The sequence below is a fragment of the Apostichopus japonicus genome, chromosome 2 (genome assembly GCF_037975245.1).
Source record: "Apostichopus japonicus isolate 1M-3 chromosome 2, ASM3797524v1, whole genome shotgun sequence".
NCBI classification, from domain to species: Eukaryota; Metazoa; Echinodermata; class Holothuroidea; order Aspidochirotida; family Stichopodidae; genus Apostichopus; species Apostichopus japonicus.
The window spans coordinates 2,061,476-2,205,654 of NC_092562.1; the positions used below are offsets into that span (position 1 = coordinate 2,061,476).

Consider the following 144,179-nt stretch of genomic DNA (forward strand, 5'->3'; position numbering starts at 1 on the left):
TTGGTGTTCCAGGAAATTCACTCAAGACCTTCGTGGTTTTTCATATTATATATGGTGCATCAGATTCAAAATTTATGTAATGTGCGCTTAGAGTGGAGCAGGGAGTTGCTATGGAACAAACTCCCTGTTTGGAGACAGGGACGAACTGCTTCCAAGTATAATTGCGAATGAAATTGAGACAGCATTATAGCATCATGTATGAGAATGAACTGGAGGGAACACTTTTCTTTTTTCTTCCCTCTTTTCATTACTTTTTTTGCCACACATGTAACATCATGGAGCTATTGCGCAATAGCTCTAGTTTAGATCATATTTTATGCATCCGAACACGCCGACTGCACTGACCAATTAAAGTAGATTAGGTTTCCATGGCTAAGTCGAAGAAATAAAATCATATGGCATATCAGGCTATCACCTACGAATTTCAAACTATAATGGTCTTCATGCTTGGTTAAGTGTCAGACCTCCCCAAAACTCAGTAGTTACACTCCTCGGAAGCTTCAAGCCTCGGAACTCTCAAGTCTGGACTGACATGATAGTACAGGGGTGGTGGGGTAGCGGTTGGGGTGCGGTGGGGGTTGTGGGGGAGACTCTGATGGAGCTGTGCTTCAGCAGTTTAGCAAATACAAAGCAGACTAGTATCGGATATGAAGATGGTTAAGTAGACCAGCAAATAATTTTTCTGACTAGAACCAGCCAGAGATAGGGGGTAAAAGCTGACTTCACTGTCATGCTAGTGACCCAAAACTGAATTATCTTTCATGACCTCTGAGCTTCACACCTGTTAGCTGTACTATATAAAAGGGAATATTTCTCGGCGTCAAAATATGACTACACAACTAGTTTTAATTACACCTAACTATAGCAGGATACAACTTCAAAACAATATGTACTTAGCAGGGTACACTGTTAACTTGCATTATTTATTCCTCGTGGGAAGTTACCGTACTATGTATTGAACCTCAGATGTGGGCTAAAACGCATGGTGACTAATTTGACTGTTAATTATTATCCTTGTATAGTGACTTTCATGTTAGCACACAAAGACCTAACAGAAAGAGATATCTGATTTCTGTCTGCAATAGAATGTATGTTCTTGCAGTTTTTGGTTTTGTTTTTGTAGTTTTTCTTTTCAGTATCAAATTGGTGAGATAAATACTCCTACGCAAAACTGAGTTCCTGAATTCGAGGCATAACGGTACATCATCACATGTGAATAACTATAGTGGCATCTATACTGATTTCGAAACGGGCCAATCCAGGGGTATGGGAGCAGGAACCTACCCCCCCCCCCCTTCCCTCCAACTTTTCATGTCTTGGTAACTCATTGATGATATAGAAACTCATAAGCATTCAGATATGTCATGAAATGGTATTATATAATGTTACGGATATCGGATATAACATATAGAACAGAGTTAATGTAACGGATATAGTGACACAGGCTCATATACGCACTGTAACTTATGCAAGAGTAGAACTAAATATTCGATGTATGGACATTATGATATATACGTCTCTGGAATAGCAATGAGCTGTACGTGGAGCACGTACGGCGGGCATGGGGTGGGGGCGAATCCCTTAGTTAGTGAAAACTCAAAAGGGCCGCTATTGACATAGCTTAGGAGGGCCACTTGTACTAATAGACCTTCCCCAATACCCTCCCCATTTTTGTAATTAAAAAGTGCACTTATAGATTATAGAATACATAGTACCGGTAAACCCTGTTCCGTAATCCGTTGCCTTTCTGTATACATAAAGGTCAACGTGCATGCAGTGACTGCGAGGATTCACCTATATCGACACAATAAATAGCATCCATTAAAATGCTTCCCTTGGTCCTAATATACGACTGGTTCTATTTAGCTTAGAAAAGTTGCAGCAACACTACATAATATCTATGACTGTTGGCTATACTTCACCGTAATGGTATATCCCAAGAAGAAACTTGTCAACTGGACTCGGGTCCTGCTGAACATTCACACCGCTATATGTATGTAAGTTACGCACGAGATAAACAATGTTCGAACTTGCCGCTACATGATTGGGGAGAAACCCTCACATATATGTCAGCACTCAAACCAGTGACACAAACGTAATCATATACCGTCTGAGGCGCCCCCCCCCCCTTCTCCTCACTTACCCGCCTCAAAAAGGATGCAAACGGTGCATGCATACTAAATACTACTGACCCTTTTTATTGAATTATTTTTCGGACAAAAAAAAAAGGTTCCTGTTCAGCCCACCCCCCCCCCCCGCCCCTTCCAAACTGGATCTGATCTGTTTATTATACATTATTATTTAATCGTTGTGATTTAAATATCATATCGGTGACTATTTTTCAGTGGCACATCAACTCAATGACGATCCGTATAAACTATATAATTAGAAAGGCGTGTCGTAGTAATTGAGGAACTCATTCAAATTCACATAAAGGTCAACTTATAGATGAACTTACCAAGATCCGGCAACAACTTGTATGTGAACACTTATTATTATTTTGTGACACCGTATAAACAACCGGTCTTTTTAAAGTGAAATTGCAAATCATGCACTAAATCGATCGTAACAACTTCTGCCGGATTCCTTACAGCTACTGTACCTATCTCTATATAGACTGCACAGCGCGTGGGAAGACGTGGGCGGTTACTATACGTTCGAAGTAGTGGGCTGGGACCCATTCGTATAACTTTTTCTTTTGCGGTGATATCACGGAATTCGGCCTATTAATAGTTCAACTTGTTGTCATATATCTCATTTCACACACACACACACATAAATATATATATATATATATATATATATATATATATATATATATATACAGATACCCTTTATGGGTACCATAGCCTAATATAAGCCTTTGCGCGATGATTATGACCGCGGGACCCATGCGGACCCCGGGCATTGGTTTCTTCTAACCGGGCTTGTGACAAGGTTTTCAATACACTACGTTATATTAATCCCAATTAATGTCTCGTGGCCTACAGATAAGGCATACACAAAACTTCACTGTTAAAGCCTCCCAACAAGATCCCCATCGATCTTGTTATCGTGCCCTGCATCACTGAACTATATATATATATATATATATATATATATATATATATATATATATATATATATATATATATATATATATATATATATATATATATATATATATATATATATCAGGGTTCGCAGGTTTCTTCCGGGGGTGGAAAAAACCGCGGAATAAACCGTGGTTTATTCCACTCGGAAGAAATAGGTTTCTTCCGGACAAAATGGAAGAAACTCATTTTTTGGGGAAAAACTGTTGACAAAGTTTCATAACAACTTGCAATGATTTCTAACTATGTAATAAATGGACAAGAAGCAATATAGTGTCATCTAGGTAGTCTATATCTAGGTTTGGAGCACATGACCTGCTTCCAGCATATACTGTACACAATATAGTACTAGGCTACTAGCAGCGGACAAATCAGGGAACAACTATGGGCAAGCTATATTTTGCAGACCAGGATGGTCCTGATTATATAGCCCAGCTCTTAGTTAAAAACTAGTTTCTGAGTGGAGGGGCAAGTGTTCCCTGGATATTAGTGTAGGCCTACTACAATGCACACTCATTACTACGATTACATTGACCACTATGACCATATTTTGTGGAGATTGAACTCAAGACATGAGGGTTACAGATTCAACTGGAAGTTGTAGTGTGAAATGAGGGCTGGCTCGTGGCCAGCTGTGTTTAATTGTGGATGTTTGTTCTTTTTGCTGTTGGGATGACAAGTCCTCCTGTTAACTACATGTTGTAATTTAGGGAGTTGCAGAAATTAAACTGTTGCCTAAATCTAACAGATATAGTTCGGCTATTTTCTTGGTGTTCATTGTATTAAATCCTCAGTTGATGGGCCAATCCAGGTTAATCATTCATACAGTATGGCCAGTTATGCAATTCTGGCTGATGGGGGAATTGCGAGATGATAAGAAGTCCTTCAATATTGTGATTTATAAGCAAACTTCTTTTGGTGTAGAAAAACAACCCAAAATTATAATAAAACTAAAATCATATTTTGATGGTTTCAATGGAATGCATTTCAGTCAGATGGTGGTAAACTATTTGTCTCTTTATCATGTATGTGGGCTCTGCTGTGTATATGCCAATTTTCACAGTTTCTTCCGGTTTCTTCCAGTTTCTTCCGGAAGAAACTGGAAGAAACCTGGAAGAAACAGGTTTCTTCCAGTTTCTTCCACGTCCCCTGAAGAAATATGTTTCTTCCGGAAGAAACCGAACCCTGATATATATATATATATATATGTGATTTCATTGATATAGCCTATTACGGTATTAGTTAACAGTCTCGGATATATATGCCGGAAATGTATCCCAAAACCATGGTGATTATCTAATTCATTTCTTCAATTTGTGAACTGGTCTTAGATAGATCAGAAAGTTATAGGCTTCTACTCGGTATATATTATATAATGATATATTTCAACTCAAATTTGGAATCTAAAACTATGTGTTACATTGGTGACACCATCGCTGTTTAGTTTTTCATATTCATTACTTAACTCACATCTAAGCAGACTAGGCGAATAGTCTAGCTCTTATATGAGAATAGTTGGGGGAAAAAATGCTGTCAAAATTTTACTTTTTTTAACGCCGTTTCCGTTAGTTTTAATAACATATCACTATCATTTCCAGTCATTAAATTACAAGTTTCATCCATGAACACCGAAACATAAAGCATAACATCAAACATTATCTTATAGTTTTTTTCCTTTTTCGGTACGCACGTAATAACTCTTAAATAATGAGTATATTTTATCCGGCTGGACATCTTTCCTTGAGATAATACCCTGTTGGGAAATTTAAATGTGACACTTTCTTCAGTTTTAAGTGATCATTTCATGAAAATCACAAAAATTGATATAAGGAGCAAAAAGAACAAGGTTGGAGGGGGGGGGGGGGTGTAATCTTGAACACTTTCTGTCCACCACTATAAACCCGACGATCGTAAAGCTATCTGGTCTAAAGAAATTGGACTTTTATCAGGGGTAGTTGAAGGCGGGGGGGGGGGGGGGGTTGGTGGGACTTGTGGATTGAATGGAGGGGCCAAAGTAACCATAAAGACATACCGGAAAATTTGCCTACAAAATAATTAGTCCATGCATTCGGCTGGTACCGAGATTAAATTGTAGTATTTTGGATATTTTGGCAAGTTCAACAAATAGGGCATTTTATGACACTATGGCCCTACAAGAAATGTTATGTTTCGACAACTTCAAGGGAATTTTTTTAGATAAAAACGGACTCTTTGTTATGACAAAAGAAAACGAAGTAGTAGGTTTTAGTTGCAGAAATGAATAAAGGATTTCCCCAATTAACTAAAGGGACTCGTTACAAGCTAGATGGATGGAGGAGTGGGCGATTCTTTGAAGAACCGCCCTGTTAGATATATTTTTTCATGAGACTTTTTAAATATCGCAGATTAATCAGTGTGTCTAATATTTGTTTAGCAGCCTTTATTTAGTATATATCTTGCCTTCTGTCTGAGACCTAATAAGTTTCTTATCAACATATTGTTGAAAATAATTGTACTTTCGTTTCAATATATTTTTTTCAAAGTTTAGGTAAATAAGACTCCATCCTGAAAAGGCCAACATGTTTCCGTTGAAACCAAAGGATTTAATTTTAAATAAACTATATCGAAAGTTAGGTATCCCTCCCTCCCTCCACCCCCTTTTGAACTTTCGGAAGTACGACTAGCTCCTTATTTCCCTTTGTCTTTAAGTAGAATAAATCCCACGCAACCTTTGTTAAATGCCATTCACGACCAACCTACTACAAACCTCAGTAAAGCTGCAAAGTATGTTTAGATCACATTGAGTGGTCGATCGTTTACAATGCGTCATAAACCTAAACTTGGCATTGATACGGAAGCGTAGAAGGGACATTGCATTGACGAGTTACCAACTTGACAAAACGACAATTATCTGCAAATTGACGAGTTGACGAGATGGTAACGTGACAAAATTCAGAATATTGACGTTTTGACGAGATAACGGATCTTGTCAATGCAACAATTTTCTGCAAATTGACGAGTTGCACACTTACTACCATGTCGACAAGATGACAAAATTCAGAAAAATGAAGCGTTGACGAGATAACGGATCTCGTCAATGCAACAATTTTCTGCAAATTGACGAGTTTCTGAATTTTGTCACGTTACCATCTCGTCAACTCGTCAATTTGCAGATAATTGTCGTTTTGTCAAGTTGGTAACTCGTCAATGCAATGTCCTTTCTACGCTTCCGTACATTGATGTGAACGACGTTTCATGAGACAAAATAGCGCAAGCATACCACTAATTTTGTATCTGGAGGGTTGGCGGAGATGCTATAGTCGTCCAGGAGAATGGTCTAAGGGGGAGAGTGTATGAGACATTTTGGTGCAATTGGCAATTGCGGGGTGGGGTGGGGATGCTTAGATGCAAAAATGCTGCTTTATCCGTAATTTGCATCTTTTGAAACGTCGAAGAATTTTCTCTCTATATGATTTATAGGTTGTACCGCACACACATATATATGTATATATATATATATATATATATATATATATATATATATATAAATATATATATATATATATATATATATATATATATATATATATATATATATATGTGACGGCTTTTAGAGATGCTTGTTTACATAGGATGTGTGGATTTAAAAACGTGAAATGAATCCGCCTCACTAATCAATTGTTTTCCTCCTCATTCCAGTGGAAGGCGATAACGAAACCTAAATTAAAAATTCTGAAGGTATATATATTGATTCTATGTGAATAATGTAACACCTATACATAAAGAAAAGAAAATTGAAAGATTTCTGCATTCGATGAAAAATCATTTACCAAAAAGAAACTTTTCGTATACCCACCTCCCCCTCCCCGGGCTCCTCCAACATGGCGGCGTATTCAACGACCCAACAGCCACGTACACCGCTCAATTTTTTTTTTTTAATTCCGACAAACCGTCCATGACCGTGTCAATATCACTCTGGGAAAATTTGGTCCCCGCACCTCTCCTCTCTCACCCCCCCCCCAATGTTTGGAAATCCTGTGCACGTAATTGGTTGAATAGGATGAAAAAGGCAACCGACACCCGTTACCAAGGGCGTAGGTACCGGGGGGCTGGGGGGCGCCAGCCCCCCAGTGAAAAATGTGGAGGGGCGGAAGTATCATTCCGCCCCCCCGGTTCGCAAGTCAGAAAACCCCTTTTTCATTTCTAAATGAGAAAAAAATCTCATTTGGAGCACCAAATTGCATCTAAGGCCAGGTGAAAATACAAAATTAAGTTTACAAAATGGAGTGGGTGTTGAAGTGTGCTATATTGCACCAAATTGCATCTGAGGCCACCTGGAAATGCAAAAAAAATCCAAAGGGGAGGGGGACACCCCATCAACATTTAATGTAGTGTCTAAAATGTCCACCTTTAAAGCTAAAGTTACATTCATTGCTAGAGGTGAGCCATTAGCTCATTATATGTTTTATTATCATGCAAAAACAAATAAAACAAAGGAAATAAATACATTCAAAGAAAAATCATCTGATATTCCATGACAAAATATTCTTTGCTGACTGGTTAAGTTGCATCAAAATCAGGGATTCTCACTCAAACAAATAGATCGGTTTCCTAAACAGGTTGTTTCATGTTTTCAGGAGTAAAACTCTGGAATTCACTAGACCGCAGTATAAAAAATATTTAAAAATCTGTTAATCCATTTTCAAAACTGTATAAACAAAAGTTATTGACAACCCAGGTCTCCAGATTAACTGTTACATTAGTATGGCCATGCATTATTAAGTGAAGGCCTATAATTTGCCCAATTTTATGACTTGTTAATGTTCTGTTTTATTTCCTAGTAAATTAATTTCCTAGTTGTAGGTATTGATATGTTACTGTACTTTCTCAATACCAGCTTTTCCAATGTATGCATTACAAAATACTATAGAGAATACACTTTATAAATATTGCACTTCTGTTGTCTCTTGTTAATTTGCTCTTCACATATGTACACGTAAATGAGTCCAATTCACAAGCTAGAAATATTTTTAAAAGTAGAATGTTAATTTGGCCTATTTCCACTGTATATACAGTATGTTTATATATTCATTCTGAAGTTGCTGGAAATAAATTGTTTCATTGTCAATAAGAATATGATTGGAAACTACAAAAAGGCTATGCAAATTGTAAATTACATAATTCTGTGTGCATATATATATTCTTAATATTAAATATTAAGTCCAGGTTCTTCATCAGGCGCATAGCCAGGAATTTGGCAAGGGAGGGGCGTAACTGTAGATTCGGCATTGCAAACTATCTAAGCGTAGCGCCACCATGGTTGGCGCGAAGCATACAAGAAATTTTTGGCTGAAAATGCCTTCCCAGATCGTTGGACATGGCACTTCCCTGGCCTTGTAAGTTGCATCTTAGCATTTTCTCTTTTGAAAATACTAGCGATATCATAAAAACATTAAAAAAAATATAAAAAATATGCTCAAGGGGGGGCGGCTGCCCCCTTCGCCCCCCCCCCCTTAGCTACGCGCCTGTTCTTCATTCCCCTTTAAACTTGTGCAACTAGCTTAAGAACAGACAGATATTACCTGATGACACACATTTGAACAATTCCACTCAAGAGTTACATTAACTTTGGCATCCAACATATTCGCGACGGTTTTGGTGTCCAAGCTAAAAATATGCATTGGTGAGACACTTTCTGACTATGTTAATTTATTGGCACAGGTCTTTCATTAAATTGCGTCCAGGCTATCCAGGCAAAGTTAATGCAGCATATCAGCACGATATCATATCATTACGGATGTGGTAACCCTCATAGATGCGACATACATTGATCAGACGTAGTTTGTAGTTATTCTGTGCTTGAGAAGAACACTAAGTATGTTAACCGATTTGGACATTGTTACTTTATAAAATGAAGTGAGAGACCCATAATGATGATGATTAGTGTGTACAAGTAATGAGTTCACATCAAAGTAGTGCAAACAACCGCAAACTTCCAATTCAGCTCAGATTGCCACTGAAACGGCTCGTCCGTTGACTACGATATCTAGATCAAATCACAGCCACACTGACAGAACACAGAGAATTCAAGCATTGAACAGTTTTCAAGCACTCTTCAACTGAGTCAGCATGGAGTGCTTAAACCGGTGGGTTAACCATCCATCTGCATTAGTAACTTTCCAATATCAGGACATTTTTATCTCTTCTTCAAAACGGTCGTCTGGTCGTGCAGAACGATCATATTTCTTTTCGAACAATCAAGTTTCTATGCAGGTCATCCTGCGGAGGACTACTGTAGTAGTTTACATCAAATTTCAGATTGCAAAGTTCTACATACCCTCAAATAGGTAAAAAACAGTGTACATATGTACAGTAATTCTTTGTTATGTTGCTAACATTATTTCAGACAAGATTTTCTGTTAAATAGACAATCGAAGAGTAAGATCTGGTTGTATGAGGGAGAAAAATCCTCATATTCGATCCCCTCAAAAAATATAGGATTGCAATATGAAAATGAGGAAATGTGAACACCCTAACAACTAATCTCTCCAAACCCGACCTCAAAATTTTGACTTAAAAAGGTCAAACATGGTCATGGAATAGAAGATACTTCTCCAGTTCGGTCCTTCTGTAAAGTACCCTTTGCATGACTCACACGGAGAGAGATTTCCAAAGAAAACAGCATTATACAGCTGAGGTAAATGCTTCACATGGTCACTGTCTATAAGTTACGTCATCAATTACGTCTCGGTGAGAAATTAGACAACGACATTTACATGTCAGAGAACGGCTCAACCGACATCCTGTGGTTGTTGTTGGAACTCAGGATATTGTCTTACTGCTGCCTCTCTGCCAGCATAGATCACAAATCCCCACGACAGAGCAACGACGACAATCAGCACCTGTGGGGAAATGAGAAGGAAAAATTTAGACAATCTCACTAGGTCACGAGGAAATGAAATATAAGCATTGCAGAATTAGCAAGTATTTAAAATATGTGACAGGAAAACATATTACGCAAAGTGAAAGATGTCAAGTTCTATATACATCAAAGACACTGAATGAGTGAATACTGCCAGTAACTTCACGACTAGAAAAATAAACTTGTGAACTTGCAAATCAGTATAGTACTGGCACCACCCCTGCCATTATTGCTCCAGACTGGTTCACATGACGATCAGTGGTAAATCATGTGACATGATGAGTTTGAGGAGGATCAGAACTCCTAGAATACATGCACATGATAAATCAGAGAGAGTCTGCGGATGCAGATTATTGTTCTCTCCTTCATCTCCCCAGGGGCTGACAATGTCATAACATAATAATTCAGAGGGGATGTTGCATTCATTGCATAGTAGTAGTAGACCTATATATGCCTTGGGTAGTTCTGAAATGTACCCTGTAAAACCTCACACTTTCACAGCATATAAGGATAACAAGCCAAAAGGCCAATACTTCGGTTTTCACTGAATCTTCTTGAAATTATACAATGTGATTAGAACGAATATGAAGTACTTAAAGTTGTCTTTACAGAATTTTTCCAAGGCAAAACTCATCACAACTCACAAATAAGAACAGCAGAACTAACCCTCTTACTACTAATTAAGTTTAGTGTAAGTTGCACTGGTAGTTAAATGCAGAACGTGAGGCGACGAATTACGACAAAGGTCTTACAATAACATTCTTAGCCTAACGTTAAGTCAGTAGCCCAGGCCCCCGGGTGCTAAAACTATAATAAGTATATATATTAAAGGCCTTTTCCATCTTTGCTTACCGTTGTTTGTATTATGTCGACATACTTCTTAGAGAGACTCATGCTTCAGCTCAAACGACCAAACTTTTGGGAGTGATATGTATCGGTAGTAAAATTGTTTAACTGCTAAGTGCCAATAAGTAATAGACATTCATGACTAAAACAGTGAATATTTGAAATTATTACATAAGAACTTTTATAGATTACCTGACCAGATTCCTATTAACAAAAAAATCCATGGCATGATTTTCAGTAACGTTCTGTTAGCCTACCGATTGGACTGTACGCTTCACACTGTAGGCCTAGGTTCTATTAAGCATATATCTAGCTTTGCAGTGGTAACGAGCGTTATGACTGGGTAAAGAGGCGAAGAACATTGTCATGATTCTGATATCAGACAGAAAGGCACACAAATTCAAGAGAGTGTTTAAACGTTTTCATTGATGTAAGTAATTCACCATATTTAGCCAAACGTTAATCATAACTATTGATTTTACGTTAATATCGAACGAGTTATTTAGCTTGCTTAGCCTAACATAACACTAACTAACATTTGTATATATATGGATTAAGCCTAGGTTAGAGTAAGACTAGCTGAGCAGGCTTTATGCAACGTGATTTAGAATAAGTGCCAAGACAGGTTCCAGGAGTCAGGATAGCCAGTAACCCAAGGGACCATCAATTCATTAAATTGAATTTTATTCATTTCCTTAAGACAGCTAACATTGTTGGTAACATACCTTTATTGTGGCTATGATTTATTACCTCTGTAAAGCCATGGAACTTGGAGGTGTAGGCCTATTGAAAATTTGTATGACCTGTTCATATGGATTCCTACATCTGTAAGGATTTTCTGCAACATACTCTGCACTTGAGTGATGTTTAGTAGTGTTGTTGATGTGTGTGTATGCATGTTGAAAACAGTTTGGGACAGTGGTGTATAGTACCAAGTTGGGTGGGGGGGTAGTCCACCCCAGGCACCAGTCAAGGATGGGGGTGCCATGCCACAGCCTCCCAAAATATTTTGGGGCGGCTCACCCAGGTACCTAATGAATGGAAGCCACTTGGTAAAGGGGCCCCGATGCTCATTTTTACCATTGCTTTGCCAAAATAATTACTATTGCTTTGCCAAAAAAATTACTAATTTTGCCAAAAACTACAGTCTCTGAAAATATCCATTATTTTGGACAACATGCATCATGCATGCATGCATTAAAGTGTGCAGTATGGGCATAATTCCCATAAATGGGTGGAAAAACAAATGCACTCACAATACACAGCAAATGTTTCCTTATTCTGCTGTGCTTCAGCCATTTGAAAGAATATCCAGTTACAAAATGACATTCAATTTCAAACCCAGTAACTACAGGCTCTACCAGTGTGCAGCTATTTACAGTACTTATGCAAAACACAGTGCAGTACATGGAATTAGGGCACTATCATACATTTTACTGCCTCCCACCCTATCCCCTATTGATATGCTATTTTTGCAACTTAAAGTAATGTGTTACATTTGGTATTTCACTCTCTCCTTATCATAGTGTCCAACAAAGCTGAGCTGGCAAGATGGCCTCCTCGAGCAAAGTATTCCCTACAACGCCGCCGGAAGTCGTCGCTCAACCCATCGAAAAAGCATCTCTCAGTCCTGGAAAGCATAGAAGTCCCTCACCAGAATGCTGTTCCATTTGCTTGGGTCAGTTCAGGGATAAATCCTTCACAGATTCCTGTTTCCACACCTTTTGCTTTTCCTGCCTTCAGGAGTGGGCTAAAGTGAAACCAGTGTGTCCTCTCTGCAAGACCTCTTTCAATTCCATCATACACAACATCAAGTCTAATGAAGATTACGAACGCATCTACCTGCCTACCCCCACCCCCAGCACCAGATCAGCAGAGGATGACGAGGCTAGGCGGTTCAGGTATGCCACCACCCTTACGCAGGAGAGGCGCTTCCTGCTAGAGGAGAGAAGGATGCGACAATTTGCCCGTGAGGCTCGAAGAGAGGAGAGGCGCAGAAGGGAAGAGACATCCCTCGGCAGACGTAGGCTGATCTACTCAGCAGGGCTCAGGGTGCTCCATATGGGTTCCAACGAGTTCTCACAGTTTCGCGACATTTCCCCACAGTTTTTCAGTGCTAATCCAGCCGTTACTCATAGGCTCGTCCCGTGGCTGAGAAGAGAGCTGTCGGTGTTATTCGACAACCAAGACGAACATGTCACCTTCATGACACACTACATTCTCTCCCTCGTGACAAATGTGGATATTCAGAGTGAAGAATTCCACATGAATCTGCGCCCGTTCCTGCACGACACCGTCGAACATTTCGTTCACGAATTTGCGAGCTTTGCACGGTCGCCTTACGATATGGACACGTATGATCAGATGTCGCAGTACGATTTCTCGGGTGGCGGTTTGGGGAGGGTAGTGAGGGCCTTACCTAGAAGAGCCAACCAACCTCTGGTCGCGTCCCTCCAGCGGGAGAGCGACTCCGACGAACCGTCGGTGATTTTGCTTTCCGATCACGACAGCGAACCGATGGTGATATCCGATGGCAATGTTAGCGATGATGAGATTGAACAAGTGCCAGTCATCGGGGTGGCAGAGACAGTGGCGTCTAACATATCCGTAGACGAGGATCTAACGGTAGTGTCCAGTGAATACCAAGAATACCAACCTCCGGTCTTCACCATCGACGATGACTTGCCCGCCACTAACCCTGAACCGCCCGCAGATTTAGACCTCCCCGGACCTTCGGGGCTTCAGGCAACAGCTACTGCTTCCGTTACTGAGAGTGAGGTACACATCAAGGAAGAGCCGCCGGATTTTCACGACTCTGATCATAGTGATATTGAATTTGTCGCCTTCTTGGAAGCTGCTCACTTGCGTACCCCCGAACAGTTATCGTCTGAGAGTGAAACGGAGAGAATCGCCCACGAGGAAGCAGAGAGGAGATGGCAGGAGGAGAAAGCCCGCCGGAAAAAGTTACGTGACAGGATGAAGGAAATGCAGGCTAAAGCACAGAGTAAGAACGGCGGTAGCTCGTCCAATACAGCAAGGGCCGCTTCTGGTGGATCCGGTAGACTGCGACATAGATCTCGTTCAAATAGTTACGATAGAACAAATCGCAGCAGTCGTAGATCGCGTTCACACGAGTCTAGACAGCGTAGGTCACCTTCCTCAGATATTTTCATTCACCATGTTACAAGATCGAGGTCTAGGGATCGACACAACAGGGGCAGGTCTCGGTCGAGAAGCTTAACACCGCCACCCAAAACATGGAGGGAGAGGTTCGGTTACGCCGATCCGTCTCCCAGCCCACCTAGGGTCACTTCAAAGACCAGCAAAAAGAAGGACCGTCCTCGCGCAGGGAGAGAGAACTCGAACAGCACTGCCAGCAGATCGCAACACGCCAGGAGCCGCTCGAGGGAGAGAAGTCAGTCCAGGAGCAGCGGAGTGAAGGACTCGAGGAGCAAACGAGGAAGCTCACGGAGCAGGAGAGATGAGGAATCGAGAAGCAGGAGAGATGAAGAATCTAGAAGCAGGAGAGATGAAGAATCGAGAAGCAGGAGAGAAGAGCAGGGTAGACGAGAGCATTCGAGGAGCAGAGGTGAAAGTTCACAGAGCAGGAGTAAGAACTCAAAGGACAAAAGTCATTCGAAACATAAGAAGTCTAAGACACACAAGAAACATTCCAAAAAGCGATCGAGGTCCAGATCAAGAAGTAAGCGGCGCTGATCCTGTATTGCATTAACCAACTGTTCTGTTTCGCGCGCTTAACTGTTAGCTTTCATTCACAATGTTTCTTGTTCCTTAGAAACTAGCTTGTGTGTTTATTCTATTATAAGTATTATTATGATGATTATTATTGCTTATTTAATTTTAACCAGTTTGTTGCCTTCAGCTCTTCCGTTTCTTTTCGTTCTCCAAGTTCATCCTGACTGTGGACCCAAATTTCTACCAAGAAATGGTTTGAAAAGATCTTCCTCCAAATGCCAGACAGGGTTGTAACAGATCACTTGGTTTGAGCATAAATAATCAAGCCATCTGTGAAATTTTCCTGGCTCTTTTCCTCTATCATCTCTATGGGTAATAACTTGACAAACTTATTCAAATCACTCAGTTACAAAAGTCTTGCATTTTGAAGACACTGTCAAAGCCTCTTAGGAAGGAAGGTAGGAACTAGGTGCATTTTCAATATGATTCCAAATTTGCAAAATCTTCACAGCTGTATACTCTCTCCTTGATGACATAAATCAGAATTTACTGATTTGCAGACTTCAAATTCCAAGCTATTTACTGGATAATTGCCAGTGAATTTTGGCTCTTTGTCATTAAAAAAGTGGACATTAACACATGATTATGGTAGTCAGTTAACAGTCCTCAGTCAGAGAATAGGCAGGATTTCCATACAAAACATAAACCCTGTGTAACTCTTTCATCAATATCAAAATATATGTGGGCTGCTGCTCTCATAAGCCTGTAGAATCGCTGATGTGTGTTAAAATGCACAGAAATGCCAGTGGAAACTTGATTCCAGCCAGTAGAATTATGCACTTGCAGTTTTCTTTAGCAATTGGCTAAATTTAGCAAAAATGCTAGGCCTTTGCCAGAAGCAAGTTTAGAGACTCATTTGTTTTCATTTTTTTATATCTTGATAAAACTATTGATACTAATTTGACAGTAAAGTCCCAAACATATTTAAGCTAGATACGTCAGGTAATTGGGGAATTGATAAAGATTTACCATTTGTATGTGATTAACATCTAATTACCTATTATCAGCATAACTGCCTATTTGAAACTTTGTGATTTTGAAACCTGTAAGGTGTTATTGACTACAATTGTTATCAAAATCTCGAAAAGCAAAGAAAAAGAAAGCTAAGTTTATCATTGCAGTGGTCGGAACTTATCGCAACATATTTATTTTAGAAATTCTGCAAGTGGTCCTTTGGATATTTTTGCATTTTAATTTATTGGACGTGTCATGGACTTAATTGTAACAGTGAGTGTATTGAATGTAAGTCCTTAAAATGTTTGTCCGTTTGGCTTCCTGCTTTGTTACTTTTGTCTAGTCAGTAAAGAGATACTATGAACGATCACAAGTACTATTTATCAAGAAGCCTGATATGTGAGAATATTTCAAAATCCAATAATATACCTGGCAAAAGTTTGTAATTCATACTTGTCTGATGTAGTGAGGTATGTACGGAAGCTTTAAAGTGCCATCAACATAAGAAAACTTTGCCCCAATAAGTCAACATTTTTCAGTAATTTGTTTAGATAACAAAATAATATCTTATAAAAAATTAGAAAATTGTTCAACTACTCAGTTGGAATGAAATGAACAATTGAACATTTTTCAGAAAAATTTTCAATTGTTCACTTCGTTCCAACTGAGTAATTTAACAATTTTCTGCAAAATATTGAATTGATCACTTATAATATGTCGTCAATTCAACAATTTTCTGCTAAATGATTGACAACTTATCATATCTCGTCAATTCAACTTTTTTCTGAAAAATATTAAATTGTTCACTTCATTCCAACTGAGCAAGTTTCTGCAAATTGTTTAATTGACAACTAATCGTATTTGTAAATTCAATATTTAAGCTCCCAGAGACCAGTTTAATACTAAAATGTTGATTTGAAATGTTTTGGCTGGAGCTAATTAAAAGAATAAAAAAAGCCTTTTTCCTTTCTTTCCCTGTTCAGCTTGAAAAGTTATCACTTGTGATAGGAATTTTGTCTTATTTTGTACAGACTGCATGGAATTAATTTGTAGTTTTATGAGTTTACCATTCATTGTTTACTTTTTGAAAAACAATATTCCTCATCAACTGTATGAAAGAAAGAAGACGAAAAAAATAAAATATATACATATATATATAGAGGCCAATGGCTGAAATCTATTCAAAGTTACTTCCGTTATGTATTATATTTAAGGACCTTTATGTGAACCAATTCCTACCATCATCTTATTAATTATCTTGCAGTGTTTGATACAGAGAACAACATTAGTAGGATAAGTCTAGTTAAGGTTTATGGTACATGACGGTTTCAAATTTTAACATCATGTCATCCGACCAGCATATTGTCAACAATTGATGTCATAAAGTTCCATGAGGTGGTGAAACCGGTTTTGCATGTTGTGTCTCTTTGTTTATTTTCATTGTGGAATGAAGCAGAATTGTTTCTGTCTTTGATGATGTTCATAACTTTTATCTGTTGTACTTGAGGGAGTAACTGAACACATCTCTACACCACATGTTCATAATTATAGTTGGTTGGGTTTTCTACTCTTTCGAACTTTTATAAAAGTTCTTGGAAGGATTGTTTGTAGAAAGAGAGAGATATATTTTCAGTGATCCTGTTTCTTACTCTCTCATTGTGTGAGATGAAGGTTACAGAATGTTAAGATGACAGTGTGAAACTGGTTTCTGGTTTCAATCTTCATGTTTATTTCACTCAGATAACATAATTGAAAGACATTGTATTCCTTTAACATTAGTTTACTGAATATCTAAAAATTCATAATGACTTTAGGCAAACAATTTGAAACGTTACCGACCATTGCAAATAACGTTTGGTGCATGTTATGTTGCAATAACATTTTATGTTTGTTTCACTAAATAAATACCCTTACAACAGTTTGGGCTCACCCCTCAAAATGATTGGACTACCTTGTCTAACAGATAGACCAATAAGGCAGATTTTTTGTTCATTTGTTAATTAAGTTTCTGGCAAACCTACCTAATCATTACTATTTAATATTAATTTAAAATGCTTGAAAATCGAAATAATGCACCATTTCAATACCACTCTTCCTGCTTTAATCGAATGGTCATTAGGTAGTATGTACAGTAACTAAATCTGTGGCCAGTTTAAACAAATCCACTCACCAGGCACATTTCATATTACTATTAACTCCATTCCCAAAAGAAAACAAAAGCTTACAAAAATTTGTCCACTGTTTCTTGAAGATTTGATGATAAACCTGACTAGACGAAGTAATGAACTGCATGGTTAAGGTGATTCACCATGGTCGCATAGAAGACAATTTTCCTAAAACATTGCAGACAGCATCTTTCAGATTGCTCCCCACCGGCCATAACAGAAGAGATGGAAAACCAAAAGACTGAACTGAACCTTTTACTTTAGAAGCAGGGGGAGGGGGGAACTTACGTACTCGGGGTACCCTTCCTGCCCAACAGATACAAACTCTTTTTAACCCACATGTTAATCTATAGCAGACCCAATCATTTCAGTAACTCCTGATTTCCATAAGATGCCTCCTGATGGGGGCCAGTTTTGCCTCAGCAGTGCCAGAATATCATTCATCATCTCACCCATTAAGTCAAGATATATGACTTACATAATTGGTCAAAGGTCAACTAAAGTTAGTAAACCATAGCTTCTCTTTCTACTAGATACCATTCATTGAACCAGCACTATAATATACCTCCTAAGGGGCCAACTCTGCCTGCCTCAGCAGTGCCAGAATACCATCAACTCACCTACAGTATTAAGTCAAGATATATTACTGTACATTTCTGGTCAAAGGTAAACTAAAGTTAGTAAACCATAGCTTCTCTTTCTACTAGATACCATTCATTGAACCAGCACCATAATATACCTCCTGACAGGGGCCAACTCTGCCTCAGGATGTGCCAGAATATCATTCATCATCTCACCCATTAGGTCAAGATAAATGACTCTACATTACTGGTCAAAGGTCAACTAAAGTTAGTAAACCATAGCCTCTCTTTCTACTAGACACCATTCAGTGAACCAGCACTATAATATACCTCCTAAGGGGCCAACTCTGCCTCAAGAAGTGCCAGAATATCATCTTCATCTCACCAAGCCATACGTGACCGGTCGTCACTGATCAAAGATCAGGTATATTTACTTTTAATGTACCGTAGGCGCTTCCGACCAGATGAAATAATCTCACCAATTCCATAAGATGCCTCCTGAGGGGCCAACTCTGCATCTCGAAGCCCAGCAATATCATCACACCTAAACCGTTCTAGGAATGATATGCTTCATAGCAGGTCAAAGGTCATATGCAGTTGAAGGACCACTGATTGAGACTTAAGCAACAAGAAGCATTATTCCCATCATAAGTCAGATGAATGGAAGTAAGTTTCGTTGTTGACCCACATTCTTGAAAAGCGGGGTGTCCGGTAGCCCATGACATAATCAGAACCGTCGGCTGGTCCCACCACCTGAAACATGAACATTATGAAACTTGAATTAATGGCAGTCTTTTCATCTTTTGTGTGTATTTCCTCAATATATTTCACTGTATCATGAAACCTTAGAATGCCACCCGAAAGAAGACAATGTAACAGTGTTGGGTGTCTTAAGCTTCTCTTTCTCCGTGGCCTCATTTGGGACACATTAAAAAGTGATTTATCTTGCGATTGATTGCATTTATTGAAGCTGCTCCGGTGTAGTAGTTCCAGTCGGGAAATCGTGACGTGGAGTCGCCACGACTGAAACCGAGGTGACTTAAGAAAATTAGCTAAATCTTAATCAGAGGTAGTGGCAAATCAATAATGGCAGACTAGCCATGATTCACAACGTCAACACAATTTAGCTGAGATGGCTTGGATTCAGTCAGGCAAATACCAATATTTATAAATACAGGTATATACTAGTTTAGTATCATAGTATAGTATCATAGGAGTGTTAGCTCAGTGGTTAACGCCGGTGCCTTTCAATCATAAGGTCCCTGGTTCGAGTCACTCAAAGATTAATGTATGTCGTCCAGTTACAGAGTTGTTGACAATTGACAATTCCTAATCATGGACGTTAAAATATGAATCTAAGAGACTGACTTCGGTCAGCTTGCGACTTTGATAAGCCAATGAAGGCTTCTTCGCGAGTTCCTGCTTGCAGGAGGATCTAAAATACATACATACATAAATACATACATACATGCATACAATATTTATGAATATCGGTTTATACCTGTATTTATAAATATAGGTATAAACAGGTATTTTTAAATACATGTGTATACTCATATTTCTGTCACCTTTCCCTGACTGAACAACTTACCTGAGTTGCTATGAGAATGAAATCGACAAACTGGCCGACAAATAGTAAACCCATAGTGCAGAATTTGAGCAGCCCGATGGCGTAATATCCGAGATAAAAGCGATCAGCTCCGAGCATTCCTAGGAAGATGGATAGTAAGACAGCTGTACGATGAGACTTGCCATTCCTGTAAATCAGAAAAACGAAGAAAAAGAACAAATTGTACTGTGGTAGTTTCAACTCGAGTCAAAGCTAAGAGACTTCACCCGGGCAAATTTTAGTCACTGTCGTTATAAATTAATCTTATAATGCTTACGCATCTAGCTTTCACTAGTGATGACAATATGCAGTATCCATATTGTACGTACTCCGACATAAAAAACAAAGTTAGTAAACTCTAGATAATTTCATTAGCCGTTCAATCCATGCAACACCAACATTTTTCGGAAATTCCAGGCGACCGGACACACATACAGTTGCATTCCTATCTAAATAATATCTTCTTAAACTAAAAGTAACCTGGATTTGCATCTATAGACATTTCCAGTTCTTTAACAATATCTATAACTAAGACAAGATTTACATTCCGATACACACCAGCCAGATATCTGAGACAGCCGCCTGGAGTTTGCCAAACATCTCATTCATTTGGTATGGATTGACCCATTATTAATGCAGTCTCAAAGAGTGAAATGAGTCCGAAATTCACTTGAGTGACATCAACTGAGTTTTAAGCTATCTTTTGCAGTAATACAAGTTTAAATAAGTACAATTAGAAAATTCATACAGAACAATTTGGTAATTTATGTTTTTTCATTCTTTACATTGGACCCCCTCCCCCCCCCCCCCTCTCACCCCAAAAATACAAGGGTTGAGCTGATATAAATATAATAACATAAATATAAAGTAAGCAAGTAACAATGATTTTGTTTAAAAAAATTTGAGTTCACAGTTGTGATAAGGCAACAATTGCTCAAACATTCCACGTTGGGTTTACTGACCATTCCTATGAAAAAATTACATCACAAAATTTCCAAAAGAGCATCATAAATGGCACTGTGCCATAAAAGGTCAACCTTCTGTAGACTACAGTATATTAGATCTGAAAGACAGATACTGTTTTGGGCAAACCATGCTCATTGATAACCTAAAATATTAAAAACTGGACATTTATTAATAAGCTGTAGTGGTTCCCAAACTTGTTCATATTATTATTACATGGAAGGCCCTGTGATGCTGCAGGCAAACCTATAGCCTCATTAATTAACTTCTCTTCAAAGCAAATCCAGTGACTCTTCTCTCTAATCTTAGTAAACCGATCGACCAGTGGCATACTCACGTATAAACACAAGGCACTTCCTTTTGGAATTCTGTTCCATTAGGTCCCAGTTGTGAGCCATCGCATTGTAACCCGGCTACGGTCTCACAACGTACTGGAAAAGAGGAAGAATCTCAAGATTTAGAATATTGGATCAACTTCAGGCGAGACTTTACACGACAAAATTTACCTTTACAGGAAACAAGACCTAGCCGTTTTTTGTAGTTAAGGGTGTTACTTTCTCTCAGCATTAATTACATTTAAATAGAAATATCTAGCTTGCCTTGGTGCATATCAGAATAAATATTATTAATAGTTACAAGCGATACAACTTAAAATCTTCATAGAGTACATGCCTTTTCATCAACACATTTTTATGGTAGATCTACCAAGCTGTTAAATATGTCTTTGCAAATATAGATATATATATATATATATATTTATAAATATAAATTTTCATGCTTTAATTGCAAAATGCTTTTCAAATAGTAATGCAACAACTAACTGACAGGCTTGTTTGAAGACCTCTCTGTCTGAAAAAAAAAAAAACTTCTGTGAAAAATGTATGCAGTTTTAGTTGGCTGCATTCCTAGGGAGGCAGAGGTGTGTCCTACATATCAAGCACTGAGTCAACTCATAGACAATTTCCCCCTTCTCCTCTCCCCACCACACCAGTTTTTAAAACAAAGGTAACATTGTTCACAGACTGCATTTCCAAGAAATAAAGACCTGTGCTTACCGCTCGCTGTTCTATTTTTGTGACAATTTTTAATCTCTTGTGTCTCTGGATCCCTCGCATCATCGCAAACGTATCTGCAAAAATCTGATAAGGGAAATCTCTGAAATCACGCTGGTACCAGTTGTATGGTATCAAAGGGAGGAGGACACCACCAGCAGACTGGTAGTAATTAACTAAGTACAACAGTGTGAGTACAGTATATGAGTACACATGGGAGTACTAATATTTCAGTTTAAGAATGAGTACTTAATTGTTTAACTAGCACTGTATCTATACTAGTTAGATTCTTATATGCTGTGAGTATGTGTGCTACTATGAATACAAGCAAATATCGTACGCTAGAAGAGTTACAGTTTTCTTCTGGTTCTTTATTTTTGAGAGAAGGGTGGGTGGGCAGAAACGAGGGGGAGATGGGAGGGACTTATAGTCGTAAGTATTAAGTTATTTTGTAAGCAGGGAGTGTTGTACCTAGTTAAGCTCATTAGAGTTTTTTTACAACACTTCCTTTCACAATATGTCGTATATTATCTTACCTGTTTATGTCATGAATCTTAATATTAGTATTCTTGCAAAAACTTAACTGTAAAAATTGTATTGTTACATGTAAATATGTTGTGAATAAACAAATACATGAAATGAAATGAAAGATGAGCATCAGTACAGACTCACTACAAGTTTGAATTCCTGTGTAGGAGTACAAGTATTTGAATATCTATGCTAGGTTCCAAAATGCCCTGAGTACATCAGTTTCAAGCACAAATGCATGAGGACTAGTATTCATGAATGCAGCATGCAGGCACCTATTGTACATGCTAGAATATGTTTATTCATGAGAATGGATATGGACTCACTACTGAATTTAAAAGGTATCAGTATTTGAATTCTCGACTGAATTCTAGTGTATCTGTATAATTGTATGTTACTGGCAAACATGTAAACCCAACAGCAAGTACACATTTAACGTATTATCAGTCTATCAACCCCTGTAAGCAACATCATTTTTGCTCCTGTGAATCGTGATGTTTGAGACACACACAGGATAGTATATAGGCCACTTATATCACAAAAAAATGTGGTGAAATGAACATTGTTATCTCAATAGACAGAAATGTCACCATACACAACTTCAAGTTCATGTATGATGGTGATATCAATGTTCAGACTAGGGTACTTAGTATTTTCATTTTGCATGTGTACTTTTCATGAAAAGAAGAATCCAGATGTTTCTCCAGCCAATGGTTGGTTTCTATCAAACCACTTCAAAGATACAGACAGTATAGAATTTACAAAATACAAGTAAACAGATGAAGTGAACCATAGTATCTTGCAAACTATGCTAGCAACACTAATTTACCACCCTTGAAAAAGGATACTGGCCAACTTCCAAATTTTTGCAAGTCAATTCTTTATCCTCAATGGACCAGGAAGTAGCTGGCAACTGGGCAAGTGAGATGAGAATTGGTAATAGCAGATGTTGTTTCATTTCCACGGTTTATCCAGATAATGGTGGATTGCAATCACTATGCAATAACACAGTACTCCTTTAGTGCTTGATGTAAGATGCAACTACATTCCAGAAGAAGAAAGAAAAATATGAAACATGGGTGACAAGTGAAGTAGATGTAAGACAAAAGTTACATCCAGGAATTTCCATGTGATCTTCATATTTCAAATCCTTATGGATATTTTCAATAGCATAGCCTAACTTGGGCTATGTAGGTTAACACTGTGGAAGTATATGAACTTGAAAGGGATAAGATGTTCAACCTAAACCAGCATAAGAGTCATTGCAGAATATATCACAACTCGAATGACACCCTCGAAAAAAAAATACTAGCATCCTGGGAAACCTTGCATAGGCCTACACTGATACAGACTGACATATCTATATCTATTATGAGAATGATGCATCATTTTAAAGTGGCAATGATATAAATTAACATATCAATGCAGCCTACTGCACTGCTGTTGTCCTTAGATTCCCTCATTCCAAAAATAAAGTCCAAAGTAATGTCAATGGTGTGGCTTTGATTTGAAGTCACAGTCGATTCAATACATCATTAGTGTGTGAAGTTACCATAATATCGTCATTTGGTCTTTAGCCTAGTTTATAGCCCATCTAGTGACTGCAATGCTGGCACCAAACTGGGAACTACATGGTTGCTGGGTTATCTGCAGCAAAGCCCCAGCATATACTATAGTAACTCATATATCTACATATTATCTGTCACGTTAGACTTACTGCCTATAGCTTATGTTATAGACCTAGCCTAAGCCTATCCACTTCAGTGTACGCCTAGCTCTTTTCAATGTGAAACGACACCCTTATTCATAGGCCTAGTTCCGCGACAGAATTATGTTCCTGTTATTCTAAGCTCAAACAATGTATAAGTGATTACCCTTTCCCTCGAAGATTCAAACATTACTTGACTTTGGCTCTTCTATGGATGTTCTGGATGATATGAAATTATTTATCTAAAATCATCGACCGCCCGTATCAAGCTATCACGATCCGGAGTTTATTTACTGCAACTTGCAAGGCCGAGTGTTTGTTCTGTTTTGCGATTTGGAAGTAGAGAAACAAAATAAGTACCACTAGCCAATACGACACGAATCTGTATATTGCAGCAAAACATTCTCAGAATGGAAAGTTGATAATACGAAGGAGAAGAAAGTCCCTGATTGACAGAGGTGTAGTAAGAGAAAGTTCAGACGGTTCATTGAACCAGGGAACCCAACATCCAGGAGACCCCCATTACTGGGTTAGACATTTTGAGCACGAATAATTTGATTTTTGATTTAATGTAATAAGTGTAATGGTATGATCAGTAGCAGGTATTAATTCAGATCAATGAGACGGACAGGCTATGGTATATCGTTTCTATTTTCTACAATTAATCAAGATTGCGCCAAATATAGCGTTGTATGACACAAATGTCAATGACAAAATGATGAAAAGGTTATTTCTAATCTAACGTACTCCAGTATAACTCAAACAAAAGTATCTTCATGGTAGGCAAGGGACGTACACCTCTTCCCTTATATATCCCCTCCGAGGACGGGTATCAGCCAATAACCCCCCCCCCCCCCCGCCCTACCTCCCGAACAAATTGAAAAACTGTCAACGGGCCTGGTATTACGTGCAGTTTAGATGAAGAGAAGGTTAACGGTTCCATCGCTCACTCTTGAACCGGTGTCCCTGAAACCTAGTTTCGCCCCTGCTGATTGGTACGTGTCAGTATTAAGAGATCTAAGGGTCGATGATATATTTAACATGATGTTACTTTAGATTGACACACAACATCTTTCAAAGGCACTGTTAGAAACTAAAAACTGCATGTGTTTCTGGCTGTGTATCACAATGGACCCAGAGGTCAATTACAAAACGTTTTTAAAACGTTATTAAAACGTTTCGTCTTTTGTTTTGATAACGTTATTTGTGGTGTAATAAATATGTCACGAAAACGTTTTCAGGCTATTATTTCAAAACAATTTTGGTTAAAACATAATATAACATTAGTATCTCATAAAAACGTTATGACGAAGTTTTTTTTACACCACATTTAACGTTATAAAAACATATTTTAGAGGCTCTTTTAAAAATGTTATGATAACGTTTTGTGTTTGCTGGTAACGAGTCAGTAAATCATTTCGCTTAATGATTTCTGGTTTTACGTGTTGAAGACTAATATAGAACCCTAATAGCAGACATTGTACTTTCCTGAACGTTTTTAAGTGTCACTAGTGGTTCATATAGTCTGGCTGCGGCCAGCCTGTTCTCAGAATTCATGGCTGCAGGCTTGTTCTGAATGCGGTGACAATGTCGTGCGAGTGGGTGGGGCTGGGGAGGGGCCAGGCTGGGGCTAGTGGGTTAGACCATGACATAGTAACGTGATTGAGGGACTTCTATATATGTGACTTCACAACATTCCCACTAGTCTCCGAGTCCTTCCTTGGCCTTGTGATTCCAGTCTCTTGCCCGTTCCTCTGGCAACCATTTGACATTTGTATACCGTCCGTGAAACCCCTTTACAAATCATCTACAACTTATAATATCAAACCATGCCATGCATTTCAATTCGGTCTTCAGCAGTTATGTCAACTAAACATATAGCTATCTAATATACACACATTCTTTCCTGTTCAGTATAGATTTCCACCCATGACCATTAAATGTTTCTGGAATCTTCCCAAATTCGCTATCATATTTTTCTTAATACCCGAATCACCATTTGAAATTTTAATAAGTTGATCTATAAAACGTAGAAGAAAAAGTTACGAACGTGTCACTCCTGATAACCCTTTCACCGATGAAAACTTGGCATGATTTATCGTTACATTCCTCAAGGCCCGGTGTCGGTTTCAACCACCGTTAAAGGATCGGATATTATAAAAAATGATTTATTATGTTATGATCCTCGTTTGTATATGAAACTTGTACTGCATGTGGTACTACAAAAAATGGACCGTTTCGTTTACCTCCTTAAATCAACACCCAAGCGCAAAGAATGAAAGTCAGTTTATTCTGATATCGCTTCCGTCTATATGGCTGATCGTTATTCGTCAACACTTCAGTGTATACCTTCGTGTAAGTGGTGTGAATTAGATCATATACTATATTGTATCTGAATTAGTAAGAAAACAACAACAAGAAAAGAACGAAATTGTTGTACTCTTTGCGTGACATCTTTCTTCATGGTTAATTACCTCTCGGTGAAGAAAAGGGAAGAACAAAAGACATATTTTGATGATTCATTATTTATGTCGTCGGATGATAATTCTGGACAGACGTGAACTATGAGCACATCTGACGATATTTGGAAGTTTGATTCACGTAGGCTCGTTGAAAGTTTTAAATCGTGCTGAATGGTATAGCCTAGCTACGATATAGGGCCTAGAGCACATATCGACGTTCAAGGTAAAATCTTTTCTTTTTAATTCATTTTAAGGTAGCATATATACGCGGCTATACATGCTAAGTCAAAAACAAAAGTCGGTCAAAATGGTTCTAAAAGGACATCAATATTATTTTCAATATAAGATAGGTCACATGAGCCGGCACATGTTCCACTCATGCTCAAACTTTAATAATCAGCCTTTTTACTACTGAGATATCGCTACGAGAATTTGACAAAATTCTGCATCTAGCAATTGAGTTTTAGACTTATTAAGAAGGTTGAAGATGTCATTCTGAAGTATTCCAAGTTTGGACATCAATACATAAATGGTTACATTGCCAATTCCGTTAAACAATTATAGTAATAAACCCACAATAATAATTAATCATAAATAAATGATGCGCGAAACAACAGGTTTGTAGCAATCTTACTGAACCTTTACGGAGAATATTAGATGACAGTTTGGTCATGCTTTGGTCTGCTTCATGGGTATCTCTAAGAAGTGAAGATTGAATATGCGAGTGGTCAATGAATTGATGTGAATAGTACTTCGTCGCCTAGACAATTGTTTGTTTTTCATATTTAGTATTTAATCACAAGTCAAAAGAAAACAAAACTGGAAGTCTTAAACTGTTTGACTTTTGAAAGTAAATGAAAGTTGACTTTAGTCATGCCGCAAAAATTTTTACCTGGAATTTGATATAAAATATAGTATCTAAAGGAGAACGATAAGTCAACTGAATTTGCTGTAAACCTTTACAGTATACTGTCATGAAAAGAGCTCAATAATATGAAGGCCGTGCTCCCGATTCTCATGGCTTCATCAGTTAAAACTAGTTAAGGTGAGTACCCGTGAATCAAGTAAAACTGATGTGTGTATATAATTTCTTGATATAATTTATGTTACATCCATGACCAGTTGCTACTGAGAAGGACTTGCAAACAGAAAATACTAAACGCACAATCCTGTGCATAATGATTGACTGGACTAACCATACACCTAGTACTATATAAAGGTTTCACCAATAATTTCGTCCACATTTTAACAGAAAGTGGATCATTTTTTATTGCAAAATGCTTAAAATCTGCAATTTGATCCATCTTTACAAGGTATACTACTTAGGCCTATACTATAGTCAAACATAGGTTGTTTAGATTTCTAACCAGTCATAGTTGAAACAGCCATTACGTAATAAATTCGACTGTTAGTAATTTTTCCATTGTAGCATCTGCTCAGTGACAGGTCTAACATGGGTTACGGTGTTATAACACACTTCAGTTAATATACTGAATATATTCAGTAATTAATATACTGAATTACTCTTATTCATATATTACAAACTGAGCAAGCCACGTACATTGGGGATGGAAGGCCGATATATTGCCTTTCAGATCCACAAATGTAAAAGCGCAGCATAATCTTGTTTCTTCCCAATCCTCGCATTTGGTCAAAGAGATTTTTCTACTTCTAATTCATTTATACGCGTGCAGATCAAGATGCAAATGATATGAACATTTTGGCCACAACGCCTTAAAATCGCCGACCAATTATATTCCGATGTGGCATTTGATGTATGGTACCCTTTGCATGACCCTCGTAATCAGGGGGCAGGGTATAAGATGATGATAAATTTCAAAGTTAATGGAATGCTTATATATGTTTCAAAACACTTTCGTATTTGGCTCAAGCGTATAAGAGCCAGCCAGATAATGGAGAACTTTTGTCCCGACGCCACAAGGATGCATATGACATTGGCGTGGTGCCACCAAGGAGTGCAACTACGTATAGTGTTGTTGTAACATCGTTTCAAAGGTTGCAAAATAGAGCATCATTTTGGATGTAATAATTTACACAATTTTACCACAATTTCTAAAATGGGAGGGGGAACCACTTAATTAGACTCCTCCCCTGAATGATGCAACATCTTATCCGCCGCACTACTCAGTACTAAATGGTGAATACACCCCTGGTATACCCACCATCGGCAGCACTTTCAACACCACAAATCATCAAGTAAATGTGTCCTCCCAAGACAATAGCCTGTGATTGACTTGCTACCAAGTTAATACCTTTATTTGTAAACAGTATGAGGTATCGTTAACCCCCCCCCCCCCCACACACACACTCCTGGTTGTCATAATAACATAACATTTCGATCCTGTTACTAGGGCGCAGTGTATACATTCTGTGTCACTTATAATTATGAGTAATTCAGCGGCACAGACAGATATTGCTTCGGATTACATGTTTATATATTAACTAACAGTATATATTTGTTCAGCTGTTTACGTGACGTTTAGGTGACATTTTTTTTGCCGGGGGTGGGGGAAGAGGGCGGGGTAGGGGAAGAGGGGGTACTAGGTACTCAAACCTAGTGTTCCGCCCCTCCTCACAAAACAAGTTATCAGAGAACTGTTCTTTGTTTCTGCCCCCCCCCCCAATTAGCCAATAATATACAATACATCATACATCTATATGCACATGACAACCTTCATTATAGGTGCATAGACATCAAAGCAAGTCAAGACAGGACAAAGAGAGAATGCATGGACAAGACCGCAAAAGAAGATAAGAAAAGCTAAGAAAGATAAGAAAAGACAGGACAAGACAACATAAGACAAGATAAAACAGAACAAAACAAAACAAAACAAAACAAAACAAGACAAGACAAAGCAAGACAAGACAGGACAAAGAGAGAATGCCTGGACAAGACCGCAAAAGAAGATGAGAAAAGCTAAGAAAGATAAGAAAAGACAGGACAAGACAACATAAGACAAGATAAAACAGAACAGAACAAAACAAAACAAGAAAAGACAAGACAAAGCAAGACAAGACAAGACAAAGAGAGAATGCATGGACAAGACCGCAAAAGAAGATAAGAAAAGCTAAGAAAGATAAGAAAAGACAGGAAAAGACAACATAAGACAAGATAAAACAGAACAGAACAAAACAAAACAAGAAAAGACAAGACAAAGCAAGACAAGACAAGACAAAGAGAGAATGCCTGGACAAGACCGCAAAAGAAAATAAGAAAAGCTAAGAAAGATAAGAAAAGACAGGACAAGACAACATAAGACAAGATAAAACACAACAGAACAAAACAAAAGAAAACACAAGACAAAGCAAGACAAGACAAAGAAAGAATGCATGGACAAGACCGCAAAAGAAGATAAGAAAAGCTAAGAAAGATAAGAAAAGACAGGAAAAGACAACATAAGACAAGATAAAACAGAACAAAACAAGAAAAGGCAAGACAAGACAAAGCAAGAAAAGACAAGACAAAGTAAGATTGAATGGAAAAGACCGCAAAAGGAGATAAGAATATACACTAGTACATGCAAGACAACTCAAGACAAGCTAAAACAATTTGAAAAAGACAATACAAGACATAACAACACAAAACAAGAAGAAAAAAAGACAAGAAAAACAAACAAAGATAATGTGTCTGTCCCTGTGTTTGCATGACTGAAAATGTTATCATGTAAACTGAACCAAGGTGCTTATTATTGATCTTTTTTTTTTTAAAGTTTCTAAAAGTCATGTGTATATTTACTTCATTATTTGGACCGAAGTTTCAGTCTGAATTTTTTTTAATTGTATGATTAATCTGTTGATATTTTCTCTCCCCTTTTCCACAAAAGCTTAAAAAAGTGACAATGTTGATATTACAGTGTTGCAACCGCTAAATACGAAATCAGGTGTGAAAATAATAATGTCTATAGTGATCGTATATAGAAAGATATACGACTCGGCAAATTGTTATTGTAAGAACCTAATAATTAGTTTACAGTTTTTTTACGACTAAGGCCAGTTTTCGACGGAAATTATATCCGATCCGGTCTTGAATCTATCATAAATCTAACTATATCAATTATACCGGTTGTGATACAATGAAGACCGTCAATTTATATTCCTGTATATTATTAGAGAGTATATTTAACAGCCCGGAAACTGGAAAGAAAAAGGATTCCATAATAACAATGTAATAATCTGATACGATGTTTAGAAACTGTCCTGTTCGACGGTCGGTATAAATCACAGTGGTATACAACCGGTGTAATTCAGGGCTGTGGTGGGGTGGGGTGGGGATTTAAGCCCCACCCCGCAACAAAATCAGGGGGTAAAAGTCCCCCCAGTCGCAGACAGAATATAATAAGTAATTGTACAACATATACAGTCGAAAATTCTTCAACCTTATTTCAAAAGTTGCAAAACATAGCTCCATTTTGCATCTTGATGCATCCTCCACTTTAACAAAAAATATCTCAAAAGAGAAGGCAAACCCCTCTCCCTGTACGACATTAAACCGCCCTCAGTACAAATTAGTGGTTGCGCACTGATAATTTCACATTCCTGATGTACCAAACTTGAACAGGTCGGACGATCGGAGGGGGTGGGGGTGGGGGGGTGGGGGAGTCGAGTCAGCAGCCCAAGGAATACATATCAATTGTTTCCCCTGGAATATGTGGGATAATGTGTTCTCATACTGTACTATACTTCCAGAACAACAACAAATGTGGGAAATAGCGCCCAGTGACATTATTGTCCTCCGGAGCCGCCCCTTGGTCTGACTCAGTATATTCGTCCCTCACTATATTTGTCTACTTGACATCATGTATACTGTTTTTGAACATCAAATAAAAACTGAAATTAATTTTGTTCTGTCATACATATTCATACATATCTTGGGTTTCTTTCCGAGGTATTTATCGTCTAGCACCCCCCCTACCCCTATCACATGTCATTAGGTCCCAAAATGATGGTTGGATTTATGTTTTCTTCAACGAATCATGTCATTGACAGAGTTCACATGTTGTAGTTTTTTTGTTTTTTTGCAATTATATCTTAGCCATCGTACTTACAGTCAAATAGATATATACCGTTTATCTTTATTTGGTTCGAGACTGCACAGACCTATAAATATGTCAGAGTAGCTCACATTTACGACAGTTCTAATCATGGTCTATGCCTTACATCTGTCACTCGGCCGCAGTGTATATTACATTAACTCTTCCCGTATGTTATATCTATGGTCTGTTAACTTAAACGTTTTAATCAACGAAATATTTAGTAACATTGTTTTCGGTGAACTGAGGCATTCACCTAGTTCAGTCTGTGTCACATAGACATCGCTGAAAGTCAATGTATACCCCCCCCCCCCCCCTCGTTTTAAAGCTGAATGCGTCGTGGCTTGTACCTACATATACCATTTCCAATGACTTAGCACTTTTTTTGCATTATTTGAAATTGTAGAAAGACAACTATCACTGGATATATGAAATTTATTATCTTAACAGTTTTCATGTAAAATACTAGTCAAGTTGAAAATTTATTTTTGACTCATGAAAAAGGAACATATTTTAAGTATCCTGGTGAGATATGTATTCAATTACTACATGGATCTTTGTGGAAGTGAACTTGAAGCAAACAAGTGTGATATCACTGCGTCGGGTGGGAACATAATATATTTTTTATATATTTTTAACTCTAAATTGTGTATAGAGTAAAGGTTGAAATGAATCATATTTCTACGGCAGATTAACCAAGTTATATCAATTATGGCGAGTGGTAGAGTTGTTCACTCTCAATTGTTGTTTAATCACCATGCTCCAAAGCATCACGTTACAATCGGTCTTATAACTTCGTCAGTGGCGTAAACCTCCTTATTGAATTGGAAATCCCTTTGCGTTACATTTCTAAGCGTTCGATTGTAGAAATAGAACATGCATGGATACTCTAGAGCCAAAAAAATTAATGTTAATTTACAACTTTCAGTAAAAATGATTAAGGATTATGTGTAGCGAGTTTTGTATACCGAGCTTTTTTTTAGTGAGTAAAATAACGTTGGTACAATGTTTGTATTGCATGCACCCGAAATAGAACATACATTAATCCACTAGAGCAAAAAATATATGTAAATTTCTAAACTTTTAGTAAAAATTATTGAGGATTGTGTGTAGCGAATTTTCTATACCGAGCTTTTTTTAGTGCGGAGTATATAGAATAACGTTGACATGCAATGTTTAGCTTTGTCATATATATTCCATTACGTATATATCTTTTACGCAGCCTCACCACTCCAATTTCTTTTGCATGGTTTAACAATCAAACACCATTGTTTATTTTTGGCAACTGAAAGTTATACCCATACGAAGAAAGGGGTTTCCTTCATTCCTTCTCTTACGGTTGACCTGAATGACACAAGGGGCCGGTTTATAGCGTGTACTTATCGTGTAGAAGTGTAGAGCAATCGCTAGGTTTTCTTTGTTTTTTGTATGACAATGCTCGCTTGGCGTTCTCAGTTACTTTATATATTGCTAAGCAATTAGTAACGCCCTGTTTGCCGCGGGGGATGTGTATCGGATGAAAAAGCGTGACAGAAAAAGAGATCACTTTCCCGGAACCGATATCGAGAACATCTCGCAGGTATGAGAAAAGTCACACTACGAGAGAGTATTTACACCATCATTTGACCAGGCATTGTGAATTTCGGTATCTATATAATTTGAGAGAAGTGGTGTGTTGTCTTTTAATATTTTATTTAAACAGAACTTTGATTAGCGATTTTGGGCTGCTGGTGACATTTCTAGTCCTTGTTTATATAGAAGAGGGATTATCTATAAATACTCTTTAATAGAAATGAGAACACTGGAACTTTTGCTTATACTTCTGAACAAAATGGATTAGCCGGTTTTCTACCGCAAAAATATAAGCAATTGTAAACGACTAAGGTAAGTCTGCTTTATTTCACTATATTGGGAAATTAACATGATAATAGTTGGAACTCGGAAGATGGGCCTAACTAATTCCTCGAAGGGAATCGTTATTTATTGAATAAATAATTAAGGATTCAATCCTGCATGTGAAATTATTGCTAACTTTCGTTCTACTATTGTGTAAACCTTTGTTCGGATTAAAAACGTTTTTATAAGATATAACGATATCTATACAAGCACACACGCCCCGTCCCTCCCTATATATATATATATATATATATAGGCCTATATATATATATATATATGTATATATATATATATATAGGCTATATATATAGGCTATATATATAGGCTATATCTATATATATGTATGTATATATATATATTTATATATATATATATATATATATATATATAGATATACATATATATATATATTATATATGTGTGTGTATATATGTATATATATATATATATATACATATATACACACACACACACACACACATATATATATATATATATATATATATATTCAATATATATACTCAATAGGTTTACATCACTCAAGATAGAGCATGGACACGAAAACCAAACAACTTTATCCACAGGACCCAACCCCAGTCCCCTGATACATCGAGATTGTAACCGTATGATCATGATGATGTTACGTCAAGTGAGTATCACGGGTCAAAGGTTAATTGACTTGCGCAGTACATCAGTTTTGGAAATCGAAATCGAAATATAAACAAGGATATGTATAGATTTCGGTAATTCTCTGAGGCTGCATGGACTTATCGAAGAAAACTAATAGTATAAACAAATGCAGCGTCACAGCCTTGCAGGTTGGCTTATTTACCTCAAATCAATGTTATTTGGCTGTGTTGTGATAACAAACTGTTCAACAATTAATCAATAGCCATATATAACAATAGTACGTGGTCATTGTCTCTTTGATAATCCATCCCCCCGTCATGAACCTAAACTCCTCCTTTTGTGTTCGGTATGCTTAACTGAGAGGCCGTGGGATTAACTTCAGTTTGAAGAGAGAACCTGTGCTCCACAGAGATGCATTGAATGGTACAGCGGAGGCCAAGTAGAAGGAATAATACCCGATGTCGTTGCTATAAGTTATAACAATCCTATTTCGCTCGTCCTAACGAAAGAATTGAGTGTGCATGATATTACGCTACACAGAAGGAACAAAAAATAGTATTGAAGCAACATGTGGGATGTTACACGGCAAACTTGAAACTCAATTCACGTGGTTTATTAATGTTGGTATATTAAGCGAAGTTTGTATTAACTTTGGATGATAATGTTTCAGCAAAGCGACTTAAATCTACAAGGATATATATATATATATAAACGTACAGTTCTCTTCTGGAAGATAGGAACCGTTTAACTTATGCCATCCTGCTGTGTGGAAAATTATACAAAAGGAAAGTTACATTTGTACACATGGAAACAAGGGCACGCCGCAAGGGAAACAAATTCTGTAATTTTGTGATCCTGACATTTTAAAACGACCGAGGATTATCGCATTTGCAGTAGCAGTCCGTTTGGCATATTCGTCTGTTAATGCCCATGTCATGAATATGCATATATTTTGTCACTTTTGGATTTACAATAATTGACATATACTGTGACCAGAAAATTTAATAGGAATCTACATTAGCGTATATACAGTTTGTAGTAAATATAGGCTATAGTAATGAGAATCCCATTCAATTGAATGAAACAACTATTTGACAAGAAAACAATTCTTCATATGATTTCAGGTTTTATCATTTAGCAATTAGTTCATTTTCTTTTATGTGTCTATATATATATATAGATCATATAAATACGGATCGCTATATAACTGGTTATTACTTCGTCTTTGATAAGACCTGCTGTGGTTACGTATAATTTAGAGAACTGAATTCTTAAACGAAAATAAGGTGACCGTGGAAATATAATAATTGACCTAAAAATGGAAGTTCAGGATCTAGAAGATACTAGCCCTGATGTCAAACGGACATGGAGCAATTCATATGACAGGTAATAATCCTTCAGTGAGAATAAACTTCTTTTTTTTGTATTGCTTTATGAAAGGACGCAGGACTAAAGGGCATTGAAGACTCGCCCTAAACCGCGTACCGCGCTCTGAAAAAAGTTATCTTTCCGTTGCTTGCAAATGACGTTTTCTTCTTGTCGCTACAAAATGCAGACAGTAATGAAACGTGCTACCTTGTTATCTTTTATCTAGACCTGAGATGTCCACGCTGCTATATATACACTGTGTTGTGGGTATTGACCGTAGCTGTATGTATCGACTGAAACTAGGTCAGGTTACCGGCATGACACGTTTCTTTGTGCGCGAGTCTTCACACCCCTTTAATTCTCAATCAAAGTAGAGACTATAGTGATAGTGAAAAGGTTGCGTGAGGACTTGATTCCGGTTTCCACGATTCAATGCCGTTACTTGAATAAGTTTTCGTCTTTTGCAGACTTGGGGTTTCTTTCCTAAACTGTTTTTCTTTTCTCTGAAAGATCTTGAAGACCTATATAGGCCTACATGTCATCTTGTCTGCGTCTTTTCGACTGAGATATATACTGTAAACTAAGCATGAGAATTATGTTTATACTTGAACCAGGTAGCTGCTAGAGTAGCAGTTCCCTGCTTGGACAGCGCACTATTTTATCACTGCATGCGTGTGCCTGTACTTGCGTAAAAAAAAATGATTATCTTGGTTGGAGTATAGTAGTGACATCCAAAGGGGGGGGGGTGGTGGAGGGCGGGGGTGGGTGGGTGGGACATGGGGCTTCCAAATTTGTGGCGACGCCACTTGTTTTCGGAAAGATTTTATCCCAACGAATCTGGCACTTTTCGAGATAAATATTTTCACTTTTAAGAGGTATGATTGAACCTTATTAATTAAACAATAGGAATTCATCTAATACAATATCTAGAATAAGAAGGAAAGAAAGAAAGAATAAAAAATAACATTTAAAGTTAATTCTCAAAGGCGATTTAAAACTATCAAACTATAAGGAGACCAAATGGTGTCATCGAAATAAGCACAGATTGCAAAGATGAAAACTGTCTGTCGAGAGGACTTGAAGTTTGGTCAGGTCTCGTTGGAAATTTATAAATCCATTCTGAACTCGTATAGAAACTTTCCACCATGCCGGTGAAATGGGGACATGCGAGGTAAAATATTTAAGAATAGTTGCGTGCGCCGGTTTGTGGGTGCACTCTTAAGAAGTTCCCCAACAAGGGGGACATAACGGCATGCATTGATGTGGCGCAATTTATAGTGCCACAGGAGCAAACGTTTGAATTTTTCACAGTATGAAGTTTGTGTTTGGAGGAGCGAGGGGGTGGGGTGTGGGCGGGGAGGTACAACTGGTAAGGAACTAACTGTTATAAATTCGTGTGAGAAGGTCTTTTGTCTTCTTGAAACACTGTAAACCCTCAAATTTCATTTTTTTTTTTTTAACAAGGATAATTCATTAGCTTTACTACATGCCTTATGAAGGCAATGTAAGTTTAATTTCAAATATTGCGCAAAAAGGTAATTTGATATTTGAATTTTTCACATTTAACCTTGATACCAAACTAGAATGAGGAGCATGGACAAAAAAAAATATTGCAAATCGTCAAAACACGAAACCAGTTCTTCGAGAACATGTGCAGGTTAATACGTCTGTACAAATACAATTAATGTAAAAGGTCGCGGACAACCCAAGTTAACCCCGTCATCATTTGTTTATATAAAAAGTCATTACAGAGTTCTTAACGCAACAAATGACTTGTATGGCCTTGCTCGTCGCCTCCGTTACAGACCATAACGTGTGAATATTTTGGAGATCAGAGCAGGGGAGCTGCTCCTTGATCAGATTTACCAAATGTGCTTTTATATACTTTCCTCTTTCTCTTCTCGATCATCATCAGTATGGATGAGGATGCCAAATGGCTCCAGCGTTTCGAGAAGAAATTTCATCATTATTCCGGAGAAGATAACCTTATCCAACTCGATGAGTTTATTCAAGTATTAAACATTAAAGAGGTAAGTCTATATACGAGTATAAAATAAACTCATGTTTCCTCGACCTGCAGGTGTGCAAGGGCCCAGCCCTAAGTGATCCATGACTGTTTTTTATTAGGGGTGGGGGGGGGGGGGGTCCGTGAGGGTAAGAGCCTAAAGGGGGTCTGCAGGAAGTCTGCTACAAAATTGCGATACCTAAGAAAGCCGGGCGTATCCGTCAACATTTTGCTGACTTATGTATATAAGCTAGATATCGTAGGCAATCAATGTAAGCCTTCCAGTGCCATCTTGGGCAGTAGAGACATCAAAAATATCTTTAACCCCAGCGCAATTATAGTCGGGGTAGGACATTGGTGATAATTGCAAACCTGTGCGTGGACATATGTTTTTTTTTTCTTCATGGTTCCTAATCCTATATAGTGGAGGCAAAACAAAAAGGTTATGAGCCTATAGGCACTATATGCCCATGCATGCATGTGCAACCGTTCGTTTTGTGTTGAATTTGTTAGGATTAACTGGTATCATATAACAATGTTCACATTTGAGGAAAGAAATGAATGAATGAACGAACGAACGAACGAACGAACGAACGAACGAACGAACGAACGAACGAACGAACGAACGAACGAACGAATGAATGAATGAATGAATGAATGAATGGATGGATGGATGAATGAATGAATGAACGGACGAACAAATGAACCAATTGAATGAATGGATGAATGAATGAACGAACGAACGAACGAAATGAATGTATAGATGAATGGATGAATGAACGAACGAACGAATGAACGAAATGGATGAATTGATGAATGAACGAACGAAGGAACGAACGAACGAATGAACGAAATGGATGAATTGATGAATGAACGAACGAACGAATGAACGAACGAATGAACAAAATGGATGAATGAATGAACGAACGAATGAACGAAATGGATGAATTGATGAATGAACAAACGAAGGAACGAAGGAACGAAATGGATGAATGGATGAATGAATGAACGAACGAATGAATGAACGAAATGTACGGATGAATGAATGAACGAAATGGATGAATGAATGAATGAACGAACGAACGAATGAATGAATGAAAGCATGAATGAGTGAATCAATCAGTGAATGAATTCAAAATAGGAGTTTTCAACTTTTCAAAAGTACTTTTTCTTAGATCCTCGAAGTAATTGTTAGACATTGACAGTTGTTAAAATATTAGAGTTGCAGAAAAACGCTTTGGAATTTGAGGATGTGTGAACCTCATATGACTTTCTAAGTTTCTAGGATGTTTCTTTAGAACACTGATGAACACTGATCCGATGCGTGTCAATGCGTTCTTGGATAGTGTGTGAATTTTACATGTCAAGTCCCTATGACCATATACAGAACATTCACAATGTTATACGACGCAACACTCAAAAAATGCGAATTTAAAGAAGCTATATATACAATTCCCATCAAATTTATTTCAGGAATGTTCAAATATGAGACCTCAACATCCTGTAAACAACACCAGAATTTTGGCAAAGTTATACAACTTGCTACACTTTTTCAGAAAGTTACAGAAATTCCATATTTAATGGAGGTTAAATAATAAAAAAAACTGCTGACATATTGTAATATATGTATTTTTTTAAGAGCATATTTTTCAAATGTGACTATATATCTGCTAACTGAATGTAACATGTTAATTCATTGTCTCTTTCCAGTCGTTCTTTGCCGAACGTTTCTTTGAATTCGTCGACCAAGATAAATCAGGAAGCATATCTCTTAAAGAGTTGCTGACGGCCTTGAGACTTCTTATCAACGGGAAACCAACAGACAAACTACACTTTCTCTTTAAAGTCTATGATGTAGATGGTAAGAAATATGCCTCATCTTATATATATATATATATATATATATATATATATATATATATATACGAGTATAAAATAAACTCATGTTTCCTCGACCTGCAGGTGTGCAAGGGCCCAGCCCTAAGTGATCCATGACTGTTTTTTATTAGGGGTGGGGGGGGGGGGGTCCGTGAGGGTAAGAGCCTAAAGGGGGTCTGCAGGAAGTCTGCTACAAAATTGCGATACCTAAGAAAGCCGGGCGTATCCGTCGAACGTTTCTTTGAATTCGTCGACCAAGATAAATCAGGAAGCATAGTCTATGATGTAGATGGTAAGAAATATGCCTCATCTTATATATATATATATATATATATATATATATATATATATATATATATATATATATATATATATATATATATATATATATATATATATATATATATATATATATATATATATATATATATATATATATATATTTATATAGCTTTGATATTTACAAGTTGTTTGACTTCACTTGCGAAAATACATATACTATAGGTAGGCTACTTCAAGTTCTGCATAGTTTGGTTGCTATGGTAAAATCATGAAATTTCAAAAGGTACGCCACAATCATATAAGGTACCTTTAAACACTACCTTTATGTACAGGAGGTGTGAACAGGGGTTACATATTCTGCAACCCCCCCTCGGTACAACCGTGTAAAATAGATGAGTCTTCCCGAAGTAGTCAAGTATTTTAAATCATCAAGTTTGAAGCATCATACGATTGTTTATGTATTGTGATGGAAAAGGCCAACATTCCCCTTAAAATAATCAATGCTATACTGTGCATGTGTTTTGACAGCTCTATATAGTTCACGACCTTGCACGGTGAATTTCTATCTTTGTATACAAAGTTATAAAACCTAAGAAAGCTGCTCACATTGTAAAAGAGAGAAAGAGATAGACATACTTTGATGAAAACGTCTTTCGAGGAAGTGTTTATTCTTACTACCTATAGATAAAGACGTATGCAGCTATGGTAACATTCACTACGACATGGGATGTATTAAAATGAATGTAAAATATAATTTATTACAACCGAATCGATAACCGCCACCGCTTATATCCAGTCCCCCCCCCCCCCAATAATAGGCTAAACGAACTTTCTCTCAGTATGTATAGTTCACGGACACCTTAGGCCTATTTTTGGAAAAAGAAATGGAGAAATGGAAAGTTACAACAGGAATCTAACACCGCCATACCCATTCAGTAATGTAAGAAAGTGAACGCACGCACGGACACACTTACAAACATACGTATATAGGCTACTGTCGCATCATGCTTCAGTGACTTCGCTCGCGGTATATTTTGGAATTGATTTGCAAGAATATATTACACATGAAATCGTTTGTTTCTATATAAGACAAATATGACATATACTAAGCTATCATTTCTACATTACAGGAAATGGCTCCATTGATTTTGAAGAGCTTCGTACAGTGTTACGGTTTTGTATGGCGGAGAGCGCTCTTAGTCTAAGTGAAGATATACTTTGTGAACTAACCGAGGTTTTATTCGAGGATGCAGATACAGATGGAAATGGGAAGATAACCTTCGAGGAATTGAGGAACCAACTCGACCGATATCCTGACATAGCATCCAATCTAACCATCAGGTAAGTTATACATATGGCACCAGCCAGCTGGGGTCAAAGGTCATATACACTTTATTACATGTATATCAAACTATGCTGCCAACCTGTAACCTTTAAAACCTTCAAAAATGAGGGCACTGACTCAGCTGCGGAGAGTGAGGACGCCCTCTTAATTACGATTCCTAAGTCACGTTCAACAGTAATACACGATGACAGGTTCAAGTCTTATCCAAAGTTTCGTTAAATCTTTTATAGCCCCATCAAATGCTCTACAAATAAATAAAAACTACAAACCAAAGAGAGAAGATAAATGTATGTTGCTCCCAGAATTACGTGGTTGCTATGGCGATAAAGTACAGTTGAAACTAAAGACAACAACAATATATACATATACTGATACGAACTTGAATTGAACATTGAAAACAATGAAATAAAAAGTCGTTGGGTCGTGAGAAGGCACATTGCCCTTCCTCAACCATTTCAAAGAGGTCATTTGCCATAAAGGTATTTGAATTACGAAATGAATAATACGTCTACAGTAAATTGATGACAGGAATTAAGTGAATAATATTTTCTCATAAAACTATGTGTACGTTCTCGAGATATATATCTTTTTACTACTAAAGAGATCGAATTGGACTCTCACAGGGGCTAGGGAGAGAAGTAAGGGTGTCGGGAGAGGGTGTGCGACTAGGTACTATTATCGATGAAAAATGTTTGATGGGCAAATGTTAATTTTTTACTGCGATCATAATAATTGCTGTTCTTTCTTCTTTTGTCCTTGTTTGTTAATCTTGATGCTCTCTTTAATGAGGCAAAAAGAAAATATTGTTTTAAAAAGAAATATATCCGAGACGTCACATACACTGTGAATTTTCATTAAAAACCGAACTACTGTTGTCGAGGTATTTGCTTGTTGGAAATTGTCAGTTTGTCATAATTACTGAACCAATTGTTTTGTTTTGCTCTCTTTTTCCACTCTTTTGCTTTGTTCTCGGATTGGGTATTGTTTTTCATCTTGTTTACCTTACAGGGGGGGGGGGGGGGGTGTAATAATCATAACAGAAATACCCATTTTTGTCGTCGTGTATTCATATTATGCTGCTTCCAAAAATTGAGAATGAAATGAACGTTTTTAATAATAATAATAACAATAATAATGACAATAATAACAACAATAATATTAACAACAATAATAGCAACAACAATAATAATAATAACAATAACAATAACAACAACAATAACAATAACAACAACACAATAATAATAACAATAATAATAATAATAATAACGACAACAATAATAATGACAACAATAATAATGAAAACAACTATAATGACAACAACAATTATAATAACATCACTAACAACAATAATAACAACAATAATTTTAACAACAGCAATAACAACAACAACAACAATAATAATTACAACAATAATTATAATAATAATAATATTGAGGATTTATAAAGCGCAGACATATCCACCGATAACGGTGCTCAATGCGCATAACTATATTACCCTGGTCACGATAACCTGTCAAACATAGAGACAATCCCTCCACATGGCAGCAGCTAAACAGCGCCCAACTGACAGTATGTATCCCATAGGTCCTCATTTATCCACCTGGGTGGAGAGAGGCAGTGGAGATAAAGTGCCTTGCCAAAGGACACAACGTAATGATCCGTCCAGGACTCGAACCTGCAAGCCTTAGATCACAAGTCCACTGCCTTAACCACTTGACCGCAACGCTCTTAAAACGCTTCTTTTTTTAAAAAAAGGGGAAAAACACAAGAGACAGTTTTCGTCAATGTGCAACTGTGACGTGACACCTGTTTGGCTTCAAGTTCATTTTGGTACAAAAAGTATCATAACAATCATGTTATCTCAAAAGTGGCCCCTATAGGAATTGAATTCAAATTTCACTATGGTGCTTATATTACATTAATTTTACCTTCAAAACTTAAAGAGAACTTTTTTATTCACTATCCATTTTGAAACTTTATCTTGTTATTTTATTTTCAGTGCAGCGGAATGGCTAAAGCCACCAAGGCGATCAGCCCGTGGTAACGACAATGTCAATCTGTATTTTGGCAAACTCTTCAAAACTATCCGGTTGCTTAGCAATAATTTGTCGACTGTCTTTCTTCTTGTCATATTTTTCTCGATCAATATCGCATGTGGTGTCTGGGGAGTAATGGATGTTTACACGACAACTCCAGACAAACCATGGCTAATGCTGGCTAGGTTTAATGGTAAGTGTTGTCTAAACAGTTTATTAATCTGTTCAAATCTGAGAAATCAACACAGTTAATTCTATAGGTGTTGATTTACACATGTTCAATACCAAAGGTCTTATTAAATATGCAATGCATACTGCCACTGCCAATGTTATGTTAATCGCTTCCTTTTTTTGTCAATATACACTGATTTTTTTGTTTTCTTGCTTTTTTTCTCTTTCCATAGGGAGGCCGCTTAACTTTAACTGTTCCTTCATCCTTGTATTAATGTTACGTAAGTCTCTGACATGGCTACGCAGTACTAGATTAGCCGCCATTTTACCAGTGGATCAACATGTTACTTTACATAAATTGGTCGGCATTGTGGTGGTTTTCGAGGCGTTCCTTCACGCTGTTGGACATTTCGGGAACTGCGGTACGTTTGCGTCTTTAGTAATAAGTTCCCTTAAAGATGCATGATTAATGCTTCGAAACTGTCTTACATGATAAAACCGCCACGTGCAAGCTTTCAATAATTCCCAACATACGATTCAATATTCTTTTAAAACGTACTCGTTCTGGAATGTTAGTTTGCCCGCTATTATTGAATCACTATTTATTAAATTCTTTGTTATTTATTACAAGTTTTCATTTCTAAGAATTAATGTTTCCCAGGCTCCATCAACTTCACTTATCTGAGAAAATTATAACATCAGCGAAAAATTGTGCGATAGAAGCAGACATTGTGTAAGTTACGTAATCATCTAGTTCGTTCACTGTTCTTTTGTTTTATCTTGCAGCGGATCTCATCATACAGAATACCACAGAGTATACTGCTTGGGAGATTCTCTTCACTCAAGCATCCGGTATAGGCTGGGTAGCTGCATTGGCGTTCCCTACCGGTTGGCCAATCATCATTATTCTTATATTTATCTGCACTTTCTCTTTCCCTTTCGTCAGAAGAAAGGGTTATTTTCAGGTTTGTGATCGACTCATATTAAGAACTTTTTAATGTGTTAATGTTTTTTTTTATTAAGATAGATACATACAGGTTGATCGCAATTATACAATTTAAACAAAGGGAAAGGGAACGAAATATCCGAAAATGTTTATATATTGTTTTATATATATATATATATATATATATATATATATATATATATATATATATATATATATATATATATATAAAACACAAATAAGAAAGATGAATAAAAGAAGGAAAATGTTACTGTTAGCTACAATACATATCAATACAATGCAGTGGCACTCATATATTAGTATTCCAGCCAACACGATTTTAAGAGTAATTTTAGACAAAAACACGGCAAGTTACTGAACTGAAAAAAGTCAAGGAAGGTAAAATGCAAGCATTGATTTTCTAAATCTTTCTCAGTTTAAGTTGCTAGTGTGTGATTGATTGATAACAAATGGAAGAGAGGGACGAGAGGATCAATTCTGTTCTTGTCACGAACTGTAAATAAACATCACCCTTGGTGGTGACGTCACAGTATAAACAAATCGGTATCCAAGAAACATGAAGTTACACTCGCATACACAACATTTGTTTCGCCGGGTAACCCTAACAACTCACAGGTTTCACATACAGATATTGCTTTTTGAAATTGGCAACTGAGTAGTGGCCATGGTTTGATTTCATAGCACATTCGTATGGCAAGCCATGTGGGACAAACACCGCATAATATATCAGCGTATTAATTGGAATATATACGCGTATATATTATTAGCCAATCATATGGCTTAAATATATCCGCATATTAATTCGAATATATACACGTATTAAAATAGAATACATATGGGGATTAAATGCAATGTATGCACGGATTAATTAGAATATACACGAAAACACATTTCCGCTCTTGCTGTGTACATATATCAACGATAAATATTTTGGCGGGCTCGCGAGATCGCTTCAAAAAGCGAAACCATACGCATGTAAAACACATGTATATTCCAATTAATACACGTATATATTCCAATTAATACGCGGATATATTATGCGGTGTTTGTCCCACATGGCTTGCCATACATTTGGGAGCAAATATTGCATAGAACTGGCTCTGTTGTTATTTAAATATCCCGGTAAAAATTTTACTTGAGTACAAACACTAATATGTTCTTCATATTTTTTTCTGTCTACGCAGGATATTGTTTGAAATAATATTGGTCTTATATGCTCATTAATTTTCATTTACATCAAACAAGCGTTATTATCCATGATAACATTGTAATAGTAATTGCGTATTGGCAACCTTGATATAAATAAATCAAACCCAATAGTGACTTATAGTTACTAATTAAAAGTTATAATTAATTAATTATAATGATTTAATTATAAATGCGTATAAGGACTTAAACTTATCACATAGGCGCCGTGGACAGTCAGGTCTGGCGCGGGCGTTCTATTACTTCAAAAGTAACTTTCTGTTCTTGAAAGTCTTCATTTTTTTCATATTATGAAAATGAGAAGATTATAGATTATACCATATTTCCAAGGGGTCTCTTATTGACCACCGATCATCGGAGCCGTAGATCCCTGACACACTCTCGCCAGGCATTTTTCTGGACAAGCAACTCTTTTCGTCCGCATTTGTCAACTTATCTTCCGAAACAACTTAATGTGTTGTTTTTCTTTCTTTAAAACTAACTGCATGTTTGGTGGGTTTTGAAAGGAAGCGCTAAAGAAGCGTCAGTAAAGCGTTAACGAAGCGTATATAAGCACGCAATCGGCGTTAATTTATGCGTCAGTTGCAGAGTATTATTTAGAAAAAATATATAGTTTGCAATATTGCTAAAAATGTTTGGATCATCCAAACAACAATCAGTATTAAAAAACCGAAGTGGGTTTTTAAAAATCATGAAATATTTTTTTTCTTCGATCTTAATAAAGTATGTTTATCTCCGATCGTTCAGGTATTTTACTGGACCCACCAACTTTCCATTCTCTTCTGGTTTATTCTCCTCCTCCATGCTCGATATTTCTGGGCCGTTTTCATCATCCCTGGTGTGATTTACCTCATCGAGCGGACCCTACGACTGAGTTTCATCCGAAGAGTTCGAAATGGGAAAACATACATTAAAGAAGCGGTCAACCTTCCTGCTAGTGTGAGTCTAAACAGCAACGATTTTCTTTGATCTGTGCGATTAAAATTATGTACGTTTATTACGAAGACTAGAATGATGATATAAATTGCTTATCATCCAAAGTAATATAATAAGAAATAAAAAATAAATCTATGATAACAGGAGGGAATACTTGTTAGAAGGCAATTTTGAAAGTAACTAAAATGTGACGCAACCGTCAATATAGAAACGACAACCCCGCCACAAAGTGGATAGACTCACTTCCACCTTTTCAGCATTTCATGACAAGTTTGGAATCTTTACGATATCTGTATCAAAATCATAATTTTTGTGACAAATCTCTCGTGGTCACAAGTTGTCCTTGTTAGTTAAAGGGTGTGAAGACTTGCGCACAGAGAAACGTCTCATGCCGGTAATCTGACCTAGTTTCGACTGAGGTGTAACAGAAGTTTTAGTCACCACCATCGATCCCAGAAAATACACACACAGCTTGCTACCATCGGTAATTAGACACTAGTGTACAGTCACTACATGCAGCTAAGGTCAATACCCACAACCCAGTGTACATAGCAGCGATGGACATCTCAGGTCTAGATAAAAGATAACAAGGTATCACGTTTCATTACTGTCTGCATTTTGTAGCGATAAGAAAAAAACTTCACTTGCAAGCAACGGAAAGTTAACTTTTTCACAGGGCGTCACGTGGTTTGGGGCGAGTCGTCAATGCCTTTAAACCAATTAAATCAGTCTCCTCGAATATAGTGCAGAGCCACCAAGCAATTCTACCTTTTGTTTGCACTGTAAATACCTTTGAAATGATATATACTTTCTGATTTCATTTCATTTCAAAGCTTTGCTTGTATTCTTATATACAGGTTACATATCTCATTATAACAAGGCCGCCAAACTTCGACTTTCGAGCTGGTGAATACGTCTTCATCTGTATCCCATCGATAGCCAGTCATGAATGGCATCCATTTACGGTCAGCAGTGCCCCCGAGTTAAAAGGTAAAATGATCGAAAGTTTTCTGTTTTTCTTTCTTGCTCTTTAGGCTGTGTTTATAGCAATTTATACTCGTATACAAACAAGATTGAAATATGCATGAAAAACATCCAAAGTCCTCTTCCGATTAAATTTGTATAAAGTTTCTTCATTTTACTATTGTTTTATTATATATATATATCAGAATACATCACCGTGCATATCCGTGCCCAAGGAAACTGGACCAAACGAATATTCAACTTCGTCAAAAAGTATAATAATGAGAAAGTCGGCAGTCGTAAGGAAAGCCAAAGATTGGAGGCGTTGATAGAAGAAGGATCCCCTTCCGGTAGTAATACAAACAACCTAAAGTGTACAAGTGTTGTATCAGTGTTAAGAAATGAAAATGAAACTTCAATTCACGGAACACCTGCCACTGTCCGAAATATCGCCGTTCTGTCGAAAGATGACGATCGTTTTGCTGTTACAAATTTCTCGGCGAAATACGATACCAAAGAGGATCTAACTTCAAATCGGTCATCGGAATTGTACGGTAGTAGCCCGAATGGCTGGATGAAAAGTGAAATTGTAGTCGATGACCGGAAAGCTTTGTTGTCCAGAGCCAGCAGTAAGTCCGGTTCGTCATCTAATAGTAACAATGACTTAACCGCCTCCTCCTCTGCTGCGAGGAGTCACGGAACTCTCCCGGAGCTAAGGGGGACACCACCCATGGCCATGAAAAGACAGAAACAGGGACTCAAGTCAGGCAAAAGAAGTAACCTGAAAAATGCCAATAGAGTTAAACCGATGATCACAGGGGATTCTTCACCTCGATTAAGTGATTCAGATAGACTTAGGACGGTTTCTGAAAGTATGGCTAATAATAACAACTCTGCGTCGACTCAGCCTGAAGAGCCACAGCAAGGAGCAGACAGGAATACAGATAATCAACAGAGCCAATCAAACAAACGGCTGACTAACGCAGTCTCAGTGACAATGAAGACAGATCGGTTGCTAAGACACAAGCGTAGTGCATTTGTTCAAAGAAGGACTCAGCATTCGTTGGATCTTACAAACCATGTAGGATGGGAAGTCGACGACCATACGGGAATCGAGGTAAGTTGATAAATTTCGGATAATCATCAGTTGAGCTCATTTCACTTCGGGGTCATTTCACCTCAGATTTGCGCGAATATCGAATTATAAAAGTACTCCAAAATGTCTGCCCCGTTGTTTGGTTCAGTCTTGATCATTTTAGTACACTTCTCTTAAGTACAGTTCAGATCACCTCTTTAGTTGAGGGGATTAAAATTTCGAATCAGTACATCGCAGGTTTTGCCCGAAATTCGAATAAGATGAAGCTTGTTCCAATAAAAATGGATCGTTGTAAACATTTTACCCTTTTGTGCTGTAACGTTACACGAATTTGAATAACTCAACAGATCAGATACAATCAAATTACATAGATTAATTATTGGGATATATTATAACAAACTCGAGCATCACATAATTATATAAGGCATCAAATTTGTGTCGGTTATTTCAATGTTTGAAAAACAAAGAACATATTTAAAAATAACCAAGGGTATTCTTTTATGTCGTTATTACCAATGTATATAACTCATACCCTCCTTTGACTGCCTTTGTTATTCCTAGATTATCATAGATGGCCCCTATGGAGCACCGTCGCAGCATATTTATGAGGCGGAACACGCGGTGTTAATAGCTGGCGGTATTGGTGTTACACCGTTTGCTTCCATTCTTCAAAGCATCCACCAGAGATACAAAGAGTACAAACTATTTGATCCGATGTGTTGGTCTTCGAGTCATATCCCGAACTCGGACGATAAGACTTTCAATTTAAGGAAGGTACGTATGGGCGTGGTCTAGCTGCAAGGAGGACGTGATCCCCTTACGCCCCCAAATCAAACTTTTCGGTTCTCGAGCTCAGGCTCTATTTTGGATGTTTTTTTTCCTTACAATTGTAACAACTTTAACCTTACAGATTCAGATTGGAAATATTTCTTTATTTCTATGACAGGTGGATTTCGTCTGGATCAACCGTCATCAGAAATCTTTCGAATGGTTTATTAGTCTTCTAAACTTGATCGAAATTGAACAAGAAGAAATCGATCCATCCGAGCGACTCATTAATATGCATTTATACATGACGTCAGCCTTATCTAGGAATGACGTCAAGGCTATCGGTCTGTACGTAGCGCTAGATCTCATTCACCAAAAACAGAGGCGAGATATGATAACTGGATTGATGACAAGAACTCAAGCTGGTCGACCAGACTGGGATAAGGTAATAATGATGTCAGTAGCGTGAGCAGAGGGGGGGGGCAGGGCCGTCTTAAGAGATCACCGGGCCCTGGGCCCGGCAATGAAGCGGGGCCCCTCAATCAAGTGAGTTCGAAAAAAGTTGCGTGAAAAACTGACATCCTTGACAATCGCTCAAGCATAGACATGCCTGCATTTACCACCCCTCCCTATGTCGCGCATAAAGCATAAAACTTTAGCTGAATAACATACGTGATACTCAGATTCGTATATTTAATGTCAAACTCTCAAGTGTTTCACCAACTCTCGTCACAAGTTGTCAAGTATCGAATTCAATCAGGCATAATGGCATATTCAATAAGTTTTCCTCCCAGATTAAGATATGGGGTTACTACGATTGCGGGGCCCCTGACATCGCGGGGCCCTGGGCCAGGGCCCAGTGGGCCCATGCGTTAAGACGGCCCTGGGGGGGGGGGGTCAGGAGAAGGAAATGCAGAAGGAAACAAGGGCCGTGGGTATGGTCTACCTTTCTGAAGCCTGATTTTAATTTGTGAATCGTCAAATATTGTAAGACCTTCCTTGAGCGGATTCCCGCCTACGGCTTAACAATAAATAGGAAAACGACATGTTGTAAGAAACAACTCTTACCTAAGTTGCATCTTATTCATAATAACACAAAGGCTATTTCAGCTCCATGCATATTATGCTTTACCACTATTTTAACTGTCAGAAACAAAATTTATGGAAAATCATATTTTCCCTTCAAGTTTCGAGGGATTTGTTGAATCCTTTTGAGTTATATAGACATCTATACCCGGCAACCTACTATCCCCCTCAACCATTTAACTATCCCCTGCGTCCCTAATTAATTTCGCACACTATGTAATAATACTAGAATAGTATGTATGTGGTAATGCTAGCATGTATAAAGTCACTACTGGTTATATACTTCTTCCTTACTTCAGCTGTTCACTACGATTGGCCAGGAAAACTGCGGTAAGGTGACCGTCTTTTTCTGTGGATCTCCTCAGCTTGGCCACGTGGTCCAACAGAAGTGTCATGAACATGGGTTTGGCTTTCGTAAAGAAAACTTTTAATCTGCACAAATTGGTAAAAGCAACTCCGTCAACTGCAACAAATGCAACAGCTATAGGAAAAGCTAACACCGAAGTTGCGAGCCCACGGACACCGAAGCCGAAACTTTTGACATCACCCGGAGTTGCGGCGTCATATTTCAATTGACATGCCCAGACAAGACGTTGGAAGAAGTGGGGTGGCAAACGGTCGCTCTCTGCCGAATTTCAAAGAGTTGCACAAAAATTTGATAAAAAAAAGACAGTGAATACATTTTCTATACGATTTCTTGGTAAAAAATATTTTTTTATCCATAATCGGAAATCTAGTCTGAATGAATTTTGATATAAGGATATTCTGTGAAGACTCAGTTGCAATCAACACAGATTTGTATCCTAGCATGTTTAATTGATGAATCGATTGATGAATTGATGGATGAATCGTAATGTATTTATGTATAAATGTCTTTATTAGAATATTTTGCAGCTGATATAGTTATATTTCTATCCAGTAATGGCAACCATTGTACTGCTGGACTTTTAGTTTTTTATGCAATCTAGACATTAGCCTACAGCTTCTATCATTCAAAACCTATAGTTTAGTTAAATCAACTTTAACACGGCCTTTACCTGTGAGTTTAAAATGGGAACAAGGTGAAATAAAAGTGCATTTGTGTGTGTGTGGGGGGGGGGAGGGCGGCGGACGGTTGAGGGTGCTATTGAAGTACAACTTTCCATAGCAAATAAACGTTGGGGTGGTTCTCCTTGAAGGAAATCTCGGCTTCCGGGAAAGGGAGAACTGATTGTAATAATTCACTTTCGGAGATTTCATCCAGTACGACTGCGCTACAACTGCCAGAGGTAGGCCTATATATTATATAACCTTTGTTTGATGTGGACACAGGCCAGACAAACCATTGTACTCCACCCCTCCCCCAATCTCGGTAGCATTAACCAGTATCCATAGTTTTGAAATTAGTTGAGAAATATAAAAGCAATTATTACTTCAAATCATCCAAAGAAATAGTTTGAAATTTTGGCTTACAACTTAGAAATAATAGATTTACTTTTATATTAATATTCAGCAATTTTTAAAATGAATAGACTAATTTAATTAAAGTTTAAGATTTCCCCAATTTTTTTTTTTTTTTCGTCTTTCCCTTCTTCGTGACTAGATTGGACATATTCTGTGAAAAGAGACTCAATGGATACGGTTTACACGAATGTAACAAGCGATGGGCAAGCAAGGTTAAATAATGGATTTCAAATACAATTTCGGAATGAATTTGTTTGCACCAAACATTGCAGTACCATGTGTGTCATGCGACTTGCTCTTTATCCAAATTTTAACTGAATTCATATTCGAACAGATTAACAAATGAACCATGTCTACCTTTAGGAGGGAGTGGTGTAGGGTGGGGGGGGGGTGGTGAGGGCAAGAGTCGTAATGGACAATATCGCATCGTGGTAGACCAGATGCTATTTACCGATTGCAAATGATGGCTGTGCACTCTTTCAGTTAAAAATAAGCGACATCATTATTTGAGATATTCTGAAGAGATTGACAAGTAGAACCATGGAGGTAAAACGAGTAACCTCATCAGATTTTAGTTTCTATGATAATGATATATATAATGATACGTTAAAATGTTCAGTGGGGAAGCCTACAGGGAACATCGAAAATATAACATCTCTGAAATGTGTTTTGGTAGCAAAGAACACAAGTTAATCACGATATCTACTGGACTAATAAAGCTTTTCCACTTGACATTATGAGAAATGTGGAAAAAACATTCAACACGGAATTTGGTGCCGAGAAGTAACTTAAGGTAGTCATAATCGGCGTGGAAAGTTTAATATTTTATAAGGTTATGTAACCACACATGCATGTGAAAACGCCAAAGGGTTTGGTGGCTGACACTTCCTGTCCAGGGGTATTTCTATAACCAGTTATAACTTATTGTAGTGCGAGTGCACGCTACAGTATTGGCATAACTTGCCAAGTTAATGTTACCTACATGACTGGAAGTTGAAACTTAGTTTCATATATTCTCTGTACATTTGCAGTTTCTGAGGCTAGCTGCATAGGCAACTTATTCTGAACCTGTCACGCCGCTCACAAGCGCCCTCACTTTGTAGGTACCTACATGACTTTACTCCCTAAAGTGTTGTCCGCCCCAAAAAATTACATTATGAACAACCGAAGTTCTACCTTAAACTGCTAGCACCCCACGCACACTACAATACTGAGTATTTGCAGGCAAATCCAGTTCTGTTCTCACTTTGGGGTTACTATTAACGACGAAACAACACATTTACACACCGGTCCTTTGACTGAACGGATGAAACTAAAAACAAAAAAAGTTGTAACTTCTATAACTGACACCTTCAGAAGAAAGTGACAGAATCTGTATTTAACCTCAAAATATTCTATCAATAAAAACTTGTGAGATATAAATAAAAACTTTTTCAATGTAAAAGTCTGTAATAAATGCATAAGGAATATTGTATAAATGTTATAATGTTAATATTTACACTCAACAATGTAACAAGCACACTATCTGTCATACCAAAGGTATATTTAATAAAAGCAACATAAATGAGTAGCTATTATCAGGACTCAGCAAATCATTAGACTCAGCATGTTGTTTTATATTATATTATTTGTTTTCAATTCAAACTCGATAAAAAAAAAAAATGGATTCGCCTGAATCACACAGGCAGGGGGTAGGAGCCGGGGGGGGGGGCACTGGGGGATTTTTTTTCAAAATAGCAAGTGTGCCCTACTGGCAAATAAAATGTGCCCCTTTGATGAAAACCTGTCTTTTGGATATCTCAAGCCTTTGTTAATTTTAATATTTTATTTTAATTATTTATTTTTAGTCTGTACATGCTATTTTTAAACTGGCATCCCATATCTCATATCTTTTTGTAGCACGGTTAACAATAAACAATCTCAATAAATAGTATTGATAGTATACTAACACATTATATATATTTAAGTGATATGGCCGGTGTGTATCGGTTTATTGCATAACGAGTGGTGGTTGTGGAATGAGAAAGTGCTCCTCTGATGTTGTGCCCCCACCCCCACTTTTTGGAAGCTTCCTACCCCCATGCACACAGACATATTTACTAGCCAGTAAACAAAACTCCAGGCTATTAAAGAACAGGATCAAGAACAAAAGGTGTAACTTTTTTAATCCGGAAACAGTTTCACAGTTTCAAACTTGGAGAGATTAATTCAAAGAATGAGAGAAGCGAAAGAGAAAATTGTCAACAAACTATTTAAAAATTCAGAAGGGAAAAAAAAGAAGAAAGTTCATTGCACTTTAGAGTTCCCTCCTTGAGGTCACTAGAGGTGGTAATTCATCACCATCTCTTATCACAATGTACCATCCTGCCTCTGTACCTCTCGATACCTCCGACGGAGTCTATGCGAGGTGGGGCTCCCCTTTGGTCTCTGAGCTGATGATGGCGGGAGTGAGGGTTGAATGGGGGACGATAGGTTACTGGTAGTACTGTCCTCAGTCACATTATCCGATCCCGTGTTATTATTTAAAGTCCTCTGGTTTTTCATAATACTGCTCTGCGTGTCCTCATGTAATCTGCTACCAATGACGGTAGGATGTCTTGCTTTCAGAGGAAGATTTCTCGACTTGGCCCGGGCCTTCCCGGCAGAGGATGGCGGAGATGGACGGATTCTCTGGGGACTGCTCGGGGATATTGGCGACAGTGGCTTTAAGATATGTCTGTGAAATTAAAGAAGTAGGATATTTTTGGACTCATCCAGAATGTTTTTCAGGTGGAGAGAGGTATTTAGTAGATCGAACAATATCCAGCATCTGGAAGGTTTTCAAGTTGAAAGCAGAGGTAGAAAATGAGACAGGTAAGGGAGGGGAGACCTGTGATGTGGAAACTCCGGCGGCATCAGTTATATCTCAGGAACCAACTCAAAAGATATAAAATGATATTGATAATGGAGATGTTTGGGCCACTATAGTTAAATAATAATAATGATAGATTCTTATATAGCCCAATAAAACCGAGGCGGTCTCAATGCCCTCTACATGTAACAAAAACAAGAAACGGTATTAAGCAAAATAAGAAGAAATTAAATGTGTTTTAACAGCAGTCTTAAATATCACTTAGACTCACTGATAGATCAGTTGAAAAAGGAATTGATAACCAAGGTCCTCCTGCATAAGACTAAACATAGCTAGAGTGGATATTTTCACCATAAGTATGGCATATGCTGAAGGTAAATAATTATGAATATGCATAAATGGCTCCATGTCTCATGTATATATCTGACAACTTACTGAGGAGATCCTGGCATAGAACGCCTTCTGGCGGTCGGGACGGTCTTCATGACGTCAAGAACATCTGGTACTGAAACAGACATCTTCTCCAACTTAGACCGCTCTTCTCTCAATTCTATTCGACCAAGTCATAAAGTGAAGGTGTATACAGGGTGTGTATCAGATTAACATTGGAACTAAGAAAATTAACCCCTATCTCTCATCAAATGGTATTTATAAGTTGTCTTATCAGATATTACCCTCATGCAGGCCTGCTGAGAGGGGGAGGGTTGGGGGGGGAGGGGTAGGTCAGGGGATATGGCTCATGGGCCAGGGGTGAATTAGACGGAACGTGGAAAAACTACCCATCCACCACACCGATCTCCAAAGAACGGAAAACGGCTAGCACAGTGATAAGCTTGAGAATTACTTGAAAAATTACTTGAAAACAACAGCAAGTTCAGACTAGAGTTCTACATTCAAATGGACTGTTCCAGTATTAAGACACTTTTGCGATTGGAGAGCCAATAATAACATTGATAAAAGTTGAACTGCATGAAAAAACCCAATATGCCTGGCAGCTTGCCTCTGGAATCTAAAGAGGCATTTATGTATTGACCAAGCTTAAGTGGCATTTATGTATTGACCAAGCTAAAAGTAGCATTTATGTATTGACCAAGCTGCTGATGCTGTGAATCTATGAAACTTAGTAAAGTATCCGAAAAGGACAATGTGAACGCCTACCTTGTATTGAGGGTTCACTGTAAACGGACATCTGGGATTCGCATCTAAAGTCTTTCTCGTCCTCCAAACAATTCTGAAGAAATTTGATGTCACTTATTAATTGGGTTACTTCCACTCGTAAGGTGCTCCTAAATGTAACATGGCAAAAAATACAAAAAACATGCAAATGGGTTATTACGTAACTAAGGGGTCCCAAACTGTGACAGTATGTGACCCTCATACATTGTAATAACATCGATAAATTACGTTATGTGTAATCATGACACCTGTCACTGTAGAGTAACAGCTTCTTTGATATAGAGTAGCTAAAACTAAATCCTTGTTCAACAAATGATCTATATGCAACGGCTGATCATGCCGCATCTTTTTACCGTGCCAGGTAACAGTAACCTACAGTCCCCTATCATTAACCAGTTGTCCTATATAATCAATTCATCTGGTACATATTCCATTCTACCGTCTACTAATAATATACAATACTCATAAAGCGCAAAAAAACATTAAAACCCTCTCGATGCGCTGACTACTGTAACTAACTCGACAGATCAGATCACCACGCAGGGAATAATTTGTCCAGTATTGCATCGCAGAGTGCTTTGCAGAATGGGCAGATTGCCATACAACAGCAGAGATGCCCAGCAGTGTTGTATACAGAAACCATAATACTTCATTTGAGAGACATTCAGATGCTTCAAAACTGAGCTAGACACAACATGAAATTAATTCCCTGTAGGTTAATCAACACGACGAATACCTTTACCCTACTATACCACTAAACTAGGCATGTCACTGAAACTTGAAAGAGTCCATCACTAGCATCCCAACTAAGAAAGAAAGAATGGCACAAAGATTGGACCCTTTACAATATATCCTATCAAATATTTTCAAGTTTTTTCTTTTAAAACCATTTTTTTCTTTCAGCCCCTACCCTCCATTTTAAGTATGGTTAGTATGCTAGGTCAAAAAGAGTACCTCAACTCATGAACCACTTCATCTATTTTCAGGACGTTTAGTCTGTCACGAACAGAATCCACTTTTTCACTGGCGGTAGTTGATTCTGAGAGCCTGCATGAAAATAAAAAGGTTGTGTTGTTTTTTGGAAATGTTAATGTAGACAGGTATATAAATAGCAGGAAGTTAATTGATATGTTTGTTAAGAGGAGGATGGTAGGTTAGATGTGAGCTAGGACTGACAAGAGATCAAAAGCAAGTAATGAAAGAATATATATCTACTATTTTTAACTATCATACTCATGAATATAACAATTTAATTTGTTCGGGTCAATATTTCTTTCTTTACAATATTGCAACGTTACGTGCAGTTGTTAATGCTGCTAGTAAGTAATTATTTACAGTTACAAATATATAAAACCATATATTAACAGCATTTAAATAACAAAGACATGCTCCACATGGGATTGGCTATTAAAGACATATAACTTACAAACACAAGCTTTGCAATTCCTCTAATGCTGTGAGAAGACCCTCAAAACCACCCTGCTTCCCCTACCTCCGCATTAGGCTACACTCCTTTTCTTTCTTTTTTCCGACTCAAAGCAAATATATCTCTCCAGCGAGAGCAAACACTAGCCATAAACAATCTCTTTCTTTTCCTATCTATTGACTAATGATTTTCCTGATCTATGGCATTTCTAACACCTTCCAATCATGATGACTATGTACCTTCTTAATGCACTACAAACAATACTACAGTCACATCCCATTAAATGCTTTACCAATCTATTGACCAATGAGTTTCCAGATCTATGGCATTGTCAAAGACCCTCGAATCATGACGACTATGTACCCACTTTATGCACCACAAACAATCCTATATTCACATCCCATTAAATGCTTTACCAATCTATTGACCAATGAGTTACCAGATCCATGGCATGTTAAAATACTCTCCAATCATGATGACTATATACCCATTTTACACACAGCAAACAATCCCAAATTCACATCTCATTAAATTCTTTACCTATCTTCTTCACTCGATGATGGAGTCATCCTCATCGGAGTCTCTCGGCCGCTTCTGCTGCTGACCGATGAAGACGGCCTAGACCGGACTAGGCTGGGGCTGCTTCCTGTGGTGCGGTCAAGGAGCCAAAGAAACAGAAAATATGGCAATAAAACTACCATTAGAGACCATTCACAGTACCTGTATACTGAATAAAGATTATTCATGAATTAAACGACAGCATATCAAACTAAATTATCACAGTAAAATAAAATACACACTTACCTCTTGAGCTCCCTTCCATTGCATAATCTATGATGTCACTTTTACGGTTTGACAATACTATTTCTGAGTCCCTATGGAGGAGAAACACAGAAAAAAAAAGGTGGAGGAAAAGTAATAACCTTTCAAGTTTGGAAAAGTTGCAATGCATAGCAATTTACTAGTCTATACTCTTTAAATCATACTACAGTATGCTCTGAACTAATAAATGGTTTTCACAAAGGTTTTTAAAGTTAAGTCAGAGAATGAGCATGGGTAGGAGGGAGTTGTGTGGAGGAGGGGTGGGGGAGGGAATAGCCATTTCTGCAATGCATGACGGAATATATATTGCAATGCAATAATAGCTTTATCTTTTTAAACCTTATATGCTGTTTTCCAAACAAACCAACCTGCCAGATATTTTTGACTTCTCGCGAATATTTTCCACCAGCATCTTAATGTGGTTGCTCAAACTGTCTCGCATTCCCGGTGGTTCTGGCAGGGTCTTTGGCTGTGATGACTTCAAGTTGTCTGTTTCATTTTTGAAAGTTTGCCATATTTCAAGCAAGGCACCAACCTAGGTTTGGAAGAAATAATAACCAGGTTGAATACTTCCCTAGACAATTCTTGAGCATCAAAATTAAAACATAAAATTCAAGCATTTAGTAGTTTGTTTGTTCCTTTAGAGTTCTCAAGCTTTTAATGATTGATGAAAAAAGAATAAACAAATTTATGCAAGATGATTGAAATTTCTTGCTAGATAATTTTGATGCTGAAACACAAACCAGAAGGATATATGAATTGCTAATTATCATGCTCAGTGTATACAACCTGAAGGAGGTACATTAATATAGATCAATTCATATTCATCATAATTGAGTAAACCTGGGTATGCCAGATCTGTCTTCAAAGGAAATACCTCTTACCTCAGCATGTAATTCCAAACTTTGGTCCACAAGGGAATCACCCAGAATTTCTCTAACTTCTTCTTTCTCCTCTAAAGAGACATTTTCTTCCACTAACCTCCAGAGAGACTCTGGAGGCTCATAGGCTGAGGAGGACAATCCTAGAGAATCCATGGGCATCCTAAACTGGAACCTCAGGAGTTAGAATCTCACAAGAGTTAAGGATGATTTTGAAAATAAAGACATCCTCAAGCTGATACTGATAGACGAGAGTCACATGGCTTGAAGATCTGCACAGGAAGAATGTTCTAAATTAGCCAATAGATTAAACATGATACCTAACTGCTAAGTTACAATGCCAGTGCAAGATGTAGGCCTAGGCTAGGCCTATTCATTGTATTATTGTGTAACAACAAACCAATAAGTAAATGGTGGTGTAGTTTGACGAATTGCTGCATTTCATCTTAAGGCGCCGACCCGTCCCCCCCCCCCTCCCCCATCTTAACCCTAGGCCTTTTGACGAAAATGCAGAAATGATGTGATTCAACATTCTGTTTCAAATGGTATGGTTAGCCTAGGTCTGTAAATGTAATAATAGTATTATTAGGGCCTAGTAATAAATAGATGTATTAAGAAGTATAGAACTTTGCCTAACGATAGGGAACACGGTCAACTCCAAGTTAACGTCAAACTAGGGCCATGAAATTGATTTATACCTTAAAACCTTAATATTAGAATCAAGTTTCGTGCTAGTATTTTCGTTTTCAACAATGATGGAACTGCTGTCTCACCTGCCATTTCCGACGTCATTCTACAGAATATGCAGCTCAGAACAAAATCAGTTGGACTGGATGGGAGAAAAGCTGAACGTTTACAGTAGCAACCAGAAGAGGGCGTGATATCGCTATCTAAATTCGCAAGAGTATCTCGCGCTCTATTTGGACATCGTCTGCTACATGAGCCTAGATTCGCAAGAGGCAAGGATGTGTTCGTACAATCCTTGCAACAAACAAACCGACAACGACTCGAAACTTTCAATTTAAGGATGGAACTCAAATTGGACAAGGACAATTTTATGAAGTATATAAGCGGAGAAATTCCGTTTGAGCAATGGAAACAAGGTTCTGCTGTGAGAAAAACACAATTCAATAGCTTAAGTTAGCCATAAATAAAATTACTATTAGGTGAATAGGCTACAGTAGGATATAGGCATAGGCACAGATCCTTTATAATAATTATATAGAAGTAGGCCTAGGCCTAAGCCTAAATTTAGGCTAGTAAAAGCCTTTAACTTTACGTTCGGGTAGCAGTAGTGGAATAATAAGGAATGTACACTTAAGCACCAAACAAATGAAATGATACCAATATTATTTCATGAAATTAGTTTGAACTGAGCATCAGCAAAGATATTTGATGTCAATTACTTTTGGTTTGTTATATACAGTGTATCTATCCAGCTACTGGTACTTGGTAGCTTAATAGGGCTGCACAATGGTAAATAAGTTCCAAGTGGCTAGCCTATTACACTACTTCTATTACTGCCTAGGCCTAATGTGAGGCTATTATATTTAATTTAGAAGTATGCTTATTCTACAATAGTCAAGGGCAAGCACTAAACTGGCAGAAAATTCAACATGTTGGCTTATTTCCATCACAAAGTTTTATCTTGCTTTTAGTAAGTGTTGTGTATCTTAACGTTTTGTAATTGCGCCACCTATGGTAGATCAAACATTGGCATACCAAGAATCTGTTGTTAGACTACTTATTGTGTACGTCAGAACCAGCGGACACAACAGTAAGAGAATTATTTTGACAAAACTTTTAATGTCAGGAAACCGGTGTTACCATGGTATGGTATGCAAAGTTTTGGGGATGTTTAAGTCTAGCCTAACAGCAAATTATGTAGTTGCCTCAATAAGTCTACCTGTAGCTGGAAATTCTTCCTTAAATTTAATGTCTAAACTAATATTGATGTTGTTGCAACATTCTTTTTGAGGTTATGTATTCACTGAGTGCAGTTTGCTGAAATTTGGTCTCTGCACATGGAATTCTGTCATCTCTTAATGATGGTTTGATGTGTTCATGCCTACAATTCACTGCTGTGTTTTTTTTTCTTCTTTAACAGTTACACGGTTTGATTTCAACTCTTAAATCTGCCAAGGATATTCCCTCAACGTCTGGAACATCTCAAGTGAAGCGGTCAAAAACGTCTTCTTTAGGTACTGCAGTACTAACTGTTTCTTCGTTCATAAGCTATGTGAACTTGTTTGTAAATCATCTTGTAAAGGCCTCAAAATGATGGCTTATCCCCAGGGATAAAGCAATATGAAATTTCAGACAAAAACATTACATGTTTGTGTCCAAAACAGTCCAAAAGCATTAATCATATTAATAATAATCCCATGAGCGGGCAGATGTATTGAATTTCTGTAACTGTATGACTCACAAGTATAAAGGCATTTTCCACGGTACAGTTACAATGCCTCGCACCATTGTGTTTTGTCTGTCTCCCTCACTCTAAAATCGCTTTCCCACACAGCAAGATGTTTTGGAAAGGACACATTTCACAAAATATGCTTGAGTCACTAGTTCTTCAGTGGCAGGCCAATCCCTGGCTGTTCAGAGTTCATGATGTTCACAGTGTAGCCTGTAGTTTTCCCTCTATCGCATACTATACACTACAGTCAATTCATCTGCTCATGCCTGTTTCGGACCAGTAACATGAGGTGACTGGGAATGGGTCAAAAGCTTGACAAAATATTACATCCTTATGAAGTGTGATTATTAAACTACAGAATGAAACCAAAAATGAGTGAAGAGTTAGGAACAAGCTAGTTTGTGCTTGTAATGGAATACATATTGATGCATTAAGATTTTTCTCTTCTCGAAAAGTTGGAAACAGAACTTGCAATGACCAAACATTATCTAACTCTACCTATTGCATTTGATGCCTATTCCAACCTTTTTCTGGTTTTTGTGCCCTGGTTTGGCAGAAGGTTAGCCTAAAATGGCATACAGTAGGACTACTGATGTGAAAAAGGCATTTAATACTTTGGAGTTATAAGGCTTTTCAGTAATATTTGGGTATATTTGAGGGTTCCATTAAATGCTCAAACATGATCTTCAGAGGTTCTAGATCTTCTGAATTAACTGAATTTGAATTAGAATTTAATAATGATAGTCTTTGATAAACTTCCATGACATATTTTCAGTCAATTTGTAAAATTTGTCTGCAAAGTTCTCATGAACCACGTAATGTTTTCCGAGACCCAGCATTTCGTTGCAACCTGTTGATCTAATCCCTACTTTCAAACTTATAAATCTCCCACTTAAAAATCCAAATAATTTCTCATAAAATGAGATAATTATTGAAAAGTTTTGTTATTTAAGCACATGTTAAGATAAAATCATCACTGGTTCTGTACTCTGCCCCTTTACAGGAGGCAACTTTGAAGTGGTCTTTAGCGATTCATCTCTGGTTGTGAAATTACCCGACATCAAGAAGGAAGTCGAAAATGACGAATTTGAGCTTGAGTCTGCTGACAGAGAAGAAGAGATGGATGAGGAGGAGGAAGATTCCGAGGAGGAGGGAGACGGAGACCAAGATGAAGATGAGGAGGAGGAGGCTGCTGCAAATACTGAGAAGAGGCAAAGCACAGAGGGTGAAGATAGTACTGATACGGAAATGCGGAAAAATGTGGCAGGTCGGTCAAGTTTAATTCCTTTCTAAAACCACCTTAGTCAGGTTTGATGTTCCAAAGTCTGATTACACATGTACATACCTTCATATTGTTCGCTTAGCTTCATTGTCTTCATAGAGCAGCATACAGTTGAAAATTCCACCTTTATTGTAACAAAAAGATCAAGTGCTGGATAAGCATTTCAAAATTCCAAAGTTTTGGCAAGATTTAGTTAAATGCTATTTGAAATCAAATTTAATTCTTTTGTGGTATTCTTTGATCAAAGAGTTCAATGTTGGTTGATATTTTAAAACTGAAAGAGACATACTTATGATGACAACACAGTGATGACAGCTTTTAGGAGATGTGGGGGCCTACTTTAAGGGGCTACTGTAGTTTGCAGTTAATAGTATCCTTTTGAAAGAAGTTCAAGAAAAGATCTCCAAATGTTTTCCAAATTCATTTGTCATTTCATCTTTAATTATAAGCTAGTTTGGAGATAGCATCTGCGCATAGGTTGTTCCTGTCTGTGACCATACTGTACAAGTCAATCCTAACCATTCACTGCAACGGTGTACTACAGGACAACATTTCCAACGTCGTATTGTCAACGAGGGTGTCTTTTTCATCAAAACATTTACTGGTTGGGAACAGAACACTTTTCTTGTAGGTTTTGGAAAAGACAACATGTTTTAATATGATCCTTCTGCCCCAGTAGACCTGTTGACTTAACTAAAAACGGTGAATTTTAGAATAAATTTATGCCGTTGATTGTGTGCAGTATGTAATGTGTACAAATACCGTTGTTTCACAGAGCCTGTGTGTAGTCATGTCTGTCAATAGGCTTTGAAAGCTTACAGTAATGTGTTTAATGTGACAGTTTAATAGGAGTGTTAGCTCAGTGGTTAATGCTGGTGCCTTCCAATCAGAAGGTCCCCAGTTCGAGTCACTCCAAGATTAATGTGTGTCGTCCAGTCACAGAGATGTTCAAAATTGACAATTCATAATCATGGACGTTAAATATGAATCTAAGAGACTGACCTGGGTCAGCTTGCAGATTTGATAAGCCAATGAGGCTTTTTAGCGAGTTCCTGCTTGCAGGAGGATCTAAAAATACATAAATACATGTAGATTTTTGCAAAAAATAATTCAACTTTCCAGTCTTTCACAGTCTTATACCCAATTCTTTCCAGCTATGAGTGATCCGAATTAAAGTATGTGAAGTACCTGCTTGTAAAATCATGATATATCAGGCGATGATAGATGTACAGTGGTATCGTGTGTTCCCTAACTGTATAGAGTGTAGGATCAGGTGAATGTCAATGAATGAAGTGTCATACTGTTACGATTGACCTTTTGACCTGTTGTGCAAACCTCCTCCATGGTGTAACTCCAAACAACAGGGTAGCATATTGAAGGATGAGTGGGCGTGAGTTACTCAAATCAATGTACGGTATGCACACTTCAGGCTGACCAGTGAGTGTGTGAACCAAGCTATGGCATTTATAATGTTGGACCTGTTAACAGTAATACTAAATATGTTATAATTACATAATTCACATAAACAAACACCAGTTTTAATCAAAACTTAACTTGATGTATCTGTGTGCACTGATATGATGTAAATATCCATGAAATGTTTACTTGATAGATTTTATAAGTAGAAACTGAACTAAAAGATGAGCCCACTGGACATCTGCGAACAACAACTGTAATTCAGCAACTTTTGACCTGTATTTCAGAGTTAAAAAAGATGGGCATAAAACGTCCAGTGAATGAGACCCCTGTCAGGAGGGGAGCGCCTAAAGGCCGTCGGAAGAAGAGGGTCCCGAAGCATCTGGCTGGACTGATGGGGGAGGCTAACTTGTGCTTTGCTAGAGGTGAAATTGACAGTGCTGCCACAATGTGTCTTGAGATCGTCAGACAGTCTCCCAGAAGTCCAGAGCCTTATCAGCTCTTGAGTTTGCTCTACGAAGAGAAAGGTGAACCGGACAGGAGTTTACAGGTAATGAAATCACTGGGAAGTATTTTCTCCCAAAATTATATCCCCTTCATTTAAAAGAGCAGTGTTGAAATATATTTGCCCTAGTTTTAGTTTTTAGTAATTATTACATATTTTAATTTACAAATCAGAAGTTTTAGCTTGAAAAAGATATGACGAAAAGTGTCATTTTTTAATGACTAATTCACACAGGTGGTTGGTGTCTTCTGGTATCATCAAATATGCTGGAATGAGAGCTAAACTGCTGGTTTTATTGTGTCTATGTCACCAGAGATATCTGTTATGTTTCATTAATACTGATCAACATTGAATGTAACCTACATATTCTTGAGTTTCTGATCCATCCATAATTATTTTGTGATATGACTGATTAAATTAGGGAAAAATACAAGTTACTAGCTTTTCTGGAAAAATCTGAGTTTGGTTGCTTGATATAGAAAGTAATTCCTGCATACATATTGAATATTCATAACGCTATAACACCTAATGTTTTAATTAATAATAATAATAATAATCAGCAGTCCTTTTTACGACACTTAAGCGACCACAAATGTGGGAGAAACCCGCAAGGGCTTATGGATTACAACTTACGCGTCGGGTGGCTTCCAATTCAGCATTTTAATTCAAATTTGGGAAGTTTTTCAATTAAAATGACCTAGAACTGCCATGATTAGCATTAACACTCAGCTGTACTGTTTTGTTATCTTCATTGTAGTTTGCCCTTCTCGGTGCTCATCTCAACAGTCAGGACACAGAAGAATGGCAGAAAGTTATAGAAATGTGCATGGATCAGAATAACACAGACTTAGCATTGTATTGCTATAGTAAAGGTGAGTACAGTCAACTTCAATGATATTTCCTGCGACTTTCAACAAAAATATCATCCTATATTTGTTATGGTTCATTTCACTGATTTGATGGATTATATATAGATATATGTCTGTAGTAAGAAACAGCAACCTTAGGTTCATAGCTTTCCAAGCTAATGATCTGGAAAATGTTGATATTCTTAGTGGTCAAAATGAAATTTTAGCCTACCGTCAGGGGCTAATGTATGTATAGAACAAATGAAATACTACCCAGTGAACTAACCGATCAGAGTGACTCAAGCTCTGGATCTGATCTCCCCTTGATAAGAGGATTAAGATCTCAGGGTCAGATCCCTTGCTCGAGATCTAGTTTGGAAGTACTCCTAGATTCAACAATTGACAGGCATTTGCTTTTAAATACCAAATCATCTGCTGTCGCAAAATAATTGAGGTTAAAAAATGGTCTCAAGGGCTTTACTGTACTAGTTCTTTCTAAAATATGTGTTGGTGGAAATTATCTAAAAAACATATTCTCTAACTCTCTCTGTCGCTCAACAGCCATCAAATATGCAAAGGATAAGGTTCCCCTCCTTCGAGAGAAGATGTCTTTATTGAAAGAAATGGGGGAGCATAGCCGTGAACTGATCGTAAAGAAGATGCTACTTAAATATCTCCCTGAAGACAGAGGAGATGAATATTTAGAACTTGCAAGAGAAATGACAAAGGTAAGCACAAGATTGATTATTGAAGGGAGTTAGAAATTCTGATTCAGCAGTGGATTTCTACAGTAGATATTTTTGAACTTGCATGAGAAATAATCAAGATGTGCACAAGAGTATGATGTACAGTAGTTAATATTAATTCTACAGCTAAGGGGGTATGAGCCAGTAAGGCAGTTCACGACATGCGAGTTTATACTGTGTACAGTATGGGAGAGAATCTAGGCTTGACATTGACTTTCAGAGAGATTTGGAGGTCTTTTGCTTAAAGGGCCTTTCTGGTTGTTGAAGTTGATTGCTTAGCAAAATTGTAGCAATTTTTCTAAATCATGCGGCAAAAAAAAGTCACATACCCAAAGGTATCAGGTTTTCAAGAAAAAATCAACACGACCAGTTTAGTAGCAAAGGGTAAAGCTTTTGAAGGGCATTAAATATTTGCCCAGATGACATCACACAGTTGAAGATTCAACCCAGTCAGAAAAAATATTACATTTAATCAACCATATCTCGAGCTAGGATTTTTCAACTGGAAGTGTGGAATATTTTTACACTCATTAATATATAGGTTCCACATTGATTGTCACCAGAAGATCGTCTTCAAACATTGTTGAGTATTCATAATTACATGGATGATCACAGCCAGTTGGGACAATTTCCTAATGCTAACACCTCACTAAACTTTACTCCAATATCATGCTCATATCACTCCAATATCATTGACAGAACAAACAGTTTTTAACCTTGATTTGATAGAAACATGATATTCATACTGCTCGTACTGACAATACAAGTGCTCTGAAACAGGATATGACACTACAGTATAGAAAAAATAGTCCCAACTGGGCAGATGAGCATCTCCATATGATACTGGCCATCATTCTACTGTAATCTCATTACAGGAGCTGCTAATCCAGCTTTATGGTGTACTCTCACTAACTGGTGTTTGTTTTTGCATAATTTGTCCGTTCTAGCATGCCCATGACAACGGAGATGATAACAGCGCAGTACAGATCTTGGAGAAAGCCATCAAGAAGCACAGAGATCTTGTCTCCTATGAAGGTTAGGGCAAAACTGTGATCTGTTCCTAACTCACTTTAATTGGTGTTTTTTTTTGCACAGTATAACATGTCATTTTTTATTTTAAGATATGGTGGGTTTTTTCTTTCCCATTTTTTTTTTGTACTAGGGTAACTTCTTCTTTATCATGTTTTATCTCTAGATATAAATATGATGGCAGAGCTGTTGATGGCCAAGAAAGATTACCAGAAGACCCTTTGGTTTCTGACTTCCAGTTGCAGCATGACATGCCAGCAGGAGGATGGAGAGATTGCCGGAGTGAAGGAGGAATTGTAAGTTTGTTTGATGTTGTTGACTTGTTTTGTATTTCATGCTGGTCAGTTAGCCAACCCTTTTGTTATTGGTGATTGCTACATAACCATTTCTTTGCTGTGGAGGAGGGGGAGTACGGGATTTGTAAGCTGTAAGATTGTTTGATGTTGTCGACTTGTTTTGTATTTTGACTAAAAGCTGGCCAAGTAGCCAACCCTTTGTTGTTGGTGATTGCTACTTCTACCATTTCTTTGCTGTAGAGGTGGGGGGGGGGGAGGGAGTGGGGGAGGTGAAGGTGCTATTCAAAAACCAAATAACTTGGATACTATACAACTGTGAAGCACAACCTCACTTTTGATTCAATACAACGGACATAGCTGTAGGTAAAAAGTTTCAGGGGAAGTAACTTTTATGTACTATTAATTCATTTATTTGTTTTATCGCCAATTGTGTACATTGGGAAAGGAAGTCTCCTATAAAGTCTTAAAAAGACTTAATTCATTAATATTTAAGTGATTAAGTTATACATTGTTTTCTTATAGATTAACGATCACCTCGTTAGCATCAGCCCTGTTGACCATAACAGCTGACTGAATTAAGTCTCCTACAATTTTCAGTTAATCTTTCTTTTGTCTTGATTTTCCGAGCAGAGATGTTTCCCGAGTCACCAGTCTCTCGGTTCCCAGTGAGCTTCCGATTGATTTGAAGGTCATCCTGTCAGTTTGTCTCATCCACCTTGATGCTAAACAAATCGTCATTCAGGTACGAAGGCTGTTTTCTTCTTGAGTTGATCTCCTTTCAGAAAATATATGATCAAATTACTTGAAGACTTTGCTGTCTTGAACTGCTGAGGCAATTAAGTCTGCTGCACACTGGAAAATGGTGGATGGTCGGGCAGTGTGCAGGCCTGTGCTTAAAGGGTGTGAAGACTCGTGCAAATAGAAACATCTACTGCCGGTAATCTGCCCTAGTTTGGAATGAGGTGTAACAGAAGTGTTAGACACCACCATCGATCCCAGAAAATACACACACAGCTTGCTACCGTCGGTCGGTAATTAGACACTAGTGTACAGTCAGTACATACAGCTGCGGTCAATACCCACAGCACTGGTCCAGCTAAAGATAACAAGGTATCACGTTTCATTACAATACTGTCTGCATTTTGTAGCGACACGAACAAAACGTCACTTGCAGGCAATGGAAAGTTAACTTTTTCAGAAGGCCACACACGGTTTGGGGCGAGTCTTCAATGCCTTTAAGGCTACCAAATGATCCTAATTTGACAGTTTCAAATTGTGTCGTCTCTAGTTGGGAAAACTTAATCATTGAGTGTCTTCACCTCTAGCAGTCTCACTACCAACACTGTCTTACAACATTTGACCAATCACATGGAAGTAAGTTTGCATGTGACATAAACAAGCACCGATCGTCAACAGAAAACTATCGTTGTGTGGTGGAGTCATTTGGGGTTTGCACCACTATCAACAACTGGGTCACCCTAGTCGAGTTTAGTCTGGTCATTGCTGCTTTCAGAATGCCAAGAAAAGTTTCAAGGCTTCACGCAGAGCTCTGCTGATGCAACGTGATTGAATCTGGTGGTCTGAGTAATATGATTATCTTAGGCAATGAGGCAATTTAATGAACGTTGATATTCTCTTCACAGCAAAATCTGGAGCCTTTGTTTGAAGAAAGTCCAGAGATGATGGGAGATCTCTACCTTGATGTTGCAGAGGCTTACTTAGATAAAGGTTTGATCATTTTGTCAATTCTATAGATTGCTTTCATGAAATTATAGTATGGTGAGTGGTACGTCAAACTTGATTTACTGAGTAGAACGGTAGTGATGTTTATATTGTATGCCATTTGATATCCAAAGTAACAAAGGTCTCTTTCATAAAGAAATCACAGTTTATTAGAAACTTTGAATAGAATGATGTTATTATTTTAATAACTCTGATAACTCTGGATCAGACATCTGCCTGAAAATGTAATATCTTAATGCTTATTTAAATTGGAATTTTATACCAAACACAAGGAATTTACAAAGTGATGCAATCTTTTCCCTTTAAAGTTATAAATTTGGTCGTGCAATCAAGTCCTTCATTGAGGCTCTTAATTTATATTTAGCTTACTGGCTTAACTTTGATTCTCTCATATTTTGGTGTTTTGATCTTCTTTTTTCTCCTGTTTCTCATAGGTAACAATGAAGCAGCAAGACCTATTCTGGCACTTCTTGTCAACAGTAAAAATTATAATCTGGTGAGTGAAAAGACTCCTATATATCTGTAATTTTACAAATTACGAACAGATGTTTCTCTCTAGTAGTAAAGTTACAGGTGCCTTGGAGTCTGAGAATACTATCAGAAACTCATCTTGCCAAGTACCTCTGTTTTCCTACCCATTGATTCTCCCCTCCCCTCTCACCTCCCACCTCCCCCCTCCCCATTCCCCATTCCTTTAAATCATCTATGAAAATCTTTTACTATCTTCTGTTAATTGATATAATATGGCAGTCACAAATTAACATGTAGACATCTCCAAGGGACTTCATCCTTTTGAACTAAGTTTCTGGTTAAATATGTTCATAAGTTTGAACAAGCCCTTATTTCGTAAATTGATGTGTGTAATATTGTACTTTGACCATATTAATCATATTTATTACAACAGCTACACTGCTACTTTTGTAAAAACGGAAATCCTTCTCTCAGCATAAGAGCTTCTAATTATTTGGCCCACGGGCCAACTTCGGTCCGCAAAGTATTTCTTCGGAAACGATAGGCCCACCATGATCTTGTCCTGGTCGGGTGTTCAGTTTCGTTCTTATGGGCTTGATCACATTAACCTACCCAGCACATTGCTTGTTGGCATTTTTGCTTGTAGAAAAGTAATTAAGAATACCAAGCACTTTAGATTCCCCTTTAAATTCACTTTAATTCATTGTAATTCACTTTAAATTCTGTTTAATTTCATTTTTCTCTATTTCACTTTTGTCGAATCTAACAGCCGGCTGTGTGGCTTCGATATGCAGATTGTTTGAACTCTCTGGGAGATTTAAATCTGGCAGCTGTAGGGTACATGAAAGTGGTTGAGAAGGTCCCATCCCATTTAGAGGCCAGACTCTCCTTGGCAACTATCGAGCAGCAAGCAGGACGGACCAAGAGTGCTTTAGACCTACTAAGCTTTGGTAAGTATGTCTATCAAGGGGCATGCCCTAATGAGAGAGGGGGTGGGGGGGGTCAGGGGTATACAACCCTTAGGCCAACAGCCCATGGGCCCAAGGTTAGTGGGATTTAATTTACTTAAGGAAATGAAGACTTCAATAAGGGTCAAATGTGACAACTATTCCCAAAATGGGGCCCAACCTGGCTCTTATCAGCCCTTAGGAGGTGGGGTTGGGGGGGGGGGGTTCTGGTGTAGCTTGAAGGAAGCATATACATTATCAACTGTTCTACCTTCTTTTATTGAGAAACTAACAATGAACAACTGTTCCTGGATACTGACCGGAAAAGTATGAATGAATGTCTGCAAGCGAACCCCCAGCAATGAAATGGTAACATATAGATCATTGCTACCAACTAAAGAGCTGGAATAGCTTAATTTATAGAGAACAGTACTTGTATACCCGAGGTTATTGATTTGAATAATCCCAGTCTAGTCCAAACATTTTTGCTTTTGGCTCTTTCAAATTTGATTTGTAATTTGCCAGACAGATTTTTGTTCATGATTATGTACTTTTGAAAGAATAATTGCATGAATGAATCATCAATAAAAAAAAATGATTAGGTATCAAAGAAAGAATAGAAGTTTTATGAAAGAGCAACAAAGTAATTAGCTGCCATGCAGTGAGCTCAGGATTATAATTCCTTCTGCCCAAACTGAGCTTATTTAAGAGTCAAGGTAAAGAGGAGGCTGGTGGAAGGATGGGGGGGGAGTGGGTGAGGGCTGGGGAGGGGAAAGCTGTATTAACTTCCAGTCTTCATGGTTCATATGCAGCACTCTATGGCCCTTTTAACAATTATATGCTATAGATATCATTGTACTGACTAACGTGTTATCATCTCTCTTACCTTAACAGATGTTGAAGATGGAGCCTCCTCCATCCCTCAGGATATTCAGTTAGTCTACAGGAAGTGTCTACTACTCCACAATACAGAACACCATGAAGAATTTAGTCATCTGGCTCTGTTGCTATTGAAACAGTATTACTGCAAGGGACAGGCTGACAAGAGCTCTGAGGAGGACGGTAAGACATTGTTTCTTGAGAAATGTCATCTTCAGTGTGTGTTCACTGGTGGTGATGTAGGAATTATGAATCAATGCTTTAAGTGTATAGACTTCATTGGAAACTATGTCGGTGGGATTAGCAGTATTGTAGTTTAGTAATTTTATCTGAGCACACCAAAGAACTTCCAATGCTTTGAAAGTGAGATCCAATTACCACAGTCGGTAACATCCATTTTTGCAGTCACTGTGTTTTTGTTAATAATAAGTACTTTTTAAGTATTTTTATCTTGAGTGAATACAGAGTATTTTAAATCAAGTATGATAATGAGCATCTTAGAATCCCTGCAGTATAGATACTTAGTGATGAAAATGTACTTGAAAGAGAACTTAGAATGCTAGTACCAGCCTACCAGTACTCGCAACAATGTATCTGAGTATTTCATGAGTACAGAGTACTTTGGAGTACCACGACACTGAGTGCTTGGAAAAAGTTTGGTTAGGCATAGGTTCCCCTAGTTACATCACCACCCACTTCAAACTAAGTTGGAAACTAAAATTTAACCGCACTGCATATGTTTAATTTGACATTTTTGCTGCACTTGAATTTCAAAACGTGTGATAAAACTGGACAAATTAGATGATAAAACCCTCAAGAAAGCTTGCATCAAAGCTTGTTCACAATATCTACCTTGTATTTCTGCTTTATATTGTCTCTTGATTCTAGACGAGGAGACGCAGACCTTCTCCGGTGACATCAGCATGATCACACAGACGGACTGGTACAACCTGCTCCTGAAGGCCTGCCAAGCTTTGAAACTCCTACAGAGGTATCAAGATATGGTGGATATCACGCAGTCGGCCGTCAACAACGAGAAACTCAGGGACTTCCACGACAGGAAAGAACTTGTTGTAAGTGATAATACTAATAATTCTCAGTTCTTATATAGCGCAACTTACAATAAAGTCTTACCGCGCTGTACTTAACCCTGGTCATTGGTAACTTGTCACACCTACACACCAAAGTGTCCACAATTCAAACAATCTCTCCTGGGGCACCTCAGTGCACCACAGCCACATGTCCCCTGGGGGACTTCCCATAGGGTGCAGCCACAAACCGGCGCACGCAACTATATTTACAAGTCACCTCGCAAGTCCCCATTTATACACCTGGGTGAAGAGAGGCAATGGAGATAAAGTGCCTTGCCCAAGGACACAACACAATGATCTAGCCAGGGCTCGAACCTGTAATCCTTAGATCACAAGTCCACTGCCTTAACCACTTGACCACAACGCCCTCCGTAAGTGACAGTCGACGGTAGGGATTAAAGCGCAGTCGAGCGTAGTGGCGGCCCATACACAATGAATATCTGCGCCTTTTGAAAGGGCTGTGAGAACCTATCAACGTGGCTTGTGGGCCCTCATAATGTCAGGGCAATGGTTTCATTCAGCCATTGGTCAACATAAACAATGTCTTTTTTACTGAATAACTGAAAATGTAAACATGAACTATATACTCAGGGATGTGCCCACGCTGGGCGGCACTGGGCGGCCCCGCCCAGCACTATTTTCATCTAAAATCCCGACATTCCTAACAATATATTTCACACAAAAAATTTAAAAATGTAAATTGTTAGCAAAACCAGTGTATTTGTAAATGCTACACAAGTGCCAGCATTTGGCATCTGAGCACCTGCAAAAATGGAAACACCCCCTCCCCCTTAGACCCCTCCCCCAGGACGGAGATCAGTATACCCGGCACTCAGGAAATCCTGGGCACATCCCTATATACTGTGTATATACTTTTGATAGGACACAATATAACTGTGTTCATGTAGATCTCATATTTTGAATAAAAATTAGTAATATTTTCAGAGTGGAAATGTCCTGTAGTGTTGAGACCCACAAATTAGCTACAAAATTTCACAGTTTAATTTTGCTCCCCCCCCCCCAACACTATTAGAGCAACTGGTAGTGTTGATAGTAATTTTGACCCAAGCACAGATGAGGATGGGGTACGAGGGTTGGTAGGGTTGTATCAGTGTACCCTCTGTTGGCAGATGCAAAACAATGTAAAGACAGATGAAGAGGCAGCAAAACCTAAATAAAAATAGAAGATATGGGACACATTTTAATGAGTGAGAAGGTTTGACAGCCTCAGACCACATCTTAGGTCGTCCTGGCTTATCTGTACCATACAAGAGTTGAAGAGATTTTAATGGTGCAAATTATAGATATACAAAAATTGAAAACTTCTCAGCCAGTTGATACTGACAGAAATGCACTCATCTGCACAGACAGAAATGCACAAATTGAAAAGTCATTGTTTTTCAATTTGACAAACGTATGTCAGAAAATGGTGTCTGATTTTTCTTGTTTTGTTGACAGAATCTGGAATTTCTGCTGGTGTTGTCGCAGTTCTTTAATGGAGAATATAGAGCCTGTTACAGTGTCTTGCGAAATATGACGAAAAAGGTACCCTCGTTTTGTTTGTGTTAGTTTCTGTAAAAGCATTTCTTGAACTTTATTATTTTATGTTTTTGGCTAGGACTTTGTAATGGATTCTTCATTGTGTATAAGTTGCAGAGGATTGTTTTTCTGATGAGATAAATGATGAGCATAAATTAAAAATAATTTATAAAAAATTAAAATTAATGCTTGCTTAATTTTCTCTAACATTTCTTACGGTTGTACTGATTTAAAACATTTCAGCATATTCTTTGCCATTTCTCTTTCATTTCTGTCAATTGCAAAACATTGACAATCAGATATTTCAGAGATTTCTCACATAGTATGTTTAGACACTAATTTTTCTCAATAATCTTGTGTTTATGGTTAATCTTAGATAGGTCATTATTTATTAGCAAGAAGACACTTTGAAATTGTCTAAAGTTCTTGATTTTATGGTAATTTGTTTTTATTATTCTGTCTTTTGCAGTATGCTGACAACAATCGTTTCATGAATTTCTTTAGTTTAGTCACCAATTTGTCTAACGAGCGTAAACACTACCGTTATTGCCTGAGAATGACCATTAAGGTAAAGAAAGTTCAGATCATGATGTCTGATTCAATATATTTAACCATTAATCTATGCGGAGACTTCTGTACATTGTGGATTATTTTTTTCAACAAGCTTGGTGAAAATGAGTTGAAACCTGTGGAGTTTGGATAAATGTAACAAAGTGAAAAATATGTGTTTCTTTATCTTGTACACCTAAGACAATCCAATCTGACACAAATACACAAACCCCTTTGTTGCCTGGGTCTATAGTTCACACATTTTCTCACGTATAGGTTGTCACAGATTCCTGTGTTAAAACCTGTGTTATGGTGTTTTTACACTTATCAGAGGAAAACCCTGTGGTAAAGTGTCACAAACTGTGAAAATGGGCAAATCTGCATCAATGTGTTTCACAATCACATGTTTTCATGGAAAAGTTCCTGTGAGTTGCGAGAGATAATCACAGGTTTCAACCAGGGTTTCAAGTTTCCAGTCATCTGAGAAAACTGAAGCTGAAAATGTCAATCTTGATTTTTCTCCAATTGGCAGTGACAGTAGCTAAAGTTAGGAGACAAATAACCACCAAACCTCTTTAACCTCTGAACTAGCAATAAAATTAAAGATTTTGTCCCATATTCCATTCTAAACTCCTTTCCCACTCCCACCCAGACACCAAGAGCTTGTTAAAATACATTGAACCATCATCATTAACTCGTGCACAAGAGATACTCCTTATTTTATCTGTAGGAGTCCTTTCTTCTCCTGCATGTAATAAAAAAAATATAAAAAATTGAGCCACAAAATGTTTTTCTGAAGTTTACTGAGCATATATATCTATCAGCAGTGAAGAAACAATTTGCTGACAAAGTCTTAAACTTCTGTTTGCAGCTGACAAGAAGTTGCCCTATTTCTTAACTCCGAGTGGTGTAACCAGGAAATTTATTACATCACTAAAGGGTGAGGGGGGTGGAGGGTGGCTATAAGGGCTATCAATGTACCAGTTGCATAGTAAATTATGTTGCTAATTTGTTTTACTTTGCTGTAGAATGGTTTTGTCTAATACACTATTTACTTTTCTTTGTTTCACTCCAGATTTTTCCAGATAACTTTGCCTTCTGTTACTTGAATGGATGCAATGCTATGGTTCGAGGCAGTTACAAGCATGCTCTAGGTATTCAACAAAGCTCTTACTTCTACTCAATCCTTACGTCATATTTTCTTGGCAAATTTTTTCACAATCTTTCAGTTGAAATATTTTTCATGAAACGAATTGGCCAGATGTTTTCCACATTAATGACAGATAACCTGAAAATTACAAAACAACACCTCACCAAAGCATAAATATATACATATCTGATATACAAGTTGAGAGAAAGTGACATTCCAAACTTACCACAAGCCTCCGAAATTTTATTTATACAAATGCTGTGATGACGTCACAGAATCACTTTGTCCAGACAGCCCAGATTGTTTCCAGGGCCTCTATCACTGGGGTTCTACTTCCAAAAGAAACCATCCTAGCCATTAAATTGTAACAATAATTTCAGACTATTTACCTACATACATTTGGCATCACTAAATATATAGTATTGTGACTTCTTAATGACTCGTTATAAAAAGTCAAGCCTTAACCTAAAAAATTATTATTATTGCTACATGCCAATAAGTAATCAATTTGATTAGGCTCACTCACCTTTACTTAGTAAGCTATTTTCCTACCAATCTGTGAAAACACTTTCAATAGATTAGGGTATAAAGAGTTGGTCACAAGAGTGGGTCAAAAAAGTACAAGTTTTTTCAACCAGTGTGAGGACAGTATGGAGAACGTCCGAACTATTCTTGAAGGGAAGTCTTGCTTTTAGTGTACTATTAAATTAGTCTGTGAGCTTAGGAGGTTACGTGGGGACTTGATTCAGGTTTTCAAGATTGTGTATGGTTTTGACAATTTATCCTTTACCGACTTTCTCATGTTTGCTAATAGTAGTTGTACCAGAGGTCATTGTCTCAAACTCCAAAAGTCACAAAGTAGGATTAATATCGGGCATAACATTTTTTCTAATAGGGTCGTAAATGAGTGGAACGGTTTGCCTGAGAAAGTTGTACTTGCAAGTAGTGTCAATGGGTTTAAGAATGCTTTGGACAAGCACTTTAAGCATTGTAATCGGGTCTGAGTGTTTGTGTCTTCATTTTTTTTTCTCCTATAGGGTCCTTGATGGGGACTTGAGTGTCCCTCTTGATCCTTTTTTCGTCTACTAAACTAAACTATACTTTCACCTTGCATGCTATAATTGTTCTTCACTAGTCGTTTATCCTGTTGACAGTGAAAGGTAACATGGTAGTTTTTCAGGTGCACCTGTTTCATGAAGGTAATCTTTGATATTCTTCCATTCAGGTGAATTTGTGATAGCTTTAAGACAGAATGTGGAGGCACCTTACCCAAACTTCTGTATTGGTCTCTGTTTCTTCCATCTTGCCAACCAAAAGTTTATCGACAAGAGACATTCCGTCATACTACAGGTAAGTTTTATCTGTCATCTGGCTGCCTCTACAGGGTTATTTGTTGCTCTAGTAAGCTCAATAAGGTCAGCTCTTTTACAAAAATTTCCTTGCTCGGCATCAATCAAGCTTTTAGTGAAGAACTCTTTTCATAAAATAATTATAAGTTGACCAAGGAAACAACAACTAAATACTCATGCCCCCCTATAAACCATATTATTATCTACCCCTTAACCCCCCCCCCCAACCCCATCCTCCTGCCTGTTCAGGTCAAAACAGAAATTGTTGAAGTAAATGAAGATTAACTATCTTGATGATTCTGTTGGAAGGTCTAGTTATGGTAACATATCACATTGAGAAGTTGTAAAGCCTTCCAATGGATCTGACTTATAAATACACCTTTGGAGTTTCAATGATATATTTAGTATGAGTAAATGATGATTAAATATCTTGATGATTCTGTTGGAAGGGTCTAGTTATGGTTACATATCACATTAGGTAGTTTTAAAGCCTTTAAAGCCTTAAAGTGAATTTTATCTATCTTGATGATTCTGTTGGAAGGGTCCAGTTATGGTAACATATCACATTAAGCAGTTTTAAACCTTCCAATGGATCTGACTTATAAATACACCTTTGGAGTTTCAATGATATATTTAGTATGAGTAAATGATGATTAAATATCTTGATGATTCTGTTGGAAGGGTCTAGTTATGGTTACATATCACATTAGGTAGTTTTAAAGCCTTTAAAGCCTTAAAGTGAATTTTATCTATCTTGATGATTCTGTTGGAAGGGTCCAGTTATGGTAACATATCACATTAAGAAGTTTTAAAGCCTTCCAATGGATCCGACTTATTAATACACCTTTGGAATTTCACTGTTATATCTAGCATGAGTAAATGAAGGTTAACTATTTTGATGATTCTGTTAGAAGGGTCTAGTTATGGTAACATATCACATTAGGTAGTTTTAATGCCTTAAGTGAATTTTAACTATCTTGATGATTCTGTTGGAAGGGTCTAGTTATGGTAACATATCACATTAAGAAGTGTTAAAGCCTTCCAATGGATCCGACTTATTAATACACCTTCGGAATTTCACTGTTATATCTAGCATGAGTAAATGAAGGTTAACTATTTTGATGATTCTGTTAGAAGGGTCTAGTTATGGTAACATATCACATTAGGTAGTTTTAAAGCCTTAAGTGAATTTTAACTATCTTGATGATTCTGTTGGAAGGGTCTAGTTATGGTAACATATCACATTAAGAAGTGTTAAAGCCTTCCAATGGATCCGACTTATTAATACACCTTCGGAATTTCACTGTTATATCTAGCATGAGTAAATGAAGATTAACTATTTTGATGATTCTGTTAGAAGGGTCTAGTTATGGTAACATATCACATTAAGCAGTTGTAAAGCTTTCCAATGGATTGGATTTATTAACCTTTGAAATTGAATGCTATATCTAGTCTGAGAAAGTTTCTTGATTTCATTCTTCAGGGCTTTGCATTTATGAAGAGATATGAGAAATACCGAGGAGCTTGTCAGGAGACGTATTACAACATTGGTCGGGCCTTGCACGGAGTTGGTAAATCGATAGCTTTTGTTTTAATCCAAAAATGTCTGCAACTTACATATCAAAGCCGAAATATTTATATCAAATTCTTCATAATATTAGGCATTTAACTTTGCTATTCATGGTAAACCATATCACAGCGCTTAAAAGATATTTTACCCCTGCTCAATGATAACCTGTCCCAGAGACAATCCCTCAAGGCGGCAGCAGTTATATGCTGCGCCCAATGACAAGTTACCTTACAGGTACCCATTTAACCCCTGGGTGGAGAGAGGCAAGTGAGATAAAGCATCTTGCCCATGGACGCAACGTAATGAACTAGGCAGGGATCGAACCAGCAATCCTTGGATCACGAGTCATACTCAATAAAGGTTCATCATCTTGAGGAAACAAAAATAGAGAAACCCACCCGTGGTTAAAGTGAAGTGCGTATTTTGTGGAAAGTATGTTCTATTTTTGCATTGATCTAGTCAAGGTTCTAAAGATAATAAAAAAAACAAATTGGACAATTTATGATGATAAAGTTAAAGGCTTTTTGAAATTTCTGAATAAGTTAAATGTGGGTTTGCTCCAAAAGGTATTTTGACATCCACCACAAGAGATTGTTTCGACGTGGTTATTTGAAGGACGGAGGCAATGGTAGATCTCATACAAAAAGAATCATATTCCTGGCAGGAAAAATGCCTTGTCTGATGTTCATACAGATTTGAATTAAAATGAGCTAAACTTATGATATGGTAAATAATCATTGGATTCAACGAACCCGGCAAACACACTGTCAGTGATAAGAGAGTTTAGAGTACAGTGACTTGCATTTACTTGGTATGTTGATCCATCATATTGAATGTGAGATTCCTAGTGTTTTTTGTATACAGAGGTCAAAGGTCATTTGAGGTCAACAGAGGTCAAAGTGTAAGAATCTTGTAAGCGTGAGAACTCCAATAGAAGGCTTGGATGTACTTGATACTTGGTATATGAATCCACCTTATCGCTTAGAAGACAGCTGTCACATTCTGTGGAGGTCGAAGGTCATTGGAGGTCAACAGAGGTGGCTGTGTGAACACTTTCCAAACACAATTACTCCATAAGTAAAAATGTGCATAGTTTACATTGCATCTACTTGATGTATGGTTTGTGGATCTACCTTATTGAGGAGAATAATCCTATTGTTTTGTGTGGTGGTCAAAGGTCATTTGAGGTCAACTGAGGTTAAAGTCTGAAATCTTTGTTAAGCATGATAACTCCAATGATAGAACTTTGCTGTACTTTATACTTGGGTATGTTGATCTGTGTTATTAGGTTCAAGATCCCTAGGCTTGTCTGTGGTGGTCACAGGTCATTGAAGGTCAAAGTCTGAAAACCTTGTTAGACATGATAACTCCAATAGTAAAACTGTGCATATCTTACTTGAAAATGTTCTTATATCCCGGATCTGTTCCTGAGTACATCATGCAGACCACACAAAGACATCGCTTTGCCATAATATAATCCAAAATGTTGCATGTATCTTCAAAATTTGAAGAAAATAAGTTTGGTATCTTGTGTATCACTTAAGGGCACGCTATAAAGCTTTGATATATTTTGCTCAGACTCGTTAGTCTTCTCAGATGTGTGATGATGTTAATTATCATTCATTTGTGGACATGGAGTGTTTCAGTTTCTGTACACAGTTTTTTTCTTTTAAAAAGCCCTCAGGTTGGTGGTGTATTTTTCACTGTGTTTATCCTTGCTCAGGAGTCTTTGACATCAAAAGCCCTTTAAAGTTAGATTTGCATTGGGTTCAAAAAATAATCTACCAGTTGAGTGAATCCTTTGTTTCAAAATGTTCAAGAGTGTTCAAGTTACAACACAGCAGTTTGCTTAAAGAAGTCCATGGTAATTCACCATGTTTACTATCTTTACTATAATCTTTACTATGCTTTTGACATATTGTGAGGATAGTTTTGATTGGGACAGATAGTTGAAGGGTGTTAAGTAGGGTGGAGAAAAGTCCTGTCAAAGAAAGGATTTGGAACAAAAAAGATTAAACTTTGTATGACAATCATTTGACCAATTATTAAATCATTTGAAGCAATAATTGTTGTTATCCTTCTCTAGCAACTCCTTGCCCTTTAATACTAAGGAATGGTTAAGAATACTGCATGAGGCATGTATTGAATGTTTCAGGGCTTTTTAGTCTCTTTTTATATATTTTTTATTCTTAATGTATTTATATATTTTTATTATTTCATACATTTTTATTTTTTATTGGTGTATGCTGCAAACAAGATTTAAAGAACCAGTAGTGTCCTGTTATTTTTTTTTTTAATTGGAGGGATGTCTTTTACAAGATGACTTGCAAAAGAAAATCACAAGCTGGCATTGAACCAGGGATCTTGTGATGCCCCAAAAAATTCTCTACCAGTAGACCATCAGGTGGGACACTGATTTGTGATGCTTTTCAAATATTTAAAGATCCAGTGTTTGGACTTAGAAGTTTTTTTTTCCAAAAACTTTTTCTCCGCTTGGGGACCTTGTCAGGGGGAGGGGGGTACCGGCGATCACCCCAGGCCGCTTTGGAACCTTGTCAGGGGGGAGGGGGTACCGGCGATCACCCCAGGCCGCTTTGGAACCTTGTCAGGGGGGAGGGGGTACCGGCGATCACCCCAGGCCGCTTTGGAACCTTGTCAGGGGGGAGGGGGTACCGGCGATCACCTTTTGGGGCGATCTCCTTTTGCAGCAATCACACCCAGGGCTTGAACCGAGCCAACGATGAATCATTGCCCACGGAACTACCCATTACACCATTTTGGTTCCCAATTAATAAACTTTGTTTCTTATCTTTATACTTCCACTTATTCCAAAGAACAGAAAAGTAAAAGACTCTAGCTGGGCTTGAACCGGAGACATGGAGTTTGGCTGACTCTCTATTTACAGGGCACTACCAACTGCGCCACTGTAACTGTTGAGAAATAATGCTCGTTTCTAATATTTAAACTTCAGAATGAAAGGAGTAAAATAGCTAAAGATAAAAGATGCCTAACCTGGGGTTTGAACCCTAGACAAGGAGTTTGTCTTATTCTTTCAGTTACAGAGAGCTACCAACTGCGCCACTGTAACTGTTGAGAAAAAATGCTCGTTTCTAATATTTAAACTTCAGAATGAAAGGAGTAAAATAGCTAAAGATAAAAGATGCCTAACGTGGGGTTTGAACCCTAGACAAGGAGTTTATCTTATTCTTTAAGTTACAGAGAACTACCAACTGCGCCACTGTAACTGTTGAGAAATAATGCTTGTTTCTAATATTTAAAGTTCAGAATGGAAGAAGGAAAAGTGCAGAAGATAAAAGATGAATCACTCTGGGGTTTGAACCCTAGACAAGGAGTTTGTCTTATTCTTTCAGTTACAGGGCACTACCAACTGCGCCACAGTAACTGTTGAGAAACATTGCTTGTTTCTAATATTTAAGCTTCAGAATGAAAGGAAGAAAATAGCAGAAGATAAAAGATGAATCACTCTGGGGTTTGAACCCTAGACAAGGAGTTTGTCTTATTCTTTCAGTTACAGAGCACTAACCACTGGGCAATATTAACTTGAGAAATAAATGCTTGTTTCTAATATTTAAACTAGAAGATGAAAGGAGGAAAATAGCAGAAGATAAAAGGTGCCCATTCTGGGATTTGAACCTTAGACAAAGAGTGTGTCTTATTCTTTCAGTTACAGAGCACTAACCACTGTAAACTTAGTCTTGTAAATTTGGTAACTTCAAAAGCTTGGATTAACTTCAAACTCTGTATTTTGGCAAAAGAACTGTTTTTTATTTTAGAGGTTACTTGCTTTTGAGGTCACCAGAGTTCAAGGTCTGCAGACAACATTGCAAAATCACTAACTTCAAAGTCAAATTTTAGATGAATTTCATGCTTGATGTGTGGATCTAACTTAGTAAGTAGAAGAACTAAATTGATACTCATTGAGGTCAAAGGTCATTGGAGTTCACCATTTAGTCAAATTCTGCAATACCTTGTCATAGCTCTAACTGCAAAGGTAAAGCTTGGGTGACCTTCGTACTTGGAATATGGATGCTCCTTTACTACATACATGATCCTTGTGTGCAGGTTATCATTCAATTGTAGTATAAGAAGATATGTGGGAAGGAATCAGTAAGCCTCTTGGCTTTCCTGCTCTTATGTCAACCATACTCCCACCCTTCCCACTCTGCCTTGGACAACTCATCTTTACATGGTTATGTCAATATTGAATAATCCTTTTCTTCGAACCTTATCGTACCTACAGGACTTTCACATCTTGCTGTTCACTACTACCACAAAGCATTGGAGATGGAGCCACCAGTAGCCGATGACATCTACAACTTACAAAGGGAGGTGGCCCATAACTTAGCCCTCATCTACTTACAAAGCAAAAATAGAGAGATGGCTGTCGAAATATTATCCAAGTATTGTGTCATATGAAGTGACAGTCGCCGTCGGGGCAAAATGACGAAGCAAGGATGGCATCTGGAAAGTTATCCAAGTATTTTGACATGATGCCATAACCACTGTTATCAACACTGGAGCTAAGATGGCATCTTAAACATTATATACAGGCATTGTGCTGTAAGATGACCATGCTGGAGCTAAGATGACTTCTGGAATGTTATCCGAGTGTTGTGTGATAAGACGTAGCAATGCTGGAGTCTGATGATGGCGTCTTGATTCTCTGGAATGTTATCCAATGTTTGAACTTGTGATGAGCATAGCACCATGATAATCATGGTCACAATAGGTATTGCCAGAGACTGGAGTTAGGATGGCATCTGAAGTATTCTCCAAGTATTGTGTTATATGAGCATGGTGCAAGGAATATCTGAATCACTGTTAGTTATGGTGGAGTTAAGATGGCATCTGCAGTATTCTCCAAGTATTGTGTTATATGATGAGCATGGCGCAAGGAATATCTGAATCACTGTAAGCAATGGTGGAGTCAAGATGGCATCTGCAGTATTCTCCAAGTATTGTGTTATATGATGAGCATGGCGCAAGGAATATCTGAATCACTGTAAGCAATGGTGGAGTTAAGATGGCATCTGAAGTATTCTCCAAGTATTGTGTTATATGATGAGCATGGCGCAAGGAATATCTGAATCACTGTAAGCAATGGTGGAGTTAAGATGGCATCTGAAGTATTCTCCAAGTATTGTGTTATATGATGAGCATGGTGCAAGGAATATCTTAATCACTGTTAGTTATGGTGGAGTTAAGATGGCATCTGAAGTATTCTCCAAGTATTGTGTTATATGAGCATGGCGCAAGGAATATCTGAATCACTGTAAGCAATGGTGGAGTTAAGATGGCATCTGAAGTATTCTCCAAGTATTGTGTTATATGATGAGCATGGCGCAAGGAATATCTGAATCACTGTAAGCAATGGTGGAGTTAAGATGGCATCTGAAGTATTCTCCAAGTATTGTGTTATATGATGAGCATGGTGCAAGGAATATCTTAATCACTGTTAGTTATGGTGGAGTTAAGATGGCATCTGAAGTATTCTCCAAGTATTGTGTTATATGAGCATGGTGCAAGGAATATCTGTATCACTGTTAGTAATTGTGGAGTTATGATGGCATCTGAAGTATTCTCCAAGTATTGTGTTATATGAGCATGGTGCAAGGAATATCTGAATCACTGTTAGTAATTGTGGAGTTAAGATGGCACCTGAAGTATTCTCCAAGTATTGTGTTATATGATGAGCATGGCGCAAGGAATATCTGAATCACTGTAAGCAATGGTGGAGTTAAGATGGCATCTGAAGTATTCTCCAAGTATTGTGTTATATGATGAGCATGGTGCAAGGAATATCTTAATCACTGTTAGTTATGGTGGAGTTAAGATGGCATCTGAAGTATTCTCCAAGTATTGTGTTATATGAGCATGGTGCAAGGAATATCTGTATCACTGTTAGTAATTGTGGAGTTATGATGGCATCTGAAGTATTCTCCAAGTATTGTGTTATATGAGCATGGTGCAAGGAATATCTGAATCACTGTTAGTAATTGTGGAGTTAAGATGGCACCTGAAGTATTCTCCAAGTATTGTGTTATATGATGAGCATGGCGCAAGGAATATCTGAATCACTGTAAGCAATGGTGGAGTTAAGATGGCATCTGAAGTATTCTCCAAGTATTGTGTTATATGATGAGCATGGTGCAAGGAATATCTTAATCACTGTTAGTTATGGTGGAGTTAAGATGGCATCTGAAGTATTCTCCAAGTATTGTGTTATATGAGCATGGTGCAAGGAATATCTGTATCACTGTTAGTAATTGTGGAGTTATGATGGCATCTGAAGTATTCTCCAAGTATTGTGTTATATGAGCATGGTGCAAGGAATATCTGAATCACTGTTAGTAATTGTGGAGTTAAGATGGCACCTGAAGTATTCTCCAAGTATTGTGTTATATGATGAGCATGGTGCAAGGAATATTTGAATCACTGTTAGCAATGCTGGATTCAAGATGGCATCTGAAATATCATTGAAGTATGGTGTCATATAATGAGCATAACATCATATTATCATCACCAACCAACCATTAGCAATACTGGAGTCAAGATGGCATCTAAAATGTATATCATCCAGGTATTGCATGATATGATGAGCATGGCATAATGATTGTCAGAATCTGTTAGCAATGCTGTGTCCTGTATTGTGTTGTATGACTGTCTGATTCAGTTCCACTGGTAAATAGACATTTAAAACCAAAGGTTGTACAGTAAAAGTCATAGATGTTGATGGAATAGTATGCACTTATAAATTTGCTGGTCCCCATTTAGTATTAAGCACAATAGCCAAAGATTTGACATAGTTGTTATTGTGCTGAGATAAAACAAGTCTCAGTGTTGTATCGGTGCCACAGGCAAATCACTTGGTCTGACGTAACCTGTTTGAGACTGTGAGCTGTACAAGTTATAAACCTTCGACTTCATTGACCACCACCAACACCATCATCATTGTGGCTCTTGACCAAGCTTGACCTCCATGAGCTTTGCAGTTTACGAGAAATAAGAAGGAACCATAAGTAGTATCTCGGTTAGTCAGTCGTACAGTTTTATTTGAGGTGGAATATATCCAAGTCCAACGTACAATAAAACAAATCAAACATAATTACAGTTTCATAGGATTCATTTCCTTGCTTTTCCTGCCATTTCCCTTTCTAAGGGAACTAAAAATAGGAAACCCAAAAAATGGGTCTTATTCATACATATAAAAAAAATGCTGCAATTTCAGTCCTAGACTACATAAAACCTGTTCATATATAATAAAAAAAATAGGAAAAAATGGGGGGAAAAAGTACCCAAAAGTGTATTAGGTTGACTAAAATGGATATTTAAAGATAAATGAGAAATTAATGGTAAATGCATCATGATAGCCTTTTATACATTAAACAATGTGGCTGATGGTCTTTCAGACTGCAAGACAGTTTAGGTCGAATGCTGTGTTTTGACTTTTTTTGACCCTGAAGTAGAGAACCCTCTCTGAATAAGTTTCAAATGAAATGCTAATGAGTTTCTGACACAGTTGTAACGAGTCAAGTTGTGAATTTTTCCTGAAGTGAGTTGACTTACTGACTGGAGTCATTATATTATCTCTACTGGGCAAAAAAAATTCACAAACTTCTTTGAGCCACTTCACTGTTGAAATATAGTGACCGGAGTCGTGACTCATTACAACTGTGGTTTCAGGACACCTGTTTCTGCACTTTCTTACAAGATTGTTAAATGGTTTTTTTTTTTTAAGACGACCTTCATGCAAGCAAGTTAATTGCCTCATTTATGCTAAAAGACACAAAACTATGGCTAGTTTCCACTGGGATTCCGGTGATATCCAAATTGAAATTTGTGAAGCAACCAGGCAAAATAAAGATTTTGATAGGAGAAATTACAGACATTAGAATCAAGTGACCATAACTTATTCACCAGAAATCACAGCAATGAACTAGTCACTCAACTTCACCCCCCGGACTCCTCCTCTCAATACTTTTTAAGCTTCTGGGGTCAATACTAAAGTTGAACACAATTAAAAACCTTTCATAAGAAAATATATATTACTTGCTATCAAGTGCACAGCACAACAGATATGTTGACTTGATGAGAATAGTTATGCTGTAAGCCAGTTGACTTTTCACACCAATTACAGCTACAGAGAAGTCGAAGATCCCCCACTGAGAAATATGTCAGGCACAAGGTTACACATTAAAATAACAGGATGACAGATTCAATGAAAGAACCTGTCTCAATCACTTTAACAGTTAAGTTTTATATCATGAATTATAAAACACACAAATTATGAAAGAAATTTCTATCACTCTTATACTGGTTATGTGTTCTCTGAAAACTATTGCAATACACAAATGGAGGATGTACAAGTTATCCATATTGAATGGCCCCCATCAAGGTCACAGGAGAACTGTAACACACCGATGGGGGTCATGTGTGCACAGGAGCAATTATGTCATTGTGCCCCCCACCCCCCCCCCCCCCAACCCTTTATAAAGCCATCATCCATTTAGGGATATTATGAAATTGTGAAGTCATTGTTCTAAATTTCCCCAGGAGTTTAGGACCCTTAATTGACCCTGGTCCCGGGGTGTAACTCTCCCCTCCCCCCTCCCTCCCTCTCTGACCTACTTTATGTTGTCAGGTCTGTATGTGTGTATTTCTAGCTCCCAAGTTACTACTTAAGTCATCCTAGTTCTAATGTTGAGTATCTTTGAGGTTGACAAAATGAAATCCCTCTTCTTTTAATTTGCTATTCTCTAGATTATGTCGTTTAAGTTATTTTCTTTAGATCATACAATGCACCCCCAAATCATAGACAGTTATAAATCTAAAACTGCACACATAATGAGAATGGAAAGTGCATTCTTGGAACTAGTGACATAAGGTAGTTACTGTGCACAATGTTTCATCACTATCAATCAACACACAGATCCTAAAAGAATGGCTTAAACTGGTTAAATCTTTTTAAAGAAACAGCTCGAAAAATAATTACATGCAGCTCACCATAGAAGCTCAAAGTCATTCGTTCATTTCTTTACAATCACTACACCCTTAAAAAAAAAAAAAATATGGCAATCCTTATTGGTGTATCGATCAGAACTGTTTGAACGAGACTTGTTTTCCTTCCTGGGGTGTACTAGAGTGTATCTTTAGTCCTTTGTATGTCTGACACAAGCTTCAGTGTACCACACGAGATAAGGAGAGATCACATCTCGGACAGAGTAAACTCACAGACGACTGGAATCCACTGTACTCCTTGCAGTACAGTTTAGTAATGTATATAAACTGGCTGACAGACTGTACCATTGTAAACTAATCAACAGCGTTTATAGTGTGGTTTGTAATATCTCCATACCTATCACCGAACCACCGATCTAACAGAAACCCCGACAGCTATGATACAACTAATAACCAGACCATTGTTTCTCGTGGTAATGTGTATTTTGAGTACTGCTGAAGCACAACGGTCATCTCTGGGTACCGTTGGTCTGGTTGCGGTTACGGGTGGAGAGGTTTGCTATCGTAAGGCAAAGCTGATCGTGTTAGTCCGACGTATCCTTGGAGCTTGAGGTCACCTCGGTGGTACTTGTGGTTTTGGAGTCTTCTGATTGAGTCTTCCCAGCTGGCATGAACAAAATAAAATCAATTCCCGAATGAAATGACTGAATTAACGAACGAATGGAGGAGATGGGTGAACAAAGGACTGGAGTTGTCAAGGTAACTATTGATACACACACAGACAAAGTTGACACTCACCAGCACTGAACTGAAAAGAAAAATTATGGTCTGGCTTTTTAAAGGGGAGGTACATACAAAGATGTTAAAAAGCAGAACCCCAACTAATTAATATGTCCTCCTCTGATTCAGCCAATTTAGGGATTGTGAGGAGGTAAAACACCAGACTACTGTCACCTCTCCCCCCAACCCCCCCAAGTATTCCTTAATATATATTGGTATTTAAATGATTCTATCTGTTAAGACATTTCGATACCTGTATATAGGTAGATGCCAACAAGTGCCATACTGCCCTCATTTAAATGATTCTATCTATTAATATATTTTGATACCTGTATTTAGGTAGATGCCAACAAGTGCCATACTGCCCTCATTTAAATGATTCTATCTATTAAGACATTTCGATACCTGTATATAGGTAGATGCCAACAAGTTTCATACTGCCCTCATTTAAATGATTCTATCTATTAAGACATTTCGATACCTGTATTTAGGTAGATGCCAACAAGTGCCATACTGCCCTCATTTAAATGATTCTATCTATTAATATATTTTGATACCTGTATTTAGGTAGATGCCAACAAGTGCCATACTGCCCTCATTTAAATGATTCTATCTATTAAGACATTTCGATACCTGTATATAGGTAGATGCCAACAAGTGCCATACTGCCCTCATTTAAATGATTCTATCTATTAAGACATTTCGATACCTGTATATAGGTAGATGCCAACAAGTTTCATACTGCCCTCATTTAAATGATTCTATCTATTAAGACATTTCGATACCTGTATTTAGGTAGATGCCAGCAAGTGCCATACTGCCCTCATTTAAATGATTCTATCTATTAAGACATTTCGATACCTGTATTTAGGTAGATGCCAGCAAGTGCCATACTGCCCTCATTTAAATGATTCTATCTATTAAGACATTTTGATACCTGTATATAGGTAGATGCCAACAAGTTTCATACTGCCCTCATTTAAATGATTCTATCTATTAAGATATTTTGATACCTGTTTTTAGGTAGATGCCAACAAGTGCCATACTGCCCTCATTTAAATGATTCTATCTATTAAGACATTTCGATACCTGTATTTAGGTAGATGCCAACAAGTGCCATACTGCCCTCATTTAAATGATTCTATCTATTAAGATATTTTGATACCTGTTTTTAGGTAGATGCCAACAAGTGCCATACTGCCCTCATTTAAATGATTCTATCTATTAAGACATTTCGATACCTGTATTTAGGTAGATGCCAACAAGTGCCATACTGCCCTCATTTAAATGATTCTATCTATTAAGATATTTTGATACCTGTTTTTAGGTAGATGCCAACAAGTGCCATACTGCCCTCATTTAAATGATTCTATCTATTAAGACATTTTGATACCTGTTTTTAGGTAGATGCCAACAAGTGCCATACTGCCCTCATTTAAATGATTCTATCTATTAAGACATTTCGATACCTGTATATAGGTAGATGCCAACAAGTGCCATACTGCCCTCATTTAAATGATTCTATCTATTAAGATATTTTGATACCTGTATATAGGTAGATGCCAACAAGTTCCATACTGCCTTCATTTAAATGATTCTATCTATTAAGATATTTTGATACCTGTATTTAGGTAGATGCCAACAAGTGCCATACTGCCCTCATTTAAATGATTCTATCTATTAAGATATTTCGATACCTGTATATAGGTAGATGCCAACAAGTGCCATACTGCCCTCATTTAAATGATTCTATCTATTAAGACATTTCGATACCTGTATTTAGGTAGATGCCAACAAGTGCCATACTGCCCTCACTTAAATGATTCTATCTATTAAGATATTTTGATACCTGTATATAGGTAGATGCCAACAAGTTCCATACTGCCTTCATTTAAATGATTCTATCTATTAAGATATTTTGATACCTGTATTTAGGTAGATGCCAACAAGTGCCATACTGCCCTCATTTAAATGATTCTATCTATTAAGATATTTTGATACCTGTATTTAGGTAGATGCCAACAAGTGCCATACTGCCCTCATTTAAATGATTCTATCTATTAAGACATTTCGATACCTGTATATAGGTAGATGCCAACAAGTGCCATACTGCCCTCATTTAAATGATTCTATCTATATGGACATTTCGATACCTGTCTGTCTCTTTATTTCTGCTTCGTTGCCCTCGTTGCCCTCGTAGGAATCGCAGGTGGCGGTATTACTAGAGTCTTCCGCCTGATCCGGTTCTTCTTCCTTGTTCGATTCCTCGTCCATGCTGATCTTGGTGGTGGTCTCCCGATGTTTCAAGGCCTGGATTCTGTAGTCTATGCCCTGAAATATCTGGTCAGCATCATTAGGTGCTGCCTACACACAGACACACACAAGAAAAGAAGAAAGAAAATAAATAAATAAAATGGTAACAAAAGTTTAAATGCAGTCGAAAAAAGATGTGCTCTTGAAATCATGTTATATTTATAGTTAATATCTAAGAACCTCAACATGTATGCTTCACTTCAGCAATATATGAAACTGGGACAAGATTTTGCATTTTTTTCATGAATTTTTAGGATGTTGCAATTTACTATCTAATTTTTATATTTCAAACTAAGCAATCAAGTCCAAGTTACCTTTTATTTATTTAGTTATTTATTTATTTTACAGCAAAAAGGGTTACTTTCTATTTAGCAATGCCATCAGGTATTGTATTGCAAAATGCTAAAATTAACTTAATTTGATGAAAAAAAAATAGCTTCATATGCTACACAAAAGTATCTTCATTTCCTACAGGTAAATAAATAACTTTTATTTGTGAAACAAGTGCACAGCTATATTTTAATTTTTGTACATAAAACTTTAAAAAATTTTTGTGATGGTTTCAATAGTAGGCAAAAATTTAAAAAGACTTCACTTTTTCTCTCTCCTCATAAATGCTTTGCAAGGAGTGTGCACATATCTCTATGATCATGGTAACTTTCCATGCCATGCTCATGCCATGTTAAACAGTAAACATATGAAATGAACACCTCATATTATAATTAAATATATTTTAACCGCGCCTCATAAATGCTGTGCAAGGAGTAGGCACATATCACTATGATCATGGTAATTTTCCATGCCATGCCATGTTAAACAGTATACATATGAAATGAACACCTCGTACCGTAATTAAATATATTTTAACCGTGCCACTGTCCCCGTCGACAGCGCTGATTCGGATGTTCTTCGTGCTGACTTTCTCTGCGATCATTTCCGACCATATTTTAGCGTTGAGAAGAACTCGTAGACTTCCCTGCGCTCTCATGACTGTGAACAGAAAAGAAAAAAAAATTTAAAAAAAAAAAAATCAGATTTAATTTTGCATTCGGCCGATTGCAATATCACCTTTCTTGTTTCGGATCAAATGATTTAACAAAATAGATGACTGCTGTAGAAGCTGGTACACGTTTTATGTAATAATCTACAAAATTCAATGCAAATTGATCAGTTTTCTCATGCCAAAAAACCAAAGAAAAAGAAACAGCCCAAGTTAATTTTTTACAATTGAACATATGATAGGCACAAGAAAAACCAAGGTTGCTTAGTAATACTGGAGACCAAGTGAGGCAACAGAGGATTACTATTCAGTATCTATACCGGGATTTCCCTAAATTTATCCCCCCACGAACCCCCTATGGATGTCAGAGTTGTCCAGGAACCTCCAACTTTTCGAGACACGATCTGAGTCATTATTATACTATAATACTCATAACAGTGCTTCGTAAAAGATCAAGTTCATAGTGTAATATTGTAATGCAAAAAAACATGAGATGAACAAATATTTATTTGGAAACTTCAAGATCAGATCTTTATGCTCACGACGTACTGTAATGCGTACACCAACTTCACCAAAGTCATGCAGCCTGTGTCTGTTTCATAATTCGGTTATTTATCACATACACGGTACGGTACTACTATGGCAACATATGCGTATTGAACGCGAAAAGAGTTTGTACATTACTAAATTATATTTATGACTTAAATATATTTTTGACTTTCAGAAACGTCTTACGAACCCCCTGGGATGGACTCACACGTCCCCTGGGGGTTCATGCACCCCAGTTGGGGAACCCCTGATATATACAGTCACAGTGCTAAGTCCTATCAATGTCACAGCATTGTTGGGTGTATGTACTGCAATGAGACCTGTGTTTATAAGGTGAAATCCTGATGTCTGCTGCTTGCATCTACGTACATTGTTTTTGCAGTCCTGATATGCTACATGCCATCCAGCTGTCATTCCATCGTTTGAAAGAATATAGGAGGGCGTTGTGGTCAAGTGGTTAAGGCAGTGGACTTGTGATCTAAAGGTTCGAGCCCTGGCCAGATCATTGCGTTGTGTCCTTAGGCAAGGCACTTTATCTCCATTGCCTCTCTTCACCCAGGTGTATAAATGGGGACTTGGGAGGTCACTTGTAAATATAGTTGCATGCGCCGGTTTGTGGCTGCACCCTATGGGTCGTCCCCCAGGGGACACGTGGCTGTGGTGCACTGTTGTGCCCCAGGAGAGATTGTTTTAATTGTGCACACTTTGGGTGTGTCGGTGTGACAAGTTACCAATGACCAGGGTTAATTGTAAAGCGCATAGAACTTGTGGATTATGCGCTATATAAATAACGGCGTAATACTACTAATAATAATAATAATATAAACTTTGGAATTGCAAAGGTCAGCATTGAAAATGGCATCTTCCCACCAAAGTTCTGGGCTGACTCTGTTTCAAAGTTCAAGGAGAAGAGAAGAGAATAACTGAACTTACTGATCCTAGATTCCATCTGTTCATTGTAATCGCTGGGTACTCTGTCATTTAGCCTCAGTAAACCTCTGCCTCGCTCCACCCAAGCCTGCTTGTCGACTTGGAACAGATGTAGTTTGCACTGGGCCTACAAGTCAATAAAGAGAGAGTGTTGTTATGGAATGCCAAATGGGACAATAAAGTACTGACCAATCTAATGTGACAGTAAGTCAATAGTTAGTAACATTCATACACCTCTGCCTCGCTCCACCCAAGCCTGCTTGTCAACTTGGAACAGATGATTTTCTGCACTGGGCCAACCAGTGAATACACAGAGAACAGAGGTATGGAATGCCAAATAGGACATTAAACTGACAATTTATGTGGCAACAAGTCATACCCATTAACAATGAAACTGTTGATAATAGAAATGATAAAATGCTAAATGTAATAATTAACTTCAGTCTTCTCCACATGAGGAGCAAATTTGACTTTTTGAAAAGAAAAAAAAATCCCTGCTCCTTTAAAAGATATTAAACGGTAACCGAGCTCTGCCGACCTGTAGGACGTTTTCTTCCCCTTCTTCGCCAGTAAAGAGTTGAACTTCTTCAAACTTTACTCGGCTTTTCTCTTTGGCACTCTCTAGTTCCTTTGCATTTTCAGCTAAACTTTTTGCACTTTGCTCTGTTTTGTTCATCAAAGATCGAGGGAAGAAAGAGAAATTTTATTAATGCAAGCAAGAGAGAAAACGTCCAAGAAAAAGTCATCGTTGAACAGAAAAGGATAATGTCTATACAGACAAAGGAGTATACATATTAAATATTTTTATAAAATATTATTTTATACAGCTTGTTATTGATCATAAATAAGCCAATCAATTGATTAAAAGATAACTTGACTTCTGGGAGAGAAACCTCCGAAAAAGGTGATATGGATAGCAATGCATTTAAGCTATTCCAACTTCCACGAGCACCACCATATCATTACCGTTGTTTTACACTACTGTTGTGTAAAACATACATGCAGTTGGCTTAGTACTTACGCCATTATTCATTCCTCTTGATCAAACATTTCGTTAATGAAACAAGTCTAAGATTGCATAAGAAAGTGTTAAATTCATACATTTTGGCATTCACAGTCAAGTTTGTCGTCTAGAGTTAACTCTCTACAGCAATTTGGTCTGTCGGACAATTTCTAAGGTAACTTTGTTTGTCTCAAACAGAAACTTTTTCGTCTCTGACTGCACACGACGACTAACTACAAATCAGCCCTGTTAGGCAATGTTTGTTTGTTTGCTTTCAACAGCCAAGATTTTGTTGGACAATCTAATTTATAATACATCTGAGACTCACCTGTCTCTATTTGTTCCGTGTCCTGCTCAATTTCTTCCTTCTAAACGAAGAGAAAAGGAGAGAAATAGATCTCACATATTCAAGGCATAAATACATATGAATTGATCGATCTTCGAAAGAAAAGAAACCGTTTCTAATTTACGATAAGAGCTGCAAATATTCCTCATGTTACAATTAAAGAGACAATCCACCTTGTTCTCTCTTCTTTATCTAACACACAACAAACAATAGTGCTGCAAACAATGGCCACCACTCAACGCAGGTACAGGCTTATTGTGTACCGAATTCCATCAGAGGATTAAAAACAAAAACAAAATACATGTAGGTGCATCTCAGAAGCTTGATATTCTCAAGGAAGTGTAAAAGACATATATATTCAAAGTCATAACAGAATAGTAGGTAGTACGTAATAGAAACTTCAAGATCCTCCTGCTCACATATAAAGCCCTGCATGGATTAGCACCAGAATACATGAGTAGCATGATCACCACCCGCTCTCTCGGATCCTCAAAGTCATTTGGTCAAAGATTGTTTTCTAATGCCGCTCCTACTCATTGGAACTCACTTCCACTGCACATCAAGTTGGCTCCCAACGTTAACATTTTCAAAAACAGACTCAAAACTGATCTATTTTTGACTGCCTTCCCTGAGCACTGGCACCACTGAGCATTGCTTTTCCTCTGGATATTGGCGCTATATAAATTTGCATTTATTATTATATATTTTAATTATTAATGACCAATGTAGGCATTTTCATACAACTTAAGTCTTTGGAATGATGGCAAGTCCCATTTTTTCTTTTTCACAGCTCCCGTACATACAGTATTTACATACAGTGGTTTACTGTGGGGGACATGAATTAAATTGCTTGTAAAATGGTCGTTTCGAGCATGTTGAGACTTGGGCACAGTGTCTTATTGTAGGTGATATGTGGGACTGAGCATTCTAGTATGTTTGCAAACCATATGGGACTAGCTTACCTTGACCCTATCAGACAGATTCTGTCCAAACACATATTGACCGGCAATTTGTAACTCTCCTTCTTGCTTGGATGGGCTCTTTGGGAAAAGGGAGAAAAGAAGATAAGAAATGAAATTTAGCAGTTGAAACTTAGAACAAGGATTACAACACCCCCCCCCCCCCCCGAAACCAAAAAGAGGACATTTGCAATTACTAATGGATCGAAAAGCATTACGCGAAAAATTGAGATTCATAAGGATTTAATTTTAAATTCTTTCAGTGGTTACTCTAGCAAACACAGCAAACAGTACTTCAGACAACCCAATTGCATAAAACTAAACTTCCTGTAACTTTTGAAAAGTGCCGCACCCACCCCACCCCCCCACCCCTCCCATTAAACGAAAACAATCTGCTAGATACACTGTCAATATTTTCTCTATTGATTCACAACTTACCGTCACCCTAGCATTCATGTTTTGTCCAAAGACAAATTTCTGTTTATCAGTACTGGAAACACCCTTTTTGCTTTCTTTGAATTCTTCTTTAGGTTTCTTCTCTTCGCTGGAAAGGGAAGAGAAAAATAATTACAAAAAAAATAATTGCTTCTAAATCAGACAAGATAAGTGGTCAAATGTTTGTCACTTCGGATAGTTTTTGTATCGTTCGCGTGGCTAGATCTAACAATTCTGAGTTAGCACAAGAGATAGAGATAGCACAACATTAATGTATGTGACTAACAAAGGTAACATTCATGTGACCAAGACACCATGTGATAACAAGCTTGTTTACCACAAACAATGAATGTTTGGCCTCTGTGTATAATTTAAACCCTACAGTACCATGAGGGACTGCATTAATGGAAAAGGTGGCCGATGTTTGGCTCCTACAGGGGTAAAGTTTGGAGAGTACTGGTGAGAAGAGTAGGGACAGAGGTAGATTTTTGTACTAGGCCAACACACCAATAGCTGAGCTTGCATCCTGGACTATGTCAATTAGATTTAATTAATTAATCAATTAATTAATTAATTAATTAATTAATTAAATAACTCCATTCACTAGGTATCCATTTGGTCTCCCTGCTACGCTTTGAGTCAGTAAGCCATCTTCACTTTCATTCATTTGCTTGATTGAATTTTTATCAAAAACAAGAAAAATTAAGAATATTTATTTTGGGCATTGCGCTAAAATACATACAAATTTTAAATATTTACTTAAAACTGATTAAAATTTTAGAGAAATCATAACACACACAACTAGCCCATAATTTTTTGGTCGTACTCTGATTGTGAACGAAATATCACAAGGACCTCCTCTAGACCAGCAAATTATGATTTTCATATTAAAGTCATCATTTCAGGAGAAATTTTTTTTCTTCAAATATGTCTTTTTTTTTTTTACAATTTACCGCTTTGGAGCTGAGTTGTGAGAACCGTAAGAAACTATTTTGTGTGTCTCCATTTAAACAAGAAAAAAATAGTGATATTTATTTTGGGCATCGAGCTAAATACATACAAATTTTAAATATTTACTCAAACTGATTAAAATTTTGGAGGAATCATAACACACATGACTAGACCATAACTTTTTGGTTGTACTTTGATTGTGAAAAACGAAATATATCACGTAGGACCTCCTCTAGACCAGCAAATTATGATTTTCATTATTAAAGTCATCATTTCAGGAGACCCAATCTTTTTGCCAAAAATGTCTTGCATGCATTTTTTTTTTTTTTAACAATTTACCGCTTTGGAGCTGGTTGTGAAAACTGTAGGAAATAATTTTGTCCGTCTCCGTTTTGTCCTTTCGCGTTTTCTTTCTCGGAGAAGTCGACCGTGTGAAGCTGGCTGTCGGAGAAGGTCCCAAAGACACCGAACCCGACGTCTCGGTCTGTCTCTCCGGTGGACAGCTTGAGAAAGTTCACTTTTCGCTTTTCGGAATCTGCTTGCTCCGATGTATTACTTTCATCCTCTTTCTGTAAACTCTCGGATTCCTCGCTCGTGGAATCGGCTGCAGACTTGCTGAAAGCTATGGAAATGGTAAAAACAAAGTACAAATTTGCACAGGTTCAAGCACAAAAAGGCCATTCATCAATATGGAATACAGTGTGCACGACAAATGCTGAGCACCTCTGCTAGACAAGGGCGAAGGAGGGTGGAGGTCTGCGAGGTGTCAGGAGAGGGTGGGGGGGTGGGGCAAGAGATGCTCTCAAGTTTACATGAAGTAACTACTGACATAAACACTCAAGGAATAAATTTATCCGGTATCACACTGCAAAATGCTATGCAAAATGCTATGCAAAATGGGCGAAATGCTATGCAAAATGGGCGAAATGCTATGCAAAATGGGCAAAATGCTATGCAAAATGGGCGAAATGCTATGCAAAATGGGCAAAATGCTATGCAAAATGGGCAAAATGCTATGCAAAATGGGCAAAATGCTATGCAAAATGGGCGAATTGATATACAATTGAGAAGATGCATAGCAATTTTATTTAGCACAGTGAGCTTTCAACACTACTATGTCAACTTGGACACTAATTTATTTCCGACCTACTAGTCAGTCAAGCTAGTCAGACATGTTGTAAAACATGGTAATTGCTGGCATGTGAAAGAAGAGATTACAGGTGGTATGAAGGGTCAGAAGAGGGCAAAATTTGTGAAAATGGGTTCAACTGATGATGATGGACGTTAAGTCCACACATTTATACTCTGTGGGTATCAGCTTGTTATGGGATTTGTGTCCATACCACAACATACAACCATCGGGAATTGTCTAAGAAAGTCGTAACTTGCGCTAACTTGTGCAAAAAGAGATGACTTCTCCATCAAATGCTAATCAACTCCCTGATGTTACTTCCACGTGTCTAATCTGATCTCCCGATTAATTATTCATTGAGACTCACGATGAAATATGATTACGTTCTACTCACCCATCAAAAATGGATTTGAGCTCGCCGAGCCGAATAGCGACGGCCTAAGAAAAGGCTTCTCCTTGCTTCCATCGGAATCCTCATCTACAGAGAAGAAGAGAATAAATATGCAGGGGAAAAAAAATGATTAATTTGTTGACGAGGCTTTCCAGGTATAATTGTAAAAATTTTTTGCCTGGCAGTTATTGATGGCTCTGAATTTTGTGTCATTATCAAATGTGATGATTCTTTACAGAAACTGTGACACATCTGTGCACCTGTATAGGAATGCAATCATTCCGCATAGCAGTACTAGATCAATTATTTCCTCGCTTCCAACATTTTCGCGTGACGGAAACCAAAGCGTTTGACGCGGACATGCACAGTAGCTGCATTTGCAGGATAAGCTCACTCACCAAGCGAGCTGATAATTTGATAAACTTAAATCAAATAAAAATTAAACTAAATAACTTGAGACAACTTGTTTGACAATAATACATACAGAACATCCCCAGGAAAATGAAATATCACTAAAGAGAAAAACAAATATCGAGACCTTAAGAAAGCCTCAAAAACGAACCTGCAAGTTTTATATTTGTACTGTAAAGTGTATTTAACGGTTAGGGTTTAAAGCAAAATTTCAGAATAATTTTCTTGGTAGTAATACCTTGACTGCTAAGCAAATAGTCAAGATGTGGTGTCATGGTTTGAATTTTACGATGAAAAACAAATCACAGACGAGAGAATCTTGCTGAATCACTGATGACATTTAATTGACTGAAAGCAATTTGAAACTACTGTACCTTCAGTCTTTGGTGCTGGTTTAGCAACTCCGTGTATTAGCGTTGGTGGGTTCAATCTGAAAGTAGTTTTGTCATCTTCTGCAAAGCAACAACAAAAAAACCCAGATCACCTCTTTTAACTTGATGAAAATATATTCCGACAATGTTGCAAAATATTAAACCTGACTGTCGCCCTCGCAAACTCTGGATACTAGGACACATCAATCACAACTGTGCTGTTTGCTAAATTGCAACTCCCAATGTGCATCTCTAAAGCATTCTTTATCACGACCTCTGATTGGCTACCGAAAATTGTCTCCCTTATTTAAAGCACTCTGATTGGTTGAATAAAAATTGTAATGATATTATTCAGTATCCTCGATTCCCAGCCTCCTCTTACCTATAATCCCACCCATGAATGGAGAGATTAGCTTTTTATTTATGAAGATAACGTTACAAAAAAAGGGTCTCTCTCTCAGCCTCGAACGGTAAAAGAAGACTCTTCTCACCTGAAGGTTCATGTATGTCTGACTGAACAGCTTCTGTCTCTGTGAGAAGAACGGAACATCAAATTATTTACAAATATTACACCAAACTACGGTATCTTGACACCATTTTGAAAAAATTGCTTGTATAACACAAATATGCTGATAAACAGTGTTCTATGGCCAAATATACTCCTTACAACCTGAAAAATAGCAACTTATGCTGTAGAGTCTATGAAATGAAAACTTGTTTGTATTTAATTTTTAAATCGCAAAAAAATACTATGCACTCCATTAAACCATTCAATGTCCAAAATTCATCAGTGGAAAACAATATCAACAAACGACATCAGTTGTGTTTGATATTTGACATACACAATTGAATGTCTGAATTCTAGTAGCCAGGCACGTGTATGATAGGAAGGAAAGTGAAAACGTTTGCAGCTTCTTTTTTTTCCCAGTCGAGCACTTTCGAAATTATAGTTCATTGAAGAAGACAATTTTGGGAAAGGGAAAACAAAAACTATTAACATCAACAACATAGTGTTAGCTCAGTGGTTAAGGCCGGTGCCTTCCAATCATAAGGTCCCGACTTCGAGTCACTCCAAGATTAATGTATGTCGTCCAGTTACAGAGTTCTTGACAATTGACAATTCATAATCAAGGACGTTAAATATGAATGTAAGAGACTGACTTCGGTCAGCTTGCGGCTTTGATAAGCCAATGAGGATTCTTTGCAAGTTCCTGCTTGCAGGAGGATCTAAAATACATACATACAACTGACCTTGTTTTTTAACTGCATTGGTATCACTACTGTCTTCTAATGGTCTCTGAAAAAAAGGAGAAAAGAAGCAGAAAAACATTAGTCAGCATGGACCAAGTTTGAGAGATCAATGTAATAAATATGCCAATTACTGATTATTGATTGGTAATTTAAAACTATAGCGCCAATGACACAGTAGCTCGACTACAAATAACCTGATGTCAACGAGACATTCAACAAAGTATGTAATGGTTAGTTGTAGTCCAAGAATTAAAAACTGTTATATTATATTTGTTTAATTTCAAGAATACTGTTTGGCTTTTTACTGCTTCTCATCTACGTGAAGCTGGTATGTACGTGTACGTTGTGAGTGGGAGTGTAACTAGGTGACATGCTGGCTTGTAAAAAAAATCATCCCAAGATGGCTAACTACTGTTAGATTTAGTAACTGAACATCATGTTGTTGAGACAGAGCTGAGCCTGCTTTACAGTAACATCCAGACTCAGCTCAGGCATTGTGTTGATACAAATCCTAGTTGAAAAGCTCAGTTCAGTTACAATGACAGGAACCCAGTAGGACCTAGTTGAGATGAGTCTCAGTTGAGAACCTAGTTGGTCCCAGTTGAGAAGGAAACCTAGTAAAAAAACAGCTGGTGATGCTCCAAAACACACATTGACCACATCTTTGTAAATGTTTCTGGGGCAGTATTTGATATCACTCAGATGACCTGAGATGACCTTTGACCATATGACAAATGAATCACTTTTGTGGCCCATTAACTGATGATCCACATGGCCAACTAAAATCAAACTAACACAAAAAATTGTCAGAGGAGTAGGCTTTGATATGAATCGCACATTTTGACCTCATGTGACCTCAGCTGACCTTTGACATCAAAAGTAAGAACAAGTTTTATGACCAATCACTAACTGTACACTGTGACCAAGTTTGGTAAAAATCAAACATTAACCCAAGGAGGAGTAGGGTTTTGCGTGATTTCACTGTTTTACCTCTATTTGACCCCAAATGACCTTTTGACCTACTTTTTGCTAGCATGAGTATCAACTTGTTGCTTTGCGTCATTACCTCACCAAGTTTGACAAGAAACGATCAAACAGCATGGGCACGGTGGCCTTTTTACAACTGTTGACAGACAGACAGAAGTATTGCCATGACAAAAGCACAACTAGTTGAGCTAAAACAAAATGACCCACCACCATGAAATTAGTTTGACATTGCAAACATGACAAGAGGCAAATTGAACTTTAAATCAATCAGACAAGGCCCAGAGTAATAAAGGGCCTCACCAGGAACATTCACATCACTGAATGTCTGACGTACTGTACATTTATCACCTTGAAGTAGTAATATGAGACCAGGCTTGTGTTGAAAAACTTCACAACAAATGGTACAAAAAGAAGTTAAATAACTAATATATGTATACACATACATATTACATACATACAAATATATATATTTATATAATAGCCAACTAATTACCTTTGTTCCCTTAGGGTTGTCTGTTTGATTGTCATTGGAAGCAACACTTACAGTGGCCTGGTCAGCCATTTGTCCTCTGTGATTTAAAAGTAAAAAAAACAGGGTAGTTATTTATGAATGAGACATCTCTGCTTACATGTATGTAAATGTTTCTATCTTGGAATAAGGCACAAACAAGAGTTAAGTTCGGACACCCCTAAGAAATACATGATTTCACCATGACAACCTATAGCAAGAGCCAATTTCACGAAAAACTACAGTTATTTTCTCTCCAAAATGACCCCTGTGCAAGTAAGTACTTACATATTTGTCAATATATTGACGGAGATCTATGAAGTCTGTTATAATTACTGAAAGAGCAACTGCGCCACCAATTTTATCACCAGCGCCACAGTGTGGGCCGGGTGTCCAAACTTCGCAATACTCTAGCAAAGAAATACCAGTTCCACGATCACGAAGAATCTTCTTGGAATACAACGTGAAAACAGTTTGCAGGAAAGAAAGTTTGGCCGTGTATCGTAATATAACACACTTCTCCCACCATATCAAGTATATTTTCAGGTGATTTATACCAGAAGATATAGTTTTGGAGTGTTTTAAGGCTTAGGTGTCCAAACTTCAAAGTGTCCATGCTACTAGTACTAGCCTTGGCTCAAATGATGAGTCGGACTGACCTGTTATTGTGTTAACCAAACTGAAATGATGAACCTCTTGTACAAAAGACTACAACGTGTGAGACACTAATATACCAAGCTTACTCCGGTGGACCTCATGCAGGCCTAGGTCTAGCACTGGTCGTTGTTCTATTACGCTTAGGCCTTGCCTAGTAAGCAGTATATATTATTGTTTGACAATTGCAGATCGTACGCTAAGTTTCAGTTCTTAGCAAAAGGTGTCTTGTTTACATCAGCCTAGCCTTTACAAAAAGAGGTAACAAAGTGAAAGGCTAGGGCTACCAGCGGTCCAGGATCACAACATTCAATTGAAACCGAGCGCAATATTACCTCCGAAGATTACACAAAATGAAACAAAAATGAAATTGTTATTACAGGGTCCGCTTAGTTGCGTATGGAATGAGTACGGATCATTATTAAGGCAAATAATCAATGATTTCTCACCAACGAGTGCGGCGCGCATCAGCAGAGGAGGTATACATACAATACAGAAAGTATACTTACAGTACCAGAAAAAGAAGGTGGCGCTATTGACTTTTCCGTTAGCTCACATTTTCTTACCGTCAATTTCCAGGCTCAACCGGATTTTTCTGGAAGTTGCGTTGCAGGTACTTCCTGGTTGCAGTTCCATAACCCTGGGTGGTATACCAGCGGAGCTGGTGGAGGGTTACTGAATATATGGAGCCCAAGTCGATGAAACTGAGCTTAATACACAAATTTATAGAAATCAAAATTATAGTAAATTATAGACAATGAGATAGCTTAGACTGCACTGGAATAGTCCAGACCAAAATGAGAAAATTAGGCTAATCATATACCCTATTTTGATCATTTTAAAATAATTTTACATGACTAAAATCTCGGCCGATTTGATCAAATGTAAAAGCTCTGACGCCTCTAAAGTCCACCATATCGTATAGCTTCCTGGTGCGGAGCAAACGCAGTAAGCGCAAAGCGTTCTCGTTGACATGTCAATAAATTGAATCCCTCCCAATCGAACTCTCAGTTGCCCCCTCCCCCATGCATCTCCAATGGAAAAGGCCACTGGCCTTTACCAAATTAAAATCCCTGAAAAAAGCTTTTTTAAATTGATACCGGTTGATGATGGATTCCAAACTGATGGCATTATTGATGTGCGAAATACATTATTTATGTGGACAGACACGGAAGAAAAGTTATGAATTTACCTCTAGACAATCGTTTGTCAAATAAACAATTGGCAGTCCAGAAATTATCCAATTCGAATTTCCATGGCAGTTCGATACATATCCAGCCGATTCCATACAATATTTTCGTCCTTGCAGTCTATCGCTTACAGACAAAGTCGCAAGGATGGTGGGAAGGTTCCACACAAAACAGGCATGCCCATAACTTCAGAGAATTCTGAGTTGGAGGGTCATCAACATCTCAGTTAAGTTGGGCACCAACACTTCAAGTACGTCACAATACTCATTCCCTCTTTCTTTTTGTACACATGATGGTGTCACATGCAGGTGGGGTGGGGAGGGAGGGGCAGTGGCGTCGCCAGATATTTCAATCTTGGGGGCATAGCACTTAATTAGGGTGCCACAATGTGTATTTGTAAATGCCGTCCTGAGGGAGGGTCCAAGGGGGAGGGGGTGTCCCCCTTTGAGAAATGCTAAATTAATTCAGGTTCCTTAGATGCAATCTGGTGCTATATTTTACAACTTGAAGTAACTTTATGTTCAAGAATTGTCGGGCTTGTCTTTCCGATATTTATGTTTTCAATTGAAGCAGATTAAGTTTTTGTTTGAGTAATTTTTTTAACACTACAAATCGCATCTGGGTGAGGGGGCCGGTGCACGTGCCCCGCCCCCATCCCACCCCTTGGCTACGCCGCTGGGGAGGGGGAGAGAGTAGTTTGAACAAGGAGGGGGAGGGCAGCTAGGCACCCTGGTCTGGCAATAACTGAACTAGTCTGGGCACGTTCCACCCAGTTTTGTGTTAAACTTCAAGCGTCTTTTTACAAACAAAAAAGAACCAATCACCTGCTCTCTGTAAACCTCCCTTAATTCAGGTTTAGTAATTAAAAAGTGCCATTAGTTTGTCTAACGGTTGAATTGTAGCACTGAGGGCAAGGGCGTAGGAACCGGGGGGGCTGGGGGGCGCCAGCCCCCCCAGTGAAAAATGTGGAGGGGCGGAAGTATCATTCCGCCCCCCCGCTCCGCAAGTCAGAAAACCCCTTTTTCATTTCCAAATGAGAAAAAAATCTCATTTGGAGCACCAAATTGCATCTAAGGCCAGGTGAAAATACAAAATTAAGTTTACAAAATGGAGTGGGTGTTGAAGTATGCTATATTGCACCAAATTGCATCTGAGGCCACCTGGAAATGCAAAAAATTCCAAAGGGGAGGGGGATACCCCCTCCCCTTAGACCCCTCCCCCAGGCCGGCCATCAGACTTCAGCCCCCCCACTCAAAAGTACCTTCCTACGCCACTGACTGAGGGTCAATTTTCAGGTAGGAAGTTTTAAGGAGACTTTGCAACCCCAAGTCAATGTCCATGACAGTTATAAAATGTTACCAAACATCAGCTTTTGCTAGTAAAAACATGTTAAAAGTTGATGAATTCTGTAACTCTGTTGGCGAGAATATTTAACATTTTCCTTTACAGGGTGCTCATTAGACCCTGTTGAATTTTTTTAAAGAAAATATCAAACTTCAATATACTATTTATTGTTCGTCAGAAGATACAATCAGTAAAAACATAAAAGCAGACACAAAAATTATTTTCATATTTTGTCCCATTTCATGGTTGTTATATATATAGTACTTTATTTTCTTGCATTTTTTCCCTATAAGCCTGCAACAAAAAAAATGAAATGAAATAATAATATTAATAATAATAATAATATATTTACACACATTATATCCTTTTTGTCCTGTCAATACGAAAAAAAAATGAACAAGACTATAACATTTTTTAAATAAATATATAACTTCAAATATAAGAGGCAAAATTTGTGACAAATACAAACTTATTTAATTGAGTAAGTTTTAAAACATAGGCAGGATCAGTAGAGCCACTTGAATTATGATATGAGTTATGATATTAACATGGCCCAGGCAAGTACCTCAGATTCTCTTTTCAATTTTAGTATAGTTCAGTTAGAAACAGGCGCGTAGCCAAGGGGAGATGGGGGGGTGAAGGGGGCAGCCGCCCCCCCTCCTTGAGCATAATTTTTTGTATGTTTTTATGATATCGCTAGTAATTTCAAAGAGAAATTGCTAAGATGCAACTTACAAGGCCCAGGAAGTGCCATTTCCAGCGATCTGGGAGGCATTTTCAACCAAATTTTTCTTATACGCTTCGCGCCAATCCATGGTGGCGCTACGCTTAGATAGTTTGCAATGCCGTATCTATGGCTCTGATAGTTTGCTTACAGTTTTGCCCCTCCCTTGGCAAATTCCTCGCTACGCGTCTGGTTAGAAAGACATGTTACTATTCTCGAAATCATAGATATATCACATTTGCAATTAGCTGCTTGTAACATCCCATTTATTTTTAAATTAGTTGGCAGGGACCCATTCTGGTATCCATGCCATATTCAGTCTTGAATTGCTTTCAGGGGCCCTTGTTAACCTCTTTGTCTATGTCAGTGTTAGACTATGCTCAACAAGAATTTGTCTGAATAACTATCTGGACCATTGAGGTGTGGATCCAGAATAAAAAATTCTAAAGAGTTTGCCATATAATCTTGGGGGCCGCACAAGATTGGGCACATCACCAGGAAAACATTAAACATCTGATATCTGACGAAAGCCTACACTCCCTTTTAAATTTCCTTCCTGTGCGCCATCCTAATTATAGATTTAACGTAATTCAGCATTTGAGATTTATCAATTTACCAAAGATCTTCTATTTTTTTTGACATTCGAAACGGATCTCCAAATGCCGGAGTTCTCGTCTCCAAAAATGAGTGATTGCCCCTTTCAATGTGTTGTCACTTTTAGCAGATGGTATCCATATTTCCAGGACTGACGACTGACAGAGTTCATACTTCACCACCGACAGTTGCATTGCGATACTCTCAAAATCACCGATTGGAGAATGCAAATCTGATTTGATACGTGACCCGTTTTGCAAGCTAAGAGAGTATTCTCGTCACACGCATGTATATAAGATGAGTTGACATAGAAATGATTTGCGGTTTGACCGTCACATAATGACCACACCGGCGTCACATCTGTGCGTCGGTATCGGCTCTTCATCCTTCCAGGCGTTCGTTTCAGGGTTATAGGACTCCATGTCGTCCAGGGTGTGGGGTGGCGTATGACCGTGACTTGCAGAGCGCCCTCCTACCACGAACAATAGACCATTTATGGACGCCACACAAGGATCGGCCCTTGCCACTCCCATTGATTTTACAGTCGTCCATTTATTCTGATAGAAAGAAAAAGTTATACAGCATCATCAAAATTCTTCTCCTTTTTTTCTGCTACTTTTCTTTGTCATAAAGCTGCTTTTTGCTTTGGGTTTCCTACCTTTGACTTCCGAATACCATGTCCTGTAATTTTCACACATTAATAGGTTACCTCTCTAACTAAGAGATCTATCTGTCGATCAGCTGTCGATTTCAGTCGTCCATTTATTCTGACAGAATGAAAAATTTATACAGCATCATCAAACTTCTGCTTTTTTTTTCTGCTTCTTTTTTTTGTCATAAAGCTGCTTTTCGCTTTGGGTTTCCTACCTTTGACTTCCGAACACCAAGTCCTGTAATTTTCACACATTAATAGATTATCTCTCAATCTAACTAAGAGATCTATCTGTCGATCATCTGTCCTTTACCGGTAGTTAACCATTTCAACGAATACAGAAAACTTTCTGGTGCTTGCTTCCTTCACGTTGCATATGTTTCAAGGTTAAATTCTATTCAAGTCTGTTTCACATGCAGTTTGCCTAATGAAATTGTTTTCTGGTACAATTTTAATGGAGTAATTTAACAGTAACCTTAGATTATGTTTTCAAGTATCTGTTCTGATTCTTTCGACTGTCGAGCCAAAATTAAGGCAAAAAAAAAGCAGCTTTGAGCCTTTCAAAGCAATGTTCTTGTTTTAGTTATAAAAAACTAGCAATTTAACAAAAGCATTAAACTCAGAATTCAGCAAAATGACAGAAGGCAAACATCTGAAAACACATATTTCAAGGACAAATAAACAACATTTTTAAAGGGTATAGGTTTCTAATAGCCTCTGCCACGTTAAAATCACAGAGATCGTCAAATCAAGTCCGATTTCCTGGATTTGGGAATCAGTGTATCTTGACAGAACCTAGGTACTTTGCGATTACAGTACATACCACATCCGAAGTTACACAAACCACTATCTTGGAATGAATTTTCAACAAGTGGTGTGTTAGACAGATTTTGTCTTTCCCATTAGCATCAACATCCTCAGCTACCACAATAAGTCACTTTAATAGAGTGATATCTCAAGGGTGAAATTATGATCTAAAAATCTTAACGACATTGCGAACGAAGAAACAGTAATGAACTCACTTCGTCGATTGAATATTTTTCCACATACTGTAAGGCGTCCCTTCCGGCTCTGGCGCCACCTACCGCATAGATATTATTGCCAATGGCGGCCATTCCGAAACATCCTCTGGAATGTTTCATGCGAGCCAACTGTGTCCACTCCTCGGTGACAGGATTATAACATTCCAGTCCTTTGTCTGCCCCCTCTACTGAGCCACCTGCAATGTATACCAACCCTAAAGAGGAAGATTTAAAAACAAACAAATAAATAAACAACAGTGAATGTGGTAAAATATCTCTTCACTCTCCAATTTGATGACTACTTTAAAGGCATTGCAGACTTGCCCCAAACCGTGTGCCGCCCTCTAAATAAGTTAACTTTTCGTTGCTTGCAAGTGAAGTTTTTCTCTTGTCGCTACAAAATGCAGACAGTACTGTAATGAAACGTGATACCTTGTTATCTTTAGCTGGACCTGAGATGTCCATCGCTGTATCGTTTGCACACTGTGCTGTGGGTATTGACCGCAGCGGTATGTACTGACTGTACACTATTAGATTACCGGCATTAGACGTTTCTTTTTGTGCGAGTCTTTACACCCTTTGAGTAAAATTTATGAACCAAGGCAAACAACTCTATGGGCTATAGACTGGGATTCAAACCAGTGACTGGAGAGTTACAAGCTCTGCCCACTACCAAAAGGTGCTGTCCTGTCCTCGATGGGGATCCCAATATAGCCGTGTATTTACGGTAGGTGTCAATCTGATGTCAGCCTATGTGTCCAAAACGTGTAGCCAGGAATCAGTTAGTAACTCAAGATTTTCAATATATTTTGAAACTTTTAGTCATCCAGACACACAAACTTTTCTCTCTAATGTTTACCACAAATGAAGAGCAAATTAGAAATTTGAAGAAATTAAAATGCTCTCCTATCGCATTATCTACAAAAATTACATATATACATATATATATATATATATATATATTTCAAGCTAATCAACCTATTGCATTGCAATCTGATGTCAACTAATACAGTAGTGTCAATTATCCATGCACAAATCTCCTGAGTGCTAAATTTATCCTAATTTCCTTCCTTCCATTCTCCTACTTTAACATTTTAGAATTTCTTCACCAAATGTACCATAATGTCACTGATCTTTAACACCAAGACAAACATTATTTAGACAGACTTCTGTCTCCATACAGCATCAAAAGCATCTGTTGACCTTTTTTGGATCCCTGATTCTCAAACTTTGTGAAGCTTACCGTCAACCACAGTCAGCGCAAAGTTGGATCTCTGGGTCGGCATGGATCCAACTTTCCTCCATTTGCCTTCGTCCGGGTCCAACCTGATGATATTGTCTGTCACCTCTGACCCTATGAATCCACCAAATGTGTATATGAAACCGTCAATTACGCATGAATTGTGTCCACTGAGAGGTCTGGGAAGCGAAGGGCCGTCGCGCCATTTCATTTCCAATGGATCCAGTACCTCCACGTTATCGTACAGGAGGAGTTCGTTCTCGCCGCCTATAGCGTAAATGAAGCCTTTGACGGATACGACCGTCAGGCCACTACGAGGGTACTGAATGTTGGGGTACGGGGTCCAGATTCTGTTGAAGGAGTCAAAACGGTACACATCTGCTATGGGTCGCACTTCGTGCCATCTGCCACTCTTCGCTCTATGGTACCCTCCAAGAATGACCATGTACTTTCTGGCGCTATGACGCGGCGTCACTTCAATCTTAAACTTGGAGTAAGGAGACCGTAGACTCATCGCGCGCTTCTTGGGATCAAATTCCTCCAGCAATTTTCCAAGGCCGATACGTAAACTGAAGTCCTCACAGGATTCGATACAGTTGAATAGTTTTGTCGGTTGGATCAGAGGGAAACGGATACACTCTAGAATTTGCACTAAAGACTGTCTTCTCTCGGAAGGGTTATAAAGGATCCACTTCAAACCTGCCTCAAAGACTTGGAACTCCTGTTCTATGCAAAGATATTCACTGCTTAGTAACTTCAGCAGTGTTTCAATTGTAAGCTCTAAAAATTCATCGTGTCTCACGACTTCTATGAAATTCCTTTGCGCGAATGTACTGGCCTTAGAACTAAGATCGGTGCAGGAGAATGCCTCTGCAAGGTTCATTATTCCCAAGCAATTTGTCGGATGAAACTCCCTCTTTAGGTAACTACAACAAGCGTCCACAACTTCTGTGACTTGAAATAAATCTGCCGCTGCTAAAAGTTCCTGTACATCATCAGAATCAATTAACAGTTCACCTGAGCAGGGAGAGAGAGAAAAAAAAAGAATTAACAAGGATCAAGCATTATTTTGAGTACTTTAAATAAAATAAAAAAATCAACAAAATTACAATATTTTCCTTTAATTTACTTCAGCATATATACTGTATGCATGCCCCCTAACACCTTTTACGTTGATAGTAATTACACAGTGGCAGAGCTGATATTCCTTGGAAGAGGAAACCCAGTCAGAAGTCAGAAATGCCATTGCCCCAATCACAAAGATTGCTAATGTTGACCATAAAGTAAGGTACCTTGTTTAAAGCAAAATTCTTTTTGCAGCATACTTTGATCCCCTCCCTGAATCTGACCCTACTGTGTTAGACTTACACTTTTTGACATTTTCCAATGTTAGAATTTTATGCTGTTTTGGAACAGTGACTGCATGAAACTACTATGGGTACTTGATGTATTTTTAACTTATTGACAGGAAGGAGTACCACCTTTTTCCTAAAATTTGTTTACCTGAATAAATAAAATCTAAAAGCAACTGCAGATGTCTTTCTGCTACTCCATGTATCTCCACAACATTCTGGTCTGTCTCACTCAAACCACTCATAAACATAGCCTCAAAGTATGGACTAGCCGCACAGAGGACCAGCCTATGTGCCTGGATACGATTCTTTCCGACTGCTAACGTGATATCCGTGAAACAGCTTCTTTCCAGCAGGCATCGTAGCCGACTGACCAATCTGTCTGAATGCTGAGAGGAGACATATTTAAAACTTTCCTCATTGTCCTCATCTGACATTGTTAATTGCGATCTGCACCTATTGATAAAAAAGTTATAAGTTAACATAATTATAATAATTCAAAGTTTACATTCATCAATTATTTCAAAAATATGATTTATGAATTGACCTTTTTTCCAAAACAAGAATTGCGTTGAGTAATTATGAATTACAACACTCTTTTTCAAGGTTTCCAAGTAAAGTTTTCTGGCAAAATACACTATATACAGTTATCAATTCTGCAATACCTTCCTGTTGAAACAAAGAGGCACAACAATCCTTTAGTGTAATATTCACGCTTCAGATAAATTGTACCACAAACAACTATAGGCATAACATATTCTGAAGCAGTTGTCGCTGCATTTATAAATTAACTTGAAAGGATGTACACACTAAAACACTTTATGCAGGCAATTGGACTGCAAACTTTACAACCTCAGTGGACAAACTGAAAATTCACCAAGGACCTAAATATAAGCTCCAGCAAGAGGGCAACCTAGCTTAATTTAGATATCACCTTTACAGCATTGCATGGTGGGGTGAATTAAACCATAGGACAATATGCAAACATGCCCCCCCCCCCCATGATTTCCAGTCATCTAAGAAATACATAAATCAGGTGTGATTATGTCAATAAGGAGATGTATGACCATGGAGGGCTCTCCTGTAGCATTTAACTCTTATAGTACTCCTTGAATGTGTATTCAGCTACAACTAGTTATCTTTAACAAGAATAATTCTTCCTATTTCTGGCAGAATGTGTTCAAACCATTGATGAAATCACATGAGCAAGCTCAGAGAATATCATCTTCGTCGTTAGCTGCGAATTAACTGTGTACCATCATACATACAGACATAATCTGCAGAATTCACAATTCCTTAGAAACATAGGTCAAGCCTTGTCTTAGACTGGGAAAGTAAATCTAGCTCATCATCAGTTTAATCTCAAACCTAAGCAATTATTCCATAACTTACTGTGAAGACCCAATGTCGCTGTAGTAGCTTTCTCTTGTCCACAAAACTCTCATCACTTCAAACTGACAAAGGATTAACTAGTACGGTTGTAGCTAAGATCACATGATCCTCCATGGCTGGAACTGTACGTTTTACAACTGTGTAGCGAGACTAAGTTCCAGGTGTATGCATATTTCACTGAAATACCCAATATTAATAGGCCTACTAAGTACTATTATTAAGGGTGTTACTAAAACGAATGACAATTGCGTTACACATAACGAATGACAATATGTTGTACACACTAAAAAATTGCGTTGACTAAAACGAATGACAGTAATGACAGCACAGACATTTGCTTCAACCGGATATCACAGTTCAGATTTCGTGTGCATCTAGATCTAGTAAAGTACGGACAAGATAAAAACGAACCTTATAGTAAGCGAAATTGTAAGTCTGATTTAAAAAAAAAAATTAACGTCATTTTTCCGATATTAATTGTTAGAAACTAACAATAATATAATCTTGAAACGGCTTCAGATATATTTCTATAAATCTACAGAGGTAAAAAGCACAGCACTCAAGCGCATTATCACACACAAACTTTCCCTGTGGTTTCTATCCGTAAATTACACCAAAAGCCTGCAACCACGTAACATGCGATTTTCCTCAAATCATTTTTGGCCAGAAAAACAATAACCGCATTTTCTCCACTCCGTTAATCATTCTATCTCTTCTCAACACTGTCCTTCGTTGTCCTTCGTTGTCCTTCGTTGTCATTCGCTGTCATTCGCTGTCATTCGCAAATGATAATTAACCCTGTACAAAGTCAATTGTCATTCGGTCATTCGCTGTCATTCGTTTTAGTTTGTCCCATTATTAAGTGCTACTGCTAGTACGAACCAAGACTAACGTACGTTGACGTTAGGCTATATATACTTGGACAACGAAGACTGAACAAATAACCTATGGCAATTACATGAATGGTAATGACTATGGTATTATTATTATATTATTATAATGACTAGGCTACATTATACATACACCTACGGTCAACTAGGGTTATGGTTACATTTGTAACTTAGGCCTACAGTAGGTCTAGGCAACACCTACCTTGGTTTGAAACACAGATGACAGAATGTTTATCTGGTTATCATAATATATGTAGCTAAGCAATACAACTTACTGGGTTGAATTAAGCTACAGTTACAACCCAAGTTAATTTTCAGTTAAAGAATTGCTGAATCTTCAATCAAACTGTGCGACCTTTACTCAAAGAGATTACAAAACAGACCAATCTAAATATTATTAGCCTGCAGCTAGCGAGCTAAGTGTTTGTATTTTTGTTTACTACCAACTTGACGTTATCAAATGCTTCATCACCAGATTCATCTCGGTTTTAGGTTGTTCCCAGAACACGTACGCGTATTTGATGTTCAATAAATTTTGGAGATTCTCTCATTTTTTGTAAGCGAAAAATATCACTGCAATTTTACTTGAAAGCGAGCAATGGTGATTCCAGACACATGGCGCCCGGCCTTTGAAAGAAACAGAGTTAACCAGATGTCAAGCATACCGCACAGTAGCTGAAAACTGAAAATTTAAAAGAGAATGTGCATGTATGACAAACAGCTACAGGCCATATTCTAGATACTCGAACTGACTTAGGTATTGGGGCATATGAACCTTCATGGAAGGGTCAGAGATCGACGGATCCATGATTTTATGAAAGGTGTGGCCCTGCCGTCGTTTGAGCACTCCAATGTAGAGAGGCGGGGGTGGGGGTCCAGGTAGAAGTTAAGGTCATCCGCAGGAAAACAGTCACTGATGTCAAATGGTGCGGGCTGGGGCATATTTAGACTATAAATTATGTAGATCTATAGTTAAGTCAAAACAATTAAGGCTGTGCTAATAAATACTTTTGGATTATTGTGTGAGGTTGAAAAGGGAGGTGTACACACCTAACCCCTTGATCCGCGAGGGTCGATTGGTGTAATTCTTAGCCAACTGAATTGTAAAAAAATCCTCCCACTGAATGTTTTCCGATAACTGACGGTGGAGGTGGGGGCTATAATTTATGATCGATCCTTGCCTCCCTACCTCGTTGAGCGTGCCACATGGAAGTATTACTGCACGATATATGGCTAACTATACGTTGTCGTATGCTATTCTTATGTGAGGAAACACATTCATTATTGTCCGTGGTTTTCGTTGTTTAAACTAGTAACACAATTTATTTGAATCGAATAACATATAAGGATATGCATATACCAATAATAATTAAAACTTATAAGCAACAGAAAGACATATCAGAACGCCTTTAGTCCTGTGACATAACAGTGATATACCGTTGAATTAAACGGAGTTCTTTTCATCGTAATATTCTAACTCCATCCTAATAGCCAAATCTATATATATATATATATATATATATATATATATATATATATATATATATATATATATATATATGTATATATATATATATATATATATATACATATATATATATATATATATATATATATATATATATATATATATATATATATATATATATATATACAGCTATAGAGAAAGGAGATTGTCACAAAGATATCGTATAAGTTAAAGCCGGGGGTCACATTGACATAACAAGTACGGGTAAATGAAACATTGTATGGTTACAAGATGAACTCTGCATACTACATGCCTAATTATCGTACTCTATATTTATCATAGTTTGTCCAAATGATCAACGGAAAATTTAGGAAACTTGTTAGATTTCCTGCCTACGCTTGCGTCTTTTTATCACGGACTCCCAACGTTTATTATATAGCTATTACACCGATTGGGAGAGAGGTGGAGAGAGAGAGAAAGAGAGAGAGAGAGAGTAGAGGGTGGGGCACCGGGGGGGGGGTTGGTGATTATTGTGGCGGGTAAGCTGGCTGTGCTAAATTAGGTTAAGACTGGAAAACATTCCGAAAAGATTGAAATTAAGATAACATCATGATTTGAAAGCACCCGAAAAGCAAGGTTACGTACGCGATGTTTCTACAAATTAACTGGACGTATGCGGAGAAAACCTTTTCCTCACGGTACTACAATCATATGTTGCTTTGTAACTGAAGTTCGTTCAACTTGAAGATGAAAAGAATTTGCATCATATCATCACCTGACTGTATAACGAACAAACGAGATCGGTTTTCGTCACTGATAAAAGACAGACTGAGGCAGATATAAAAAAAAAAACTTTTATATAATTCCCACTACACTGAGTAATTCATTTCTTTCACTACAATGCATGCTGGGTAGTCATTCGACTCAAATTCAATATCGTGTAACGACATATTGTCAACCCTTTATTTACGATAACGTAACGCTGCGGGACACTGCTGTACAAATTCCAAAATACCGTGATCAAATTACTTCAGAAAATGATGCCTGGAGTATGTCATCTGATAGGAAACATGGATACAGTGTGGTACCGATTCAGAACTAGCTAAAAGAATTCATGTAGGCCTAGTTCTTACTTCTTAGGCTTAAAAAGGGGGGCAATTTGTAACAATACTGGATGGGTAGGTTTAAAACACCTTCACCAGGTTGGGTATACATTTAAGTCAAGATAGTTTGTTCAATTTAATTGTTTAAAATATAACAAACGGGTTCTTACTCTCTAACCAATTCACGATATTTGTAGTGCACATATAGAGATAATAAGTAATGAGTATGATCCGCTTCATACAATTCGAATTAAATGGTATAGCTGGTAGGCTGTTCCTCGTGTCTTCACTGTCACGCTATGTATGGCATACATTCCTAATATGATACAAAGTTTGCATAGCTCGTCTTTCGGATTAAGTCAGAAGTTTTAGCACCAAAATAGCAGATCTCTGGATGTTGTTAGGAGACATAGTAGAGTCTTATGATTAAGTTTGTGGTTTAATTCAGATATCCTGCATGCCAACCGAAAAAAAATAGATTCGCAACCACCATTTTTGTTATGGTGTTTTTGTGTGTGCCTTGGGGTCTCAAGGGAGGGGGGAGGGTTCCCTCTCATTAAGAGATTTTTGATGAGATTCAGATATATAAGTATAGTGCTGTCCTGTTTGCAAACTTTGAAACAATTTTAAAGAAAGTTCAACTGTTTCGTCGTCCTGGGGAAAAGCTTTTCCTGTTGCATATGTTTGAAAACCTGCTAACTTTTGGTTGTACTTAACATGTTGCATATATTTTATGGTTCAATTGTTGGAAATATTCTGTCTGCCACTGGCATAGGGGGGGGGGGGAGGTTGGGAGTGGTTGAGCTCAAGTTTATTATTATAGTCGGCAGTCTAGACCTATACGTAATCTCGGCCCTGTCGAAATCGCTAATCCATCTTGCAAAGTGAATCCATTCCGTTGATAAGTTCAGTATGTTGATTAAGATTTTATAAGCGTTTTAAACTCTTTAATCTGAGAAGGAGAAGCAAAATATTGTAAATACGATGAAATAAAATGTACAGAGCAAACACAATTATTTATAATTCTAGTATCTTTGAAAACATATCAGGTAAGTTATCAGGTAGGCCTAGCCTACAAATTCCTTATAGTGCTGGTGGTATGTTTGGGTCAAGCATTGTGTTGAAACTTTTCTAAGTTACTTGTCAATTTCATTTCTAACTTGGTATCCCTATAAAGCGCGTTGAGCAACCCGTTCGGGTTGGATTCAGCGCTACATACTGACTAATCATCATCGTCATCGTCATCGTCATCATCACCATCGTCGTCGTCGTCGTCGTCATCATCGTCATCATCGTCATCATCGTCATCATCGTCATCATCGTCATCATCGTCATCATCGTCATCATCGTCATCATCGTCATCATCGTCATCGTCATCGTCATCGTCATCGTCATCGTCATCGTCATCGTCATCGTCATCATCATCATCATCATCATCATCATCATCATCATCATCATCATCATCATCATCATCATCATCATCATCATCATCATCATCATCATCATCATCATCATCATCATTATTATTAATACTTTTATGATGTATCGAATGATGACGATCGAAAAGAACGAAAGAAGAATAGAATGATATTCGATGGTATATTGAGACTAAAGTGTATACATCATCATATGTATAGTTTAAGTAATGATAGGTACGTACCTTATCTGTGATAGTTTTAATCCGTGTTTTGTCAGCGTCTTCATCAAGATTGCCATTAAAAACGATGAAGCTGAAAAAAGGAAATAATAATCATGGCTTGTATATACATGACATAGAAAACCAGAGAGCCTAGCCTGTTTGGACATGTTGGAGGAGACATTCAATCCAGTGAATACCCTGCACTGTGTCATATTTAATGGCACAATGTCTGTGTTAGTATACGTTAGTGAAAGCTTTACAATGTGATAACCAATCACATGTAGGCTTAACACAAATTTAATGGTTCTCGTCGTGTGCAACTTATACATTTAAAAAAAATTAAAAATTACATACAACTCCAAAACAATGATTTAACGGATACGAGAGTTTTTTTCCCAATTCATGTGGAAATCACATGTAGTTTGACTCAACATCATGGATTAAGGTATAATATAATATGCGCATACGTTCATGCCAATATTAAATATTTTTCTGTATATTCAGTGTCAGCCATTGAGAGAGTTGACAAACTACGTGAAAAGGATTTGTCAGACAATATACTGCAGTGCCTAACTAACGACTGGTCATGCTGAATGTCTGTTAAAAAAGTGTTAAAATTATGAAAGAGCTATCATATTATTTCAAATTGGGAAGGAATATCAAAGTTTATTCCTGCTTTAAGAATATGGAGAAGATGACCACGTACAATTTGTAACCTGGTAATCTGATCGGCCACGAGACATGGTCCTCAGTTTTCTTGTCTGATGTATCCCAGATAACGCTCTTTTGTAGATAATCGCTCTTCTTCAACACAAGCAGTCTCAGAAGCCCTGAGAAGGCAAAGATATAGTTTACAGTAATTTTGTATAAATTTGTCAACTATATAACATTTGGTTTCTGGAATCCGATTCAGAACAACCTTCAACTGGGATGGCGGAAACATGGATAGGAAGCACTTGTCTCGAGTTTTGGTAGTTTTGCCTTTTCTTGTAATTTTGGTATAAACAAATAAAATTAACAAAAATACTTGTTATTAAAAAGAAAAAAAAATTGCTATTGTTGCAAATTTGAATTAAATGTAGTGCACCCTTCATTGAAAAACATTAAGGTACTGGAATTTGCGGGATGCAAACCACGCAAGATCCAATTTGTCGGAAATTCTTGAGGTAGGTCTAACTAAAATTTGTGATTTGCCCTTCAAAGTCACATGTCTCACTGCCCCACTAATTAAACCATCTTTTCGCCGTCTTTTTCTTGCAATATTACAGGCCAGTCAAATATCTAAGATGCTATATTTGCAGATAAAACAGTCAGAATTTTATCCAATTTGTTACCTTTGCCCAACCGACCCTCCCCCTCATTTACCTAAGCAATATGCCTGAGATCTTATATATTCTTCGGCTTCAATCCTCATTGACAAATAAAAAACGTAAGCATGCATACATCGACATTCCTTCTAATAATATAAAGTTTCCAGTTTGCGTATTGCTTTAGTTACGTTTTAAAAGATGTTTGACTTGAAATACTTTGGGCCACATCTTTTTATCTTTATAACAACTGGTGATAATCATCCTATGGAAGTAAGTCGCATGGGATAGTTTTGTAGACCTCTAAATATTAAGCAAGGGCGTAGGAACCGGGGGGGGGGGGGGGCTGGGGGGGGGGGGGCGCCAGCCCCCCAGTGAAAAATATGGGGGGCGGAAGTATCATTCCCCCCCCCCCCCCGCTCCGCATGTCAGAAAACCCCTTTTTCATTTCCAAATGAGAAAAAATCTCATTTGGAGCACCAAATTGCATTTAAGGCCAGGTGAAAATGCAAAATTCTTTACAAAATGGAGTGGGAGTTGAAGTGTGCTATATTGCACCAAATTGCATCTGAGGCCACCTGGAAATGCAAAAAAATTCCAAAGGGGAGGGGGACACCCCTCCCCTTAGACCCCTCCCCCAGGCCGGCCATCAGTCTTCAGCCCCCCCACTCAAAAGTACCTTCCTACGCCACTGGTTTACAGTAATTTTGTATAAATTTGTCATCTAGATGACATTTGGTTTCTGGAATCCGATTCTGAAGAACCTTCAACTGGGATGGCGGAAACAGGGGTATAGGAAGCACTTGTCTCGAGTTTTGGTAGTTTTGCCTTTTCTTGTAATTTTGGGATAAACAAATAAAATTAACAAAAATACTTGTTATTAAAAAGAAAAAAAAATTGCTATTGTTGCAAATTTGAATTAAATGTAGTGCACCCTTCATTGAAAAACATTAAGGTACTGGAATTTGCGGGATGCAAACCACGCAAGATCCAATTTGTCGGAAATTCTTGAGGTAGGTCTAACTAAAATTTGTGATTTGCCCTTCAAAGTCACATGTCTCACTGCCCTACTAATTAAACCATCTTTTCGCCGTCTTTTTCTTGCAATATTACAGGCCAGTCAAATATCTAAGATGCTATATTTGCAGATAAAACAGTCAGAATTTCATCCAATTTGTTACCTTTGCCCAACCGACCCTCCCCCTTATTTACCTAAGCAATATGCCTGCGATCTTATATATTCTTTGGCTTCAATCCTTATTGACAAATAAAAAACGTAAGCATGCATACATCGACATTCCTTCTAATAATATAAAGGATTCAGTTTGCGTATTGCTTTAGTTACGTTTTTAAAGATGTTTGACTTGAAATACTTTGGGCCACATCTTTTTATCTTTATAACAACTGGTGATAATCATCCTATGGAAGAAAGTCGCAATGGATAGTTTTGTAGACCTTTAAATATTAAATGTATTTGAAATGGCATAAAGCGTATATTTATGAATAACAGTATGAAATCTCTTCTGTTTGCTCCCTATCTCCCGTCGTGTTCTATATCTCTCTTCATACAAAGATGATATCAATGCAAAAACACTTTTTTTGTCTAAAAACTGTTTCTCATCTTTTAAATTTAAAAGGGTTTGACAAATTGAAATGTGACGTATACAAAAGGCTATCAGCGGCATAAATGTAATATATATATATATATATATATATATATATATATATATATATATATATATATATATATATTATTGTACCTGTCATTTTGTTCGTCGTATCGTGTTCACTTAAGGCCGAACAGATATGGAAATCCAATAACCCGGCGTTCACTGTGCTTAAATCGGTAAACTGGTCTGAAATAAACACATCCGCCTATGGAAATAAATCAAATCAAGTTGATGCATATGTCTTTAATCTGTAAATATTCTGAAAGTAATAACTGGGGAAATAAAAAACTTTGCTTAAGATAGGACAAACACCGTAATTCATGTTTAATGCTTTTCTGTTCTACCTTTGATTATAATCTTCAATTTCAATTGAATCCTTCACGCTAGAAAAGGTTTGGCAAATATTTTACCCAACACTGCATGGGTACGCAAGAATAGTTTTGCCCAATAACAAGTAAAATACAGGCAAATTTCGACCAATGTAACCCTTTTAGTCATTTAAAATATACTTTAACTGGCGTAATTATACTTCTTTTTTATCTTTTTCGAATTTGGATGGATACACAAGACAAGTACCCAGTGTTGAGTAAACTATTTGCACCACCTTATTAGAGTGTTGAGTCAGAGAAAGAAAGTACAAGAACGTACGTTAATTCGTTGACGACGCATTATTCTCTCTGTATGCAAAACGTTTTTTTCCCATAATATTTAAGTTATGAAAATCCAGAGTTGAAATTAAGAAGCACATCAGAAAACTTGTAATAAAATTGAAGCTGCTTATTTATCGAATGGTGCACACGTTCACAGCAAAATGAACGTGCCTTGTTTTATACGATATACACTAAAAAGTGAAGACATAGCCTACATAGGCTACAGTGTAGTGACACTTTAAAGTAGTCTGTGTACAAATCTGTAATTTCATCGTTTTGCTTTGTACGATACAAAGTGAAGACACAATATATACAGTTTAGTGGCACTTTAAAACAATCTGTGTACAAAAGCTGTAATTTCATCGTGTTGCTTTATAGCATATATGTGATATAGGCCTATTACGCTCATTGACATGGAACACTGATAGTCACTTCGCGATAAACATTTGTCATTTTAATTAATGAAAAAACAACATTTATTCCATTTTCTTCCAAGAATAGCCCCTTTGAACAACTCGTTGTTGACATTGACGCTATGTAAATGTTTTCTGATTGATTGATTGATTGAAGTAGTATATCGATAACCTTACCTCTTGATATGATGCAATGGTCATTGGTTCAACGTCAATCTTCCCGATACTGACCAAGTTAGTCTCTTCAAGTTTTGTAAATTTCATTTTATTCACGACCTGTCAGAAGGTACAAGAAAAGAAAAGAACATGGAATACCTTAATCTGTATCCGTCAGGACTGACGGAAAGCTAATTTTTCAGTGTTTGTAAACTTTCCCACTGGTGTCAAGACGGAATTTGAACATATCTGTACGATGAGAAGTTAAAATTATCGATAAACTCAACAATTTCATTTTGAACATCCTGCTGTTTCTCCTTCTTTTTTTTACCAACACTAACATTGCGTATACACTATGATAAAAGTCCATGTAGGATATTGTGACTATACCGCATATATATCGGATATATTCGCAGTTAACTCCTGGTCACATGGTAACTTGCAACACCCACATACCCAAGTATATGCACAAGTTCAGCAGACTCTCCCGGGCAAGCCATCTTTACGTGTCTCATGGAGGAAGAGGGTGGGTGTGGGGGTAGGGATCGCAAACCCGGCACTCTCAAAGATATTTACAAGTTACATGTTTCTATTTATGCACCTGGGATGAGGACAGGCAATTAAGATGAAGTATCTTTTCGAAGGACACAAGGTAATGATCCTGCCAGGGCTCGCGAACTCACAATCCTTAGATCGTAAGTCTACTGCCCTAAATTACTTGAAGAGCGTGTTCTTCAAACTCGTCCTCATTGAAAACTGATCTGCTTGGGATTTTACTTACGTGGAAACCGTGACTTTGAAGGAGTTGAATCTTGCCGAATACACGCTCGCAAATAGACTTCAAGCTTTCGGAAATTTGTTTCTGACTTTCGTTTTCAAAGAGAAGAATTATGCATGAATTGAATCCATCTACAGCATTCTTTGAGGGAAGAAAATAAGGTAAATAGTATATAAGGACCTTCCATGGCGATAGTATATATTTTTAAAGTATGGGACAATTTGGACGGTGTCTAAATGAGCCCTGTTCTGATTAGATAATTGTTGTATTTCAGTTTCTCATTATAAAAATACTACTAATAATCAGCAAATATTTTTACGACTCTTAAACGACCAAAAATGCGGGAGAAACCCGCAATGGCGTATGGATTACAACTTACACGTCGGGTGGCTTCCAATTCAACGTTTTACCTCAAATTTGGAATCTTGTCAATTTTAGAAAGTCATTTCAGATGGGAAAACCGAAGATTGCTCTTGGACGAAACTCCACCTGACTATATCAGGTGCGTATCCAGAAGGGGGGGCGTTGGGGCGCGCCCCCCAGGTAAGAAAAAGAGGAGAGAAAAAAAAGAGAAGAAGAAAGGAAAAAAGAGGGGAAAAAAGAGGAGGAGGAGAGGAAGGAAGGGAAAAGAAAAAGAAAAAAAGAGAGAAAAAGGAGAAAAGGAGGGAGTAAAAGAAAAACGCGAAGACACCGGGAAGAGAAAGAGGAACAGTGACATCATTACAGCGCTGAAGGGTAGCCAGTGACGGATCAATGATTTCGTAAAAGTGTGACTCACCCTACCCCTTACACCGACAACTCCATTTTTTGACGTTTCCATTTTCCTCTCTCACTAATGATCTATATATATACTATATATGGTCTATCATAACGCGTGTGTAGAATTGTGCTATGAAACCAACTGTGGCTGGTCTCGAACTCGACCGTGTCGTCGGGGAACATGACGCATTTTGGGATGGGGGCGACCGCCCGCCCCCCCCCCCCCCATTCAGCATTTTTTTTAAATGATATCGCTAAGTAATTTCAAAATAGAAAGTACTTAGAGGCAACTTAGAAGGCCTGGGAAGTGTCATTTCCAGCGATCTGGGAGACATTTTCGGCCAAAATTTGCTTGTACGCTTCGCGCTAACAAATGGTCCTGGGTAGTGCTATTTCCAGCGATCTGGGAGGCATTTTCGGCCAAAATTTTCTTGTACGCTTCGCGCCAACCTATGGTGGCGCTACGTTTAGATAATTTGCCTACAGGCTTCGCCCCTCCATTGGCAAATTCCTCGCTACGCGCCTGTTCGAATTTGTAACGCAAACAGCAAATATCACATCATATCAGTGAGCATGAAAATGGCGTTCCAGGATGAAAAGCCTCAAAACTGTCCGACTTGCCTGAAAAAATAACCAAAAATTTTCGCGAGCTTCGTGCGCATTCAACGTGTTCATGTCAATATCATATTAGTAAGCAACGGTTATTACATCGCATGCCATCATGTACCGTACGGTCCGTTAAAATTGCGCAGTACACCGCGGGATGCTAATGTAAACAACGACATGTTTCATGTAGATGTATAAAAAGCATGGAGGTCCAATTATGTCAAAACTCTCTTTTACATTAGTAATGGCGAATTAGGGGCTGCACCCCTCCGCGCAGTGGCGGAGCGTCCATACGGTCGGGGGGGGGGGCGGATGCCCCCCTGACGGACTCAAATGGACTGCTGGCGCCTTTTTCAGCTCTTTACCACTTTTTACTTATTCTAGATTATTGACTTTTTTATTGCGCTCTCATCTACTTATTGACATTTGTCACATTTTGTTGGTGTAATTTGGCGATGACACCTTATTCTTCGTTTATCTGCACATTAGCCAGGCCCGGAAAGGGTCATTTCCGGCGATCTAGGGAGTATCTTTACTCAAAAATTTTCTGTACGCTACGCGCCAACCAGTGGTGGCGCTCTGCTTAGATAGTGTCGAAAGCGCCCCTACAGACCATTCTCGCCACTCCTGACCAATACCCCTAGCTCCGCCAATGCCGCCGCGCCTCCTACGCCTATGTGTGTAGTGTTCGGTTTCGGAAATATCTGCTATTTTTTCATTTCCTTCAACAAAGTTTTATAATAGCCGTTATAAGAGGTTTTAATATTTGTACATCAATAAATTAACTGTGTCTGAATTTTAGAAAATTTCTGACCAACATTCTGCATCACACTTCCCTCTACTCGTGCAATTTTGACCGGTCTGTTAGGGGTTGAAGGAAGTTTTTCTATATTGGTTGTCCATAGATGAAATTTTGTACAACATTATGGGGTGTTTATTCACGAGAAATATGAATTTTCAAATTCTGAACAAATATGGGGCTTAAAACCTTGAAAAGTGGGGCTGACGGGTATTGTGGGCCGCGACGTAGAATCACCTACAAAAGCAAAGACCCACAGGAGATGCGATCAGGTCGAACATGATGTGTGCCGGGTTGACAATCTTCAAAAAGGTTATGGATGGAAAAAAAAAAACTATTAGGAAATACTTGGTTCTCAGGCAAAAAGTGTACATCTTGTTGGTCATTTCAAGCCCGAGAAGTGCCGTTTCCGGTGATCTGGGGGGTTTCAAAACAAGAAATTTTCTTGTACGCTGCGCGCCAACCGATGGTGGCGCTCCGCTTAGATAGTAATTCACGCCCCCCGGGTTTGAAAATCCTGGATACGAGCCTGTATATCACCCCGGTCATTGCTTCTAATGCTACAGCCTTTATCCACTCGGCCACAGCCCCAGTATATATTATTGTTTACTATTGTGAATACATTCAACAGGAAAATATATCCGATTGGTGATGCATTTGAACTTTAAAAAAAGAATAGTCAGAAGAAGATTACGCACCTCAATCAAATACATCATTTTTTCGATGGCATCCGATTTCAGAGGTCCGTGTTCACTGATGTGAGTACAAAACGTGTCCGTTGCAAGAGATTTCTACAAAAACATGAACATTTTCATAATAATACCAACAATGATCGCCATGAAATATGAATGAAAGAAATGGAACTGTGACATAACAAATTTCATCAAGAAAGAAACTGATTGAAATCGACAGATATATTACATATATGTTGTTGTTTTATGGTTCATTTTGTATTATATTTTTAGCGGGCTGCGTTACACACAGAATTGGCACTTAAAAGTAATCGTGAGGTACTACTGATTTCAACATGCTTTATATTGGTAAAATCTGATTTCCACCTTATTGTGGAATGTTAACTTGGGTGTAATGACTGCATTGTGCGACAGTTTAACTGCAAGCTTCTTCAATTCTAAATGATGGGTTCAACTCTGACCTTGGCGTATTATGTATTATAATTTACATACAAAGACAGACATACCAAACTGTCTTCAGCTGCAGTATTCTCGCCGAAAATGGTTTCCCACTATCAAAGTATATGAAGGAGACAAGAACAGATAAACAAATATCCACACATAACTAAATCATTTGTTTAAGTATTTACAAATGAATACTCGTTGAAAATGTTTTATCATATAAGACTTGCTAGGCTTTAATGAATATGTTTGGACTTGTTTACGAGACATATTGTCTTTTTAATAAATTGTTTGAAACAAAAAGCCTCAAACAACTATACTACACCAAAGAAACTACACAAAAGAGAAATAAATAACAATAAAGACAAAATAAAGGCACGACAAACTAACTTACGATCTATGCAACGTTACGGGAATATTCATCTCATGCAATAAACAAACTTGATCTGTATCGAGTATACACAGATCGAGATATTTAACGATAAAGATCAATTGGGTTTTCAACTGGATATAAAAGTCGAATTAGAGTTGTTAATACCTCGTCCTGTGGTAATCGTACGTACAATGGATGAGTATCTTCGAAATCGGTTGTGTTCTATCTCATCGTATACGTTATTACAAATCGTATTGCGTCGTAAATCATATACTAGTTGTCTTTCGATTTACACATGGAGATAAAGGGAGGGTGGGGGTGTGGGGGGGGGGGTGTTATTTAACATAAACATACCCATGTTTTCGTTTTCGTGCTGTCTTTATTTTTATTTTGGAGACGAACCAGTAGACCAAGATCGACCTGCAACAGTAGGTAAAAATGTGTACTTTAATTAAAGCGATCGATAAAATAAATAAAAAATAAATAAGTAAGTAAAAGGAGTATAGTTTTCTACTATACTTAATAACACCAGTGTAGTCAGAGAAATAATACTAATATCAGCTCATTATGTTATCATGCCGCCCCGATCCGACGGTGTACCGAAGTATCCGGTTGCTCTATAACTGGCACGAGAAGGTAGAGAGAAACTCGGAGACAACAGCTGAAGAAAATCGAACTGATATAAAGTTACTATCAGGCCTAGCGAGATGTGGGAGAAGGGTCGGCAGGGAAAAGGCTCCGGGTCCGAAGATGAGAAGGGGCTGGAAAAACATGGGATATCGAGAATAGTGTATTCTTATGCAACCCTGGAGGCTTGGTTTGCCTATAAAAATGGTAATTCTGTGTATAGGGTATAAATAAATAACTATAGCTTTGTATTTCTTTATATTTCTTAAATATATATATATATATATATATACGTGGAGTACTTGTGACATGCATAATGTTAATATTGTTTGTCATGGAATAATTGTGAAGGTATCAAATACTGCAAGAATAATGGTTTTAGTATTTGACTACTGATATCTCCCATTGAATTAAAAGTTTTCGAGCATTCAAAGTTTTAAAAATTTCTTCTTTTACATCAGAACAAAATACATATATTAAATTACCTTGAGAACATTTTTCTTGAGTCTTGAGATTCTTTGACATAATTCATCCCGTTGCTGCAATTAAGTAATGGACGCATACAGAAAGAATATTATTTCATCATACAGACACTTTAAAAATTAGATTATTGTTTGTTATGCACTTTGGCAATATTGTTGGCAATTAATAAAGCCTTGACGTTAAATTACAATATATATATATATTTTTTTAACATCCCAGGATATTTTATCAATGTTGGAGCTTAACATGATATCAAGGATTCGATATAAAACTTTCATCTAAATATAGAACTCTGAATGTTTTTACTCATGGCTGTTTCAGCTTATTTCTCTGCATGGTTCTTTGAGACTCTTTGAGTTGTTAATACAAGATGTAATTTGATGTGGCTTCTATAAGATATATATCTATATCCGTTTGAACCTATAACCTCAGATTTATCTCTGTTTCCAAGAGAAATTGGTCGTACAATGTCCTACATTGAATATAATTGGTTTGATTTCCATTCGTTTGATAATCGGAAAGAGGAGTGTGATTAGCTACTGCAGTCACAATAGTTGAGCATGTATAACCACCTGTTAAGGCAATTATTATACGTTATTATAATGTAGGCATATAAACAGTTAGTCTGTAACCAGCAAATTTGTCTCGTATTTACTTGTGAGCACTCGTGGGAATTGTAAGCTACTTAGTTTTGGAATCTTTGCTACAAGCCTAGACGGCATGTACTATGCGTCTTGTCATTTATCGACTGCAACCAAATGCCAAGTAGCATATATACTTGCAGGATGAGCAAGTATAGTAACATTCCTCTTCAAAATCATACATAAACATTTTATTTGCGTTGTTTGTTTGTTTCAGTTATATAAATGAGTGATGTTTAAATTCTATAGATATAATTGTTTCCATTTTCGGATGGGATCATTATAATTAACTAAAGGATGAGTACCTATAGTTCACAAGTGACTTATAATGTTATTTACATTTAAGTCCTGTGATAAACTCTTTTTGCGAATATGTTGTCTTAACAAACACTTTCAAGAAACGGACATTGCACAATAATTTATCACACATTCATCAAATTATTCTCCTTTATAAAAAATACATAGTATATGTTTGTCGTTCGTTGATGTACCTGCATTTTATATTGTGCTTTACATTGTAATATAACTGTAACACGGTGAATCCAACGCCGTTAGCGTCACAAGTGAGGGGAGGACAACGGGAATCTAGAACTTGATAATGTTCAACAATTGCAAATAATTGATTTTGGGATGATTTCTGATCCTGCAGTAAATTCTGGATTTGACTTTATACGTTCAGAGAACGGAGCTCATAACTCTCTGCAATATGATACTGAAAGAGACATGAAAACTGTGCTAATACTTGGTTGCTTACTTGGCATATGATCACTTTCCACCAATCAGAGTCGTTTAATACCTAACGCTGCATATCTCTAAGCATGATAATCAACCATATAGGACGACTCACACTCGGTCCTAGGAAAACCATTCAAAGGTTATAACATTATAGGTATACAACTTGCGTATATAATATCGCAACCACATGCTATTCATTATTACAAAGTTGCGTCGTATTGCTGCTATACACAACACTCTTTGTACCGTATGATATTATGTACCGTCGTCGTGCCGCTATAATTTATTCTCTACGACAAAATTTAACTAAAATATGTACATCAAGTGATTATGCAGAGAGTATACAAACAAGTGGACATTCTGTCGGCTTGGTTGCATCCAGCGAATGGAACAGTATATATAGCCTATGTAACCATAGCTTATCATCTTACGTAATATCCTAACTTGGAAGTGTTAGCTCAGTGGTTAACGCCGGTGCCTTTCAATCAGAAGGTCCCGATTTCGAGTCGCTCCAAGATTAACTTATGTCGTCCAGTTACAGAGTTGTTGACAATTAACAATTCATAAAAAATCATGGAGGTTAAATATGAATCTAAGAGACTGACTTCGGCCAGCTTGCGGCTTTGATAAGCCAATGATGGCTTCTTCGCAAGTTCCTGCTTGCAGGAGGATCTAAAACACATACATACATAAGCACACACATACATATGTACTTCACCTTCTCACTGGTTGAATCTTGAGAAGTTGCAGCTGCGTCATTCGATTCCGGTTGCGATTGGCTAGCAATCTAAGTATAATAGTTATAAATGTAAGAGAGTGATGAGTCAGAGAACATTGGGGCTATTTTGCTGCTCATGTTAGTTTTTACATGGTTAAACATTTCATCCACAACTGAATGTAAGGTATTTTAGTTACTAAGAGATTGACTTCGGCCAGCTTGCGGCTTTGATAAGCCAATGATGGCTTCTTCGCAAGTTCCTGCTTGCAGGAGGATCTAAAACACATACATACATATACACACACATACATATATACTTCACCTTCTCACTGGTTGAGTCTTGAGAAGTTGCAGCTGTGTCGTTCGATTCCAGTTGCGATTGGCTAGCAATCTAAGTATAATAGTTATAAATGTAAGAGAGTGATGAGTCAGAGAACATTTGGGGTTATTTTGCTGCTCATGTTAGTTTTCACATGGTTAAGCATTTCATCCACAACTGAATGTAAGGTATTTTAGTTACACATTGTAACGCACTCGAACAATTCGTTACATTTCCCTCAGTTATAAAAACATTGACGAATTGTCTGTTTTCATGTTAATTTTGTTTCTTTGCAAAAGGTTTGCAACAACATGCTAACAGTTTGGCAGAGTATATTGAAAAAGTAGCATTAATCTGTTTCCATTTCCTGATAACTCAAACAGACACGAAAATTCTTTATTATACAACATTAACGAGTTGTCAGTTTCCATGGTAATTTTGTTTCGTTTGTAAAAGGTTTGCCACAAAATGCTAACAGTTCGACAGAGTATATTGAAAAAAAGGAGCATGAACAAGCATGTCATCTTTACCATTGGTTCCTTCTCAGGCTCTCCCCCGTCAGCTTTCCTTTAAGTACAGAAAATGAATCAATACATTAATATATATCGTATCTCTTATGAAAAAAATATGTTTTGAAACAGATGTAAAGCCAAAAAGTTGATATATTAATTTATCATGTTATAAATGATGATGACCAACTTGTCCAAACATAGCATACATATTAAATATATCTTCATTAGGAGCTATCGGTTGATGATAACCGTCAAAAGACCTTAATACTCGAGCAATGATTTTATTCATCACTTTACAATCAAATTTACTGAACTGTATGTTTTGTCTTTTTCATTCCTTTACAAAAGTGGTATTTAGTCGCCAAAGTTAGATATTGTTGCCATTTCAGTAACAATAATGTTGTTCCTTTATCATTCAATAAACAAATATCTCACTTTTATGTTGATAACGTATGATATAAAACCGTCAACGATTTCTTGCTACAATATACATTATTTGTAGCTTTTGTCGTGACCAACTTAATATCTTAATACAAATACCTTCTTAGACAAAAAACTAAACAAATTGGGATCAATTTGTTAACTTCGTCGTGTTTTGCTTAATAAATAAGAAATATGTTGACGTAAGAAACATCGCAATCCAAAGCTTGAAGGTTTAATTTCTCAATCCACATAGTGAAAAGACAAAATAGTTAAAATACAGCCTCTTAAATCTAGTATCTAGCGTCGGTACCTATTATTCTGCTTAATACTTAATTGGATAGAGTTTTATAATTGGTATATGGTACGATGTAGCGTTGTGTGATGACTAAAGCAGTAGTAAAGGTTTCATCAGCAGGAACCTTTCATCATACGGTTGTAGCTCCATGTTGTACATGATACGATATGGTATATGTTATGATATATTATGAAAAGTGTCAAACAATTGAAGGCTTTTTTCTTTTTCACTTTTAAAATTCATGCTGATGATAACTTGAAATACTTCAACACTGAGGGAGACAAATAAGACAATAAACGAAGACGACAAAAAAAAAAACAAAAAAAAACCACCATTTAACTTACACTGTTTAAATAAATGTTTCTTAAACTTCACTTACGCAATTTGGTTATCCTCTCCTTTGCTCCGGAGTTTCAAAAGCACTAAGAATATATTACAAGAAAAAAAATAATAACATAATGAGCAAGGCCAAAAAAAAGGAAGAAAGAAAACGAAGAAAAGAGAACCAACTGCACTCAATTACAGGTATAAGCTAATAATAATCAAAACAATTGGAGTCCTTTCCTATGTTGTTTCATTTTACAACCTGCACCCTCCAATTATATTCATATCCCTTTATACGTCATGTGACGTAATGCGACGTCAGTGTTCAAACATTGACAGCGGTTTCATTGAATATCTGAAATAGTCACTCACAGAGCTTTCATCTCATCACCACTCTAGCAAATGCAGTTACATTTTCATAATTCATCTCAATTTTTCAGACAAACATGGAAAATGTGCACGATATTACTTGAAATTTAATGTAATAATTCGATTTTATACCTGTCAAAACGTCTTAGAGGAAATGTCTTTGTTAAACAGATATATAGTTACTAACAATGACTGCGTTATACGTGTCTGGGACACTTGGAACCTCAAAGATCTGCTTTAGGCCTACTGGCTCCAATTATAGCACGCTATAGCTAGGAAAGTGTTTGTGATTACGTAGAATCGACCCACCACAGTCGTAAATCGACCTCAGGCCCCACAATGATCCTACATAGCTTCCTAACACCATTAGGTTCTTTTTGTAAACACTGTGTGGAAATATGTTCATGTCTACAGTAAAGTTAATCATACAGCGTTCACACAAAGACCCTCATACAAGAAAAAGTATGTGCAAGGCAGGCGTTTCAGACTAATTGGTAAAAAGACGTCATCTTACGACCACGGCAGGTCGATTACGTAATCTCAAGGAACGTTTCCATGATAGCATACCATAGTTGGGCTTTATACAGTAGACCTTGATACTGTATCTCTCTTGATTTGGAATATAAAAATGTAATCAAATAATACAATACAATCAAATAATAAATACAACAACGGTATTTCTTAGGTCAATGCCGTATATATATACTCACCGACAATTATCACAAAACAGGAAATACAAAGAAGTATCAACGTTGGGACCAATATATATGCCCAAACAGCCTGGTCAACTTGCATGTCTCCTAGTCAGTAAAGGAAGTAGAAAAAAAATATGCGACAAGAAAAGTATTTGTTTCTTTACAAATATATCTCGTGAAGTTTAAATATATAAATGTTCATTTTGTCATATTTATGACCAATATATCTTTATTAACGTGACTATGTACATGGGTGTACACACGTGAATTCTATAGCTAACATGTGACTCAAATATCTTACCATCAGACTTTAAGCCGCCAGAAGCAGACATTCCTTCAATGAAACCAATTCTTTCGTCTACTGCGAAACATTGGAGGTAAGTGTCTTCTTCGAAGGTATCAGTAAGTGTACTGGAGATGTTAATACTATTGGAACCATTTTGTGTCGAAATTATGGATCTACTCTCAAGTTCTGTAGATCCGTCGAACCACTTCAGTACTGTGTGCCCAGACACGAACTGTGCTTTACACGTCAGAGACGTGCTCTCGTCGGTGTATAGAATAACACAACTTCTGCGTGGATAACACTCTTCCAAAAATATTGAAGCGTGTCGGTCTGAAATACAAATTAGAACAGACAGAAACAAAGTTGCGAGCAGTAGCCGAAATATATAATCATTTGTCTGTTACATATCGATAACGAAAGTTGAGTAAACGACATTACCTTGGACATAAACTGAGACACCAACATTGCAATCGTTCTTGTCTGATGCTATACGGCAATAGTATCGTCCTTCGTCTTCGAATGTCACGTTGGCGATGAGAAGGTTACCATGTCGAGGAGAAATAGAATAACCAGTTGGTTCCCTCGCTGCGTCGTTGTCGTCCGCACGAGAAATGACGTATTTACTCGTATTGAAGAATTCCCCTTTTCTCCACATTAAGATGTCACCTTCTCCGCTTGTCAAGCAGGGTACTTCCGCGGTTTCTCCTTCCTTTATGACAATCGATGGCCATGAGGTCAACTTAATGTCTCCCCCTGTCAACGATAGGTAAAGAGAGGTGGTGGACGTATTGCTCGAAACCAGTATGGTAATACTCCCTTCAAAAACATAGAGCACATCTGTATACTAGGCGACATATTAGTGTAAGTTATTCCACTCACATATCCCTGATTATTCGTGTTTTATGGCATGTGGTCTATGGCGTGCCATCAGTCTCAAATCGTGGGGGATCGACTTATACCGATTTAAATCGACATATACCAATTTCCTTCGACTCATGCCAGTTTCCAGCAGCTTAAATTGACTTCTACCGATTTAAATCGACATATACCAGTTTAATTCTGCATATCATCGATTTAAATCGACATATACCAGTTTAATTCGACATATCATCGATTTAAATCGACATATATACCAATTTAAATCGATGATAAGTAAAATAAATCGGTATATGTCAATTTAAATCGACATTTAAATCGGCATTAGGGTTGTTCCCATCGGACGTCATCAATATGGTAATTCAAGCGTATGATTAATCAATGGGCTGCTTACTCTGTAATGTGGTGAGGCCGTATAGGAGCCAATTTTCAAAGCGAGCGTATAGTCAAACAGGAAGCGGTTAACTTAAAAGTCGAATATTATGGTTTTGAGGTTACTGTATAATATCAATTGTCCTTGACCCCTGCCTTCGTTATTCCTTTCCCGAGTACCCTTAGCTTAACAGAGAAAATATGTGTTTTGCATCCCACCTTGTTTCCTATAGTTATAGTACGTAGGCCTACTTAACATACAATATACAGAGATCTTTACATAATACATGACTGTGTACCACAACATATGCGTGAAGCTTTTCTTCTTTTGTTTATTTCGTTTGTTGCATTTATAGTCCTGTCAGTAAAACAATAATCTCGCTGGCTAGAGACAAGTTAACATGTTATCGATATTTCAACTCACCTGATGTAGCAGGAGGGAAGGCGGTTGCGATAAATAGTAACGTGTAATACCACTTCATCTCGTAGATGTCTGTAGATCTTTCAAAGAGAAACAACATATGCTTTAAAACATCACATTAAATGCAAGTTTGCTTTATCCAACACTTGAAAGACAAAAAGCTGTACCGTATATACAACATAAGAAGCAGCTAATCGCACGATTCTAGTACCAGAGACACATGCAGCCACGGCAAATGCTACAATCTCAAATGATAGCCTATATATATACCACGAGCGATAATATGAAGTATGAACACTCTGTTAAAAGTGTCTGTCTTTTCTGTCTTGAAGGTTTCAGCAGCTGAACAATTTAAACTGTATTATTAATTAAATTTATATTCTTGCCTGCATTATATGTAGGCACTTCGACTACACCCACATATAAGCTTACCTTTCACAAAGAATTCAGATAGGCTTACGACATCGTATGGCTTTGTTATACTCAACGGGTCGGAGCAGTTTGAAAAAAAAGTACCTTTGTACTCTACTAGGAATAAAGCAACCTTTGATATTTGCATTTCGTGCTTTCTTCATAAATGTTAGTTTCAGTTCACTTCGTCACGTATTTAGTTATAAATGATTACAAAAAACCTTTGAACTATGATGATACGAAGTTTTAAGCTGTCTGATCAACGCAGTTCTTTGACAAGGAAAGCGTTCTTCTCTGGTAATACCACTGGCGGATCCAGGGCCTTTGTTTGGGAGGGGCCAAAGTGGCATTAGAGTGATATGGGGGAGGGGTCTAAGGGGAGGGGGTGTCCCCCTCCCCCTTTGGAAAATTTTCTATTGCTGAATGCCCTCAGATGCAATTTGGTGCGACAAAAATGTACAATGGTGATGTAAATTTACTTCTAAAAAAAATGTTTCCCAGGTGTAATTTTCTAAAATATTTATAAAACAAAGTTGGGATCATCTTTCTCAAGAAATTTTATTTCTCATAGGTTATAAATTTCTTACAACCAGCCTGTAACTGCAAAATGGTGTTAAACTGTAATTCCTCATGCTCATACATTTACATAGCTCCCAACTCTTGAGAAGGCAAATGCTGGTCCATGCCACGAATCGCCGTCCTGGGGGAGGGGTGTCCCCCTCCCCTTTTGGATCTTTTTTTTTGGAATCCTGGTGATGCCTACATGTAAAATGGTGGCACTTAGAAAGGCTTTTGTCACCCACAATTTTCTGAGAAATATGCATTTTTTTTTGTGTGTAACATCAATAAATTGAATAGTAGGTGATAATTCATTCTTTCCCGTGGCATGAAAATGTTCGCTGCTCGCCCCAATGAAAAGAAATATAGGCTAATTTGAGGTTCAAATGATGCTGTAAAGGAGGTTCTATACTCTATTATGCTAAATGCTAAAGAAATGATGGTTGCTAAGTCAAATATTGATGCAATTTTTTTTATGTATACTTGACAATTACAATGCATTTTTTTCGGACGCTTGTGCGGGTCAGCGGGTTTGGGTGTTAGAATGCGGGTCTAATTCCCGCGAATTGCGGGTCAATTGGGAGCTCTGCATTTAATTTTAAACCAGAAAACGAAAAGGTTTAGACTAGTCTACCACTGCTATTCCTCTCGATATTTTTAATTTCCAATCATATGATTTAATATATATATATATATATATATATATATACCACGAGTCATACTGTTATAATTAACATATAGAAATCGAAGGTGGCGACTTACCTTTTCACAAAGACATAAGATACAGTTACAGCTTGGTCGTACTCAACAGTCGAAGTGATTTAAAATGTTAAACATTTTCTTGAAGAAACCTTTGTGATCTACGACGACATTGAATGCACAAAATATCGACCTTTGATTGCTTGCATTACGCGCCTAAGCGATTCATATCACATACCTCTCTTTTATACCTGACGAGATATCTTATGTTCAATGTTTAATATTAGGAAGTCTTGGATATTGTCTGTGATAATGAATAAGTAACATGTCGAGTGGAATATTATGTACACGTAATGACTTTGCAGGCTGCCACACTGTAGGGTGGCGTTGACCTATTGGCATAACGACTCGGCACCGGTATTCCGCTGGTTACCAGGCACCGAATTAGTCGCCGCCCGCTTGAAGAACAACGGGCGAAGATGAAATTTGAAGGGGGGGGGGAAGCAGAAGAGGTACTTCTCACAAAGGGAGCATTATTAAACTTAACGGAGCGCCAGGAAATAAACAGTAATGAGAGTATTGTATTACGTAGCTACGGTGCCTTAATAGCGACATGGAAGTATAAAGTCCAAATTTTGACTTTTTATTTTCAAATTTTGATTTTTAAATCAAAATTTTGACTTTTCATCTCAAACATTTGACATTAAAAAAGTCAAGATTTGACTATAAAAGTAAAAATTGTGAGTTACACAGTCCAAATTTTGAGATTTTAGGACACTTTTTTCTTCTTTTGTGTGTCCCTATTATTTATTTCTGTCAGGGTAAAGATTGAGAAGGGTCGCTTAGCTTCCTTCAACCTGAGAAGATGGGTTCATTATTTCCACCTTTTAGTTAGATTATATATTTTGGGGTACTCAAAGGGGGGGGGGGGTGGGTTGGGTGGTAGGGAAGCGATCGCTCACATAGCTCCCCCTGGCTACGTCCCTGGTTGGACTGCATCAATTTTGATTATAAACAATTGTAGAGAAAGTTGTTAATTGTGGTAGAATCATCGTGTGCCGTTACTCGTATTAAGGTTTATAATAATTGAAGGTATTACCGTGTTTGCGTAACAATTAATCCGAACAGTGCATGGGTGTAACAGTGTTATTGTTTTTAGGATCGCCAATAGCCAAAAACAATGCAATGTTGAACAATAAAATAAAAGAAAACTCAACAGTATAAGTGGTCTAAGACAATACTTTCTGTAGTTTGTATATTGCACTTTATTAAGAACTAATTGTTACCCTCACGTGAACCGCTACCAATACGTACAACATCCAGAAACATAAATCAAAAAAAAAAGTTGTATTTTCTGCTGGAAATAAAAGACAATAAAAGATAGAATACAACATCATAAAAAATATTGCACTTGTGAGTTACCTCAACCCGGTACTGTAAACATTCATATACAGTATTATTGTCGTAAAATACATCAAAACCGACTGACAATACTAACAGTGGAATGTATTGCCATATAATGAAAAATAAATACTAAGTCTTCATAAAATAAAGATAAAGATGTTTGGTCTAATTTTTTTTATTAATCAATGGATGTAAGAAACTTGTTGAGGTATAAAGTTTTCCAGCAATTCCTAAATGTGCTACAATATGAAAGCACTGATGGGAAGGCCCAGCTATTGATAAACCCATTCTCTCTGCACTCTCTCTGGCATTCTGCACTTGTAAAGTGTAGGTTACTATCAGCCTGCCAATCAAACTTGCCAACCTGTCTTTCACAAATAAACAAAATGTGAGATTTACAATTTGCCATCCCAAGAAATCGGAGGACTAAGATAGTAACAGGGAGAATTGAGCAAAATTCAATAATGTAACCGCAAGGTTGCGATGTAAACATTAACAACGATTTTTTTTGGGGGGGGGGGGGGCGGACACGTCACCAATGCGAAAATATAGGTTACCCAAGAGTAATTCTCACTGTAATACTGAAAGCACTGCGGAATGTAAAGACATGTCTATTGGCTAAAACGGGGTGATCCTTATATAGTCCTACCAACACAGTTACCAAGTTTAAAGTTCAAGCAACTTTTACTTCTTGAGTTATCAAGTTTACAAGGTTTTTAGCCTTTGACCTCTGGTGCCTTCTATGACATTTGACCTTTTTTTATGTGTCTACATTGTTCATTTACTAATATTATATAATAAGAAAATAATTCTTTGTTTTAAAGCAGGTTTCACTGGATATCATCTCTTTAAAGTAATACACTCTATAGTTTCAAATGAAGATTTTCTGTGACACTTCAAAGACTGACATTCTGTACAGTTGCTAATCTCTACACCGTTAATTAATTATATATTAATTATAATATTAATAAAGGTAAGCAAGCCTCCAAATCCAAGACAGAACTCCCTTCAAACTAGGTTTCAATAATATATACATTTGAAAAATAATTTGAAAATAAATTCCATGCTTTAATCTTAAAGCAGCATTAAGCTGATGTAGGACATTCATTTCATTTACTTGTTTCTCCTCAATATACAGGTTTAACGATAAATAGTTATAGTCAGATGGGGTATCAAAAAAACAAAAACAATTTACCTAAAGTTTGATATAACAAGAGATAAACACAACACAACAAGTTTAAATTCTACTCTTCCTGGCCTATAGATTTTTTTTTTATTTTTTTTTTATCCCAACTACCCTCTTGTTTTTTTTTTACCCTACTTGATAATACTACCATAAACGTAAATACAACGAGGAAGGAAGTGGCCAAGAAAACCTTTCAAGACTTAACGAGTAGTGCCATTCCCTTTGCAAAAGAAAATAACAAAAGACAAAAAGAAAAAAAAAACGGGGGATGGTCAACTTAGTGGTGTGAACACACCATACTACCTCATACTACGAGAGTTGGTCAATATGGTGGTGTGAATACACCATACTATCTCATACTACTGGGGATGGTCACACCATACTATCTCATACTACGAGAAATGGTCAACATGGTGGTGTGAACACACTCGTACTCACGATCGGACACTGTCATCATGATCTCCTTTTCACTAACAACCACCATCACCACCACCACCGCCCATACTGGTGGAACTACCATCACTTGGTATAATACACAAAACCCAGGCAGCGGCCAGTATCACACCTACTTTCATTCTTACGTCCAGGTCACGTTGGATGCTTCCCTCTATACAACTGGAATTCCTTGTAGGACCAAATTCACCTATTTTGTGGTTACCAGCTTGCGACAATACCTGAATTTAAGAGAAGATGGTAATAAAAAGGTACAAAGATACTGTTCCTTCTAGATCAAACCATGTAGAGAATTTTCTACAAATATTCAGTTCATCTAATTATTTTAATTTGCCTCTAGAGAAATTCCTGCTTGGATAGAAATCTCAGGGTGTGTTAACAATTTTAGCTATTAACTGCACCAGCTTTTTGCAGCGCATATGAGTTTCAGAGTTTGTAAATAGAATATTCCCTTTATTTGTAGCATTTTTATCTACAAGAAGAAAAGTAAGTTCAGTCAAAATTTCAAGTAACTAACAAGTTTCCAATAAATAATTCTTACTAAACTTGAACTCTTAACTTCCGCTACCAGTCTTTACATGTGAGACTCTTTCTCTAGACCAATGATTCATTTTTAAAGAAAACATTTGATGAGTTTTCATAAATACCACCTTACACACATGATAAACAACATTTGAGCTGCACACTATTTATAAATCTGAATGTTAACGATGAACACATCTATACTTGATCACTTCTATTCATTTTTAGTTGTTAATACATATTTAGCTACATAATGTCAGGAACATATTCAGATACGTATTAGGATACATATTTCAGGGACATATTTCACATACATATTTAGATCCACGTAATGGCAAAATCATCGGAACTTCTCCCTGCCAAATAAATTTACATTACAGTCACCAAACAAAGTGTCCATTGAACATCATTGTTCATTAACAAAGACGACCTCATACTGGGAAGAGCTATTAAATGCCCCAGTATGCTTTCATTGTCCTTCTTATCAGTAATAGTGTAGTTAATAATCACACAATGAAGACAATGTACTCTTTGCTCAAAGTTTGGCCCATTAGCAGAGATTGAGCGAATGAAAAATTCAAATCAAAACAAAGGTGTTCCAGTCTTTGTTATTTTTTGGGTCGAGATGAAACTATCAATAGGATGCACGCTTCCATTGTTTTGTTCCGTCTTCCGTTGGGTTTAACTTTTTCATTCCTGAAATATTGGCGGCTCCTTTATACAGGGATGAGACTGAGCCGGGTAAAAAAAATCTGAAATTTATCGATCGCAGTCCTGGGGGAGGGGTTTAAGGGGAGGGGGTGTCCCCCTCCCCTTTAGAAATTTTTTGTCAGGTAAGGAGGGCTTAGATGCAAAATGGTGGACTCTAGATGGAATCTATCACATCACGTAACTCGCCAAAAAAGTGTGGAATTTGTGCTTGTATAATTTATCTATTAGCTTTTTTGAACCAAACAAAGGGTTTTTTGCTTGCTTTGTGCTACTTGATTCCACCACTGGTCAAATTCGGTGTTCCTTCCCTTCACAGTCCAGCATGTTCGGCAATAAAAAAAAATATATAAAAAAATAATAATAATAAGAAATAATAAAAAACGCGAATTACGAGAAAAAAACGCGAAAATGAAAAAAAAATCGGAAATCCGCGTTTCCGCGGAAGAGTCTCATGCCTGTTTATACTAACATTTCATATCGAAAAAAATCATTAGATTTTGACTGTCCAAATTTCATATCAAATAATGGAGTTAAAAATCGAACATTTTGAAATTTCAATTTAAATATTTAACTGTGCAAATTTGCAAAATTTCCGCCCGACAAAATGCTGGAGATTTGCATCAAGTTCTCTAACAACCCATTTATAATCTTTCAATTTGCGGAAAGATAACAAAATCTAGGAGAGTGCCTTGTAGTTTGATTGATTACAATTTGGTCTTGAATGATACTTGGCAGGTATGAAAAAATAAAAGATTAAATTCTCAAAGCTGCTTTAATATCTTCTTTTTTCCTTCTTCTTCTCTCTTCCCCCTCTCCTCTTTCCCCTCTTCCTCTTCCTATTCCTCTTCCTCTTCTTCTTCTTCTTCAAATTTGGTAGTACTGTAATCATTTTAGTTTGTCTTTTATTCTCTCTTGAGAACCTCCACTTTATAAAAGTTTACACTTATAGATAACTTTGTACAGATATTTTTAAACTTACGTTGTAAGTGTAGCCTGAAGCAGATTTAACAAGCAGAGTTGATTCTCCATTCTCAAACAAAATTTCAAACTGCGGATACGAGAATATATTTTTGTTCCTAGACGAAAAAAACAATATGAATTTTCAATTAATACAACCAACAGTTTGGCTCTAGAGTGTTTCCTCTTTCAACGGGTAAATAGTACAACGTTTTCAAGATGGATATTCTGCCATATCCTCACGTAACCTAAAACAGCTTGTTGCATTTAACTGAGCTCCTACACTTTCTTCAAATTAAAATACGATGACAAAATTCAGAGATTCCATTTTTCATACAACATGAGATTTTGACATGTTTTCAGAAGAAAAAAAGAGACACAATCTCTGAATACCATTTCATATCCAATGATTTTTTACTTGGTAATCTTTCCATAAGTTTTCCCGACCTGGAAAATGTTTTTTTAAGAATTTGATGAAATTTCCATGATTGTGAGAACCGTGCCTTAAATATATTCTAGTATGACAAGAAGCCTGAAATCTTTATTGTGGCGACAATGACCAATTGCCAATGGATATTATTGCACTTTCAGTGATCTCAATATAAAACAATTGCCTTTGGTAAAGCTAATGGGGCAAAAAATGCCTATAAAGAGCCGACAAAAATTCCTGCATCGTAAATACAGTAGATTCACAAATGATATACTGAGTTTCTTTTTTGTACTGATAGAGTAGATGCAACTAACAGAGCATAGGCCTAGTACTGATAGTGTACATGTATGCAAGTGACAGAGCATAGGCCCAGTATTGATAGTGTACATGTATGCAAGTGACATAGTAGGCCTATAGGCCTAGTACTGATAGTGTAAATGCAACTGTTCTAGAATTGCAAAGTGAAACAAGAAATTCTTTCCTTTCCCTTGGAGCCAAAGTGGTTCTGAATGTACTGTAAAGTAGCAGTCATGTACATGTACATTGGTAGACTAATACTGTATGCCCTTGAAGATATTTGAGATATCTATATAGGTATGTAGGCCTACAGTAGTTTATGCTGTCATATTTTGTAGTTGCACATCAGCAAACTTGAAGCAAGTAGGTGTGACATTAACAGAAGCAAGTTGAGTCGGAAAGGACACTCACGTCATATTAACATATCCGATCAAAGCCCCGGGCTGAAATGAGGGTGAGTTGTAATGACAACCAACTTCACATTTATAGACACTTAGTACGCCTCTCTTTTGAGGATCCCTGACTCGCAATACTTCCCTGTTTATGTCGGATGCACAGCATGGTGTGGAGATAGACTTTATAGAGCACACCTGGAATGAAAAGCACATTATGAATAGTCATAACAGGAAGTTTGTACAAGAACGTAGTTGAACTGTAGCCTTGATACAATGAAAAATTCATGAAGGGTTTTACATTATGACATTCAATTCCACGTTTGAACGTGCTCACTTCTGTGATGTATTACTCATATTCAGAAATTATCAGATTTGACTAGTCACTGTACGTACTTTGTCACCTGTCACCGTTATCTTACTGGCATACCGACAGGGTCAGCTCCTGACCCCTCCGGGCTCATGCCAAGTCTGATTGTCAATAATGCTTAACTGCAATCAATGTTCCCATCAACCTACAGGTTGGTGGCATTACCATTTTGAATGTTGCACTTTTTAATATTTGTTTTCTTTGTGATGCTTTAACACCTTCTTACTAAGTACTAGCCTACACTGATAATTCTAAAATCAAAGTTCTAGGCTGTTTTGATGCCAAGTTTACCTACAAGGGAATAGGAATTACTTAAAAACAGATTTACTGTTTCTATTTGGAGGGTCACGTGTGTGACATTGTTGGGTCACGTGTGTGACATTCTGCATTTTCATGGATGCTTCAATTTCATTGGATGAAGCTTTCCTCATTTGCATAACACTGTTGTCATACCATTACAGTCCAAGTCCACTGTGCTGCTGCAATTTCATTGGATGAAGCTTTTCTGATGTGCATATTACACTGTTGTCAGGCTGCACACACACAACAAACCAGTCTGCTGACAATATTTAGTCCATTTAGTTTTGTTGAATGCTCAACTTGGGTCTTTATTGTCACACAAGTGACCATAAATGTCACACACGTGACCATCGATCACGTGTGTTACGACTCATTATAGAGGCTATTAATTAATTTTAGGAATAATTATTTGACTGGATATTGTGCAGAACTAACAGTCTTTACCAAGAACGGTTGCATATCAAGTGTGGACATCATAAGGCACATCAGCTACTTTTTATGTAAACTTTTGCATTATTTTGGTCACGTGTGTGACATCATAATTACTGTATGCTAATTAGCACCCATTATTAACGAAGAATCGAAGATCAGGAACGTCTGCTTTAGGAATGAAATAAATTAACCCATGTATAACTGCCTCCAGCCCTCCATGTGATAGTTGATAACTGATATATTATTTCTAGATACTTATGTAGAAAAAAAAAACAAATATACAGTTAAAAACTACAAATTTTGGCTTAATTCTTACAATAATGCAAGTTTAATTAGTATGTTATGGTTGTAATTTAATGAAAAAAAAATGAAACAGAAAACTTGAGGTATCCCTCTAAAAAAAATAAAAATAACATTTGGTCTTGATGAACACTTTAAATTTTTAATGCCAGTTTCATTTTCCAGAGAATGGCCCTTTTACTCAATGTTATAAATCTTCATACTAAGTATGAGACGTGCCTAAGCTTGCAACATTGAGATATCATGTTTACAAGATTTTCACAATTTGACCTATTATGACCACAAATGACCTTTGACCTCCACCAAAAATAATATGCTACTTGTACTCAATGTGATTCTTCTACACCTTAAATATAAGGTCTGCCCTAGCTTCCCTTGAGATATCGTGTTTAAAAGTTTTTCACAATTTGACCCCTGGTGACCCCAAACTGACTGTGACCTCCTCCAAAAACAAAAGACTTCTTTTACAAAATTTGATACGCCTATGCACTTTATATGAGGTCTGCTCAAGCCTCCCTTCTTGAGATATCGTGTTTACAAATATTTCACAATTTGACCCCTGGTGATAGATAGATATTTATTCAGCCGATGGATAGAATATATACGATGGAAATTGGATGAAAACAGGAGCTCAAGCGAAAACAATGAAACGTTTAAGACAATAAATAACAAGAGCATCAATGACGCAGTATCTCAATACTGGAAGTTTTAATTTTGATTCCTAATGT

The 144,179-nt window shown here is 37.5% G+C and overlaps 9 protein-coding genes and 1 long non-coding RNA gene across 29 annotated transcripts in view; 3 read left to right on the forward strand and 7 right to left on the reverse strand.

Moving 5' to 3' along the window:
- Positions 1-7,508: 7,508 nt before the first annotated feature.
- On the reverse strand, positions 7,509-11,025 carry LOC139973643 (uncharacterized). The gene is made up of 2 exons (XR_011795280.1): positions 10,846-11,025; positions 7,509-9,973 (listed from the first exon to the last, which is right to left on the reverse strand). It is a non-coding gene; the product is annotated as an uncharacterized lncRNA (long non-coding RNA).
- Positions 11,026-11,110: 85 nt separating this feature from the next.
- LOC139973614 (E3 ubiquitin-protein ligase Topors-like) lies at positions 11,111-17,904 on the forward strand. Its single transcript, XM_071980428.1, has 2 exons — positions 11,111-11,269; positions 12,366-17,904. The coding sequence occupies exon 2, from the start codon at positions 12,391-12,393 to the stop codon at positions 14,554-14,556; it is 2,166 nt and encodes a 721-aa protein (XP_071836529.1). The 5' UTR covers positions 11,111-11,269; positions 12,366-12,390; the 3' UTR covers positions 14,557-17,904.
- LOC139973624 (TM2 domain-containing protein 1-like) lies at positions 17,255-24,480 on the reverse strand. Of its 4 annotated transcripts, none has more exons than XR_011795277.1 (7): positions 24,322-24,480; positions 23,296-23,488; positions 21,923-21,996; positions 21,205-21,298; positions 19,887-20,052; positions 18,626-19,048; positions 17,255-18,279 (listed from the first exon to the last, which is right to left on the reverse strand). XR_011795277.1 is itself a non-coding variant. In XM_071980440.1 (6 exons), exons 2-6 carry the CDS (start codon positions 23,403-23,405, stop codon positions 18,941-18,943), a joined length of 552 nt encoding a protein of 183 aa, XP_071836541.1. In that variant the 5' UTR covers positions 23,406-23,488; positions 24,322-24,480; the 3' UTR covers positions 17,255-18,940. The 4 variants fall into 4 exon arrangements, 2 of the variants coding, with proteins under 2 accessions (XP_071836541.1, XP_071836553.1); XR_011795273.1 differs by having other exon boundaries at positions 18,454-19,048; XM_071980440.1 differs by having other exon boundaries at positions 17,255-19,048.
- A 1,869-nt stretch (positions 24,481-26,349) lies between these two features.
- Positions 26,350-53,738, forward strand: LOC139973649 (NADPH oxidase 5-like). Of its 3 annotated transcripts, none has more exons than XM_071980480.1 (13): positions 26,350-26,840; positions 37,478-37,592; positions 39,278-39,428; positions 40,858-41,068; positions 43,072-43,301; positions 43,513-43,701; positions 44,066-44,244; positions 46,200-46,391; positions 47,246-47,378; positions 47,558-48,468; positions 49,009-49,221; positions 49,394-49,660; positions 50,601-53,738. In XM_071980480.1, the coding sequence occupies exons 2-13, from the start codon at positions 37,479-37,481 to the stop codon at positions 50,730-50,732; spliced, it is 2,922 nt and encodes a 973-aa protein (XP_071836581.1). In that variant the 5' UTR covers positions 26,350-26,840; position 37,478; the 3' UTR covers positions 50,733-53,738. The 3 variants fall into 3 exon arrangements, with proteins under 3 accessions (XP_071836581.1, XP_071836588.1, XP_071836573.1); XM_071980487.1 differs by lacking the exon at positions 26,350-26,840 and adding an exon at positions 32,998-33,552; XM_071980472.1 differs by lacking the exon at positions 26,350-26,840 and adding an exon at positions 34,604-35,580.
- Positions 53,739-53,892: 154 nt separating this feature from the next.
- Positions 53,893-59,796, reverse strand: LOC139973754 (coiled-coil domain-containing protein 24-like). The gene is made up of 9 exons (XM_071980617.1): positions 59,674-59,796; positions 58,904-59,172; positions 58,388-58,554; positions 58,002-58,072; positions 57,738-57,843; positions 56,726-56,818; positions 55,754-55,881; positions 55,031-55,145; positions 53,893-54,460 (listed from the first exon to the last, which is right to left on the reverse strand). Exons 2-9 carry the CDS (start codon positions 59,060-59,062, stop codon positions 54,094-54,096), a joined length of 1,206 nt encoding a protein of 401 aa, XP_071836718.1. The 5' UTR covers positions 59,063-59,172; positions 59,674-59,796; the 3' UTR covers positions 53,893-54,093.
- A 54-nt stretch (positions 59,797-59,850) lies between these two features.
- Positions 59,851-86,470, forward strand: LOC139973670 (general transcription factor 3C polypeptide 3-like). The gene is made up of 20 exons (XM_071980499.1): positions 59,851-60,011; positions 61,008-61,101; positions 62,323-62,586; positions 64,305-64,567; positions 65,280-65,394; positions 65,932-66,098; positions 67,064-67,151; positions 67,312-67,441; positions 68,072-68,183; positions 69,085-69,169; positions 69,619-69,680; positions 70,425-70,605; positions 71,497-71,664; positions 72,370-72,554; positions 74,031-74,117; positions 74,581-74,679; positions 75,736-75,814; positions 77,036-77,160; positions 78,643-78,730; positions 82,991-86,470. The coding sequence occupies exons 1-20, from the start codon at positions 59,928-59,930 to the stop codon at positions 83,164-83,166; spliced, it is 2,652 nt and encodes an 883-aa protein (XP_071836600.1). The 5' UTR covers positions 59,851-59,927; the 3' UTR covers positions 83,167-86,470.
- LOC139973730 (ran-binding protein 3-like) lies at positions 85,780-103,207 on the reverse strand. 5 transcript variants are annotated; one of them, XM_071980583.1, is made up of 15 exons: positions 103,129-103,207; positions 102,011-102,086; positions 100,531-100,576; positions 99,771-99,809; positions 99,283-99,360; positions 98,501-98,584; positions 97,314-97,596; positions 96,027-96,132; positions 95,592-95,669; positions 94,612-94,651; positions 93,819-93,943; positions 93,284-93,407; positions 91,649-91,791; positions 90,642-90,852; positions 85,780-88,372 (listed from the first exon to the last, which is right to left on the reverse strand). In XM_071980583.1, exons 2-15 carry the CDS (start codon positions 102,077-102,079, stop codon positions 88,293-88,295), a joined length of 1,506 nt encoding a protein of 501 aa, XP_071836684.1. In that variant the 5' UTR covers positions 102,080-102,086; positions 103,129-103,207; the 3' UTR covers positions 85,780-88,292. The 5 variants fall into 5 exon arrangements, with proteins under 5 accessions (XP_071836684.1, XP_071836686.1, XP_071836701.1 ...); XM_071980585.1 differs by lacking the exon at positions 103,129-103,207 and adding an exon at positions 103,015-103,053; XM_071980600.1 differs by lacking the exon at positions 103,129-103,207 and adding an exon at positions 102,878-102,898.
- Positions 103,208-105,443: 2,236 nt separating this feature from the next.
- Positions 105,444-113,821, reverse strand: LOC139973707 (actin-binding protein IPP-like). 4 transcript variants are annotated; one of them, XM_071980551.1, is made up of 5 exons: positions 112,190-112,549; positions 110,949-111,253; positions 109,449-110,462; positions 108,206-108,420; positions 105,444-107,088 (listed from the first exon to the last, which is right to left on the reverse strand). In XM_071980551.1, the coding sequence occupies exons 1-5, from the start codon at positions 112,240-112,242 to the stop codon at positions 106,864-106,866; spliced, it is 1,812 nt and encodes a 603-aa protein (XP_071836652.1). In that variant the 5' UTR covers positions 112,243-112,549; the 3' UTR covers positions 105,444-106,863. The 4 variants fall into 4 exon arrangements, with proteins under 4 accessions (XP_071836652.1, XP_071836667.1, XP_071836660.1 ...); XM_071980566.1 differs by lacking the exon at positions 112,190-112,549 and adding an exon at positions 113,355-113,821 and having other exon boundaries at positions 105,445-107,088; XM_071980559.1 differs by lacking the exon at positions 112,190-112,549 and adding an exon at positions 113,282-113,819 and having other exon boundaries at positions 105,446-107,088.
- An 898-nt stretch (positions 113,822-114,719) lies between these two features.
- Positions 114,720-135,986, reverse strand: LOC139973679 (uncharacterized). Of its 5 annotated transcripts, none has more exons than XM_071980519.1 (19): positions 135,761-135,986; positions 134,033-134,109; positions 132,799-133,113; positions 132,376-132,690; positions 132,090-132,179; positions 131,066-131,108; positions 129,987-130,023; positions 129,460-129,528; positions 129,138-129,206; positions 127,046-127,099; positions 126,288-126,353; positions 125,626-125,670; positions 125,126-125,218; positions 122,267-122,404; positions 121,507-121,605; positions 120,357-120,471; positions 117,996-118,119; positions 117,311-117,380; positions 114,720-116,602 (listed from the first exon to the last, which is right to left on the reverse strand). In XM_071980519.1, exons 2-19 carry the CDS (start codon positions 134,088-134,090, stop codon positions 116,570-116,572), a joined length of 1,833 nt encoding a protein of 610 aa, XP_071836620.1. In that variant the 5' UTR covers positions 134,091-134,109; positions 135,761-135,986; the 3' UTR covers positions 114,720-116,569. The 5 variants fall into 5 exon arrangements, with proteins under 5 accessions (XP_071836620.1, XP_071836613.1, XP_071836629.1 ...); XM_071980512.1 differs by lacking the exon at positions 135,761-135,986 and adding an exon at positions 134,462-134,556; XM_071980528.1 differs by lacking the exon at positions 135,761-135,986 and adding an exon at positions 134,416-134,437.
- An 808-nt stretch (positions 135,987-136,794) lies between these two features.
- Positions 136,795-144,179, reverse strand: part of LOC139973763 (uncharacterized) — an 18,161-nt gene continuing 10,776 nt past the window's right edge. Inside the window, exons 5-7 of one of the 4 annotated variants that reach the window (XR_011795331.1) lie at positions 142,069-142,247; positions 140,953-141,049; positions 136,795-138,961 (exon numbers count right to left, since the gene is read on the reverse strand). Coding sequence is in view for 3 of the 4 variants with exons in the window: in XM_071980645.1 (XP_071836746.1) it covers positions 138,758-138,961; positions 140,953-141,049; positions 142,069-142,247 (480 nt within the window). In the remaining variant the exon portion in view is untranslated. The remainder of the gene's footprint in view (positions 138,962-140,952; positions 141,050-142,068; positions 142,248-144,179) is intronic. The other 3 variants (XM_071980645.1, XM_071980637.1, XM_071980630.1) reach the window with 3 other exon arrangements.

Bases quoted from the DNA above. Each gene is read 5' to 3' on its own strand.
- LOC139973649 (XM_071980472.1), top strand. From the start codon at position 35,513: ATGGAAGTTCAGGATCTAGAAGATACTAGCCCTGATGTCAAACGGACA. The intron at 39,429-40,857 runs GTAAGAAATATG...TCTACATTACAG, and splicing joins TAAAGTCTATGATGTAGATG to GAAATGGCTCCATTGATTTT. The intron at 44,245-46,199 runs GTTTGTGATCGA...CCGATCGTTCAG, and splicing joins GAAGAAAGGGTTATTTTCAG to GTATTTTACTGGACCCACCA.
- LOC139973624 (XM_071980440.1), bottom strand. From the start codon at position 23,405: ATGAAACAACATCTGCTATTACCAATTCTCATCTCACTTGCCCAGTTG. The intron at 21,299-21,922 runs GTAAGCACAGGT...CCTCTTTTCCAG, and splicing joins CAAAAATAGAACAGCGAGCG to TACGTTGTGAGACCGTAGCC. The intron at 20,053-21,204 runs GTGAGTATGCCA...TCTGATTTACAG, and splicing joins GAAGTGCCTTGTGTTTATAC to GAATGGCAAGTCTCATCGTA.
- LOC139973679 (XM_071980519.1), bottom strand. From the start codon at position 134,090: ATGAAGTGGTATTACACGTTACTATTTATCGCAACCGCCTTCCCTCCT. The intron at 126,354-127,045 runs GTAATTTAATAT...CTACTGTTGCAG, and splicing joins TCAAGAAAAATGTTCTCAAG to GTCGATCTTGGTCTACTGGT. The intron at 121,606-122,266 runs GTAAGTAAAATC...ACCTTCTGACAG, and splicing joins TTCAAAGTCACGGTTTCCAC to GTCGTGAATAAAATGAAATT.
- LOC139973614 (XM_071980428.1), top strand. From the start codon at position 12,391: ATGGCCTCCTCGAGCAAAGTATTCCCTACAACGCCGCCGGAAGTCGTC.
- LOC139973754 (XM_071980617.1), bottom strand. From the start codon at position 59,062: ATGCCCATGGATTCTCTAGGATTGTCCTCCTCAGCCTATGAGCCTCCA. The intron at 58,073-58,387 runs GTTGGTTTGTTT...TCTCCTCCATAG, and splicing joins AAGTCAAAAATATCTGGCAG to GGACTCAGAAATAGTATTGT. The intron at 55,882-56,725 runs GTACTCTTTTTG...TGTTACATTTAG, and splicing joins GAAGTGGTTCATGAGTTGAG to GAGCACCTTACGAGTGGAAG.
- LOC139973730 (XM_071980583.1), bottom strand. From the start codon at position 102,079: ATGGCTGACCAGGCCACTGTAAGTGTTGCTTCCAATGACAATCAAACA. The intron at 96,133-97,313 runs GTAAATTGTTAA...TTCCCTTTCCAG, and splicing joins TCACAACCAGCTCCAAAGCG to CGAAGAGAAGAAACCTAAAG. The intron at 88,373-90,641 runs GTATCGAAATGT...TGTTCATGCCAG, and splicing joins AGAAATAAAGAGACAGACAG to CTGGGAAGACTCAATCAGAA.
- LOC139973670 (XM_071980499.1), top strand. From the start codon at position 59,928: ATGGAACTCAAATTGGACAAGGACAATTTTATGAAGTATATAAGCGGA. The intron at 67,442-68,071 runs GTAAGTTTGTTT...TTTTCCGAGCAG, and splicing joins GCCGGAGTGAAGGAGGAATT to AGATGTTTCCCGAGTCACCA. The intron at 70,606-71,496 runs GTAAGTATGTCT...TTACCTTAACAG, and splicing joins TTTAGACCTACTAAGCTTTG to ATGTTGAAGATGGAGCCTCC.
- LOC139973707 (XM_071980551.1), bottom strand. From the start codon at position 112,242: ATGAGAGTTTTGTGGACAAGAGAAAGCTACTACAGCGACATTGGGTCT. The intron at 108,421-109,448 runs GTAAGCTTCACA...CTTCCTCTTTAG, and splicing joins TGCGCTGACTGTGGTTGACG to GGTTGGTATACATTGCAGGT. The intron at 107,089-108,205 runs GTGAGTTCATTA...TCTTTCTATCAG, and splicing joins AAAAATATTCAATCGACGAA to AATAAATGGACGACTGTAAA.